Source organism: Trachurus trachurus, assembly GCF_905171665.1.
Source record: "Trachurus trachurus genome assembly, chromosome: 17".
NCBI classification, from domain to species: Eukaryota; Metazoa; Chordata; class Actinopteri; order Carangiformes; family Carangidae; genus Trachurus; species Trachurus trachurus.
Genome location: NC_139900.1, coordinates 9,296,970 through 9,432,989, shown reverse-complemented (window position 1 = coordinate 9,432,989; position 136,020 = coordinate 9,296,970). Strand labels below are relative to the sequence as shown.

The window sequence follows — 136,020 nt, the reverse complement described above, 5'->3', positions numbered from 1 at the left end:
ATTAATACATATTTGTGTCCTCTGCAGTGGGTTTTTACAGCAGTGGGCCAGCGTATGTGGGATTAGAGTTTGTTCCCGGTGATGAAGGGACATGTCACCCAGAGCAATGGAGCTCCTCGCTGATGTGTTTTAATAGTTTCCTGACAACAGCGAATCTCTCCGTGGCTTTATCAGGTCTGAGATATATCGGTAATACTTGTTAGCGAGATCGATTCATTTGCTGGTTAAGAGTCTTTTCATGGCGGGGGTTTTTTATGGACAATACACTACACTACATCTGTGAGGCGCGCCAGAAAAAGGTAAATGAAAAATAAGTCAAAATTTTCTGCAGCATTTCATGTGAGACATATAATCGATCCATTATTGATTAACCAACCTGTCCAAGATCCTCTCCGGCGCTCCCTTCATGACCAGAATATGACCAGAGGGATTGTCCTCCACTTCATGGATAGAGAGCTGACAGAAAGGGGGGGAAGGAGGATAAAAAACACGGTTAAGCACATAAGAAGATACATTTCAGATGCAAGGTGTGTTTTATTGTCGGCGGTAATTCCTTGCTGCTCTACAATGATTGTGCTTCAATTGGAAAAAGGCCGAGGACAGACACGCACTCCTTAGTAATACTCCAGAATGGATTTCACGTTCGTGCCGGCAATCATTTTTTGGGGAGTTGCTGTCACATTTTTTTTCTCCAAGTGGTATGAAATAAAAGTCTTATTGAAACTGACTTGACTGAGTGCACACTGTAAGTCATATGTATTCCCCGTGTTGAAGGAGCTTTCATTCATGCTCTCACATGAATTCCTCTGGCGTGCTTCCTTGCATTACCCTTCCCCCCCACCACACACATAGGAAAAAAAAACACACATTCCCATGCACACACGCACATACTCCCCAAGGTAATTTGTATCTGAGTCACAGTATATCTAATCTCAGAAAACCAGAGCAAAATTGCCTCTTTTTTTTTTCTCCCCACCCTCAACACAGACGTTCCTATTTTAAATCAGGGAACAGGTGCACAAAACGCACGCAGAGAGTCCTTTGTTTGCTTCACCATCACTGCTGCGTTATTCATATGCTGGTTCAAATCTCAAGACACAGGGGCTGGAAAAGACCGGGTGTGGAAAGTGAAGCAACAACTAACACTCCCCCCACCCCCACCCTGCTTTAATTGCTATGGTGCCCTTGAGCAAAGTGCGATGACTTTTTTATAGTTCAATATTAACTTTTAATTTTTCTTTTCCTAATGCTGTTGCTGTTGTTGTTTCCGACAGGATGGAACAAAGCATCCACCTCAACCAAAGACTCTTCAGAAGTGCATCAACTGATCTAATTATTATTGACAAGAGAATTAAAAAAAAATCTTTATCCATTCAACATGTTTTTACCTATCTCATACCCATTTTGGGCCCTAGTTTGCTGGCGCAGCTGAGATAGGCGTGGCCGCGCAGCAGGGGGAGGCGTCACAGATTCTGCTTGGTGCAGTGGAAGTTTCGTCCGAAAATGTCTCGCCGAGGTTGCGCTGAAAGCTCGCCACCTCCAACCAGGTCTACTCTCAGCGCAGGGCGAAGCGCAGCAGGTGCAGTGGAAGTTTGGCTGACTGACCTGCAGTGCACACACGTCACCAAGACCTCACAGGCAGATCTCCACAGTTCCAGACACATTTCAATGCAATAAATATCCACAATAACCACTATTTAATGCAACTAACGGAATCAACACGTGAATTTATATCTATATAGATTGTCCCGTCACATCTGACGTCAGATCAAAGCAGAGATCAAAGGCTGTCGGTGCGTAAAGGAAACTCCACCTGAATTAACACAGCAGGGACGAACTGGCACTGAAAAGCAGCTGTGGATGTCCCAAAAGCAGGACTGAGGGTGGATGACTGCATGTCTCTGCCGTGTTGAGATACCACTCTGCCCTTGTGATGATCGCTTTATTTATTTATTTACTTATTAATTCATAAGCACGTGCGACCGCATCACGCAGCCGTAATGAAAAACAAAACACAAATCATCATCTCTCTTAGTCCACCACCACTGCCTCAGTATCAGATAGTCAGTATATAGCCTACTACAGTATATTCAGCATCTCTATCACAGAGAAAAAAAGAGAAAAAAAGAGACGGACAGAGAGAGAGAGAGAGGAGGACAGAGAGAGAGAGAGAGAGAGAGAGAGAGAGAGAGAGGAGAGAGAGAGAGAGAGCGCGTCCTTGCTGATTTCATCCACATGGTGTGTGTTTATGTTGTGATTAGTGTAGCCTACACCTCTGATCTTATACACAGGGTTTGAATAAATGTGAGTTTCTTTATTAGTTTATTAGTTGTTGTTTCTTAGATTGCGTAGGGGTTCTCAGTGTATCAGATCAATCATGGTTAAGTATATTAGTAAACTCATTATTGGTCACTCTGATCTCGGACCTCCGGGGAAACAGCTGTTTCCTCCTGGGAGAGGTTCGGCCTCTGGCGTCGCTGTTTCCTCCGTCCATGTCCAAGTATAAAATGACAAACTTGCAGCGCGCATCACCCGCCGCGCAGTTAAAGGTGAGGAGAGGAGCTCCTTTGATTGGTGAAGATCTGACTCGGCTGTGTCAAACCCACTCCACGCCTTTCTCTCCTCCTCCCGTCTCCCTCCCGCCCTGTCTCCTCCCTCTTCACCGTTTGCGCCGGTGGGAGGGACGAGGGGAGGGGCTGCGCCGGTCTAAGTCTGACTGCGCGGCCCACCAATCTTGCGAAATGGACCTAGCCACGCCCCGTTGGCGTGGCGAAGCTGCGCTGATCACAGACTTCACCTGGTCGACGAAACTAGGGCCCATAGAGTCACTTTAAAGGGATAGTTCAACATGTTGACAAATTCACCTATCACCATAATCCCTATAGTCATAGTTCATTATCTTTGATTATCGGTGCATGTTGTTTTGAGATCAGCGGGGCAGAGACGTGAGCTGCTCAGTGAACACAATGGAGTTGAATGGTAAAGGTCACCTGTCCCTCATCAAACTCATCAAATACACAATCCAACAACTCCAAAATGCTCTGGTGGACAAGTTGTGACCTGCACATTCACCACGCTATGAGATAATCATGTATAATTATGTAACATTATGACACATGAAGCAAACACTTTTGAAATCACTCCGCCCAGCAGCCTTGTCTGGAATGTAGTTCCGGCTACGCATTTGCCTCGAAAACAACTCTGTCTTGTAATGTTACATTATTATTTCATAGGGTGGTGAATGTGCAGGTCACAACTTCTCAACAAGAGCGTTTTGGAGCTTGCATCTCTGCCCCGCGGATCTCAAAACAACATGCACCGATTAGTAAAGGTAATCAACCTATCCCTAAGACTATAGCGATTATGGCAATAGGTGAATTTCCCAAAATGTTGAACTATCCCTTTAAGACAATGGGTTATTATGTGTTATCTGAACATTGCTCAACTTCAGGCTACATCGAGTCGCTTTTGGAAAATGATGACACAGGCTGTGGCTAGCTGGTTAGCATGCTAGCCTCAGTGGCAGAAAAGAGTTTACACTGGTGGTAAAATGTTGTGTAAAGATAGCAAAACTTACAGACAGCTCCTTTAATGTCTAAAGTTAACAGAAACGAAGCAGATGTGCAGTCGTAAATATCAAGTCCAGGATGCCACTAATGTGCCACATTTATATCACATTGAGTTTTAAAAGAAATAGTCGATCATAATAAAACATAAAAGCAAGGACAGAGCATCTTCTGAAAGGGCCAAAAAGAAAACCCGTTTATAATCCACACACACACACGCACACACACACACAGCACCTTACTGTCAAAAAGAAGATACATTGCACAGGGCTTTAACACTGCAACAGTTTCTGCTTGGCCTCTGGTTGTGGCTTATTGGGCAGCTTCCAAATACGAATACGTGCAACCATGTGATGTAAAATAGGGGTGCTGAGGTATAAGAGCATGCATGTTGAGGCTGCCTTCCCTGGATCAAAAAGGTTAAACATGAATATGCATGAGTGACTCATAAGCATGAACATCCGTCTTTTAAAACATCATTATACTGTGTTTTTAAAGGGGGGCTGACAGAATTGTCAAAAATAAATTCTATAAATAAAAAATGATGTTCAAATCTAAATATTATACAGTAGATGTATCTTAAAAGGACAATTATTTACAACTAAATTGCAATGTGAGCAAATGTAAAGCTTACCACATACTTTAAAATCTGTAATGGTAGGATATTTTTTGACCAAGAGTAAAGCTATGAATGCCGAGTAGTCTGCGAAAAGTGTTTTAGGATTTCACCGTCGTCTTGTTTCAGCAGCAGCAGCTCAAGCACAAAGCTGTGATGTGACATTAGCCCCAGTGCACTACCTGGTACTTGTTGGTGGAGTTAAAGGGGATCTCTGCCACTTTGGGGTTCCTGCCTCTCATGTCTACGAACGTTCCGCAGCACCACCTCGATGCATTTCAACAGAGCCGACTCTGATGCGTCCCCCGCTGTCTCCCTCTGGGGGAAAAGCAGACAGACACACACATTAGCACAGTCATTCACACACACACACACATGCATATAAGAAAAGAGTACCGTCTCAACCGCCTGTGTTTATGGCACCGCCGCGGTGGCGAGAGAGAAGCTTTTCAGATAATGTGTTATCTAATTTATTAAAGCAGCACCTCAGAGAAGTTCCTTTACTTCCATTATGGCTCTCATTAATGATGCAGGTATCATCTGCATCACCAACACTTGTGATCAGGCCACAGTGCTGTGAAACAATTTAATGTAAAAGGAATGAAAGCAGAGAAGCTAGTGTAGTTTTCTTGTTCAGTTTAGTGGCTGAAGCGTGATTTGATTAAAAAACTGCTCCATGTAAGCAGTTTTCTCGCAGGCGTCCTTTATTGATATGGATGTAAAAGACCCTGCATAAGGAGTTCACATCAGTTGGGAAATAAATATTGTTGTACGAACACATCAGACCAATGCCTATTGGCAATAATCAATAGCAAACTGGTTGCTAAGGCTGCAGCTAACAAGTAAAGTGTTGTTCATTTGTTTAAAGGGATGCACAAACATCTCACAACCGACACTGGGTTGTTGTTGGGAGAGGAGTTTTATAAGTACGGTAATTCACCAAAGGCACTGTCAGTCTGTTTATCTGTTTCTTCACTTTACAGAAATGTCTTTTATACATTTGCATATTTAGACACAGACTGTGAATTTGACATGAACTTGCCCCGTGCAGACATCAGAGCATCTAGTTGGGATGGAGGTCTGCTGCTCTTATGGGTCAAAATTGGATCATCCTGTGTTTGGATGCAACATTTGTTTAGTTTAATTCTATCAACTTGAATCCATGTGACAAAGTTGCTTGTGTCGATACTCGGATCATTTAGGGGAAAAATCATTTCCAAATAACCTGCGATTGGCCGCCCCCCCCCTGGCTGAAAAAACATCCATGATGATCGCTGCAATTCATCCGCTCTGGGGCCAATTATTAAAATCCATGCAGAACCGATTGACCTGACGCCTAATATACCGAAGGGGGCGAAACTAAGACATAGAGATTTCTCTTGGTTCCTGTTTAGTTCATTCATGAATAGCTGGGAAACAAGGACGCACGCTCTGCCAGATTTGGTCCTTGTTTGTGCCTTTTCATGAATGAATAAATAGATCAAGGAAATTCATTTCTCCTGTTTCCAAGTGCAGATGGGGACTTGTTCTTGTAATGGTAGTGGAGCCTGGGCCTTGACTGCTGTGTCTGAGCGCTGTCAGGAGACAACGGCTGTTACTTAATGCAGGGAGGAAGTCCTGGGCACCTCGAGGGGCAGAGAGGCTGCAGCAGCAGGGTCTGCTCCCACCAGAGTCAAGACGATGTAATCCCTGTCGCTGTGAGCACACACAGAATATCTTCAGGTCAATGTAGCACAGGTTGGAGGATAGCGTTGGAAGAACACTGGGATATTATTGACTTAGCTACCCAGCAGTGTGTGTGTGTGTGTGTGTGTGTGTGTGTGGCAACGGTGTGGGGGAGTTATTTCCAGGGGTGCATTGGATTATCCTCAGTGTGTCTGTGTTTACGTGTGAGAGGGAGGTTAAGCGTGTGAGCCAGTGTGTGCGTGTGTGTTTGTGTGTGTGTGTGTGTGTGTGTGTGTGCAATGCACCTGTGTCAAGAGGTATTGACAAATTTTTTTATGGGTTGTGTTTTTCCCTTGTGGGTGCCATGTGGGTTAGGATCATCTGGCAGCAGAGAGAATACCGAGTACATTTAGTCGTGAGCTGTACAGATAAAATTCTCTAACATGTGAACTCCACTCGAGTAAATCTACTTTAACTAATTTAGCTAATTTACACTGTACTTCATGATAAGACGTTTTTTAAATCAATTTAATATCATCAACAAACACTTAAAGGACCTAAAGCCAGCAGTGAGTTTAACCCTCGAGAGTCTGCTACTCTCGCTGCATGTGATGCAATGTTTTTAATTGGATTTGGGCTTGAGTGGATACACTTCTTTCAGTCACAGCTGTACTGACATAAATAACCTTTAAGTACGAATTTGGATGTATTTTACACTTTCACTCCTGCACCGCTGCCATTACAACGCAGTGCATGCTGAAAAGGAGCTTAATACTTTCTCCTCCGTCACCGCTTCTTTCTGAGTGACAACTCACCTGGCACTCTCCTGATAGTGTGAGCTTCACCCTGCTGGCAAGCCATGTAGGTAAAAATCGTGTCTTATGAATAATGTGCATGCATTATTTGATACAAATCTAAAGAGTCTTGCTCTTAATGTCCTTGGATTAAACTGAACCTATCATACATCCGCTATATTAGAGAGTGGAGATCATTTATTAGATTCGAGTATCAATGCAAAGGTTTTTAGGAAAGTGTCTGTTGTGGTGTCAGCGGTGTGGTGGTGGTGGAGGTTTATACCATCTGGACGGGAAATTGGTCCTGTCCGGCTTTGAAATCAGCTCTGTTGCACAGGCCGGCCACACGAGACAGAGCAGCCCAGTAGCAGAGGTCTTGTCAAAGCCTGACCTGAGAGATAGCAGAGGGAGCGGTGTTAGAACTTTTTTTTTTTTTTTTTTTTAAAGTACGGCTCATGCAGTATTTATGCTACTGGACTTAACTCTCCGTCACAGAATAGCACTGATATTGTAGCTAAATAACAGGGTCAGGGAGTCGGGGTCAGTTAAGTCGAGCGATCACTTTTTCCTCGACAAAAGTGATTTTTCAATTCCCCATTCTGGAAAACCGCATTCATTTTTAACCAGACAGAGAACTCCGAAAAAAAGAAAAAGAAAAAAATGTTGGGATATTTCTCGCATCAAAATTTCATCCCTCACCCCAGCCAAATCGAACTCAGGATGACCTTCACTCCGTCGCCGCCACCTGCATTCATTTTTCCATTTAAACCCAGACTCCTCAGTGCGGTCACTGTCACGGTTATTGTGAAAACAAACCATGATAAGTGTCATGCAACGCGCGGGCGAGTGCCACGGCTGCAAAACTGCGGCCGGCGCTGCTGCTGCTGCTGGTGAGTTTGACAAATGCGAAGGTGCAAAAAGGCTCTGAAAGCTGCAAAAGCTGCAGAAATGCAGAGCCTGTACTGCTGAAAAAATGAATACACTGTGTTCTTCTTCTTCTTTTTTATTTTTCTTCAGCACTTGCACTGTTTCAGCTGTGTGGCCTCTGTCAGCACTGCTGGCTGCTCGCTGAATGACTGCACAATCGCCTGACACCATACTCATTGGTATGCACAGAACACCTGTTTTTCTTTTCTTTTCTTTTCTTTTTTCCCCCCCCTCTCCCCTCTCTACTCTTCTTGCTTCCAAACTTTTGGTTATTGCTGAAAGCTCCTTTTGAAATTTGGCTCGACTTGTTGTCATTTGGTGGGAGACAGGAATCCGATTGGTTCCACAGCAGCAGTCTTACCGGAGAACTCTGGGAAAAAGACGTGTTTTGTTGCTGAAGGTTGAGCCGCCCACTGCATACCGCAGCTCGGTTAATCCGAGCACTAGCACAAACAGCAATGGCGGTTGGCAGCGTGAACATTGGACAGATGAATTTCGGCAGGTGGTCACCCCCCCCTCCCTCCCTCCCTCCCTCTCCCCTTTCTCCCCCCTCCCCGTATTCCCACACACTCTCTATCTCCCCTTTATATCTCTCTGAGTCTCCTTCTATCCTCTCCTCTTCCACATTTTCCCTCCTCCTTCCCTCCCTCTTTCTGTCTCTCTCTTTCTTTCTGTCTCTCTGTCTGTCTTACCACTCTGGTCCTCGGTGGTGTCTGCCTCGTGGATCTGGTTGTCGAACCACATGTGGGCCACGGTCATGCGGTTCTGGGTCAGCGTGCCCGTCTTGTCAGAGCAGATGGTGGAGGTGGAGCCCAGAGTCTCTACGGCCTCCAGGTTCTTCACCAGACAATTCTTCTTGGCCATTCGCTTGGCAGTGAGAGTCAGACACACCTGGGAGGACGGCGGGAGGTGGGAGGCGGGATGCGGGAGGCGGGGGGGGAGAGAGATAGGTGGGAGGGGCAGCGAATGAGAGGAGGAGGAGAGACAGAGAGAGACAGAGAGGATGGATGATTGTTAGTCAACATGGGGAGAGAGCATGTGTAGGCATCGGTGCGTTCAAGTGTTTGTTCATGTGAAACCATGCGTGGTCCAGGTGCCTTACAGCGAAAGTGTACGATGCTGTGTGTGTGTGTGTACCTGGTTGGCTGGTTAACAGCAGGTGCACAGAGACATACGAGTGCAACGCATAGACACATCCCATATGTTGTAAAAAAAAAACACATTAACATGCATTAATTCAATTTGACTCTCAGAAACATTTCCACAGACGACTCTGACTGTGTGTTTAAAGCGAGAGCAACTGAAGAAATCAGTCGGGGGAAGTCAATTTATTTTCTGTGACCAGTGAAATGTCGACTGATGGCATTTCAAATGCCAGCTGGCATCCACCTCGGCTCGCACTTTGTTTATTGTTGCAGAAAAAAGTTAGATGCACTTGGGCGTCTGAGCAACGCCGGCGTGCGGTAATAAATCACCTGCTTTGCTGTGTTGCGTAGCATCAGTGGAGCTACAGCTAATGTTCATGAGGTTACATTAGTGATGCACTGGTGTAACTAATAACACTGATGATGGCTCTGTTCCATTCGTATGTGCCAGTGAGTCATGACAGCGAGGCCGGAAGGCAAAATATTAATAATTGTGTTCTGGAGCTGGCATGCTAGGAGCTGCACTAATCAATATCTTTAACAATGGATCAAATGAGTGTGCGTGATGTGAAAGCGGTTGCTCAAGATGAGGAATCTTTGAAGTCGACTCCGAGTTCAGCAGAGTTTCAGGCCCCTGCCAGATCCACAGTCCACCCACAGCCAGCATTTTTTTTTGTTTTTTTTTGAAAATTTTCACTGTCTAAAGTAAAAATCTTACAAAATAAAAGCAAATTGCATGAGTAAGAATAATTAAAATTACCATTTGCAACACAAAGACTGTTTAACCTTTCTGTTTGTTTGTGTAGACCAGCCAGTTTATGACCTTTCCCCGCGGCGCTGTTCACTTTCTATTTCCAGAAGCATATTATGACCTGTCCTTGCTACAAGGGGAACTTGTTTATTGCAAACTCAAGTGCATGTTGTTTTTCTTGCAGCAGAAATAAGAAGCGTGTGCACAGGGACATTAAATCCTATTTAAAACGGCTTAAACTGATCTGCTCCTTTAAAAAAAAAAACACAATGATATTTTATGGTGAAAATCAATAAAAAGTTTCCAATCAACACCCACACACACTCATACACACACACACCACTCACAGTGACAGTGGCCAGCAGTCCCTCAGGTACATTTGCCACGATGATGCCGATGAGGAAGATGACAGCCTCGAGCCAGGTGTACCCCAGGATGAGCGACAGGATGAAGAAGCTGACGCCCAGGAAGACGGCCACGCCCGTGATGATGTGGATGAAGTGTTCGATCTCGATGTTGATGGGTGTCTGGCGGACCTCCAGCTCCGAGGCCAGGGTGGCGATGCGGCCCATCACCGTTCGATCACCGGTGCCTATGACGATGCCGTGGGCCGTACCTGAGAAGAAGAAGACTTGCTGTTAGAGAAACTGGATTAAAAAACACCACTTTATTATATACTGTTTTAAAGCTGTAGAAAGCTGCTCCAATGGAAATGAGATCTGTGGATTAATCCAGAGCAACTAGGACACCGCCTCTGTGGGTTTTACTTTGTAACTTGGGCGACACGATCCTTTAACAGAACTGAGAGAGATGAGGCAAAACTAGACTAATAGACTATAAGACAGTGGCAGTGTCTCTCTATCGTATAGTTTCTTTACTGAATCTGAGATTCGGCTTCTAAAATGATTGATATAACATTTTCAGAGTACGGTTTTCAATTTTTAACCTTATAGGTCCATTGAGTGTTCAGAATAAATGAAAATTTTAACGTTTACAGCTCCATGACAAACTGTATTAAATTATGAAAATTGTGTGATACGATCAAAAGCTCAGAAAGGTGCAAAATGTAGGATTTTTGGGAGGCAGGGTTGGATTGTCTTTTCAGCTAACCTCAACTAAATCCTTGGTTGATTAATAACTGAATCACATACTGGATCCATCTGTTCCATTTTTATTAGAGCTTAAACTAACATCTTTTTTTCTGGAGTTCAATCTTTCTCTTTCTATACAACCACCATCCGAATTCAGGTGAAGATATTTATGAAGTTGCAGATTCTAATATGAATATCCCATTGAAATGCTCACTGCATCATTACATCATGATTGATGGCGACTGAAATGCCGACTCGAAAATTCCTGCCGGCTGAATCTGAAATTGGAAACGCTCGTTAATAATCTCGTGCATTCTGATATTTCAATAACTGCACACGCTGTACTGTCGGATGCAGAGGATGGAGCATCTGATCAATCATGCAAGTGAAACACACTCATGGTGGAGGAGCCGGTGCTGCAGAACGATGCTGATCTCCAGATGGCGTTTAACAAAAAAAACACAACAACACAACAATAACAGACATTTAGAAACTGTAAGAGACAATGCCGGCCAGATGTGGCCTACTGACCCTCGACACAGTTTGTGGAAAAGAAACAGATGTTGCGGGTCTCTAGGGGGTTGTCGTGTGTGAACTCCGGGGAGCGAGTCTGGGGCTCCGACTCTCCCGTCAGAGATGAGTTGTCCACCTTCGGAGAGGAGAGGAGAGGGAGAAAGAGAAGGAGAAGAGTTACCCAGTGAGACTGAGGGACGGAGAGAGGAGAGAGCGAGGAGGTGAGACCGACAGGGCTGAAATGAAAGCGGCGGCGCTTATTAGCAACAGGTGCACTGATGTAACACACTTGTCATGTCACAACCCTGTTCCTAGCCCCTGCTCCATAGGTGAAGAAATATATGTCATGCTGATCATTACGGCTCCCTGACACCGCTTCAAAGGCTCACAAGAAGAAGAAGTTATAAAAGAAAAGTTGAAGTAAGGTTGAGCCTCAGAAAAAGAGCAGTGGCTTCATATCACTAAGGATCTATCAGACCGCCCTTTGGAGTAAAAGCAAAAAAAAATAAAACAAAAATAATAATTTGCATTGCAATAATTACTCTAAAACAAGAGCAGTGTTTGTTTTATTTAACATCTTTAGCTTCACTAGTAGAAGGCTCAAGGTGAAGGCAATACAAACCTGTGGGCCTAATGTTGACAAAATTATTCAACTGATCGCCATGAAATATTAAAGGAGCCACCACCAGCAGCAACTCAAAATTTTCAATCGATCCAGTAAAATACCTCCACACAAGAATTTATACACAGACACTTGTGATCCCATGAATCCCAATGACTTTTGGTGATTCCCTGATTTATTTTTTTTCCTTCTCTGTAGCGTGTAGCCGGCGGATGTTTATGGCTTCCAGCATCACGCCTCCACCGCCTTTGGGTGAATTACCATGAAATTTGCTACAAAGCTTCGTTTTTTTCCCCCCTCAGGGACGATTTGGAATAAAGTCAGCGATCCCCTGACTTTTCAGATTTTCAGTGAATACCTGCAAAATCAATGGCATACCCCATCGGCCAAGGTTTCAGTGGTTTATTAGCAAATGCTAACGTCAGATAGTAAACAACAGGAAAAACAGAAAGACAGAAAGAAAGAAAGAAAGAAAGAAAGAAAGAAAGAAAGAGTAAATTAGCAAGAAGTTAGCAGGGCTACTGTAATCCCACTGAGACCACCGGGCTCCCCTCCCCTCCCCTCCCCTACCTTGCATCCGCTGGCGGAGACCACTCGAAGGTCAGCTGGGATGCGGTCTCCACCTTTGATCTCCACCAGATCTCCCTGCACCACAAGCTCAGCATTGATATGCATCTTCTCCCCCTCCCGGATCACCATTGCTTGCTGGCATGGAGAGAAACGAAGTGAGAGATGAGTGGGGAGAGGGAATGTGAGGATGAGAAGGAGAGAGTCAGAGAGAGAGAGAGTTTGGGAACAGACAGCAGGTTTAGTCAGAGGAAGAGTGAGGAGACAGATTAAAAAAAAAGAGGAGCTGGAGGGTGCAGAGGTATGTGAAAGGCAAGAGTTAGAGAGAGGAAACAGGAGAAGAGAGAAGAGACAGGTAGGGGGGAAAGGAGGCACAAGAAGGGAGTGAAAGGAGCCTAAATAGATTAAAGAATTAGGCAATCGAGTTGCTAGAGGTGGATAACGCGAGGGGAGTTTTTATGCAAACAGACTCACAATCCGAAGTTGGCTCAAACATTTATTCTTCCTTTGTGCAAGCTTATTAGGTTTCCACTCAAGTGAGTGTTTAAGCCCCACCTGAGGGATGGCTTATTGATTCTGAAAGCTCTGTGACTACACCAAACAGCAAACGCATCAACTTACCTGCGGCACCATTTTCTTGAAGGAGTCCATGATTCGCGAGCTCTTGGCCTCTTGGAAGTAGGAGAAGCAACCGGTGATGATCACCACGGCTGCCAACACCACGCCCAGATACAGCTGGAATAAGGGAGGGGGGGAAAGCCCCCCATAGGGGGAGGGAGGGAGGGAAGGAGGGGGAGACAATGTCATTATACTGACTTTTTTTTTTTTACATGAGGCGTGTTTGAGTGTAGTAAATGCAGGATTTAAAAGCTTCACATTGGTTTTAAAATGCTAACACCTTTAAATGCAGAGTGAAAAAGGGAGTTAAGAGCAAGAAAAATGGGGGAGTGCTCTGTCTTAGTGGGAGATTTAGAAAGGAAATCCATCCTACAGCTGAGGTCTTGTCATCTTGGACTGTTGAAGTGAACATCCGTCTCTGAGGTGACTTCTTGTTATGAGAAAGTTGCATGAGAGATGTTTTCTACTGCTTTTTTGTATTATTATTATTTCATTTTCAGGGAACATTTTCTGCTTTAACAATGAATATGTTGCTACGGGTTCAGCTCTTACTGGTGCAAACAAGACAGCGAGACACTTTGGATAAGAGCGCCTTGCCAGAGCGTCCTGGACTCCTGAGAATACAATTCCTAAATCCTGAGAAGTTTGCTTTCTTTCTTTTTTTTTGGAAGAAGCTGCTTTTATTTGACAGGAACAACAGCAACTGTTTTGCTATTTTACACTTGAATTATTTTTTTTCCTACCGTAGCGGTGCGAAATCTTCTGAACCAGGAAATACATTTGTATCCTCTCCGAAAATCACTTGTCAGTGTTTACAACATTTTGCCTCCATTTCAGCGTTGTTTCCTGTTCCCTGCTTTGTCTCCATGTGTTTTTTTTTTTAAGCCTCAGCTCCTGTGCCTCTTCTCGCTTTGGGAGATACTGTAACTTGTTCTTGTTCACCAATTGTATAGAATTATAAGGAACAACAAACACTACAGTCAGGTGGCACGGTGGAGTCTACCAGCGTTTAAAGGGATTGTGGAGAAGACAATCTCTCAGTTCAGTACATACACGAGAATATTGAAAATTAAGACACCAACAATGTGTGAAGTCCTGTTAGGGTGGATTTCCATCTCAAATAACTGCTTGTACATTATGCAAAGGCTCAAAGTGCCAAAGCTGCCGGCAGTCGGGGCTTTGAAGTGGCTCACCAGAGCATCCAGCTGTACATACTCAGCGCTGAATGTAGAGATTAAATCACGGGGAGATTAAAGCTATCACGTGCGTGCATATGTGTGTGACTATCTACTGTATGTTACTGTATATTATGCAAGGGTTTAGCGCTGTCTGGGGCTTGGAGAGCACTGGATGATGATTGCATAATGACTCAGCTCCGTAAAGTGCGGTATGGATGACTGCTTGGCTCCATTTGCTCAGCGGTTGTCTGAGTGGTTATCTGAGCAAATGCCAGGGCCGACGACAGTGTCAGCGGTTGTTTTTTTTGTTTTTTTTTACCTCACACCCCCTGAGTGGGAGGGGGAGAGATTCGCGTCATTACGTACTTGTAATTCTACACTTACGAGATGAAATCCCGGTGTGTTTGAGTGCATTTTAATGATATTCGATGCTCCTAAGTTATCCTCCTTTCCCACGTTTCTCCTCCTCCTCCTCTTTCTTCCTTGAAGCTATTTCCTTTAAGTGAGTGCTGGCGCTGTGTGTTGCTGCTTTCATGTGACCTCATTGTGTTGCTGCCACTTGGCTCGGACTTTCGGAAAGGAGATTTAGACCTCAGGAGGCCATCCCGGTTAAGTAAAGGTCATGCTGAGAAATCTGCCAACAAGAGAAGTGGAAGGTAAAGAAAACCATCAAGTATTTGGACACTTCTGGTTTTAGTTTAAGACTAGACCTCGAATTAAGCTAGTGTTGTGGATGAATAGTCAAAATGTGTGTATATTTGTATGTGCAATGATCTGATTTCTCGATCCGCAGAGAACAATGACATCATTATATCACTGACAGATGGTGTGATCATATTTTGACAATATTCCGTCGTCCAAATTAACGATTTCACATCAGTTTTAATTAAAACAGAAATGAGCTGTTTAAGATCTGTCAGCCGCTGCCAACACTGCCACTGCCAAATCTTACACAGACTGCAGTGTACACCACAATGGTGAGGTTAAGCTGGGCTTAAACTGTCCTCTATATTATCGAATGCAATGTATGTCACACTCACACACCACTGCCTGGCTAACATGTGTGTGGGACATGTTACAAGAAAACAGACACTTTGTTGAGAAGAAGTGAGGAGTTCTCACCTGTTCTTTGCAGGAAGATCCTTATTACAGGAAGACCAATTATCACATTTTAAATTTCTACAAATGCTTGCTCAGTGAAAGATTATAATAAGAAGCTGTTTGAGACTTTTGCAGAGACAATATTCATCTAACGAAGAGTCCATGGGATCAACTTAGCCTGACTTCCGTTACCACAAAAAAAAAGTGGAGGAGTTGAATAAGTGATATTTTAGCTGTGTCATGTAGGGCAATAATATATATGATTTTTATATTTTTACTGGATGATGTTGAGCCAGCAGACTGTTACTAGCTTTAAAGGGATAGTTCAACTTTTGGCAAATCGGCCCATTGCCATAACCCCTATAGTCAGTTTGTTACCTTAATTGTCGGTGCAAGCTATTTTAGAACGGCGGAGCAGAGCCGTGAGCTGCTCAGAGCTACGCTACGGAGGCTCATGGGATTTCTTGGTTTCCTCATGAAACTCATCAATACACAATCCAACAATTTCAAAACGCTCTGGTGGACAAGTTGTGACCTGCACATTCACCACACTATGAGATAATAACACAATGTTACCACACAGAGTTGTTTTAGAGGGAATTCATGCAAAACCGCTGATGCACATTCCCGTCGGTGACAGTTTTTCAGCGAACAGTCTCTAGCATTTCCCTCTAAAACAACTCTGTCTGGTAACGTTGTGTATTATCTCATAGCGTGGTGAATGTGCAGCTCACAACTTGTCCACCAGAGCGTTGTGGAGTTGTTGGATTGTGTATTTGATGAGTTTGATGAGGGAAACCAAGAAATCCCAATAGCCTCTGTAGTGTAGCTCTGCTCTGCACTTCTCTGCTCCGCCGTTCTAAAAATAGCTTGCACTGATAATTAAAGGTAATGAACCTATTGCTATGCTACTATAGGTATTATGGCAATGGGCCAATTTGCCAAAAATGTTGAACTATCCCTTTAAAAGATTTTTTGTGCTGTAGATGTTTAAATCATGAACCTGTAAATATAAACCCTGGTTATGAACAGAGATGTTCTGTATCTGTTTGTGTCTGCACCTGTTCATACATCACCACATGATCAGTGAATCTGTCTCGACATATCTGCGTCTCCTCCTGCTTGTGATTAATATGTAAAACGCGTTCCTGCACAGACGCATGCTTTTATTTTGTAGCTTTTGATTTTTTTTTTTTTTTTTTCTCACGTTGTCATTGGGCGGCTCGTCCTCCACGGCCACCTGGATGCTGAGGCCAGGAAGCAGAGTGTGGCACCGATCCAGAGCAGGATGGAGAAGCCGCCGAACAGCTGACGGCAGAACTTGACCCACTCGGGGGTGGTGGGGGAGGAGTCAGGGCGTTTGGACCGTCCCTGGCCAGAATCTCGAGCGCCCTGGCGTTTGTCAGGCCCTGGAGGAGGAGAGTACATTTTCGGGAGTGAATGTAACTCGGTCTGAGCTGGGAATCTTATTACAGCACAACAGCCTGGCTTTCACTGTGGCTTAAAAAGCAATTTTACTACCACAGTTGCAGAACATTCAGTATTCCTGCCTGGCCTATTTAACACCACACGTATAATGAACGGGGTGCCTCCTCTCGTCTGGAGTGCTTGGCCGTAAAACTGTTGGATGTAACTTTATTGAACATTTTTATGCCTAATAGTGTCAAGGTCTAATTTTCTGAGAATCGATGGATGTGTACACCTGACACACTAAGCCGTTTGACAGCTTATGTTATTTCTTAATGCTCACATTAAACAGATAATATCAGTTTCACCACTGCATCTGCAACGTCATATTTAAAGGAAGGCGGCAAAACGCGGTCACAGCTTTCCGAGACATCTGTGAGGTATTTGTATCTGCGTGTGTATGGGATTGCAGGAGTTGGTGTGTCAATGTGTTACGTTTTACGCTTGTGTGTGATTGAAGGATTAAAGATGAAGAAGGTTCAAGGTGATGCTGGGATGCTGCTTTCCAGTACAGGCGAGCAGAGATTGCATCTCTATGGGGGATGTTGCAGCTCGTCTTTGTTGTGTGTTTGTGTGAAGGTCTGCTTGTGTAATTGAGAGTGTTTACGTCTCCGCCTGTGTTGTGTGTATGTGTGTGTGTGTGTGTATGTGTGTCCTTACCCGTGTGAGGTCCCACTCCATAGCGGTTTCCCAAATCATCCAGGCCTATTTTGTGGTCGTCCTGCGGGGACAAAAATGCTCTGTTTTTTTATTTGTGCTTCAACAGAACAGGAACAGTAAAAAATAATAAAAAAATTCAGGGTAATTTTAACTGGCCAGTAAAATGACTTTATAGGGAATTTATCTTGGTCATATCACAAAGGAGAAGCTTTACATACAAGTCTACTGCAAGACATTCGCCAATCTATTATGTGAACTGGAGCAGTATGGCTGCAGCTATAAAGGGAAGTGTAATAAGCGAGCACAGTAATGGTCAATAGATCATAAGGCTGTAGCACTGAGGCAAACATCCCTCAATCTTAGTGCAAAATACTTTATTCCCTCTATTGGCATGGATTAATAAATATACAGTATGAATTCATGGCAGATCGAAGAGGTCAAGGAATGACATTCACTCCCCCTGCATCTCCAAATAGTGATAAAATAGAGGTGTTTTCTCCAGTGGTAAAAAAGTTTGATCGAGTAAAACTGAAAAAAAAAGTGAAAAAAGACTGTGCTGATATACGTCGTTTTTTTTTTGATTGATCGTGTATTTATGAATTTGTATTCAGTGTATTACTGGCTGAAAGCCACCTTAAGATGCTGGTTTTTTGATCTCGAAATGGAATTTGGTGCCAAGATCATGTCAGCCTCAAAGACTGAAGGTCTGCCTCCTTCATCCAATGATAAGACGCGGAGAAATCCCCCAATTTCTCCAGCTACTACTACAGTGGCCCCCAGTGGACCACGATGAATTAAGCTTCATGTAATTTGGCCACAACAAAGGACAAGGCCCAGTGTTCACAAAACTGTTTTCCAGTTAAGCTTTGTCCATATGCCCCCCCAACACAAAATATTGATCAGCCATTGTCTGGCGGTTGTTTTAAGGGATTTCTCAGACAGAGAGCGAGAGAGAGAAAAAAAATATGAGGAAATCACCAACAGTGGAAGTAGTTCACGAGGCAGATTGATCGCTTAATCACAAAACTGCTCCAAAATGTTGACAGTATCCGAGGAATTCTTTCTCTTTAATCAGTCACAGGCCAACTTGATAATTGACAAGAGCTGCTTTAGCAGATCAGAGGTATCGCGAGCAGCAAAACTTACCCCAGTTTTTCATGGGCATCGCTCGGCTGCCTTTTGACAGCACCTCAAAGAGCTACAGCTCTGCACAAGACAAAAACTCTGCACTACAGTGGCGGTGGCCCACAAATTATTCAGTATCTTTCGGAGTACAAAGAGGAGCAGTCAGGGGGTGCTAGAACAGATAGAAGAGGACAGGCAGGCTTGGAGCTCATCTACAAACTGACTACACTAAGCAGGGCTGGATTGCCATTTTGTTTATGGGCCACTGGTTTCATTTATAGCCTTGTTAAATAACCGGTGTCTTCGGCGTAACACGATTTGGGGATCGTTCGGGTGCAGCGGCGATGGAATCAATCACTGCGCGGTGCGAGTGGGAGTCGGTTGCGGTGGCAGCTTGTTTTTCTTACCAAGGCCACCTCCTTCTTCAGCTCATCCAAGTTCCTGTCCTTCTTGTTCCGCTTCCTCCATTCTCGGCTCCGCACTGGAGGAGGAAAAAAAAAGAAAAAAAGATAGGAGAGAAACATTATAATACATCAGGCCTGTGGGCAAACCATCTCCAACGCCTCCCTCCCTCCTTCCCCCAACAGAAAATAAGTGGGAAAAGTCACATGCTTGTAGCCACGTTGTGTGCTTAGCCATTTACATTCATAGCCACATATTACAAGCGTCAGTGTGAGCACAATGGACTTTGTGTAGGCTGGTTCATTTCAATCTCCTGGCACTATTGGCAAACTATTCACTGAGCATGGGGGGGGAAGAATTATATATATATTTTTTTTCCCCCTCATAGTACAGTACGAGCTCGTCATTTGTGTGAGCGAAAGAGGAGCCTGTGTGTCATGAACAGTTGGAAGAATGGTGCATCATGGAAATCATCTGCTGCTGTCAGTCTCCTCTTAGCAAAGCACGTGTGCATGTCAGCGAAGGAGGGGATATACAAAGAGAATGAGAGGAGAGCGTGAGCGAGTGACACAGTGAAAAAGTAATCAAAAAGAGCCAAAGAGAGGGGGAAGCACAGAGCCGGTGGTGTGGAGTGCCTGAAATGTGTCTGGCATAGCAATTTCCACCCGCTGTTTTGTGAGGACGATTACCAGCCTGTCCTCCCATAAAGGTAAATGGAACTGGCCTGATGGAAGGGATAAAAAACAAAATTACGTAATTACGCAAATAAACAACAAGCCGGGGAACAAAACTTATTGAGGAGAAAAGCCATCACCCTTTAAGATGTTACTGTCTTTAAAAAAAAAAAAACTAAGCAGCAGCAACACGCTGACGCCCAGAGACATCAAGCCCTGCAGGCACATTTAGATAACTCAGTAGTTTTCCATGATGCATGTCCACGCCATATGCTGAAACTGTACATAAGCTACACAGGGAACACAAAGTCATGTTCACACTCTCACATAAGACAGAATAGCAGAGTTTTAGTGTCATAATAAATAAACAATTGGAGAAGCAGAAAGTTATTTTTGTTTTAGTTTTGGTTTTTAAATTGAAAAAAAAAAAAACTTACCCCTCTGCCCATGCTGGATGTCCAGACGCCGGCAGGTTATAATATGAATGACAGCACTCAGAGGCCACAGCTGAGACTTCCCGCCCCCACGTGTGGAAGACACTGGTGGCTTTTTTTGGGCCTAGCACCCCCCCCCCAACCCCCCAAACCCCCCCAACGACACACCAAACATCCCATTCCCCCGTTCTTCTTGCACCCTCCTGTCAGGGTAACCTGAGCCACACAGCCTCCCCCCCCCCCCCACTCCACCGCTTTAACTCCCACCACAGGGCTCCTCTGCATCGAACCGCCACCACCACATACACACACACACACACACACACACACACACAGAGGGGGGTATGTGTGTGTGTGTGTGTTACCTGCACCTGCTCAACACACACGGCCCCTTTAGAGAACAACAACCCATCAATCACGGCTGTCAACACGGCGACACAACAAATGAAACTTTTGCACTCTGCATAACATACAGTATTTATAACAAATGCGTTAATGAGGAGGGGGCTGATGGTGGTGGTGCGGGGCCCTTGAGTATTTATTTATTTTTTTTTCATAGAAAAGCAAAGCACTGTGTTTGGTTTCTGAGCACAGATTGACTCCTCAGGTCTGTTGTTCTGCGAAATAAATCCTGTGATGAATTGTTTAATCATTTATTAATTGATCCCTCAAAGACGAACTGTTAACATTTTAATGTTTTCCCTCTGTTTGAATTCAAAGTGATTTATTGCCAAGTTTGTAAAGGCTGCAATTATAGCTTTAAGTCCAGCATATTTAGAGCATAAGGCAGGTCATCACCAGTTCGCCCACACGACAGATGCAGCAACAGTCCTGTGTCAGATAACTACCAAATGTCTTCCCACCAGTTGCCAGTTACAGAACATTTTTACGCCTGGGCTTTTCCTATATAATATTGCAATAATATCTCTATTTCTATATCAGCTGTGCACTTCAGTGTAGTAGGCTATAGGCCCCTGTGGTAAGCTCCCTTTCATGGCTTGTTCCTAATAAAGGGAGTTTAATAGAGTCTGACATGTTATATAAAAAATAAAACGATCTTATTGAAGTGCTTTACTACACAGATGTGAATGTGTAAATTTTTTTTTACCTGCAACATAAATCAGAAGAGGGGGAAATAAATCTAACAGTTCAGTGTAAACTCGACCTCAGGAGGAAACAGACAGGGAAAGCAAATATTATTTGGCTAATAGTCTTGTTTCTAACCTCAGTGGACATTAAACTCCTGAAAGCTGAAATAACACAGTGCTCCACTTAGGGGGAAAAAATAGTCAAAATCATAAATGTGAGCAGTAAAACGGAGCATTTATTATTATATTCTCGACACCCGTGGGTCTAGCTAGTAGCTACCGTCAGGTAGGTAGCTTATAGTGGCTAATGTAAACCAACTCAGTATGATGCAGTGCATAATTATGCGAGATTATTGACTTAATAACTTAATATACTGCAGTTTTTAACAGTTTAGATGGTTTTATGACATAAAATAAAACAAGGAAACTTACTTAACATGTTGAAAGGTTGAAACTATGGAGCTGGACAACCGTTAGCGGATTGATATCAATACAGCTGTCATTAGGCCCGCAGGATTTTTGGGACTTGTAGGCCTATGTATCACTCCGCCAAGCGCCTATTCTACATTAATAACCGTTAATTAACCATTAATTAGCGTCACATTAACGTTCAGTAACGTTATCCATCTTCGATTTATTGCGCTAGATAGATAATTAATATATTTCTGTAAAAAAAACATTTGAATTAAATGAGAACAGGATGAAGGGAAGAGGGGGGAAGAAGCAGTCTGGATACTTCAGCACACCTCAGGTAACATTTAGAGAAAATAAAATAAATAGTGCCATAATTTGTTGTTGTATAACTGTTGTATAAAAGCAAATATCACACTGGAGGTCCTGCATGATATTCACTTCATGACTCCCTCACCTGTGATACTGTTTAAATAGCTGGTTGGGCTACTTCTCTGTAATGGGGAGACACCAGAGAGTCTGAAATGATCAGCATCTGAAAAACCTTTCCAACAGGATCATTTGATGAAGCCTTTATTTTATTTTTTTTGGGGGGGATGATTAGCCTTTTCACTGCAGTGAGTTACATGCAGTGGCGTCATTTCTGTTTTAGACAATGGCAAGGACCAACCCCTCATGGGGGGGTACCCCCCGACCGAAAATTTGTGCGCATTGTAAATTGAAATGCAGCAATCTGGTGTGATTTGAGAGCAAAATCACGAAGCTTTCTCAATTATCACTATCAATGCTATGGATTGGTCACAATACCCCACACAAGGGTTCACAATAAAACTTATCTTTTGAAAATAAATCATTAGTGGGGTCTGAAAAAGTCAAACAGAGCTCTGGTGGCTGATGTAACAGTGTGATAAATAATTTCCCAGGACAACTCAAGCTTTTCCAGGACCTTTGACACTTTTTCTCAATTTCCATGTGTTTTCCATGACTGGATAACCATTTTCCAGGTTTTCCAGGACGTGTGGGAACCCTGACTGACCTTCTACAAAGATTTATTTTAAGTATTTTCTTGTTAAATCCATTTGTAAATAATCTCTGAAGACAAATGAATAGGCTATTTGAAGTTTATCCACTCCGTAAAAGCTTGTATCCTGTCTTAATTGCCATTTATTTTGTGTCAACAAATTATTGCCAACATGAGTTTATTCACTGCTAATCTACAGTAGGCCTACATGTTTCTACAGTAAGAACAGCAAAGTTTAACAGCAAAATCATAATAAATTTAATCTGGGAACAAATTAAAATTTTCACGACAACTAAGTTGAATGAGTGATTCCTCCTGTTGCTGCTGTGTTTCACTACATTCAGGTAGCCTAATGTTAGACAGGGGCTTGCTTGGGCCTTGTTTGTCTCAATTAGAAGTTTTTGTGATTTGTGACGAGATAAACAGCCTCCACACTCCACAGACAGCTGTCATTAGCCTGTTCTTAACAAGATGACTGCAGCAGCTTCACACTGTTTCTCAAATAAGAGCTTTCATTTTACTGTGCTCTAAGTAGCTAGTGTTAGCCAAACAAGCACTGAAATATGACTCATATTTAAGCATGTAGAATAAGTGGTAGGCTAAGTTATTAGCAGGCACCACTGGGAAGTCATGTTGATGGCTTTATAACTCACGAAGGTTTTAGTCGCTCCACATGAGAGACCTATCAATACCTCTCAGTGCTGTTACTTAAAATATGGAGCCAATGCCATATCTCACATCATCTGGAAGCCATGTTAATCATGGGAAACATTCCTGTGTTTACAACTGGAAGTTACTGAACGTCACTGGACGACCGGCAGCTGTCAGTTGTCTTATGTTCGAGGAGCAAAATACTACAGAGAGCTACTGTAGATGTGTGAGGGTTAAAAATACCTCGCTTGTTGAGTTATTTCTCTTAAGTAATGGACTCCGCCAACCACATATTAAGCAACGAAGCAGATGCATCTGCACTTTGGGAAGAGATGTACCTTTCCTCCAGTCATAATTACAGCCTGGGTGTTGATGTGAAGCCTGTTTACAAGTGGCAAAGTGGTAATTACAGTTACTGTGATCTGACATAAATGCAGCATTATGCCAGAAGGAGTGAATTATCCAAGGCTATAGTAGCTTTAGTGTAAAGGACTGAAAGCAGAAGGAAACAACTCCCCTGGCTTTCTCCAAAAAAAATACCTCCCATCACCTCCTAAAGCTCATTAATTAACACTTTGCTCATTAAAGTGCACCTGAAGAAAATGTGAAAATGAAATGTTTGCCACAAAAACCTGGGGGAGGGGGAGGGACTCACTCTGTCCTGCTGTTCGTCGAGAAACAGTTAACACAATGTAATCTAAACCCATAAATTAACATGTTTCTATTTCAAGCTGTGCATAAAACAGTAAACTTTAGAGGTGTTTCTTGCCATGTGTAGTTTCATTGTCTGGATTGGTTAAGATAAGGGTCCCTTGGCATCAATACATGAACGAGAACATGGTATCATTATTCAGAGCTACATCTCAGCAAGAGCAGCAAAGAAACGTCTCCTAAAATACAATGCCCACATATGTAAGCTTTTTTTTTTCTTTTCTTCCCTTTTCTGCCTCTTTGACTCATCTCTTCAGCCAGTCAGTCGTTCTGGTGCTGCGACTGAGCAGGTCAGTGGGTACAAGTTAAACACTGTGGTTGTATTTAATGTGTGTGAATGTGTATGTGTGTGTGTGTGTAACTGTCTGAATATGAAGTGGAGCATTTCTGAAAAGGTTATGTATGCTCACTGAACCGCACCTGCATTTTAAGTCAGTAAAATTAAGCCTCTCTGAAAATTATACCTCACTTTGTCACCCTTTAAAGATGTGAAAAGGTTGCAAATGGTTACTGAGCATTTATTTCCAGTTCATCATCATTACTTTTTGGTAGGTGGGTAGGCAAAGGGGGGGCGAGGGAGGGGGAGTGGGGCATGATGAGGTGAAATCATTTTAGTTCTCGACTGCCATAGTGTAGCAGAAGAGTTTCAAAGTTTAATTCTGAAAATGAATTCCTTTTGTACCTATAAACACACCTGGTGGTCATTGTTTAGCATTTCAGGTCTACAGATTACACACTCTAAAATGGTCTTATTGTGTATGCAAATGTCTTTGGAGAGCTAATAGGGCCAGTGCTATTCTGTAATATCTCATTTTGGAAGGAATTTCTTCTTTTGAAATGTTCATGAAAGTATGTCATTGCTCAGACGTGACAGTTTACTCAATGGCCGGGGCCACTCAGGAAAAAAAAGAAAAGAAAAAAGAAAGAACAGAAGCTGCAGACACTTTGAGCTGGGTTTACTTTGTCTCCTGTTGATAACAGCTGCGTATGGGGCTTTAATTTTTATTTACGTTCTCTTTACAACACATTATACAGAGCCATTGAATGTTGTTGTTAGTGCGCTGGAATTATCACAAGCATTAAAATAAATGTAAAAAATATGTAAGAAGCTCCAGTCATTTCAAAAATGAAGGGATGTTACTGCGCAACTACGACTAATACAGTTCATAATACATACAAACAAAACATTTTTAAAAAGGCATTTTAAACGCTGTCTTATGTCAGGTGTCTGTGTGGCTTTGCTTGAAAAAGAAGAAAACATTCAAACTGATCCATTTGACTGGATGAGTTAAACAGCGACTAGTGAAACAAGATCTCCAGTTATAAAGACATGGGCCTTAGCACCTCCATTCCTGTTATGAATCTTGAAGGAACATTCAAGTCTACACTATCCACCCTGCATATCAAGCACGCAGATCGCAATCCATCTTTGGCTCAGGGTTGGGGAAGGAGCACCTTTTTTTTTTTTTTTTTAAAGAAAGCTCAGGGGGAAGAGAGCAGGCTCTATCTGTGGTGATACATATGGATTTTTTGGCTTGGCTTAACACACCAGATACGTCTCTTGCTCCGAAGCTTTCTCCCACAGCAAGCGCAGCCCCCTCACCCCCCCTCACCCCCCCAAGTTTATGTTTTCTCCCCAGCCACGTTGAATCTTGAGGCTAACCGAACGCCTTTATCCCGCACGCCCCCTTGGGCCGGGGCGGCAAACCTCGGAAAATAAGACGACGTGCGCCAAAGACACAGCCACACAGTAACCCTCCATAACACACAAGGTCAGAAATATAATGGCATAATCCAGAAAAAAATACAATTACATTTCCTCACTGCCTCGATAAACATGTTCTCCATGTGTTTACTCCTTTTGTACACATGTAAAAAATCTCTCAGAAAACATTATTTGCTTTACTTAGGGTGACATACTGTTGTTTTTTTTTGCTTTATATCAAATCTCTTTTAAACACTCTGTAACTAGACACACATATACATAAAAACGCGTCGTATTTTTGCGACCGGAGAAGAGCTAGCTAGATTATAGGTTTTTTTTGTCTTCGGTGACGACTAAAGGCTGATTTCTGCCCCATGTGTTTCCTCTCCTCAGGAGGAGAGCATTTTGGCATTCGAACCAGCAGAAATAAGACAGTAAGGGGGTCGGCGGTGGGAAGGAGGGAGGTGCCGAGAGGCGGGGAGAGGAAGGGAGGTGGCTTTGGGGGAGGTGGCGTTTTGAAGGGCAAGAGAGAGAGAGAGGACGTTCGTCGATCACTGGACAAGACGGAGGGGAGAGACATGTCCATCACTGAGTTTGAACAAGAGAAGAAGGAGGAGGGAGGAGGGTTGTGGAAGAAGAGGAGGGGTGGAGGAAAGAGGAGCAGAGCATTGAGCTGTAGGCCCTGGCAGTCAGATAAGGAGAGGCTTAAAGAGTGGAGTGGATTGTGTATAGGCCTTTTCTATTGGGGAATAATGCAGTGCAGAGTCACTAGACGACGGGAAGAGGAAGAAGAGATAAAGGAAGCCAAAGACGTAAAAGACAGAGAGAGAGAGAATGAAACACGGTGGGGTTTGGTGGGAGGGGAGGAGATGATGAATCCCAAAGATGGGAGCCCGAGATGAAGAGCAAAAAAAAACAAGACAGAGGAGCGAAGACAGCAGAGGAGGCAGGGAGAGGGAGATGTAAGAGAGAGATATCTGGTTACCAGCACGCGCGAAAATAATTAGCCCTGGGCTGGCGAGGAGAGGAAACTCGCGAGCGGATTAAACTGGACCCTAAAATAAACCGAGAGAGCACAGAAGCTGCACCTCTTCCTGGTAAGCCCTTTTGTCAGGACTCCTGAGAGCATCCGCCAGCCCTCGAGGGGTAGTGGTGGTGGTGGTGGTGGTGGTGGTGGGGGGGGGCCGTGACGTCATCCCAGGTTCGTCAGTCGCCGGCCGTCGAGTCAACAGCGGACAGCCCCCCAACAAACAGCGCAGCAGGCTCCCCCTACCGCCGGCCCTGCTCGCTGCTGTCTTTCTGGATTTCTTTCCCTCCCTCTCCCTTTCCCTCTCCCTCTCCCTCTCCCTCTCCCTCTCCCTCCTTCGCCTGTGGGCTGAGAAATGTGCAGCTGTTACAGTAAAGCCCGTACGACGCTCTCATGGTGCCAGAAATAGCCCCCTTTAGCCGGGGCAGGGACATGGCGACAACCTCCATTAGCTCAAATGTGAGAGGATTGAATCACCCCGAGCCGGAGGGCTTGAACCTCTATCTGCGCTGGCCGAGAGGCAGGAATCATATTTCTCTCCCACTATCACTCTCCTCTCCTCTCCCCTCTCTGTCTCTCTTTCTTTTTCTCTATCTGAAAGTCCAGAGTGCACTCACAGCTCCGCTCAGTGTGTGTGTGTGTGCGATTGAGTCGTAAACATTAAAGGTGGGGGAAGATTCAGGGGACTCTAAACACAGAGAGATGTCTTTCAGGTTCCTCTTAAGGAAGTTATGCGAATAGTTAGGCCTTAAACAGTTTTACAGTTTGCCCAATGAGCGCATACAGGGTCTCCGATGAGGCGTTGTAAAAATTATTTGACACTGTTGCCACTGATATATAGTAGGACCGTTTCTTACAGCCAGCGCTGTCTTGAAAGAGTAGAGATAATGGGAAATAATGGGGGTTGCATCAGGCTGGGCAGAATAGGAGGGAGCAGACTAGAGGAGTGGAGGCAGTCATGGAGAAGAAGTCAGACCTTTATCTATAGGAGAAAGAACAGGAAAGAAACAGAGGGAAGGGAGGTAAGAGAAGAGAAGAGAAGAGAGGAGAAGAGAAACAGGATAGAGCAGTTAGCATATAAATCACTTCCGTAATTTGAATTAACAAGAAAAGTCTGAAAATTCACAGTGAAAAGAGGAAGAAATGGGAACGAGGAGGAAAGAGACAGAAGATCAGGGTGAGTGAGGAAGGAAGGAAGGAAGGAAAGGAGTGGAGCGGAGTGGAGGAGTGGGGGGTAGGGGGTGGAGGAAAGTTAGAGTTTGACACGTCGCCTTCGAGAAAAAGCAAATTGGCTTGTCCCTGCAGCCGGGGATTCGTGATGCGTATCGGACGCACTTGGAGAAAAGCTTTTTGCGGGCGGATAGGATCACAATGAAAAGGGAAGCAGAAAGGCAAAACCCGGGGAGCAGATTTTTCTTTTCTTTTTTTTTTAAAGATTTTGTTATCAAACCCAGCCGTCTTTAGGGTCTCGCTTCAAATGGCATATCTTATGACCTGACAGAAGTACTCGGGGTGCCAGCTGGTGTAAGAGATTATCACCACATCTTAGATCTCGGGGCCCCCGTATACAGTAGCCGCCGCGGCGTCGACAGTCGTCATCCTGTGACAAGAGCAGATATGATGATGCGACTCATTTATTCAGGGACTCAGGTTGGCGTTATTATGGTGGGGGGAAAAGTAGGTTTGTAAGTCTCAGTAGACGACGTCCCCTCTCTCCTCTATCCTCAGCAGCTCATCTCCCCTCCGTCGGCCTCCTCTATCCAGGGCCGTTGTATAGGAGAGAAAGGTGATGATAATTCTAGGGGCCCAGTGCCCAGTGGGGCCCACAAAAAACCCCAGTAGTCTAATCTTTGAATGACTGAATTATTCTGCATAAGACCCTGACTGATACTCATAGTAATGACGCATTAGCATCAAAACAAAGTAGGCTAAATAAAAAATGATAATACATACGTACTGTAGTCTAAGAAAAAAAAAGGAAAGGTCAGGGGCCCACTTTAGTATTCTTTCAGGGGCCCTAGAATTCCTAGCAACGGCCCTGCCTCTATCTCCCTATTGTTTGAAGGTGAGCTGGTTGGCGAGGTGGGAGAGAAGGCCCAGCGCTCTGGATCTCCCCGTCCCTCTCACGCCGCCGCCGCCGGGCCCCTCCTCCCCGTTTCTGCGGCTGAGCTCCAGCTCGATGGTCATCAGCACCCGGCCGTCCTCCCCCTCTCCTCCCCCCGACCTCTCTGTCTTTCTGACTATGGTTCGCTGCTGCTGATTGGGCTGGGACTTCGCCGCCACCGCCAGGCGCGCGGCGGGCCGGAGCAGCCGGCCGGCCAGCCCGCCCCAGCCCCGCCCCGTATCCTATTTCTTATCCTTGCGCGACTCCTGCTTCTTCTTTTCCGAGGCGGCCGCCTTCACCTTGGAGGGGTCAGCGGGAGGCACGGGGCCCTGTGGGGGGAGGAGGGGAGAGGGGGTTTGGGGGGAGAACAGGGGAGGAGAGTCACTTCAGGAGGAAAGGAGCGTGAGGGAGATAGAAAGAAAGTGAGAGAGGGGCAGGGAGGTAAGGGAGGAGGAGGTGGGGAGGGAGTGGGTGAGATGGGGTGTTTTAGAGGTGAGAGGATGGAAGATGGGGTTAGCAGGACGGGTGGAGCTGTGTGAAGAGGAGAGAAAAACACATTTAAGAGGAGGAGGAGAAGAGAGACAGACATACGGAGAGACAAGAAAAAAGGGGTGAGGAGGTAGAGAGTCCTTTTAGGGGAGGGGGTAGCAAGTGAGAGGGGGCGGTGTCCAGAGCTGTAAGGGGGTGACAAAACAGGTAACCATGCGTTAGGATGGGACACAGTGGCAGGCCGGCTCCAAACACCTGTGACAACTGGGTGACAAATGATCAATGACACACACACACACACACACAAACACACACACATGCACACATAAACTGAGACTGGGTTTTAAAATGGGAATTTACCAAAAAATCAGAAAAGATATCGCTAAGTTTCCAGTTATTTAAAGGGATAGTTCAACATTTTGGCAAATTGGCCCATTGCCATAATCCCTATAGTCATAGCAGTAGGTTCGTTACCTTTAATTGTTGGTGCAAGCTATTTTTAGAACGGCGGAGCAGAGCCGTGAGCTGCTCAGAGCTACGCTACGGAGGCTCATGGGATTTCTTGGTTTCCCTCATCAAACTCATCAAATACACAATCCAACAACTCCAAAACGCTCTGGTGGACAAGTTGTGAGCTGCACATTCACCACGCTATGAGATAATAACACAACGTTACCAGACAGAGTTGTTTTAGAGGGAAATTCATGCAAAACTGCTGATGCACGTTCCCGTCGGGAACAGTTTTTCAGCAAAAACAACTCCATCTTGTAACGTTTTCATTATCTCATAGCGTGGTGAATGTGCAGGTCACAACTTGTCCACCAGAGCGTTTTGGAGTTGTTGGATTGTGTATTTGATGAGTTTGATGAGGGAAACCAAGAAATCCCATTAGCCTCCGTAGTGTAGCTCTGAGCAGCCTGCGACTCTGCTCCACCGTTCTAAAAATAGCTTGCACTGACAATTAAAGGTAATGAACCTACTCCTAAACTATAGGGATTATGGCAATGGGTCAATTTGCCAAAATGTTGAACTATCCCTTTAAAGTTAAATTGAAAAGCGGCAGTTTTTTTTTATGACAACTACCACAGAGACTATATTTCTGTGTTGTTAGGACATGCAGCACAATGAAATATAGTCATTCAAATGCTGTTGAAACAATGGGTATGTATACCCCACACATAGAAACCATGACCTGATCTGAATTGCAGAAATCCAGGCCCTTTTTTTCAGTTTTGAGTATGAAGGAGGATAAATAATTCATCGAGGACCTTCCAGACCACTTTGCTGTAGCTGTGGTCGGACCTGCTCGACTGGATTCATGATATTTGTGTCAGAGAAAAAAAAAAAAAAAAGGCCAACAACAGCTAAAATATTCACCCAGCTCGTGCTTATATAATTCAGCCATTCACTCCCACTTATTATGGATATTGTCTGTGCAAAAACATCTTTAAGAAGGAAATCTATGAAAAGAAGAGGAGGAAGATGGGGAAGGGAAGTGAAAGTGAGGCGGCTCTACTAGAAATCAGAAAAGGACAGAGTGGAGATAAGGTCAGGACACAACAACAAACTTCACTTTACAATAGCTGTATGTTCCGGTGCGTTGACCTGTGGAGCTCAGCTAACCCACTGCAAAAGTATATAACGAGTACAAGATAAACGCATTGATGGGAACTTAATGAAACTTCACTCATATGTTCTGGTTTGTACAACAACACTGTTAAAAAAAAATATTCCCAAGGACAGACGGGGTGAATGGGAAGCATGACGCTGAATCGGAGAGTGAAATAATTCTGCTCTAATACATCAGGTTAGTCAACGGTGGAGAGCGCACCAGGGGCTGCTTCTTCTCGCTGAAGCTTCCACTAATAATACCCCACTGATTGCATTAGAAAAATTTATCATCTTTAATTATGCACTGTGCAAAAGCAGCAGCAGCACACACACACACACTCTGATAAGACAGCAATCAGGTCGTACGTTTACAGCTAACATCCGGCTCCAGGGGGGAGAGGGGGGGGGGGGGGGGCTGCAGTCGGTGCAGTCCATCCGGTGTCATTACCCTCAATCTCACTTTACGTTTTCTCATATGTCATTGTATTGTTTACCATTATTATGCATCCGGATGGGTAGGGCTTGTGTTTGTGCTGCGATGTATTGCAGAGGCTCCCACGCTAATGACGGGGAAGGAGAAGGAGAAGGAGAAGGGGAGGTGGGAGGGGAAGGGTGGGGAGGGGGGGGCTCGTAAACACACTCCAGCCTGCTTAGGCAGAATGCAGAACCACCCTTGTTACAGGAGCTGCACACACTTCAAAGGAAATGTGGGTACAGTGGCAAAATAGGAGGAGGAAGAGGAGGAGGGGGAGGTGGGCTGGTGGGGGGAGGGGGGGGGGGTAGATATAGGCAGGTAAGTGGCTGCGTCTCCTGCTGCATACTAAAAAAGAAGACAGTGACAGGTGAGGAGGGGAGATTGAGAGGCAGATGAAGGGGTGAGAGCTAGTGATTTTCTGTCCAGAACCGAAAGCTGATCAAAACCCAGCAGACCTGAGGAGAGAGGGAGAGAGAGAGAGGAGGGGGGGAGGGAGGGAGAGGGGGTGAGAAACTGGGGAGGAGGAGGAGGAGGAGGAGGAGGAGGAGGAGGAGGAGGAGGAGGAGGAGGAGGAGGACGGATCAACAGAGCAAGAGAGAGCAGAGAGGGAGCAAGAAGGGAAGAGTAGAGGAGGAGGAGAGGGGGGAATTACAGACAGACAGATGCTTCTCATGGTCAGTGAGGAAGACAGGAAGAGGAGGGGGGAGGAAGAGGAGGAGGAGGAGGAGGAGGAGGAGGAAGATGCAACTGAAGAGAGAGAGAGAGAGACAGGGGACCGGATAAAAGGAATGTGAATGAGAGATTGAGGGAGGGAGTGAAATGAAGTGAAGTGGTGGAGGAGGAGGTGGAGGAGGGAGGAGGATGAGAGGGGGGGGGGGGGGGGGGGGGGGGGGGGGGGCTGTGGTGCCAATTGGGGGATGAAAAGAAGAATGGGTGGTGTATGTGTGTGTGTGTGTGTGTGTGTGTGTGTGTGCGTATGTGTGTGTGTGGAGCTCAGATCGATACCGAGTGCACTCAATTATCATTCCAGTACAGTGTGTGTGTGTGTCTATGTGTGTGTGTGTGTGTGTGTGTGTGTGGCTTCGGGGGTAAACTCCTCTCCCACAACTCCACCTAATGGGGAGTAGCACACACACACACACACACACCACGGGGTTCCTTTGTCTCTCTCCGTCTCTCTCTCTCTCTCCCACCCCTCCGCAGCCCCTTTTGGAGATTTGCAGTGCAAGCCCACAGCAAACAGAAAGTAACAAAGATGGTGAGGCTGATAGAAAATTGTGTCGTGTCAGCAGAGCCTCCTAATAAGGGGCTATTTGATCAAACAACCACTTATGAGCAACGCCGTAAAATCCCACGGGCGCTCTGTGTGTGGCGTAGCTACGAGAGAGAGAGAGAGATCGAGAGGATGGGAAAAATAAAAATAAATAAATAAAAGCACTAGGACTGTGAGCTCAGACGGAAAAGAGCTGCTGCTGCTGCTGCTGCTTCTTCTTCGTCAGCTGTGTGTTTTATTTTTTTTTTCCTCCTCCTCCCAAGCACCGAGACTTTCAGGAGAGTAACTGTAAATGACAACGTTGTCAAATATTTCAGTGTCCTTTTGGCGGCGGCGAGTTATTTATTCATATATGCACTGTCACCCGCCGCCGGCACTTGAGAGCAACTGACTGCAACTCAAGAGTAACCTGACAATCAAACGACAGTAGAAAGGCGAGAAGAAGACAAGAGGCAGGAAGAGAAGAGAAGAGGAGAGGAGAGGCGCTCTGGGGGAGATGAGAGAGAGAGCGAGAGCAAACTTCTTGTTTGAGGTAGCAGCCGGGACGGGGGCCACACCCCCACCACCACTCCTCCTCGCCGGTGTCGCCAGGGCCGGCCCTAGGATTTTGGTGGCCCCCTAAACAAGATTTTTGTTTGTGGCCCTGCACTCTTAGCGCAAACACCAAATCACTGGTTAAAACTGAACACTGTATAAAGAAATAATTTAGGCCAAATGCTGGAAATTTGAGGTCTACTTTTTGAAAAAATTTCAAATCCCTTGTGTAAACACACCTTCAGTCATGAGAATGAACTGTTTTTTGGTGCTTGAAATAGGATATGAATACAGTAATATAGAAGTGTAGAAAACAAGTCTAAAATGAAATTTTGTAAGATTGCTTTTTGAGCACAAATGTTGTCATTCTGCCGTTCTATTTACACCAAATGTCTCAAATGTGAGATAAAAGAAGCTGAATATTGACTTCAAATGACATATAAAGCTCATAGCGTGCACATGCAGACCTCAGGATGTTTAAATGACTTGAATGAACCCCGGTACGTTTCTGATCATGTGGCCCCCCACCTAACGGCTGTGGCCCTAAACAACCGCATAGAGTGTTTATGCCAGGGGCCGGCCCTGGGTGTCGCCCCCTAGGTTTGAGCCATGAGAGCAACAACAACAACACCGCCGCTGATGCTTCATCTTTACATTATCTTGTACCTGCGGTGAAACGACTCTCTGTCACAATAACACCTTTGATCTCCTTCCAGGGATATCTGTGTTTTTGCGCGTTTCTCGTTTCAAAGCTCATTTTTTCATTTAAAAAGAAAGAAAAAAAAACGCCTTGAACTGCAATCCCTTGACTCCCCCCCCCCCCCCCTCTTCTGCCTATTATCAGCATGCAAGGCGTACAGTCGATTACAATACACCCCCCGCAACCATCCAAACCCCCACATTACCACAGAGTAATCAAACAGAACTTGCCCCGGTGCCTTGTATTCACAAAAGAATACAAGCCACCAAAATGTCTGATTAATCCACCACTTGAGGCTATCACACTCCCATGAGGCATTGAGGGGAGAGGAGGGAAAAAAGAAAGAAGAAGAAGAAGATGAAAAAAAAAAAAAAAAAAATACCCCAAATCCTCGGCGTGCAGCAGCGTAAAAACCACTGATAACAGCCCACACCATAATAGGCCCAGTGATTTTCATTTGACTCCCAGTGAGCGAAATCAGTAGCTCCTGTCCATTTCCCCACAGCGAGCAAATCACAGCAACAATTCAATACAGCAACAGCATTAGTGCCGTGACCTGGCCTCAGCCATTTCACAGTGGCTGGTTTGATTTTTGCCCTATGGCTGTTTACTAGTAGCATGCTGTTCTGCCCCCCCCCCCACGGTGGGGGAGGGGGGAGGGGAGGGGAGCTGAAGGAGGAGCGAGGGCCACGAGAAAGAAGAGAGAGAGGAGGGACAGTAAAGGCTTTAAAGCACCTCCAACGCTCACACGACACTAGAATTTTAACAGCTTGAACACTGTTATTAGTGTTCGCCGGGCCGGCTTTGAATGACATGTTATTTTGCGGTTGATATGTTGCTGCGAGGAAGGAGACGGCTAAGTGTGCGGACACGCTGGAGCTGCTGCTGCTGCTTGGACCGGCGTTGGGCGGGTGGGTGGGTGGGTGGGTGGGTGAGGGGGAGAATCCGATTATGAAACTGTGCCGTTATGCACTGTCATGTTGGATATGTGCTATTGTGCAGCGGCGGCGGCGGCGTTGTTGTAAATGAATAGATGAATATTCCTTGTGACACCCCGCATTTCCTCTGCCGAACAAATATTCCAGACACTGAACGCTACTGTAATCTCTCCCGAAAAGGACGTCGTTTAAAGCGTGTGGTGTCTGGATGTGACAGCAAACAGGGCTGTTGCATTTGGTGGTGGTGGATGAATGGATGGGAGTGTGTGAGGAAAGGAAAGGAGGCAAAGGAGGAGAGGGAGGAGGAAAGGTAGAGAGAGAGAGAGGAGGGAGGGAGGGGGGGCTTGGAGGGAACTTGCCTGTCTCTGCTGTGATCCCTCTTTCTTTTTCTTGCCATGTTTGCTGGAGGGGACAAAAGAAAGACAATGTCAGAATGTCGAATCTATCTCTCCCTCCAGTGGTCACAGGGCAGCATTGCCTGGCAGCCATCGTCATAAAGAGAGCATCAACTTAATCTACTGGCCCCCGCCGTGTCATACACAGCCCCCCCCTCCCCTTCTCTCCTCCGGTGCTTCATGTGTTATAAGATCTCATAAGATTTGGAAAAGGTACGAGGCAAGATGATGGATCCATCACCTTCATGATCTAGTAGTGGATCATACACTCAGATGCCTCCACTCCACTCCACTCGCTTCACCACTTTTAATCATCTCTCTTTTTGCTCCTATCCGTCTGTTTCCAGCTGAGCGATTTCAATCCTGAGCCCCTCCTCCTCCTCCACATGCACCTAACCAAATCAAAACCGAGCCACCGTCCGCAGCTACTATGCCAGCTTGGCCACACAGGTGTCGGTGCCAGGGATCGGCTCGGGCCTCAGCTCGCGGCCCCGGCACAGACACCACGACTGGCAGAGGCCGGGCACTGACCTGACGCTGAGGCTGAAGACGCGGCGCGCCACCAGGAACCTCATCAGGTAGTAGATGACCACGATGAGCACCAGCAGGCCCAGCACCACGCCGATGATGGCGCCCGTGATCACGCCAGCCTGGATGGGTACTGTGGAGGAAGAGGAGCAAGGAAGGGTTTCAGTTCAGAACGGAGAGGATTTGAGGATAAAAAGGAGCAGGTAGATGGGAAACAAGTGACAGGTTGGAAGTGTTCAGAAGTAAAAAAAAAAAGAAGATACGAGAGAAGAAACTGTAAAAGAGGCGAGAGAAGAAAGGAAGTTGTCATAGGCGAGAAGAAATGGATGGGAGAGGAAGGGGGGGTGGGTGGAAAAGGGAATGAGAGATGAAAGTAGAGCGGAAAAGGAAAGCAAAGGTAAAATAAAGGTTGAATGAAAGATGAAGAACTCAAGTGCAGTAAAGGCAGAGAGGAGAGGAGGTGAGAAGAAGGAGAGATAAGGAGGGATGGAGGGATGGGAGGAGACGGTGGAAGATGAAGGACAGCAGGAAAAGAGAAATGGGAGAAGGGGAGAGAAGGAGTGAAAGGGAGGGGTGCCGATAGTAATCTCAAATAGAAAAAGAGATAACATTGTAATTGATTTCATTTAACAGGAAGTGCGAGGAATCCTAAACGAGGCCTCCGTCTGACGCACAGCGCAAAACTGAGATTAATTTCAGAGTTTGGGATGATTACAACAACAATTGAGAACAGTTGGCTTCTGACGAAAAACATTCACCAAAATATGCCATATGGGCTCAGTGGAAAGCCAACGAGCAGACACAGAGGTAAGACCATGCAGGCATTAAAGGGATAGTTCAACAAATTGGCAAATTGGCCCATTGCCATAATCCCTATAGTCATAGCAGTAGGTTCGTAAGCTATTTTTAGAACGGCGGAGCAGAGCCGTGAGCTGCTCAGAGCTGCGCTACGGAGGCTCATGGGATTTCTTGGTTTCCCTCATCAAACTCATCAAATACACAATCCAATAACTCCAAAAGTTGTTTAAGAGGTAAATTCATGCAAAACCGCTTCCCATCGGAGTCAGTCTTTCGACAAGCAGTCTCTGCATTTCCCTCTAAAACAACTCTGTCTGGTAACGTTGTGTTATTATCTCATAGCGTGGTGAATGTGCAGGTCACAACTTGTCCACCAGAGCGTTGTGGAGTTGTTGGATTGTGTATTTGATGAATTTGATGAGGGAAACCAAGAAATCCCATGAGCCTCCGTAGCCTAGCTCTGAGCTCTGCTCCGCCGTTCTAAAAACAGCTTGCACCGACAATTAAAGGTAACGAACCTACTGCTATGACTATAGGGATTATGGCAATGGGCCAATTTGCCAAAATGTTGAACTATCCCTTTAAACTTAACTTAATTTGATTTTACGCCCTCACAAACGTGCTGCGCCCCCCCTCCCCAATATCACCTTTCTCAAAGACCAGCAGGCGGACGCTGGAGGGCCGGCCCACTATGTCAGGGGGGTTCTTGGCGTCGCAGGTGAAGGTGCCGTTGTCGGCGAAGTCCAGGTTCTTGAGCAGGATGGAGCCGTCGCGGCGGCCGGGGTTCCCCACGAACTCCAGCCGGTCCCTGAATGGGCCCTTGTTGTCCACGTAGGCGGCGCCACTGGTGTAGTGGAAGATCTGTGGAAGGACCGAGAAAGACATCGCGCTGTTACCAAAGCGTTTTACACACATTTTGTAGTTTATGTACAAAATAAAGACAGAAATGTGGGAGTCAAAAAAACTAGGTCATGAATATCAGCACTTTTAAGTTGTGAATGTTGTGCAAACTACAGGCACATCTCAATAAATTAGAATTTCATGAAGAAGTTTATTTATGTCAGTAATTCAATTCAGATGAAAAAAGATAAACTAATACATTATACAGATCCATTATACACAGAATGAAGCATTTCAGGTCTTTATTTATTTGATTTCTTTTAATTGTAATGATTAGGGCTTACATTTAATGGAAGACCTAAAATTCAGTATCTCAAACCATTGTAATTATTATGAAAGACCAATTTAAAAAAAAGCATTTTTAATATGGAAATGTTGGCCTTCTGATAGGTATGTCTATCTATATGCACTCAATGGTTGGTTGGGGCTATTTGGCTTAAACTACTGACATGGACTTTTCCATGATATTCTAGTTTATATAGATGTGCCTGTACTTGTTTTTCAATACATCAGCCTCAATTTAAACCGTTTTCTGGCCACTTAGGAGCAGTGGAAGATGTAAACACTCTGTTTAGGTTTACAGATGCAGAGCAGCATTTGCAGCTGTGTGTCTGCAAAAGCAAAATTCAGGTTTATCCCTGCTTTGGTCTCCACCAACTCAACTCCTGCTTAATGATCCACTATAATGACGACCTGTGTCAGTCTGCTGTGCAGGGGGTTTTATCGGTAGTTTCTTTTAGGAGCCGAATCAAACGTTAGGTTGAACGAACGAAGTAAAGTTGGCAGGTGGAATAAGTAAAACAATTACCTGAAAGTCACTAAAGCCTACAGGTCTTTAGAGCTGAGCAGACTGACTGTTTTATTTCAAGATCTTGTGCAGCTGCTCATGCTTAGACGTAATAATAAAATAATCTTGACAGTTGGCCTTTTCTTTCAATGGAAAAGTGCAATACATACATTTCTATTGTTCTAATATCAGACCAAAGCCCAGGTGTTGTATAAAAGAGTTTTTACAAAGGGAAAATGTCATCACAGATTCAATCCAATCCAAAGAATTGATTTTTTTTGTCCTTTTCTATCAAGATGCTAATTGATTTGGGGCGATGACCTAGACTCCACAAGGTCAAGGTCAAATGTAGATACAACTGTGTTTCTCAGCACTTAAGCCTGCGAGACACATAAGCAGGTTTCACATATTACACACAACCTTTCACAAGATACGATACAAACACGCCGGAAATCAAATGCGGCATTTGAAAAGGACAAATGCAGCATGAAAAACAGATAGACATATGAAACTGTAAATCTGTCCAGGCAGGGTGGAAAAAATGAGCGACAGAAGATAAGTGGAAGAAAAAAAAAGAGAGGGGAAGTGAAATCTAGTTTCAAAGTGAGGGCACCGTGGGAGACAGATGAAGGCGAAGGAGGTGAGGGGAGGAGATAATGAGAGGAGAGGGGAGGGACAAAGATGGCAGGGCTGGAGAGGAGGAGATTAAGGGAGGTGGACAGAGGGAGGTGCAGTCAGGATGGGGAGATAGAGAGATTAGAGAGATGGCAAGACGATAAGGGCAGAGGGAGAGTGAAATTAAAGAGCAGGAGGAGGCAGGTGAGGCGGGAGGCGAAGAGGAACGAGAAGATTAGGAGGAGAGAAACTTTCTGTGCCTCTGTTGTTTCCCCGCAGTCACTTAAAACATGGAAATTGCACTTGTTGTGTGTGAGGATAAACAGAGCATTGTTTGAGTGTGAGATGACATTTTAGATAACACACTGCCCTGCATCTGTGGGATTAAACCCCTCCCTCTTCTAGTTAAATGTTGAATTTGTCTCCATCCTGATCAGCCATGTTTAAAGGGATAGTTAAACATTTTGGCAAATTGGCCCATTGCCATAATCCCTATAGTCATAGCAGTAGGTTCGTTACCTTTAATTGTCGGTGCAAGCTATTTTTAGAACGGCGGAGCAGAGCCGTGAGCTGCTCAGAGCTACGCTACGGAGGCTAAGGGAATTTCTTGGTTTCCCTCATCAAACTCATCAAATACACAATCCAACAACTCCAAAACGCTCTGGTGGACAAGTTGTGAGCTGCACATTCACCACGCTATGAGATAATAACACAACGTTACGAGACGGAGTTGTTTTAGAGGGAAATTCATGCAAAACCGCTGATGCGCGTTGCCTTCAGGGACGGTTTTTCAGCAAGCAGTCTCTGCATTTACCCTGTATTTACCTCGAAAACGGCTCAGTTTCATAACGTTCCATTATTATCTCATAGCGTGGTGAATGTGTAGGTCACAACTTGTCCACGAAAGCGTTTTGGAGTTTTGGGATTTTGTATTTGATGAGTTTGATGAGGGAAACCAAGACATTCCTTTAGCCTCCGTAGCGTAGCTCTGAGCAGCCTGCTGCTTCGCTCCGCCGTTCTAAAAATAGCTTACACCGACAATTAAAGGTAACGAACCTACTGCTATGACTATAGCGATTATGGCAATGGGCCAATTTGCCAAAATGTTGAACTATCCCTTTAAACTCCTCACATCCTCATGTTAAAAGGTCATGTGACTTCCCTACACCACTCCCCTCTTCCCAGTTCTGGGCTGGTCTCGGTGCCTGGTGTGGGGCGGAGACGGCGGCAACAAGAAAGTCTTTTTGGCAGCAAACAAAGCCATTGTTGGCGGCTCTACACTTCTGTCGCTGAAAAAGGATGTTGTTGTTGTTGTCTTCTGAAATATTTATGCGCAGCTTCTTGAATGTGTTAAAAGGATCGGCTTCATGTTGGATAGTAACACGCAGTCAGAATTTCATCGAAGGAGAAGAGGAGGGTAGGAGAAGGAGGAGGAGGAGATGCTCCTCTGCTGCTGTGTCTCCAACTTAAAGATTTATGCTAAATATCTCCTCAGCTGCTAAACGCTTCACTGTGCTCAACAGGCTCAGCATTAACTGTCTGTCTGCTGCTCGGTGCTAAGCAGGTCCTGTGCACTGGCTTTAACAGAGCTCGTTCACAGAAAGTTGGCCTGGTGTGACCGGAAGAAAGAAAAAAAAAAAAAAAAAGACGATGAGGTGAACGGGAGTTACAGACTCTTAAACCAAAACAAAGAGCTGAAAGAGACTAAAACCTTTTGCAGAGCTTCAGTGAAGTTTGTTTCATGCACTGTACAGCTTTAAAGTGGATGTGACCACAGCTCTCATACTGTAATATGAAAGGGTTAGGGTTTGTACAGTAGCAACCCAAAACGTAATAACTGTCAATAACGTAGTAACTGTCAATAACGTAATAATGTTGGCCATTTTGAATGTAATAAAGCCAATAATGTAATAAGGTATTACATTATTGGCTGGTTATTACGTTATTGGCCTAGTTAAAAAACTTTTGACATTGTAATAACAAATTATTACATTACAAAGGGTTATGGTTTAACTAATTACATTATTATTACTAATAACTTATTACATTATTGATTCAAGCATTTTATTACATTATTGGCTTTATTACATTGAAATTGTTTGTTTTTATGCTGTTCTTTTTTAATGCTTTGTCTTTATATAAAGCACAATGAGTTGCCTTGGTATGAAATGTGCTATAAAAAAAAAAGCCTTGCCTTGCCTTAAAATGGACAAAATAATTACGTTATTAGGCGTTATTATTACGTTTTGGGTTGGAAGTTCAACAGCATAAATGTTTATCTGCCTGTTCTATAGTTTGTATGTGTGTTTGTGTGTGTGTGTGTGTGTATGTGTGAGTGTGTGTGAGTGCGTATATTACAGAGATGCTGTCCCGGGAGCCATCAGGCCTGTACGTCCAGGAGAAGGTGACGTCCTCCGAGGTCCAGCGCCAGGAGAAAAAGGAACATGACAGTCGGATGTCGGAGCCCACCAAGGCGTGGCGTTCCCAGCCGGTGTAAATCACTATGGCCTGGGATTGCTCCGGCACTGGGAGACCACAAATCAAAGAGGTGGAAGGTTAAACTCGACGATTCACATGGAAATTCAATTCAGATTAATTCACATTCAACATCATTTTGTAGAAAACACAGATTCACAAAGGTTTATCCTTGATTTGCTTTGTTTTTGAGGCGAGTAGATGTAACGACTCACATTTTCCCTTAAATCACCACATTCCTGCACATTTTTCAATCAGCAGACGCCACAAAGCAGCCACTCGCATTACCATCCATTAGTTTTATCCTTGAAATCTATAAAACAAATCCTAATAAATACTTAGACATGCACCCAGACACACACGTTAAACTGCACATTTAGTGGCGACAGATCCACTATTGATTCAGACGTGCTCTCAGTAAATATTTTGGTTTATTACAGGAATATCGGTGCGAGTCTCTAAAAAGTCAAAGGGGGACATCATTCTCTCCATTAATATGGATTGTGCTGGCTTAATCATGTGCACTGTTTATGCTTAAATAATATTTAATGATCGATGTTAATTTGGTTTTGGTTGCAAAATCAATATTTTTACTTCCCTAGAAAATAAGACTCAGCATCTTAAACAACCACGACAAAGCTGCACACACACACACACACCTGCCGTTCTAACATTAGCCTCATCATCTTTTTGTTTTGTTGGGTTAAAAACTTGCAGCAGCAGGTGAACAGGTCACGATGAGTCACTGTATTCTCAGCTGCTTTAACACTCGTGTCACTGAGTGTTCATGTGCTGCTGCTTCTTTGCCTCCTACTGACACCCGGAGAGTTAAAGTTCACAGCGTTTCCCCCCGCACGCGTCCTTGAACGATCGGCGTTGGTGCCGCCAGCCGAGGCGAAACTTGTCAATGAAATCACGCTTGACGTTTTTTAATTAAAATTCTAACACACACACACACACACACATACACACTCAAACACACTCATACACATGAAAAAAAAATTGTAAATATCTGACAGCAGGGGAGAAGGAAAAGCTACTGCATCTGCTTGGGAGCAAAATCACTGCCAAGCCTCAGTTTTCAAAGTCATAATATTAGTGCTGTTAAACTTTGCAAGACTGGAGACATCTGCTTGGTCAGAGCGGCGCAGATGGACAGAACTGGGCCTCGCTGCATCTGAATAGGAACTGTGTTCTCCACAGGTGTCCCAGTGGCAATTTTGGATGAAATCAACACATAAAAGAACAGAGATCAATTTAAATATGCTGGTTTAGTATTAATCCAGTGTAGAGGGAAATGTTACTTAACCTGCTGATCCTTTTTTTTATATATATATATATATATATATTAACAACAACTTCATTAACTTTCAGGTGAAGCATTGAAGAGAAAATAGAAAAATCCCTCATCCTTTTCCTCATTTAACCTTTAACCTCCACCATCATTGGAAAAATTATTTCACTTTCAACTGGTGAGATACAGTGTGGGCTTCGTAAAGAGCTCATCAAGAACAAAATTAAAGTTAAAAGTCTTTCTTTTCTTTTTCTTTTTCTTTTTTACCTATTCCCAGGAGGACGACCGACGCCAGCGCCAAAAACGTCAGCATGGTTTCAGGCTTCTGCGGAGCTCCCAAAAGACCGATGCCGGAGCCAGTCGAGGAAGAGTCCCACTCTGGAGGGAGAGCGAGTGGAAGGAGGATAAAGAAAGAAAGAAAAGAGAGAGGAGAGAGGGGTGCAGGATGCCAGGGCAGAGGGCTTCAAAACAAGACAACAACAGAAAACCTACTGTCCCCTGGTTTATACCCAACCACACCCCTCGTCCAGGCCCGGCCCGGCCCATTCCTCCTCTCCTTCCCCTCCTTCCCCTCCCTCCCTCTCCATCCCTCCCTCCACCCTTCCTGCCATTTCTCTCCATTCTCCATCCCTCATTGAAACAGATTACACACATTATCTTTTGAAGTGGAGGAGAAACGCAGGCGGGAGGCACCTGCTCTGTACAGTAGCTGCTGAATTAATTGGGTAAACAACGGGCAACTCGGGGGGAATTTGCAAAAAAAAAAAAAAACTCTTGTGCGGCATTACACCGTGATGAATGTAAATGTGTTAGATTACACCCCTCACCATGGATGCGATTGTGTTGAGAGGGGAGCGCTAATCAGCACTTAGCATGTCGGCACAAGCTAGGCCGCTGTGTGACGGGGACTCGTGACCGTCTGCAGTCGCTCATATGTAAATATTACATGGGGAGTGGTGGTGGGAAGCCGCCTTGGCCTGTGTTTGTCTGTTTACACTGCGGGAGGTGGGGATGAAAGGGGGGGGATCCTGCGGCGAGGTCAGCCCAGTGCTCTCTCCTCCATCCCCATCCCCTGACCCCGTTTTCTCCTCTAACCCCGCACTTCCAACGGACGGGTCCAAGCGAGGCCAGCGGCCCCCGAACAAAGCCTCGACTCTTCGCGCCGTCTCTCTCTCTCTCTCTCTCTCTGTCCTCCCTCTCTTCAGATTCCTGTCATTTGCTGACGTCTAGCACTCGGAGACAATGGAGAGAGGGGGGGACAGGGGCTGACTGGTGTTTGCCCAGTCTGTCAATGGCGCTTTCTTCCTCTCCGGCCTCCCCCCCCAGACAAAGCTGCGTATTCAAAAGTGCAACAACCCACTCCTCGTTTTTTTCCAGTAACGGAGACAGTGAGAGTGTGGGGACAGACCTGCTATATATAGATGGGTTGATATGAGGACAGGAGAAGAAGACACAGACATGATGAGGGGCAAGACAGAGGCAGAGGCAGAAACGAGAGGAGAAGAAGGAGGAGGCAGCGGCGTGAATGAGCGGGACACGCTGGAGTGGGATTTCTGCAAAAAGCCTCGTTTCTGGAGGCCTCATTCCATCATTTTGTCACACGTCATAAATATGCATTCATTTAGCCGCCGGCATTGTAATAGTGAATACATGCACAAATTAATGGTCTGCGGTACTCCTCCAGCTCCACACAGGCTGGATTCACTTACACTCCACATGAAGTGCGAGCTGTATCAATCGAGAATTGACTCCTCCTCTTCTCGCCCTCATCATATATGTATAGTCGGGAAGGGAGGGCAAGAAGAGGAGGAAGCGCTCGACAAAGCATGCCCACTTCACTGTGTTATTTCATTGAGCCTCCTCATCCAGGTTTCCAGCGCTACAAATCAAGGATCTCCGTCTCAACGGGGGCTCGTGGCCAAGAAGCATTTAGCGATAGATCGACTTTTGCTTACATTTGAGACCGTGGCGTAAATTCTTGCCACTTGCGACAAATCACAACCGCTCATTCTTCCTTAACACCTCAAAATACCCCACTGACGGATCAGCTGAACAAAATGGACCATCTGCCAACTTGTTGGCGCCATCAACTGTCTAAGCTTTGGCTTGAACGTCTAAATCGCGACATCCTCAACAATTATGGCAGATCCTGCCTTCAGGCCCCCGAGAGAAACAGGGGGATTCTTTATGAGCCTGGCAGGTGCAGAACGTGGCAAGCGCCCAAACTCGTCAGCGCCGAGTGACAGTGGCGGCAGCAGTGGCTGAGCTTGGCAGGCAGAAACTGTATCACATATAAAGCGAAGGCCTCCATTCCTTCAGCTGGCAGTGATAGAGCACACTAATGTAGGAGAGGGAGAGCTTATCTGCTGCTAAATTATACAGAGAGGAGAGGTAGAGGAGAGAGGAGAGGGGAGGAAGGTACCAGAGACAGAGAAAACTCCATGTGTAGAGCCTTTTAGAGATTTCTGCGAAATTATACATGAGTCCTCAGCTGTACTTTAGCGATATTGAGGTGGACAAGGCTTCATATCAATTGGTGTTATTAAAGTTGACTGAATACGCAAAGTACCTCGGGCCGCAGCCGCTGTGTGAATGAAACCATCTCAAACGTCTGCCCGGATAACTCATCAAGCTTGTTTTCACACGTTGAGACAGCGGCCTCAGTTGCATTTAGTGGGGGCATGTCATTAGACACCCGTAAAAATTTACACAGCATATTTTCTTGTGATATTGTAATTTTCTTTGACGAGAATTATTTCCAATGGGATGAAAAAAAAACATATCAAGGCATATCGTCAAAAGACCGTGGGATAATCACAGTCTGGGAAAGCATCCCGAGCTGTAGATGTTAGGGGCTCTTGTCAGCTCCATCCATGTCTAATTTTTCTGCAATGTTGAGTATGTTTGTCACAGCTGAGTGCAGCCCTGATCACAAGGCAGGCTGGCAGATGTGCAGAAGGGGGAATGGCTTTCTTGAAAATGTGGAGGGGCTTCTGTGAATGGCCGGGCGCCTTTTTGAGACTGAGCACTTGCTGGAGGGATCCTTGTCGGTCAAGAAGGCAAAGAGACGAAGAGAAACAAGAGGAGACACACATAGACACCACACCACAGAGGCTGGTTCACATAAAGGTCATAAGACTAATGACCGTCAACAATGACCCAATGGAGTGTACTGCAATCTTGTCCCTCGCCCCCTCCCTTAAGCTCAAGCCTCTCAGTGTGGGCCCAAGTGAAGCACTTTACAAGTGAAGAACAACGACCTACGCCATCGCAAACCAATCATAAAGTCGTCTCGTAAATGACTAGATCGGCTCATGGTTTTGCTGCAGGGGTTGGATAATCAAGCGAAAAAATTTCCATAACCAAACAAGGCAAATGAGGCATGGCAAGAAATTGGCCAGAAAACTGTCCAAAGTTAAATGCTAGAGGGCAGGATTAAATATAAATACAGCAGTGTGTTGTGCCATCTAGGTTTCCTAATAGGACGACAGACTCGAGAAAACAACACATCTCGAGGAGGAATAAAAAAACAAAAAAAACAACAACATGCCCTGTTAGTAGAGTATCTCTTATTATCTTCTTAGCATTTAGAGCGGTTATTCCCAAACCAGGGCTACTCATGAAGAGATACATGGAAGGACTGTGAAGTAGTTTGCTAATATGAGAAAAACAGAAGTTAAAATTTTAATCAGAAAAGACTAATATTCAGTCAGCTGTAACAGCAGAACCCATCAACAGTTATCTGAGAAGTAATGAGCTGTCGGTCAACCGATTGAGCAGCTTGTCGAGGAAAACATGGCTCTTGACGAAAATGGGAATATCCAACAGTAATCGCTCTTTTCGAAAACTGAACTGGACGCAAAGAAAGGCCACAAGAGAAGGGGTCGTCAAAACAACGCTCAACTTTGACCTGACTTCACACTGTCGGTGTCTTTCAAATCCAAGACCGTCATGTTCCTTGACCAGGTCGTCCTTTTTTTCCTTTTTTTTTTAACCCAAACCGTCATTTCTAAGTCGTTTTTTTTTTCAGGCTAACTTTATCACACCCTCGCCGCAGTCGTGTCTGATGTCTTTGCTTTAGTGATTTGATACGGTTTCTGAAAGCCCAGTGAAGTGGCAGATCAGAAAACACTTCTGTTTGCCGCTCTGGAAGGCAATTACAAGTGTTTTGTCGTGCGATTTGGAGGATTTGTTGGCCCAGTCGAATGCAACTTGTACTAGTTTAACTGAGCTGATGAAGTGCTCCGATGAGTCACACAGTGCACACAATCCTGTACTGTCTCTTGTTGCTGAGGACCTAACACCCTGTTAAAGTGGCGGCTGAAGGACGAGGAGGGGGGAAATCATATAAAGGGCCCGAAAAAGAGGGGGCCTGACATCATCAAATCCAAAAGGTTACTGGCCAACGCTCGGCGCTCCTGCTCAAGAAAAACACTATTGATATTCCGTGGGTTCGGCCGGGGACAATGGCAGGGCCTGTCCCTCCCTCTCTCCCTCATGGCCTGGCATGGCAGAGATGTCACAGAGAGCACCAAACAAATGGATGGAAGGATAGAAAAGGGATGGAGGGATGGGGAGGAGGAGGAGGTGGAGGAGAACAAACGCATTGTTCTTGGGGTGGAGAAAGGGGTATTGTGAACAAGACAGATAGCTTATGTGGGAGAACCGGGCGGGGTGGGGTGGGGAGAGGGACACAAAAGGACAGAGAAAGGTGAAACCTGGCAATTTTTTTTTCTTTTTTTCTTTTCCTACTTTTTTATATTTTATAGATGACTCCTTTTCTCTTTGCAGTTGAAGGTAATCCATAACCCCGCTTCAGGGGACACCGCCGAAGACTTTAAAGAGAAACACAGTGGGGACAGTTTTAGCACCGACGAAGCCGACTTCATCTTCTCTCACATCTGTCACAACAACACAGATCAGCTCTTTTTTAAATCGTCGCCCCACACTCCAGAGCCCCCCCCCCCCCCCCCCCCCCCCGGCCACTTCTTAACATGTAGCGAGGCTCAGTTCAGAGGTTGTGAGCAGGTAGGTTTGTAACTGCAGCTCCCCACCCCCCCACCCCGCGGGACCCCGGTCTGAACGGGTGACTTGATGTGAACTAACAGCACAGCTGTTTGAACACGGGCGAGGACCTTGGTGGAGACGGAGGCCGCTGTGCTGCAATGCCCCGCAGGCGCGTGATGTGCGACAGCTGCTGCCTTTGGTAAACATCAGTGACACATATACACACACAAACACATAGACACACACACACAGTTAACCAGACTCACACATTTTCGCATGCAGACGATAAAAAATAACAACAACAACCCTATTTACACATGTACAGAAGAGGAAACAAATAGACGTCTCAGTGTGCAGGCATTTACACACAACGCAAAGGTTCACAGAGACTTCCACGCTTCCCCTCCACTTACACAATCACACGTATACAAATTAAGCAGAGACATTTGCCGCAGTCAACCTTCAGAGTAACTCGCAACAAAAGCCCGGATCATACGGCACGCAAAAAAAAAAAAAAATGGAATAGGATTCATTACATATTTGCATTTTCAATATTTCATGCTCTGTTGCTTGTTTGATTTCCATTAGGGTCTTTTCCATCCCTCACACTTGCTGTTTCAAGCCAACTTCTAAAACAACAGCGCAGCTGACAAATGCCATTTGAAATTCAGATTTCGCCACACCAGGAAGTCCCTTGTTTCTATTAGACGAGACGTGATGATGATATTCAAGACGGGTGTCAGATGTAACCAAAGAAGTGGAAGCCATAGCATAACAAAAAAAAAAAAAACATTTTAAATCCTCACGAGGCAAAGGAAGTGGATAAAAGCTGATGAGAGAAAATAAGAGTACTGTACAGGAAAAAAAACTGTGGTGGAGAAAAAGGGCGGGCAAATTTGGATTTGGAATTTCCATGATTATTCTACCACAATGGTGTCCTTCTCAACCTCCCCTTCAGCAGACACAGGACACAGCCCACACACACAAATAATAGGCAAACCATCAACCCTGCAGCATGCATACTTGCATACAGAGATGGCATAACAAATAGATCTCTCAAGCTCTGGAGGATAGGAAACAACAAACCTCTCGGCATGTGAAAAACAGCCACAATACTGTGCCACATACTGTGCGAGTCACCACAGAACTGGCAACATTTTACATGTAAATATCCTGCAGTGGAGCCAGGGCTGTAAAACTGCACAATTGATATATATGCCTCCGTGCTGCCGCAGGAATGCCAGTGCTACCGCTGCTCACCATTTATTTTCCTGCATCTCATTGTGTTTCGGTGCAGCACACAGCAACAACCTGCTGCTGCTGGTTTAATGGAGCAACGCAGCGCTGATCATCACCTGGTGCACAGTCACCCACCACCCAAAAGATCCAAACACGTGGAGATCAGAGTCTGCACAGCCCGACTAAGCTGAGAGATAACGCTGATGCTTTACAGGTGCAGCGTGTTCACAATGCCTCCGACAGTCGGTGAGTTTTCCCTTTGGAGCCATAAACGTGACCTTCATGGGGGATGTAGGGAAAAGGTCAGGTGATCGTCCAGGGATTCCTCCTCTGCGGATTGAATATCATGGAAATCAACTCAGGACCAGAGATCCTGGAAGATGAGTTTCAAACACTGAGATGACGCCAGTTTTTGTTTTTAACCGAGAGGAAACTCCTTTAAAGACCTGGGGCCTGTTGTTCGAAAGTAGAATAAAGATATCCAGGATAAGTGGGAAAGCCAGGTTGGACAAAGTCTCCTAAGTCCATCCTAACAGTTGTGCACTTTGCCTTAATGATGAGCAATGGAAGTTGATTCATTGCACAAATCTGAAGTAAATTTTATACAACACATGGCCAAATGTGCAATAGGTGAAAATTAATTAAATAGCTATTAGAACATTATGCTGTTTGGTGCTTCAATAAATTGCCGATAACAATGATGAGGTCTATAAATTATTTGGAAGGTGGTTGCTCACACTCACTCAATTTTATTCTTATTTTCTTACCTCAACCAATATTTAGGGCAATATAATGATAACATATTTTATGAAAATAATTTTGAAGGCCTAATTATGAAAAAAAAAAAGCCTAATAAATATTGTAAATGTTTCATGTTTTTTGATTATTGTTAAAGGGACAACGAGGAGTTTTGGAAAAGCGAAGCGTTTTCACACTACATTTATGAGCCTCCGCGCGCACCGTAAAATTCTTTTGACCGGCGCAAGACGGACTCATGTTTTCATTCATCAAGAATTAAAGTCAGAGGTTCAAAGAGGTTCACATACCGTCGGAGTTCCGACCATAAACGGCGATTCAGCTGCGTTATTCTCATGACTCGTTGCGAAACCGAAAGTAAAAAACGCTGGTCGGCTCGACCAGCATCTCCGCCACCACTAATAATAACAAAATAACGATAGAGACAGAACGATATATTTATCGAAAATGGGCCCATTAACAAGTGTGGGTAGCGGAGATTCATCCACATTAACGTGAGACTTTTTTATAACCGAGTAGAAACTCCTCGTTGTCCCTTTAATGCATTTTATTTGTTTATAAATCAGGCCAATATGTACAGTAGGCTACATAAGAACATGTATGAAACACGTTGATTTCTGATCAGAGTGACGGCTGACTTCACAGATAAAGACAACAGAATCAATTAAGCCTGGCTGTTAGCCTCGTCTGGAGCAGGCTAGCTGCAGAGAATAAATCACCATAGTAACTTGACCAGGATAAAGCTATCCAGCTTTCCAACAACCGACTTGAGGCTAAATTCAGCCAGGATAACCAACATATCCCGGCTTAATCCCTTATCTAGGTTTCGAACAACAGGCCCCTGTTCTTAGGCCCAATCCCAATTCTCCTCCATTAACCCCTTGGTTTCAAGTGCACTTGCTAGATAGATTCTCCTCAATGACGAAGGGATAGTGTTGAGGGATAGGGAATTTTACCTACAAATTGGGACACCACTTCATGCAAATTAGTGTAACGGACATCTTCACCTAGGTTACGCGTATGGTCGACGTACGCTATTTGCCCTCATTTCAAAAATGGCAGCTCCAGTGGTGGCGTTACTGATTTCGTTGGTTTTTATTCTCCTTCGTCGCATTATGAGCACAAGCCTATATAATGTGTGCAATATTTACCAATTCGGCTCGCTGCGTATGGCTCAGTGTTTTCCAGGACTCCAGTAGCTCGTTGTGCGCAGCTCTCGATTTCCTTCCCCTCAATTCGGAGTGTGCATCACACGGCCCTTCAAATTAAGTGGGGATTTTAAGGGCACTTAACAGCACTTCCCTTACTTTGTCTTGAAGTTTGGGACACTCTACCCCTCTGCGGAAAGCGCAAAACCAAGGGCTAGGGCTGATTTTGAGGGGAAGTACGAGTATTGGGACGCAGCTTTAGTTTCTTTTATAAAGTCAGTGACGTTAATTCGAACTGACAAGTATTTGTTTAGAAACCGGGTCTTGACTGACCAGCGTCATTGATGTATATCTTTCTATCTCTACTTATGCATCCATCCATCCATATGTACGTATACATTTACATATATACTGTATGTAAATGTGGATATCTATACATGAATCCATACACATACAGATACAGAGCAGTTTCCACTCCCAACAGTTCTTATCTTCTTTTCCTACACAGTTAGAACCAGTCACCTGTTCCAGCGTTACAGCTGATCCGTGTTCGTGTGTCTACTCGTGTGCAGAAAAACTCAGAGTGAGTCAGCGTCTGTCAATGTCAGACGACTTTCTGCACATTCATGTTCGGCATTTAATGCACTTGGGCCTCGTGCTGCAAACACAAAGCGGTTCCATCTACGCCGCAAGCACATGGTATCGCATCATTGTAGAGGAAAACCCACAATCCTCTTTGCTCGACCGTGTAATAACCACCGTCCTTGGCTCTAAAACTACCCCCCCCCCCCCTTCCCCTCTCCAGCAGCCTCTGATTGATTCAGGCAGGACAGTTAGTGGATTTCCATCATCTAATGCAAGCTGTGAGTGCTTCTCTTTTGTCCCGCTGTTTGAGCAACTGTCAGTTCCTGCGTCTTCTCCTACTTATGTTTCAGGCAGCCGGCAATCTCCTTGGCCTGTCCTCTTATTACCGCACTCGATGAATGCACTTTGCTGCCACCTTTTGAGTGGCCCGGGCAGAAACCAGGCCAAGCTGGGAGTTATTGGTATGCTGTGCATACATTTCATGTTTTGCTGGGTGGTTTTGCACAGTGAATTTTTGATAGGGATCTATTAGCAGCAGGTTTGCTGTAACTGCAGAGTCGATCTGGGTTGGTGTTTTTTATATTTTTTTCCCCTGGAATTTATGTGCACTGTATGCAGCAAGAGATTTACACAATTTTCTCCCTCTGAATGAAAATCGTAGTCGGTAAAGGAGCAGCTCCGATGAATCAATACAACAAATGAAAGGATGCTTAAAACCGGCAACAGCCTTTATTTTCATTCAACATTACAAAACCAAAAGAAGCTATTTACAATTACATTGAAATTGCCATTATTTATTATTCCCTCCCGCCGATGCCTTCAGATGATCAGTAGTAGTCCTCTGGGTCGGCCTTCTCCCCCTGGTTCTGGATCTGCTGCTGCTTCTTGTACAAGTCTGCAATCTGCAGAGAGCACATGAGATGGACAGAGATTGAGCAGAGGGAGAAAGAGGGAGGGGAGAGGGTTTTTTTTATGAAAGAGTAAGCATGAAAGAGAGAAGGCAGGATGGATGGATGGATGGATGGATGGATGGAGGGGAGGAAGGGAGAGAGAGATCATGAAGTCAGGTCAGTAACATGAGGAGGAAAAGCTAAAAATAACAGTTTGATTATTCATATCCCAGCCTTTGAAGTCGGCGACTCCCAGCTGCCGACTGGGAGACGGAGGTTGCGTTTGCTCCAGCTCACCCCGGGTTTGGTTTGGTGGGGAGGGGGTGGAGGAGGGTGGGGGGGTCTGGGCGAGGAGGTGGAAGGCGGGACAATGAATAATGTGTGAACAGCAGGCGAGAGCAGAGTCGGCAGCAGCGCGAGTAGCTGTGCAGCGGGGCGGCGCGGCGATGAGGAAAAACAATGAAACATCACATTACGTTTTCCTACACAGCATCCAGGTGAAGCTTTGATTCTCAGCTGCCTCAGTCCAAAAATGTTCAGGCTCAGTGTTTTCATAATTCCCTCTGAAGTGAATGAGCTTCGGTTTCATTTAAATTCTCTCTCTCTCTCCCTCTCTCTGCTAAATCACACAACGTGAAACTCTGTGTTGCTTTAACAAGTGTGTGTGTGTGTGGATCCCTACAGCGTTAAATGACCTACCTGACAGAAGTTTGATTTAAATGCAGCTGATAACTTGACTCCAAACTCTTAACGAGCACAGATAGCAGCTCTACAGGTAGCAGAGAGGGGCTGCTGATTTGCGTCACTGAAAATCCACATTACGGTGCGATTCGCATCTAATGAAGGCGACGACACTTTGGACTCAGGCAAAAAAACAAAAATAGACTTTTCTGAAGTTTCATTTAAGTTTAAAAAAAAAAAAATCCATGCGAGAGAGACGGATGGATGATTTGAGTTGGATGTCGATCAGTTAGCACATCCACATCCGACAACTTTTTGATGCTGATGAGTGCGTGTTAATTGCATTTTTTCTTTTTCTTTTTAAAGTGGAGAATGAAAACAACTCTTCAAAATGGCAGCCTGTTGTGCGACGCAGCTCTGGAGAGTGGGACATGTTTACAAAGCAGAGCCCGTGCGCTGCCAGCATTTGTCTGGCTGGAGGTGGTGGAGGAGGAGGAGGAGGCGGCGGCTCGCTGATGGATTGATTTTTTAGTTCTGATTCGCAGCCAGACACTAAAGCGTCCTCAGATATTTAGAGAGTGGAGGAGTAGAAGGAGAAGAAGGAGAGAGCCTGCTGCTGCTGTAATACTGATTACCACCACGGACTCCTCCACAATGAGCGGGAAAACGATTTCTCAGCATTAATGACCGAGGATGTCAAAGCATTTTTGTTGGATTCACTAAATGTTATCTATCAGGCAAACATGACAGACGTTGTGCAGCGCCGCTTTTGTTGCGACAGACTGGAACAACAGGCGTAGAAAAGGCCAGACTTCTGAGACGTGGCCCAGGGCGTCTGCTTCTGATCAGCTTTTTGTTGTTTTTTTTAAAGTTGCAAAGTGGAGATTGTATAGCGTGAGGTAAAAGAAACTTGATGCCTTAATAATCAAGACGTCAGGCAATAATCGCCCTTTCTCTGTCAGCGGGTTCGATCAGCGGGAGTCGCTCACTTTGCTGAGAAGTTAGAGGCGCCCGTTTCTCATCTCAGAAACATGACTCGTCTTCTCCATCACTCTCTTTCTCTCTCTGTGTGCTGCCAAAGCTCTGATACGTGCATCCATCACCTGCAGAATCAGCTCCTGCAACAGCATCATCTATAGTTCATCATCCTACGTCCTCAAACTTCGCTACATTCACAACTTTCCTCCACTTCCTTCCCCCCCACCGCCTCGTCTTCCAGATCCTCCACTGGTTTCCTGTTGCAGTTTAAAGTTCCTCCTCCTCTTCACCTACCCTGTCCTCCACATCCAAACTTCCTCTCTACACCCGAGGATGAAGCATCAAACCCGGGGTGACAGAGTTTTCTGCTCCAATCCAAACTCACCTGAGACTGGATCGACCTGAACTCATTCACGTCACTGATCAATAACCACCTGATTGGAGCTGCTTCTAATCTCTGCTGGTGCTTTTCTCTTCTCATAAATGTTGTTAATGTGATTTTAAAGGGATAGTTCAACATTTTGGCAAATTGGCCCATTGCCATAATAATCCCTATAGTCATAGCAGTAGGTTTGTTACCTTTAATTGTCGGTGCAAGCTTTTTTAGAACGGCGGAGCAGAGCCGCGAGCTGCTCAGAGCTACGCTACGGAGGCTAATGGTTTCCCTCCTCAAACTCATCAAATACACAATCCAACAACTCCACAACGCTCTGGTGGACAAGTTGTGAGCTGCACATTCACCACGCTATGAGATAATAACACAACGTTACCAGACAGAGTTGTTCTAGAGGGAAATACAGAGACTGATGATGAAAAACTGTCCCTGAAGGCAACACGCATCAGCGGTTTTGCATGAATTTCCCTCTAAAACAACTCTGTCTGGTAACGTTGTGTTATTATCTCATAGCGTGGTGAATGTGCAGCTCACAACTTGTCCACCAGAGCGTTTTGGAGTTGTTGGATTGTGTATTTGATGAGTTTGATGAGGGAAACCAAGAAATCCCATGAGCCTCCGTAGCGTAGCTCTGAGCAGCTCACGGCTCTGCTCCGCCGTTCTAAAAATAGCTTGCACCGACAAATAAAGGTAACGAACCTACTGCTATGACTATAGGGATTATGGAAATGGGCCAATTTGCCAAAATGTGGAACTATCCCTTTAAGTGTCTGAGGATGTATCATCATTATTATTAGTAGTATTAGTAGAAGTAGTAGTATTAGTTGTAGTAGCAGTAGTAGTACTAGCAGCATTATTAGTATTAGAGGTGAGTCACAGCCTGTTCTCCATTACTACCTGCAATATACAGGTAGTAAAAGTCAAATAAGACCAGTCTCTTGTTTTGGAAACAGTAATTGAAACTGACATTCAAATGTCATTTCCTGTGAATCGTCAAAGTAAAAGTCAAATGTTAAATGTTTTCAAAGCTGAGCTGCAGCAGTTTGAAACGTTCAGTTTGTTTTAGCAGCAACAGAGTCCCGGTCTGTGAAACTGCAGTTATGTAAATAACAACTATATTTTCATCAGTGGAGCCACTGGCTCGGTCACCACTGTTAATTCGTTCGGTGACAGTGACTAAAGTGGGAACGGGAACGATTTTTTAATTTGAATAAATTTCAGTCAAGTCATTAAACAGAACAAACAACGACTGTGTTAGTTGAGACAATAAGTGGCAGATAAATCAAACTCCTGGTCGTCCGGCTCCACGGCTCACTCAGAGCAGACGGAGAACAGGTTTTCTCTCTCTCCACCTCCACCTGCGACTCTGACCATCGCTCATTCACACAAATACTTGACCCACTTATCATTCAGGATTCTTGCTCGGTTATTTGATTTGCTGAATTGAAAAATCCACCTCCCGACTGTCAGGAAGAAACAGTGCAACAACCTGGGAAGTGTTTAACTCTGATTATCCCTCATGTTGGCACTAACGCTGGCAGATCTACTTTCAGCTGCTGTTCAACATTTAAATGAAACGAGCTGCAAAACTGCCCTCAGATTACACTCGTACGTTTTCCCCACTGAGATTTTAGAGCTTTATTATTTGACGTATTTTATGATTCCTCCGGCTGTTTGTCTTAATTCCTGTGTTTCTAGTGTTGTGTAGGTGGACTGTTGCTTGTTCTCTTGAAAAAAAATTGAAAAGGAAGAAGAAAAAAAAAGGCATCTTAATGAGTCTGCCTGATTAAATAAACATAATAATAAATACGTGGCCCCGGGTCATCACAGGAAAATAAGTGGAGCAGCTCTACAGGAAGTAACCTTGCGTATTGAACAAGTTGTTTTTGTGATTTTTTTTTACTAATGAATCTACTTTTTTTTTTTTTTTCGCCTTTTTGATTCATCATCATCTAATCTATGAAACAGGATCAATTCCCATCGCAACTTTCCAGCGCCCAAAGGAAGGTAAGAAAAATAACAATAATATTTATTGATAGAGTTGCAGGAACCAACTCACTTTCGTCCATTTTGGTTTTCTTTATAAAACCAAAAGATTTGGAGTAATCAGTCAGATTATTAATTGAAAGAAAAAAACTAATTTGTTAATGATTTTCTGGATTTTTTTTTCTCTCCGTGGTGCCTCACAGACCAAATGCTGAGTCGATTAATCAGGAAACTGTTCAGCAGATCAACAGAAAATGAAAATAATTGTTCTCAGCCGTATGATTATTTTTCATTGCTGTTGTTGTTGTTGTGTTAGTCCTGTTAGTATGTACAGAGAGAAACACAGAGAGCAGAGTGGTTTCAGTCCGAACAAAGCGGTGGTTCAGTTAGTGCAGCTTGTTTGTATGAGGCAGCTCATTCATGTCGTACACAGTGCAGCAGTGGTACAGCGATGTGTATGTTGACTTGTGATACAGGTGGGTTACACAATGATGAAGAGCTGCTGGGTCAGACAAAACCCATAATTTTAGAATAAATATAATCTAAAGAAAAAGGTTAAAAACTAATGTATGTAGTCAGCAAACGTTGCTGTTGTGTTAACACATTAAATGATATCTGATGTTTAGTAGTTATATATCAGTGTGTTTCTCCAACCGTTCAACACACTTCCCTGTTTCCTGCATCACATTTTATTTCCCAGACTCCATCACTGCGCTCAGAGGTGCTGCCCACTAAAATCAAAAACACACCGGTTGTCCTTGCAGAGCTGTTCACCTGTGAAATTTTACAGGACAGCGACTGTGAAGTGACCGTGATGATGACGAAGACACATGATGATGATCATCATCATCTCCTCTACACAACTGCACGACTCCTGCAGTGACACGGCCCAACAAACATACGACTGGACTTTATCACAGATGGGGCTGACGGACGGACATGTGGTGACCTTCATGTTCCAGCAGCAGTGTGCTGAGACATGAAGGTCACCACATGTCATGTCAGACCAAACTTTATAGCTCCAGATCCCCACTCACACACACACGTGTTTAAAGGAGACATATTATGCCCCTTTTCTACAAACTAAAATAGTTCCCAGGTGTCTTAAAGACAACTCTGTGACATGCTTTGGTCTAAATCCCCCAAGGATCAAACATCACAGCTCTTTTCATCCTCTCAACACAGCTCTGTTCAGAACGGCTGGTTTCAGTGCCTGTCCCTTTAAATGCAAATTAACCACTGCTTGCCCCGCCCATTCTACCTGTACTCACAGGTAGGGGTGGTATTATGCAAATTCGAAACCTAGTTACATCATTGGAAGACAACTGAGGGAACAGCTCATAAAACCACATGGATTTCATCCTAGGGAGCCTGCACATTACAGATTCTTATATGTATATCCCCTTTAAAGACTAACACCACTGCGTACCAGAGGAAATTCATGTTAAAACAACTCTGCCCCTACTCTAAACAGTCTCCTGTATCGTGGATCCTCCTGCACTGTCTCAGCAGGAGACAAATAAAGTTAGTACGGTAAATAAGTGTTGAGTCACTCACGTGCTGATCGAACTGTCCAGACCACTGACTTGTAATGAAGGAAGCACCGATCCCATATTAAGATCGGATATCGGCCCAGATATTGACTTGACTATTGACAGTTTATCAATTCAACAGTGGTATCGGTTCAGTATCTGGTGATAACGCTAAACCCAGGTATCGTTTTTTCAGCATTGGGACTGAAAGAGCTGGATCGGTGCATCCCTACTTGTAAATGTGCTTTTTCTCGTGGAGTACCGTCTGATTAATCAGCTGTCTGCTCTTTATATCAGTCGAACTCTAACCTACACACACTCTAGATATGATGTTTGGTAATTAAAAAGTGTATTTGATGCTCGACCGTCTTCCTTGGTGGAGCGCACACACACACACACACACACACACACACACACCATGTAGATTCTGTCCTAACTGCAGCAGCCACAGGTTTGAATCCAGTCTCTCTCTTTCTCTCCGACTCTCCTGTCTCTTCACTCTCCTATCATAATAATACCCTAAAAAAAGAAAACTACCAACTATATCTGACAGCTCTCTGTTCTCCACCGTGCCGCTGCTGATTTCACACCCCTGCTGCTGTCGTCTCCTCCCGGCTGCGGTGAGCCTGACGTACCTGAGCTCCGGTCGTGGCGTCCTCTGGTTTCTTGTCGTCTCTGATCCGAAGGAAGCGGGGGAACCGCAGAGAGATGCCCTTCTCTGGATCCACCTGAGGGCAGAGACATGTCGACAGATTCAGACTCAGCAGAACTCAGCCGCCGGTATGTGTGTGTAAGTATATGTGTGAACAATTGTCCTGAAAATAGTAGAGCTGTGTTGAATTACATTTCTTTTCCAGCTGTCAGAGTTTGAAAGCTATTAAAATCCCTTTAGTTCAAGGCTTTAAAACATCAAACCTTTTCAGTTTGCTGTTCCAAAAAAAATGCACTCTTGTCCTACTTGAATTTATCTGCCTCTCATCGTCTCTTATCACCTTCAAAAACTCGTGTATTGCACATTTTCCTCGTGAATAACCAGGATGTGTTGAAAAGGGAGTAAGTGGATGTGAAGGACCGCATTCAACAGTTTTGATGGATTACATGACATGAAGGACTTGAGTGAGATTCATCAACAACAACTCTGCTCCAAAGTGAATTTTACTAGAAATCTGAAGATGTTGGATGTCATAGCTCATTACTGAACTGTAATCAGTGAAATCTGTATGGCTTCTGGTTTATAACAGCCTCATAACTAATTTAAATAACACAGGAAAGACTTAGGAAGTGCGTCCCATGTGTTTAATAATGAGCTTAAAGGAAAAGTGACTCTGCAAAGCTACAACTGGCAGATTTTTATAACCTAAAAATGGTAAAAACATTGAAAACCTAGAGTGTTTCCTCTTAAAAAGCCTCCAGACCGGCAGAACTTGTGCATCTCGAAGCCATTCTCCCTCCGCAGGGATTACAATGAGAGTCGTATACTCTTGATGTTATGGCAAACACTTTTATGTGCGCTGTGGGACCAACACGCCGCCAATAAACAAGTATCTGTTCCATTAAATCCAGCATCTTTTACAACATTTTTTAATAACTCAATTAAGAGCTACTAATTGTGACTCCTCATTGCGGGCGACAGAGCGGAACCGGCTGAATCTCATTAACTCTGGGGCTGGAGGACTCACCAGTCCCATGGCGGCCTTGTAGATGGGCGACAGCGACAGGTCGGCGCACTTCACCTCCCAGACCTGCACGGCGTCCAGCCACACGTCGGGCTCAGCTGATGGGTCGAAACGGTAGTAGGCACGGGGCTTCTGCAGAATGTGATCCTGCAGGAAAGGTAAAACAAATGGTGAGAAACAACTTAAGGAGGACTCATAATCTAAGTTCACAGGTATCAAACATAGCTTTTATTATATTAGTGTGTTAAAAACTCTCTGTATGTGGACAAAAGCTTCAAATTACAATGCGTCAGCTTCGATGACATCACTTCCTCAAACCATAGACCAAAACGGCATCTCTATGCAAATGAGAATGACTGATGCATCCTGGGTAATTTAGGGGCAGAACCTGGCATTTTTACATTGCACTTAGTGGCTTTTTGTGTTTTGATGGAGCGTAGACTAACTAACAATCAATTTGAATGTTTTATTTTTTTGTTTCTTTTGTAGCACTATGTCTCATAATTATTTTGACACCCTCTTTGAAACCCACCGTTCACGCTATCTTGAAAAATTACAATTAATTAATCTAGCGGTATGCTCCTTTAGCCTCCCACAATGATCAATGACTCCACACAGTGGCCAGAAATGTCTGACCCAGACATCTACACGTATTTGGTCGAATCACCGGGGAGGTTTTGGCTAAGTGTTGTCTGTAAATAGCCTGTTAATAGCCAACTTTTTGTTAGTTAGTTTGTCAAGCCAGTTAGGCTGAACTTTTCAATGGAGGGATCCCGGGCGCTGCCCCTAAATTACCCAGGATGCCTCAGTCACTCTCATTTGCATAAAGATGAGTTTGTCTCCCTTGCAGCTACAGAAGATTGGTTTATTTTAAGGAGGCTTTCTACAAGAGTTTGGGGCCCATTCATCCAGAAGAGCATTTATGAGGTCAGACACTGATCAGACTAATTTGAGATTTTTTTTTTTTTATCTACTTATGCAACCAAGAAATTTGCTGTTTTGTTTTTGTTTTTGAACACTGGTGAAACGTGGAAGAGGCGACTCAAAGAACCCGGTATCTGTCATTACAGGTGTGAGGATCATGAATGAAAAGGAACTGTGAATATTTGCTGTGCAAGTTGATATGTACAGTGTGCGCCCCTAAATTTTCTGCTTGCGCTCCTAAAATTTAAAGTCGGGGTCCACGGTGAGAAAAAAAAAGGGAGTCTGGAGCCTCGTCTCAAAAGTCTTGGATGGGCTCCGTGTGGACCGATCAACTCGCCCAGTCATAACTTAATGGAGTTTGTTCTGTGCACTGAGGCAAAGTCATGCTGGAACAGAAAATGGACTTCCTCCAAAACTGTTCCCACATAATATTGGAGGCAAAGAAACGTCCAAAATGCAAAATGTGAACGTATATTCATAATACATAATACATGAGTTTCACTATTTGAATTGAACTACTGAAATAAATTAACTTTTCCATGATATTCTCATTTATTGAGATGCGCCTGAAACACAACTCCTCCTCCATCGAATTTTACAGTTGGTACTAGCCACTGGTTAGGGTAACGTTCAACATTGACGTTGTGGTTGGTGATTCAAGGTCTCTCAAACCATTTTCATCCAGTCTGAGTCACTGTGGTTTATAAACTCTCCCACTTTGCAGCAACACCACTCAGTCGATCATCAAATCTCTCGGAGGGAAGGCGGTGACATCCTCTTTCAGTACCAGTTCAGTGAACGACCCATTCATTCACAAGTATTTCTAAAGACAGACTACACAGCCAGGAGCTTCATTTTATGCACCTGTGGCAATGGGAATGAATGAATGAATGAATGAAACACCTGATTTCACAATGATTAAGAGATTTGGGCTGCGATAGCTCCGAGCCTGTCAGTGCCTCCTCCTCTCCTGAATAGCAGGAGATGTGCTGGTGCTGTTGGAGCAGCGACCAACACATCCTGTCGACAGATTGTGTGCATTTAAGAAAAAAAGAAAAAAAAAGCTGGTATTTTGTCCCTGACTTTCAGGCGTCTGACGTTGACATCTGTCCATCGTCGGTTTCAGAGGGATTTCTAACACTTGTTTGAACGCTTTTATTGCACTTAACGTAACAAGCTGTCAACCTGTCTCTCCTCCACTTTGTGTGTGTGTCTGTGAGGATGAGCTGAAACACACATTGGTGAAACAAAAAGCAGGAGGAGGAGGAGAGAGACACAAACTGTAGATACGAGCAAAACCCACTAGAGACTTGATGTGTTGAAGAAAAAAAAAAAAAAGAAAAGAACATTTTAGATTCTGTATTTTTAATTCTGTAAATGTTTTTCCTTCCTTTTTTTGTTTATTAGCAGTGCAAATGTTCCCAGGGCAGCGGAGGGGGAAACACTGCTGTACGCACATGCAGACATGCACAACATAAGAAAATCGGGTTGATGCGTTCACAGAGAACCTGAATAAAGAGACAGAGACAGACAGAGCGGCTGTGGACGCCCTGCCGGATCCTCACAATCACTTCCCAAGAGACGACACGGAGTTCGAACGCTCGCGTATTCAAATACCCCGAGGGGCAACATGAGAGGGTGATTTCCAAACCGCATCATCAACACACCTACATGAAAGCTCCCATTCACAAAAACATCCATATGCTTGTTTTCGTTTGCCTGAATTTCACCTCTTAGGGGGTGAAGTAAAAGAATAAAATAAAAACAAACCCATGCAGACAAGCTCAGGGCTCCAGGACGCCTGTCGACTTCTGCAACATTTCATCACGCCTTCGTTACTTTGATACGACCAGTCACTCTGTCAGTGTGGGTGTCACTTTTTTCTTTTTCTTTTTTTTTTTTGCAACAAAACGATACCCATCTCCCGTTGGCGTGAAACAACCATTTAAGCGAATGAGGCTCTGGAGCTAAAGCAGCGTAATGTGAACCAGACCGACTGCTGCTGCTGCAGCGGCCGCCACAGAACTGGGTCAGAGTTAAGTAACGCTGGGGAGACAACGAGGCTCCAGAAGCAGCAGCAGCAGCAGCAGCAGCATCGGTGGTGCTGGTGGTTTTAAAATGCAGTATTTATTCTGTAGGCATTCAAGTGACACTCGTACAGAGTGAATAACAATGAGCGAGCGGGTAGGCGTGTGGAGTCTTATAAAAACGCTGCTGCTCATAGACACACGAGTTCTGTCAGAGCTCAAACTTGTGGCCACTCAGTTTCACTTAGCGACGCTCTGTTGCACTCATAGAGTTTATTAGACGGGTCAGGTATCAGCCGAATGAAGCCGATCCGCACTTTCTTTGTATTTACGCTTATCAATGTACCAAACGTTATTTTTAAACACTAGGAGCCACTTAGAGTCAAATTGGTCACTTTAAGTGGATGATTATTATAACCAAACAGCTTTCCTTTATCTTTATTTCTCACGCTGATTACCATCTAATTGACATTTGTATATTCACTACATGAATGTCAACTGAGTAATTAAACCCACAGCATTGCTGATTCACTGGTTTATAGATGAAAAACAACACTGAGCTGTGCTGTGCGCTGCTTGCTGCTCAGTCAGGACGTGTCCGAGTGAAATCATCAAGACTCCAATCACACCGACGTACCTGCTGCTGTGACGGAGCAGGGACGGTGATTATACGCCCCGTGAAAAAGTCCCAAAACACCAGCAGAGCAGGAAGAGGCGGGAAGAAATAGTTTACACAAAATCACTTGATGTGGACTTGAGTCGTTACACACTGCGACTCCAAAATATTGCACAAATAAGGTTGAGAATCTAAGCATGTGCAGTAATTGGGCAAAACATAATGTTCCTACCATGCACCATGGTCTTGGAATAATTTATAAAAAGTGGTTAAACTAAAAATATTTATATCTATTTATGATTTATCATAAAGAATGCAGTGAGGGAGGTACAGTATGCCATTGTTTTTCTGGAATGGCCTGCGTCTTGTCTATCTTCACATGGTTGCTACCTTGGCCAGGTCTTAAAGAGATGTCTGATCTCAAAGGGAGTTCCTGGTTAAAAATAAATGGTAAATAAAAAATAATCGCCTGGAAAAAAATGTATTCAATTTTTTTTGCCTGGGCCACAACAGCTGGGTCATCTTAAAGGGGAATTTCCATTCTTACAATACCATCCAGGTCAGAGGTTAGCAGGTCAACCTACAGACACCGGATGTTGATAACAGCTAACCCCGCACTCGGAGGGGAATAGCACTAGCCTATCAGAACTAAATATTGGTGAAATGAAGGAGTTTCTCAGCAGATAATGTGTTATTTAGAGGCTGCATTGCGCTGCCCCGTGTGCTCACATTATACGGATATACGCGGCTCTCGACTGGATCTAATTTTGTCGGAACGACTTGTAATGACACCAAAGTTATCTGGGTGAGTAAATGATCGTATTATATGCTAGAAATAAGGTCCAGATTGTAAAAAAAACGGCAATTCCCCTTTAATGAACAACTGACTGACTGACTGACTGACTGAGTGAGTGATGACATTTCTGCCACTGCTCAGATCAGTGCTGAGTCTACAAAGCTGTTCAGAAACAGTAGGGAAGCAGAGGAGCACTTCCAATACACTGAGCCAAACGTCCCTAACTTTAAACAACCTACCCCATCATTTTTTACTAAAGGAGGTGAGGAAAACCTAAACAGAAAGAGAGCAGAAGACCGTAAGGGAGACAAAAGGCTATGACCAATTCTCCTTATGAAAACAAGGGACTCAGACATGTAGATGTGGCTCTAATAAAAGTCTGGAGTTGGAGGTAAATAAGAGAGAGACAAAATGAATCACAGCTCAGTCTTTGTAATCCATGTGTTTGATGAGTTTATCAAGTTATAGAAATAAGGAAGTTATAAAATTTGACCTGGTCCTGAGTCAAACAAATGCTATAAGCAGCTAAATTGATCACTATGAACAATTTAATCAAAAAGCATTTGTATAGAAAAGATTGTCGGGAGCACATTGACCGTTATGACCGGTCGATCGCTGTTTCCATGACCACAGCAGTTTCCACTGTACCTTTTTTTTTTTTTAAAGAACAATAATTACACTTTACAGGGACTAAAAAAGATTAATGTGTAGGAGTCCAGCTATATGCAATTAATTCTGTTGATTTGAATAATATTTACACCTCCAGGCAGTGGGTGAAGAATTCATCTTGAGGGCAAATATAAAGGAGTGTAATTACAATCAAGGCCCAGGTGTTGTTGGAGAAAAACCTGCTGGTTTCCTGTCAACTGCAGAATATTGTGGCATTCATTTTAGATTCTGCAATAAATGGAAAGGCAAAGAATAAGCTCAAATTCTCGCTCAAGACGAGGCTGACAGTTAAAGGTCAGTTTGCGTTTTGAATACCTTTGAATTATTCCGCTTGAAGTATTTTATATCATGCAAATAATGGCAGCGAGCCGGCTTTTAAATGTAAGGGAGAGACGTTATATGCACATAATAGACAGGTGCAAAAACCATTAGAAACCAGCGGTGATGAAAAGAGGAACGCCCGCACGTTGAGGAGCTGTCGAGAACTGACAGACAAAAAGGTCTGACCGGGATCAATACATTTTCTAGTTCAACAAATCTATGGTTTGGAGACAGATGTAATAGACACACTCAAAAAAAGAAGACAAAAGACAGAGAGAGAGAAGAGAAACTCAAGAGAGGGAGCGTGGCGAGTGTCACATGGTGTTAAATATCTGATTTTACACTTGTCTCATTACAGCCAATCACAGGCCTCTGCAGAGAGAAAGCGCACTCTCATTGGCTGTAACCTAATGGGCTCTATGCACACCTCCAGCACTTCCTGAATTTAAGGCAGGTCCTTCATTTCCTGTCTTACATTATTGGACAAACTGATTAATCCAGGTGTGTCTGACCATTGTGACTACTCAGACACACCTGGATTAACCAGTGTGTCCAATAACAGGAAATGAAGGACCTGCCTTAAATTCAGGAAGTGCTGGAGCTGTGCATAGAGCCCATTCCTTTTCCTGTGTTACATGAAAACAGGAAAGAGAGTGGACATGTTGAATATTGCAACTAGTTTAGCTTTCTGCTAAGAGCGAGCCCACCGTCGCCCATTCATCTTTTCATCTGCTGCAGCTTTAACACTGTGAGATAAACCTCATAATGAATTCATGAAGGCCGCCCACTGAGAACTCATGCTAGATTTAGACTTATTTTTTTATCAATTACACAACAGTAAAGACACGAAGCAAATCACTGGGGAAACCCTGCGGTAAACAAGTGCAGCTAGTTGCATTTAAACAACAACATGAAGCTCTGAACTTTGACCTACAGGACCTTGACAGAGTCGTGGCTGTGGCTGACAGTTGATGGCTCAGATTTTTTGGAGGCACCTTTTCTTTCAGTTTCACCTCCAATCAAACAGATTTTAGTTTGTCCCAGATCTCAGCTCTCTGCTCTGTGAGTTCTGTGGCGTCTTGACTGTGACGGCCTCCTGCCAGTAGGACCTGCTGTTTGTTTGTTTGTTTGTTTGTTTGTGTTGCCTTTTCCCTTCAGGCCTCGTCCACACGGAAACGGAGCTTCACCCAAAACGATCTTTTTTTATTGTTTGTTGCTGTATCCATCTGGATGGCGATCGGACCGTATGAGTGTCGCTTTCACCGCGCTCTGCTGTCATGCATGCGTGCTTCTGTGTGTGTGAACGCCAATAACGGAGAAAGAGCGCTATGCGGAGATGAATGAACGGAACGATATTGCGTTGGTCGAACCAAAAGACGTAAATTCGATTTGTGGTGGACGTAATTTATTTGTGGCGGGCCGCCACGAATAAATGAACGTATGGGAAACACTGTGACAGCTCCTCGTAACGTCTTTTGTTTGTTCAGATGATTGTTATGGTCTGTTGATGAGACATTTTTCTGGAATAATCCCTTCAACCTTTTCAGTTAAACGATACATTCTGATAAAAAAAAACGATAAAAATATATTTTTTAAAGAGACCCCGAGGAGTTTGCTTTTGGTTATAAAAGAGTCTCATTAATGTGGACGTTACCCATACACTTGTTAATGGATCCATTTTCAATAAATATATCGTTTTGTCTTTATAGTTATTTGATATTATTATATAATTGAGTTCAAATAAAACTGCAGCATATAAAAATTTCTGAGCTGGCGCATCTTGATTGACGGGGTCGCCAGAAATGTGTGATGTCAAAATGGGGCCACGAGCCTAAAAAGGTTGGGAACCACTGCTCTAGGGGCTTGTCACTGTGCACCGGTAGGATTAGTCATTCAGTTGGGCTTCTGAATAAATTCGGGAAAGATTGTGAATGGAGTGACGCCACCAGATTTAGACTGTAGAGTAGAATGGGAATTCAGAAACCACAAGTGATTTGCGTGCATCGTTTGCCACGTTGTATTGAAATGTACGGGGAAAGTTTAGGAGGAATTATTTATATGCTTTGGATATTTTGCTTTTTGCCAAAACAAAGTGGAGAAAAATGCAAAAATAACCCCAGAGATCTGTCGTAGTGGAAGATATTTTCTCTATTAACTGTGATTCAGGAGAAAATAGTGGAAAATTATCAAGCTATCCATGAGAAAATAAAAAAAGGTCATCAGTTTGTCATCATTGCACATTCATAAGAAGCAGCAAATGAGAGGGATTAAGGACGCACTGATGACAGTTTTTTGCCTCTGATACCAATCATCTATGAGTGAGATTGGCCTATATTGATCGTTTCTATCATGCATTTGCAGATAACGTGTTTTATCGGTTGTGCACACTTTCTAAAAGCTCAACACAGTCCACATGTTTGTTGTTTTGGTTGCCTGTTGCACACCAGTGCAGTGAATAATCTAGGAGAAGCACTACACTACACAGCACAGACAACCAGACAATCAACCACAGGTGATTGATGACTAGAAGCCTTAATTCCAGTTCACCGATCACGTACTCTTAATAAAAATCAGCCTAATAATCAGCAGCCGATCGATTGGGGCATCCCTGGAAGCAAATCTTATTTTTACAATTCATTTTTTTTGCTTGAAAAGTAATTTAAGCTTTTACCTGAATATCAAAGTAGCTGCAGATTAATTTTCTGTCAAGTACAAAACTGATTAATCGTAGTCGCAGCCTCACATACAGTAGAGAAATAATCCCAAATCACTTCCATGTGAGGAGCTATGTCACATTTCACAGTGAGAGAAGATAGAAAAGAATAAAAAAAAATTTAAAAAAAAGGGTTTCAGTATCACAGTCACCATCAGGACCGAGACAAAGGGGATCAGTGTGTCCCTTGTTAAAGCACAACACCTCAGCACCCGGAGGAGTGTGAACAGAGCCAATCGTCTCTGTGTGTCTGGAGCCGCGCTGCAGCTAAAGCAACACGGCCACACTGGAGGCTCGCCTTAATTCACCATCCATCACTTTCAGATGGAGGGCTTCATTACAAAGCACTACAGTACAGGCTGTATTGGTCTGAGGAGGAGGAGGAGGAGGAGGGAACATAAAAAAAAGGAAAAAAAAGAAGGTTATGCCGCCTTTTCAATCACGGTTTCACTGTGATTCTGCAGCGAGCAGCAGTTTGCAGCAGCAAGGTTGAAGCCGTCACCTTTAAAATGCTTCTTTAAGTTCTAACACCACGATATAGTTTAGCGTTATCTAACAATTAGTCACTTTTATGCTTTTATTTTGGTGAAAGCAGGTCTTAATTTGTCAGATAGAAGTCAACAGTCACCACTCAAATGAATCTCGACTCCCAACAACAGCAGCGGCGGCAGCAGATATCACTTTCACAGGGAAGTTATTAATTTCTTCAAAAGCCGCTGCTCCGGAACAAACCTCTTCAGATGTAAATTGAAAAAGCAATTCATTACCTAATGTCGGCGCACGCCTGCACACTTACTCCAAAAGCATGTTATTATTGGTGAAACAGAAGTGGTTTATGATCTCAGCCTGGTGTCTCCAAAGCAGAAGAGTTAGATTCACACATTTCCGAGCCAAGATATTCATTTTAAAGCCAAGCCTGTTCATATTTCTGTAATTTCTCTCCTGTGGTATATATCACGTTTGCAATAGCACGCAATGAGAACAAGCCTCTGGGGGGGAGGGTGGAGAGAAAACATATTTTGTGTAACACTCGAGTTTATTTCTACGACTTCTCTCGTTTTGTCACAAGTTATAGTTTCCCGGAGGCGCCGCTTAGGAAGCAGCAGAATCATTTGAGTTGTAGTTTTGTTGCATCTTTGCACACTGGTCATCCTATTTTAGTTTAAAAAGCTCTATTGCATGTGAAAAGAGGGAACCAGGGAGGCCCTGAACGCCTCATACTCACTCAGACTCTTTAAAAAAACAAAACAAAGCAGTAGCTGCAGACTTCCAAAAGCCCAGGCTATGCTTTCTTTCTTTTTTAGTTTTTACCTTTAAGAACTTGTAATGCTGCTCCAGATCCTCATCCTTGAAGCCCGTCCCGATCTGAAAAGAGAGACGAAAAAGAAGATAAGAAAGACATACAACTGGAGTCGTGCACACATCCACGTATTCCCCCCATGGTGAGACAGACAGCAGACATTTGGCAGCGAGAGGCAGCGAGAAAATCCACCCCTACGCCATGAGCGCCTCGTCTGCTGCTGCTGCCTGCCTGCTTTGCCTGAAGCGCCGTGTCACCTCTCAAAAGACCCGAACCCACCGAGACACAGGAATCACCTAATGGGCCGACATGCACAGAAGGAAAGAGAGAGAAAGAGGGAGAAAGACAAAGAGAGAAAGGCTGGTGTATCATACAAATATAGCCCTCTCCAGCTCACAGCGTGTGTTCTCAAAGGTGTATTCTGCAGGTGTCCACAGTGTTTCAAGGCTGCATTCAACACAGGAAGGTTTAAAGCTGTTTCATTCAACTGTGGGCTCTTCATGCATTTAAGCTTTTATCTATCCTGCCAGGCCAAGTCCTGCACCACACACACACACACACACACACACACACACACAATGTGGGGCCATTTGTAAAGAACAACAAGCATAATCTGGCCCCAGTAATCTGTCCAAACACAGAGGACGCTGCAGGACTCCCTCTTTACCTGGTTAAGAAAATTACAGTCAGTGTCACATGCTCGGTCCAAATCTACACAGGTGCGACAGTGTGAGTCTAAGAGGCACAGCCAGGGAACTATTTATTGATGCACAAAAAAAAAGAAAAGGGAAACTGGCAGACAAACGATTTCTCCTACTGAAACATTTAGAAGCACCGCCACTAAGTTTAGGATCATGCAACACAACACATTCATGTTGAGTACACCCCTCACATTTCAGCAACCGTTTTATTACATCTTATCATGGGACAATACTATAGAAATGAAACTTCAATATAATTTATAGTTTGTGTGGTTAGATGATGCTGAGAAGCTAAAACATCTTTTTCAGTTAGGGTTAGGGTTTATTTCTTGAAAAGGCTTGGGCAATGAGACGAAGAGCGATATATAGTTGAGTACTGAAAGTAATCTGAAATCATTTTTTTTTGTATTTGTCATTAAATGTGTCTTGTAATCCCATATGGAATGGGCCATGGTGGTTGCATGACACGAAAATAAAAATAAATTCATTCATTCATTCATATAGTCAGTATACATCCTGTATAGCAGTATAGCTCTACTATCCACTGAAAATAATTCACCACAGAGCCATTATTGTCTAAATGTGTGATCACACCTCACAGTGAACACACAGACTGACTTGATGCAGTATGCGGCGTGCGCTCTGAGCACTGACAGGCTGACCTCCTACTTCTTCAGCCTCTGCAGCGACGCTGGCAGAACTCGTGAATCAGTTTTTTTTTAAGCAAACTTCTGGATATGATGCTGCGCACAAGGACTCGACTTCTCTGGTCGACCCCATTGAGGCCCGTTCCATGTGAAACCCGTCTTGGAAAAAGTTACCAATCTTCTTATAACCTAGGGTGTCTTCTTAGAGAACAACACGTCTATTTCTCGGATCCTCAGAAACGTCTTTGCCATGAGGGGCCATGTTGAACATCCAGCGGCCAGTATGAGAAAATTGTACCATAGAACTGAATTTAATAGCTCTAATCCATGACACACACGTTTGTCTGGTCCAGTCAAGCATGCAAAAACATGGACATGAGGGATAGGACAGGTGGTTTGCATGTTTAAATGGTATCACTAGGGTTGTACTCACTTGTGTAGCCAGCTATTTAGACAATCATGGCTGTGTGTTGAGTAATTCTCAGTAGATAGCAGATCTCTACTGCTACATAAGCTGTACACTCTAAAGTATGTCCAAGTTTCATTTCTATAGTATTGTCCCATGAGAAGATATAATAAAATGACTGCTGAAATGTGAGGGGTGACACTGTAACTAATAAATGCTGTGATAATAGATTTATAGACAATTGATAGAAATCAATGTGCTGTTTTATCAGTGCTGTTTTATTTTAAAATGAAAAAGTCACAAGGTTAAGTATTGCCTTAAGAGAAAAAAAATCATTAAGTATAAAATCTCTTTAAAAAAAAAAGACTTTGAATAATAAACTAATGTAAAGCTGCACAGAAGCAGAAGGACCAACAATGTAAATCTAAGCAGATGTATAAAGTTTGAGGTTTGATAGACAGACAACACTACAGAGACGACATAACAAACTTTGCTGTTGTGTTTGAATAGCAGCCATCACTCACTTTGGCGTCATTATGTTTTTTTGTTTGCCTCTTGATTTTCTTCTTCACTCATACAAGTGCGTTGCTCAGAGTCGTTCCTGTATCCCATAATATCAAGCCACAGATGTTCAATACAGCCCATCAAAGTACATAAGGAGACTCATCTACCAAGAGCCCAAGCTGTTAAGTCTGTTCTAAGGCGTCCCACCGAGCTCGCCCAAAACAACCATTTAACGAGATGAAGGTTCACATAATAGCCGCAGCTCGTGCCTGAAAAACTAAACATGGAGAAAAAAAAAACAGGTGCTGAAGTGACTGAGATTTAATATGCGAGTAAAGTACGACAGAGCAGAGCCATGACGACGACCACACCTCCTCTGAACCAGACCAGGGGGGAGGGGTAAAGATGACTGAACCATAATACTGTATGTCATCGTATACATCATAACGCATTGATATGAAAACAGACATAAAAGTTTGACCGATTCTTTGCTGCTGGACTTAAAGGAATAGTTAACCAAAAAATGAAATTCAGTCATTAGTGACCCACCATGCTGATGAATACTCTGGAGTAGTTTTTTATTCCTCAAAGTGCATCTGGAGACCCGGGAGGCCGGTTCCTAGTCCAACGAAAACCTAATATGAGAGTAATAGGTCCCGACACAAAAACGTCCATAAAACTACACAAAAACCTTGTAATATTCCTCCACACTGCTCGTCCACTGCAATCCAAGTGTCTCGAAACGACGTCATTAGGACACGTTCACACGCGTGAACGTGAGAGCGCGCCTCGGGTAAATTCAATACAGGACTGTTGAGGCTGTAAAAATGTGCTAAATTATGTTGTTTCGAGTAAACTCTGGACTATATCCCTTCAGGACACTTGGATTGCAGTGGACGAGCAGTGTGGAGGAATATTACAAGGTTTTTGTGTAGTTTTATGGACGTTTTGTGTCGGGCGCTATTGACTCTCATATAAAGTTTTTGTTGGACTACGAACCGGCCTCCCGGGTCTCCGGAGTATTCATCAGCATGAGGGTGAGTCAATAATTTTTTTGGTGAACTATTCCTTTAAGTCCAGCAGCAAAGAATCAGTTGAATTTTGATGGCTGTTTTCATATCAATAAGTTATAATGTATGAAGTAAAATTTTGTTGTATCAGACATGTAAATATGTAAAAATGAGGGACTGTTGTCATGGAAATCAACGACAATGATAGCCTAGAAATCTAGCTGCACCCTAGCGGCAGCAAAAATATTTGCTCCGTAGGTGGGTCTAGAAACGAGCCATAGGAACTTTTTGAGTCTCGAACACCGCTTGTGTTCACCAATCACAGCGCTCTATCCGTTTAGAGAGTCGTTGGCTTAACGCAATGACGACATACTTGCGACGGTGAAAAACATGACAATATGGCTTTGGCAAAGGAATCGTTTGAGAAACTGCACTGAAGTCATTCATTTAGAAGAAGGATGTATTTGGTGTTTTGCTGACGGGATATGGGAAAAGTTTAACCTACCGACGTCATCCTGCTCTTTGCTCTGATTGGTCGTAGCGCTACCCTATTGGTGCAGAGGCAGTTTGAAGGACAGCCTTCATCCCGCCCCCTGGATTGAGCCGAGGTCTACCGGTCGTTGCCAGACTAGACATGTTAATAATATAGTCTGGCTTGTCAGGCTACGACAATGATGTAACTTTAACGAATTTTTAACAAGAAAAGCAACTGAAGACGTACAAGGATGTAATATATGGACACAAGATTGAATACAACATAAAACGGCTGTCTTTACAAAATATAAACATCTACGTTCCTCATTCTGGGAATTTGTTATCGCCTTTATTCGTAGTGTGGACCAGAAAAATCCTCATTTCAAAGAGTATCTCCTCCACCTGAGCCCCAAGCTTTCAAAAAATAAAGTAAAAAAGGAAATCAGGACAACTCTGGCATGACCATGTAAAAAGGAGGTGTAGGTCTGAGGGGTAGAAATGAGTGTTTGTAAAACGTCGAAGCCAAATAAACAGAATCTAAAGATCCTCCTTCTGTAAAAGTTTCAATCAACCTCCAGTAACCGTCCTTTCTGTTTCTGTGGGGGAAGTCTGTGTGGACTTTACAGCAGCAACAGCAGCAGCACTGATCTAGGATCTGCTGGGGACTCATTCAAGGACGTTTCAGCAGGACATGGAGTCGAAGTTTCACTTGGGAAATTGAGATGTGACTGAAATTTTGCTTTCAGCCACAGCAGAGTCTCAGAACGAGCGTTCCTGAAGTTTATTGTGTCAAGGACGACCAGATTGTTTTTTATATATATGGATTTTCTTTTTTTCCTTTGAAAGGATGGAGAGAGAAGGGCTGCAGTCATGTGACACACACACACCTCTAACTGCTGCACCACAGTAAAGACGAACGTCACTGTTACATAGGAGACGTTTCAGACACATTTCTCAGTCCAGTCAGATAGGTGTCTATGTTAAAGGGATAGCTCAACATTTTGGCAAACTGGCCCATTGCCATGATCCCTATAGTCATAGCAGTAGGTTTGTTACCTTTAATTGTCGGTGCAAGCTATTTTAAGAACGGCGGAGCAGAGCCGTGAGCTGCTCAGAGCTACGCTACGGAGGCTCATGGGATTTCTTGGTTTCCCTCATCAAACTCATCAAATACACAATCCAACAACTCCAAAACGCTCTGGTGGACAAGTTGTGACCTGCACATTCACCACGCTATGAGATAATAACACAACGTTACCACACAGAATTGTTTTAGAGGGAAATTCATGCAAAACCGCTGATGCACGTTGCCTTCAGGGACAGTTTCTCTCCTCTAAAACAACTCTGTCTGGTAACGTTGTGTTATTATCTCATAGCGTGGTGAATGTGCAGGTCACAACTTGTCCACCAGAGCGTTGTGGAGTTGTTGGATTGTGTATTTGATGAGTTTGATGAGGGGAAACCAAGAAATCCCACGAGCCTCCGTAGCGTAGCTCTGAGCAGCTCACGGCTCTGCTTCGCCGTTCTAAAAATAGCTTGCACCGACAATTAAAGGTAACGAACCTACTGCTATGACTACAGGGATGATGGCAATGGGCCAATTTGCCAAAATGTTGAACTATCCCTTTAAATCCATTTTTCACACACACACACACACACACGTGTCACAAAAACACAGGTGACCTACACTCAACACTGTTCCTGAACACATCGAACGCTCCCACAAAGACACAATGTGATTGATAATTGATGATGTTTATCCGAGAACGTTTCTGATCCACCCAGTTATTTAACTGTGATACAAACACAGAAAAAGATAAACGCACACACACACACACACACACACACACACACACACATCGGCCACTGGTTCTATTACATCTTTAACCGATCTGACAGTATCAGCAATTTCAATTTGCACAACTTTCTCTCCTCTCTGCATCATTTTTGATTGTCAATTAAGGCATGGTGAAAAAATATATCCAGTGTTTCTCACCGAGCAATATGAAAACCGTAGCCCCGCCGAACGCCATTAAGTATGCCAACCCCCGAAACATCAATCAGCCTGCTACTTAATTATGATGTAAACTGATCCTGGCTCTGGTTTCTGAAGCCTATGAGCTTTTTTTTTTTCTCTTCTTCTTCTTCTTATTTTTTTTTAATATTGCTAAAGTTGCAGCACATGGGGGGATGAGGCGAGAAGCTGCACCAGCTCAACTCTAAGAAAAGCACAAGATGTAACTGCCAAGATATCCACACACACACACACACAGCTGAGATCAAAAAACCCAACGCCGGCGAGGACACCTCCGAGTCTGAGACTTGATCTTAATGCGGCCGAGATCTGAACCGAAAGTGTGAATAATAGATTTGATAAAGCCTGGTGTGACTGGACGCACCGGGTCACAGCGCTGACTTCACTTCACTTCACGGGTTTGAATCCAGCTCGCCTGCGTGTGTGCGTGCGTGCGGCTCAGCCTGTGTTTGTTTGGAGCCAGAGGCTTTAAAAAGTTTAAATAATGCTGACGGTATAAAACAAAAACTATGTGGGAAAACTGCAGAGAAGAAAAAAAAAAGAAGGAGACTCTGACACAGTGGAGCCAGCAGCTAGAAAAAGATTAACATGAAAATCAATAACAGACAAAAGACAGGAGTTATTCATCCGACGTGTTTCTGTGGTGTAATTTAAACTCACGTCGCGCCGAGCTCCCACACCCCCGCCCACACCCCTCCCCTCGCACTTATCCAGGACAGTGTGACAACATTTCACATTGACATTTTTCTTTATAGAAGAAGTAGTGCGAACATGAGAAACCCACCAGCGCGCCTGAGAAGTTAACAAGGTAATCTAATGGGTGCTTTAACCTCCATCGGCTCCAGTGGAGCTGCTCGGCGATGGCGGCGGCGGCGGCGGCGGCTACCAACAGAGCGCTACAGCAGCTCCAGCTCCCAGGTGTGAATGTGTGTAAGTATATGAAAGAGGAGCAGGTGGTTGTGGGGGAAAAAGAAAAAAGGGGAGGTAAGCGCTCGCAGCTCAGTAAATCCCTTTTCCATGGATAGAGACATAAAAGTTACAGGGGGTAAAAATAAAGAAAGAAAAAGTGCAGATGGAAGCTTTCTGCGGGACAGACAAGACAGAATTTATGCTCCGTGGTGAAGTCGTACTCTGAGATAATCAGAGCGTGAACATGTCAAACACGTACACACACAAATACACACACACACTCAAGTGGTCACGCATGCTCCAATACATGTTTACCACTAAGATGCATCCAGTCACGCCTCACACAAATACACACACGCACAGAAACACACAACCACTCAAGATTTACCTCCGACTCAAAATTGAGGGGAAGAAAATGACAGTTCAGAAAATATATGTACACACACACAAACACAAAAAAACAACAAACATCCAAAATATACTCAGCACAAACATTAAAAAAAAAAACATTCTGCAGCACATACACACACATATACACAAACACACACACACAAGCTCCAAACAAATAGGCATAAACAGAAAACTCTCACACTCCATTAACACTGTAGCACCTTAATACAAAGATGTGGAGTTCATATGAACCAGCTCGGGGAGCAGCAATACATAAAATACACTCATTTGGCAGCTCACTGTGTTCCCAACCTACAGGAAGCAACAGGCTCGTACACAAGTGTCTGCAATAACTCCTGTTGTTATAGATAGGGATGGATACCGCTCATATTTAAAAGGGATAGTTCAACATTTTGGCAAATTGGCCCATTGCCATAATCCCTATAGTCATAACAGTAGGTTTGTTACCTTTAATTGTCGGTGCAAGCTATTTTTAGAACGGCGGAGCAGAGCCGTGAGCTGCTCAGAGCTACGCTACGGAGGCTAATGGGATTTCTTGATTTCCCTCATCAAACTCATCAAATACACAATCCAACAACTCCACAACGCTCTGGTGGACAAGTTGTGAGCTGCACATTCACCACGCTATGAGATAATAACACAACGTTACCACACAGAGTGTTGTGGAGTTGTTGGATTGTGTATTTGATGAGGGAAACCAAGAAATCCCATGAGCCTCCGTAGCGTAGCTCTGAGCAGCTCACGGCTCTGCTCCGCCGTTCTAAAAATAGCTTGCACCGACAATTAAAGGTAACGAACCTACTCCTAAAACTATAGGGATTATGGCTGTTGGATGGTTTATTATAATGTCAGGTGTTTTCTTTCACGTGGATGAGCCATGAGAAAAAGCAGGTGGAAAGTTAGTGATGCTGCAAAGTGTCGCGGAAAGCCAATATAATCCCAATGTTGTGTATTTGTGTATGTAGCCTATGTAGCCTGCTCAAACCGTTTTTCCAGGATCTCCTACCCTACCGTTAAATCACTGTTATTCTTGTAGAAAGAGATCAAACAGTTACGATATAATACTAGTTATAATACTCTGGTATTCTAGTACTAAAAACCTCAATTCATTTTAGTGATTTAAATAATTAAATAATGGTACTTGCTGTCTGTGTATCAATATAATATTGCCACACAGGATATCACAATAACAGGCTGCATTAATTCTTCTCTCCTCCCCTAATGAGAACATTTACATTATTATTCATATGAATGAAGGTTAAATAACAGTAACAGGTGGTGCTTTTAATTGAGCATTATACCCTTTAAGGCTTTACTGCAGGGCTGTTGTATCACTTTTATGTTGTATCTGACAATATGTGTCACCTCAGAGCAGGAAATTAGTGACATATTCACGTTTTTACACATGTGGGGTGTCGCTGCCGCCTGAAAATAAATAAATTGGAAACAGAAAATCATCTACTCTCTGGGCAAAAGATGATGCTGGGAATTAAAAATGTGTTTATAGGCACTATAGCACTGCCAATAAGATGGGGGAGAAAATAAGGTAAACAGGAGCAATATTGTGAGAGTGAATATTTATATGTATTTGTTTCTTATTTTTGGTGAAGCTAGATCAAAGCAGACCCTCATCCAACCGACTCCAGTAAAGGTATCCTGCTTCAAATGAAATATAAATACAATAAATAACATTTCTTCTGGGTGACAAGTCTGTCTCAATGGTTGTGTGGTTTTCACAGAATGAGAGGGGGGATTTGTAAAATATGAAAAAGGTCTGGAAACATCAAAACTCCAGCGACACTTGTAGAATAAATAGAAACTTCCCCCTGAAGAGCGCCACAAACCAAACAAGGCAACACAAATCCGTCTGACAGAAAATTCATTTGTTCAACTGTTGCTGGAGTTTAATGTTTCCAACGCGAATGAGGAGAATCTAAAAACACGGTCAAACTATTTTTATTCCTAAATACAATTTCTCATAATGTGAATATGGATGTGCATGTAAAAAAAAAAACTAAAACTGTTGATTGCTCTTATTCTATTATGTGAATTTTCAGATGGAAACGATAAAATAAACTCATCCAAAGTCTCAAGAAATGATTAAACTTGAAAAACTCATCTGCACATTTCATGCTTCAGGAGGAATGAAAAGGGAGAAATTTCCTTCTGTAATTTCACCAGAGTTAAACAAACAATAAGCCACAAGTTTGTTGCACAGAGCGACAACACACACACACACCTTGCAGACGGCCTGGAACTCCTCGTTCTCGTCGTCGTAGCACGCCAGCAGGAAACCGCCGTAGGTGCCCGTCCTCTTTCCTTTCCCCAGGTAGGCGCCGATCACACACAGGTCCACCGTGTCGCCCACGCCATCTAGATAGTCTTTCTTCAGCTGTGTGTGTGTGTGCGTGCGTGAGAGAGAGAGAGAACAACATCGTGAGTTATTAAGTGTGTATTTAATGACTGGAGGTGTTGGAAAAATACACATGAACAAAATCTCATCAGTTACGACTCCTAAAAAGGTGCTGGTTTTCCCTTTGCATGGGTTTAAAAGCCACGGGGCACAATTAAACAGCATTTATTAATAATGTGAACTGTCAGAGGTCTCCACCGCTGCTCTGGAAATGATGACAGGCTAATAGTCTTTAAAATGTTCTTGTCCTCCAGATATCTAAAGCCAGTTTGGCTCCAAAGCCCAGAGACTGTAATCAAACTGAGCAATGTGAGAAACGTTCTTTTGTCTTTATGAGCTCTCATCATTCTTTACACTTCACTTCAGCTCGATGCAAATCAAACTCCTCCGCTGCTTTATTTTGGCATCTTAAAGATTCTATTATTTGCATTTTGCAATAACCAACAAGGCATTTAAAGGGATAGTTCAACATTTTGGCAAATTGGCCCATTGCCATAATCCCTATATAGGAGTTGGTTTGTTACCTTTATTTGTCAGTGCAAGCTATTTTTAGAACGGCAGAGCAGAGCCGTGAGCTGCTCAGAGCTACGCTACGGAGGCTAATGGGATTTCTTGGTTCCCCTCATCAAACACACAACCCAACAACTCCAAAATGCTCTGGTGGACAAGTTGTGACCTGCACATTCACCACGCTATGAAATAACACAACGTTACCAGACAGAGTTGTTTTAGAGGTAAATACAGAGTTTGCTTGCTGAAAAACTGCCCCCGATGGTAACGCACATCAGCGGTTTTGCATGAATTTCCCTCTAAAACAACTCTGTCTGGTAACGTTGTGTTATTATCTCATAGCGTGGTGAATGTGCAGCTCAAAACTTGTCCACCAGAGCGTTGTGGAGTTGTTGGATTGTGTATTTGATGAGGGGAACCAAGAAATCCCATTAGCATCCGTAGCGTAGCTCTGAGCAGCTCATGGCTCTGCTCCGCCGTTCTAAAAACAGCTTGCACCGACATTTAACGAACCTACTGCTATGTGAGGAGTGAAGAGCTTTGTAATCTTTACAGTGGCTTTATACTTTGACGTGTTTTGAAATGCGTAACACACACACACATGTTGTGGCTCAATGTCAAGCCTGCGTGAAGTGTGTGTTAACTAATCCTGTTATGAAACATTGATCCCGACCACCACACCACCTTTCACACACACAAGCACACAAACACACACACGCACCTTGAGCCAGTTATGAGAGCGCTTGGCAATCTCGTAGGTGGCATCTTTGTCCAGCGTCTTCACCATCAGGCCCTCACAGGAATCTACAAACACACACACACACACATTAATATACCAAAACATGATTCTTCCTGTGCAGAAAGGAAATTAACAGATTATCTCACAGATACACAGAGAGTCTTTGTCTCCCACTGCGACACACAATAACACACACACACACAAAGAGGTGCAGGACCAGGGCTCCAGTCTTGAACTCGATGACCGTCGTCGTTCTCCTCTGTTGAGCGATTACTCTCATCTAACCAGTGAGGAGAAGCGGGGGGGTTATGCATCACACAGTGCATGTTTTGTGTTTCTTATTGTCGTTGTGTAACCTCAAACCTCCAATATTTCAGTGTGTGACAGAGTAACAAGCTCAGAGCTGCTGCCTAAAACACACACATACACACACAGATACAGCATGTTCCTCGTGTAGCGCGACCACGACCGCTGTGTCGGCGGCCATTGTTGCAGTGGAGAGCGGTGCTTCTTCTTTGTCACTGGCTGAGTCAGTCTCTGCACCTGCACCCTCTTCATCAGCTGTTTGAGTGAAGACCTCTGCTCTCCTTTCCTCCCTCCCTCCCTCCTCTTTCCTCCTCCCTCCTTCCTCCTCCTCCTCCTCCTCCTCCCTCCTCTTCATTGAACTAATCAGCGGTAGACCTTCATCTCTGGGAAATGCCAACAGCTAAATCAGAGCTGTTTAATCAAATCTTTTAAAACCACGTAATTAAAGCTGGGTCGGACGTTTTGTCAGCAGCTGGTAAACAGCAGGTTATGACACATTTCAAACCAACACAAATGACTGTTAAAAAACAAGATACGTTGTCTACTCATTGTCTCTGTTGTTAAGATGCAATCAAACTCTTTTGAGATCACTTGGGAAACTCTGGTATAATATAATACACTGCCCGTCCCAATTGATTACGGCATGCATTTGCTGTGGCATCGTTTCAATAAGCTTCTGCAATGTCACAACATTTATTACACTACATTTATTGTTCAAAGATTCTCAGTGGGGTTCAGGTCTGGACTCTGTGGTCACATTGGACCACGTTTCGTCCTTGAAGATGATGGTTCTCCACTCTCCTTCCAGTTTTTAATAATGCGTTGGACAGTTCTTAAACCAAATTTAGTAGTCTCATCAATCTCCTTAGATGTTTATTTGCTTGATGCCAATAATTTGACTCTTCTGTAACAGATTAACATCTTCTCCACGACCACAGGATGTGTCTTCTGACATGGTTGTTTAAGAGCTGATTCTGCATCATTTAGGGTTAAATAAGTTGTTGCCAGCTGAAAGATAATCATCCAAGCAGTAATTATCCAATGGGAGGCTCTTACCTATTAGCTTAGTTAAATGCAAGTGGTGACTTGTTTTTTTGGATGGGCAGTGTATTACTAATTGCAAAAAAAAAAAAAAAAAAAACACACATCAGTTTGGATTTGGCAGGAAAAATAAACAAATATTTGTCCGTCCAGGGGAAAAAAAAGACATGTTTCATTGTGAATTTTACGTTTCTGGGTTTAGAAAGACAACTTGTTGTTGGATCATAATCCTATCATTAACTACTACCAACACCTCTAGACACACTTTCATAAAAAAACATGCTGCATTGTGGGTTGAATCATGTTGCTAGGCTACGCACAGTGTTGCATTCATGGTCTGTACTACTGTAGGAACTGCTGAAGGCTTGCAAAATGTGTTTGTTTGGTTTCCTTTTTTTTCTGTCGTGACCGCGGCCTGGACATGTGGCCCACAGGCCGGAGCTGAGAGGATTGTTTCAAGTGCAGAGACTCAGTCGACACAGTTTTTGTTTTTGTGTGTGTTTGTGTGTGTGTGTTTGTGCAGGAGGAGCATCATGACAGACTAATGACCATGGTGTTACTGTACAAATGTGTCAACACGCACTCTCAAAAAAAAAAGGCCACATAAAGAATCATCTGGCTGACAGCGTGGAGCCCTGAGGACACAAGGACAGACAGAGGAGACGAGGACGCAGCCACATAACTCACACACACACACACACACACACACACACACACACACACACACACACACAGACACACACACACAGCTATGTTCTCTTTCATTTATAGAGTCAGAGACACAAGGAAAGTCAATTACACAACTCACAGGTTCCATCTCTGTTGCACATACACACATATACACACAGACACTGAACGTACAAGTACACAACAACTATTACCCACATCCCTCGCACAATTTACACATGAAGGCGCCAGGCAAAGAGCACAAATGAAATGAAGCTCATGCAACAACAACAACAACACACCCACACAAACACACAGGAAAGAAAGGTTCAAGATGCACAGGAACAGCAGGCGAGGAAACAACTGCACAGTTAGTACACACACAAAGTTCAAGACACACACAAAAAAAAGAAGAAGACAGGAAGAAGGGAAAACAAGACACACACACACACACACTCACACATCAACACACACCTCGGACAGACTGCTCCAGGAACTCGGCGATGGCGTCTGTGTTGTCAGAGTCAATGGATCGGGCGAACACAAACTCTCCCTCCACCTCCGAGAAGCTTTCTTTCAGCAGAGCCCGACGCCGACTCAACGGCTGTCGCACCAGGGACTACACAACAACAAGAAAACACACACAAACACACACACACACAAACAAGGAAGAAAGAAAAAAAAAACACATGCATCACTACAAATGGCAGAAAAAACTGTGTATCATTACAACCATTTCCTCTTGGTAGCTCGGAGCCTGGCGGTGACAAGGATGAAATGCCGTCTCAACCAGCAACCCACACACGCACAAACACACACAGTCGCTGAGTAGACTCACAGATACAGTCACGACGGCTTTGGACACACATACAAAACACCCACACGCATGCACAAACACACATACACGCACACAAACACACAAACCTAGAACCTGCAGAGCACGCACAGTAAAAAAAAATCACTACGCACGCACGTGTTTCCATCCACCCACTGGAGTTATTTTTGTGTCATTTGTCCTTTAAAAGGGACATTGGGTAAGTTCTCCTGTTATCTATTCACGCAGTGAGGAGGAATGGAGCGTTACACTGATGCTGCATTCACCTGCAGTCGGGCAGACGGCCGTCGCTAACAAACCAGATGTCATTTTAGTCACAGAAGTCCAGAGAAAGAAGGTAAAACAACACCACATCGCCATGACAACATATTGTCACGTGTATTGTTTACATAGAGGCTTGTTTATGCCGTTACGTGCAGCGGTTGTCGTCCGTCTGCCGTCTGCCCAATATCACGTGAATGCAGCATGAAAAATATGATTGAGTTGCTTGCGAAATACAACCGCAACGCTAGATGGGAGTAATTCCTACACAATGTACCTTTAAGAAAAAACACAAAAACTGCCACTAACTTCAAGTTTCAGAGTCCAGAGTTTTCTGTACTTAAAAAAAAAAAAGTAATAAACTAAATAACTATTGACTGTTTACATGTGTGAGATTGTATCTGTGTTTCCAACAGTAGCAGCCGACTTTGCACTGAGAAACTTTTTTTTTGGACTAGAATCCAATTTTGTGAATATTTGATTCGATGTTTTTTTTTTTTTTTTTATGGTGCTATTCAAGTCATTTAACTTTCTGATTATATTTCATAACCCTGTTTGACAGCCTCCACTGCAGCACAGCGCACCGTTAATGTTGCAGAGTGCGATTTGACGTGCTACCATCGATGCCCACGGCACGTAGCAAATACATTATACAGACAGTGGAGATACAGCAGGAGCAGCAGCAGCAGCAGCAGCCAGGAGAGGCCGATCCGATCCAGAGGAGTGAATCTGATGATAAAAAAAGCTGTGCTGTTCTGGAGAGTTGATGAGTGTCAGTGGTGGGAAATAGGACAGTGGCATATTCTGACACATTGACATGCATCAAGAAGAAACCACGAGCTGTGCAGCCAGCCGGGCCCGGTATAGAAAACACCGGCAGCATGTGTTTTGACACATGTCACACAGATGTATGTCAGCGGTCACGCCGCCACGAAATCCCATTACTTTTATATAATTTCTTTAGTTATGTGTAATAATAGTAAAGACCTCCTTCTTTTCTTCTTTCTAAAACCTGCTTAAGTCTCAGAGAGTGGCGCCGAGGACGTGACCTTGATGTCCCGAGTGGACGCTGCTGCTGCTGCTGCTCCAGCCGGTGGGTTTGGGCCCCAGGTGGTTATCAGGTGGGAGCAGCACGAGCGTCTCAGGAGGACTGACGAGTACGGCACCGCACGGAGAATTGGACAATCCCAAAGTGTAGTAAAAGACAAATAATAATACTAAAAAGACACAGAGCATGTTCTTATAGTGACAAATTAATTCATGAAATTTACATAAATGCCATATTAGGTGGGAAGTAAAACGGAGCGACTTAACAGTGATGCCTCTTCTCTTTTTTAATTTAATTTAATTATGTATTTTCTGTTGTCATCCACTTGGGAAAAATTCACTTCACAGTAACTGATGGAAACGTTCGCTTCATTTGCATTTTGGCTGACTTTTATAAATGTGCTTTAAAAAATGTGCATTATTTGGATGTAAACACACCAAATTACCACCCCACCACCCACACACACACACACACAGTCTCAACAAAAAGCCACCAACTTTCTCTCTTCTACTCGGAGACAGTCTCAGACAGACACACACGCTCAGACACACTCGGCTGGAATTACAATGAGCGTTACAATCATTATCTAGTTACGGCCTCCAGTAGCACCGTCATTGGCATTCAGGGACGTTGTCGGCGTCTCAGCGGGGCGATGAGCAATGCGAGCGAGCGCACTCGCAAACAATAAACACGCGCACACACGCTGCTTCTAAATGACAACAGGGGTGCGTTCACAACGATCTCTGGGTGATCTCCTTCTCATCGTCTTACCTCGCCGTTGAGGTAGAGGAGGTCAAAGGCGTACACGCACACTTGCACTTTGATCTCGGCAGCATCCACATCCTGTAGAGAAGCATCAACACACACACACACACACACACACACACACACAGAGAGAAACACATATACATTTTAATATTTTTCCCTTGACAAAAATATGCAAATAGACGCATCTTATTCACAAATCGCTACATCCAACCTTGGGAGTTGTTACAAAGAGCTCTTTGATTTCCCTCCCGTTCATCTTGAAAGTTACCCCACCCCGCCTTTCCCCGTCTTCTTCTCCTCTGCCTTTTTTTTATTTATTTATTTCTTAACAGCGCTGCCTGCACCTCCTCGCTGTGTTTTATCCGGCTCCTCCAGCGCTGTGTTACTACTTCCTGCTCCTCGACTCACTCTGCCTAACCTCTTCTACTCTCCTGCATCTCCTGCTTCTCACCTCTGCAGCACCTCGTCCTGCTTATTCCTGCTCTTGTTTACTCCTGTCAGACTCCTCTACTTTGCCTTATTACCAGGTTTCCTCTCCCGTGGCCCTGACGACGTACAACTTCATGACTTTTCAGTAACTGCCCAGAAGTAATATTGAATTCCTGGAGTCGAGGAGTTAGTTTGTAAAAAAAAAAAAAAAAAAACCTGCTGTGGGTTTGTGTGTGTCGGGCCCTCCCTCCATAGCTACACACTAATGATTTACTAACACCATTAAAGCTTAAAGGGATCCTGTGGAGTCTTTGACCTGTCGCAGCGTCAGGGAGCAATGTTTTTCCTGCCTGTCACCACTTTTACACATCCCCATTGATCTACAATGATGCACAATGAGATGCAGCAATGCACCAACAAAGGCAGGTAAAGGAGAAGAGGAAGAAGAAGACAACGACGGCTGCTCAGCATGTAAACATGGATGTAAACAGTGTAGTGCTCTCTATATAATTTTTTTTAATCCAATGCATTTGTTTGACTTCAAAGAAACATGTTTGTGTGTGTTTTTTTGTGATTAATACTGAACGTAAACAGACACTTTGTTTACGAGGAAACTCCACAGGGCACTCTTAATGTGTAAATCAGTTGCTAGGAAACAAAGAAGGACCCTTCAGATTAAAAGCACAGGATATATTGAATTCTCCCTCTGCCACGATGGTTTATAACCGTAGGTACAGTATCATTTATCTGAATAGGTGGAGTAGGCACAGCAGGGCTCTGCAAAGGCTTTGGCCGTTTTGGGTATTTGAAGGGGAACTACGCAAATCCAGTTGCTTTTCCACTGTTGTGCATTTGTTTTTAACAAAGCCGGCGAGTAAGCAGTCAACAGAGCGGTGGATGATGTTATTTATCATATACGATGTTGCTATGTGTATATTTATGTAGTTTTATCTGTCATAAACAAGAGATTACGGGTTACAGGGCGACGGAGAGACGAGAGCTGGGACAGCGGGCCGGAGGCTCTGATCTTACAAGGTTGGTTTTCAGCCAAGACGCTAGGAGGAAGACAGAGAGCCTCCATTCTCCCTGGAACTAGATACATGTCAATGATTTAGCCGTCACAGTTACTCTGAAGCTGTTTAGTGAAGGTAAAAAATCTTGGAGAGTTCCTCTTTAAAGTGCCGTAACAAGAGCGAGGAGGAGGCATCTGCTCGGTCCCAGATTCAGTCTGCGACAGGACGAGGAGCCCAGACACGCGGCTGTACGAGTGGTAAAGAGCTATCTTCAGACACGAGAACAGGAACAGGGAGTCCTGCAGCAGATGGTCTGGCTCCCGTGGGATCACATGAAGAGACCGACGACTTAAGAGCCTAAATCCACTGCGGAGAACCGTGGCAAGTTCTCCCAAGATGCTGGAACAAGCTCCTTGAGAACTGCCTGGTGCCGTTTTGGTGGTCGCAGCAAATATTGACTGGATTTAGTTGTTGCTGTTTTTTTTTCTTCTTCTTTCCTTTCTCTGTTGAATATTTTAATAATGATTTGAATTTGAATAAAAGCGTCTGCACAGTGTTGCAGTATCGATTGTAGATAGTCTATTTGTGGCGAGGGGTTTTATGTAATGTTCTTATTTTCACCTTCATAACAATAAAAGCTCATTTTATTGAGCATTGTTTAAGATGCAGCTCTTATTCCTCCTGATAAACACAAAGTGTATCAGCGAGCAAAGACATTACCTTGGAGCTTTAATGACTAATTCATACGGCAGAGCTGCTGTAGGTGAGTGTGCTGTTGTGAGGTGTAACTCTTTCTGTTAAGTGGTGCCTATTGCCTAAACCTCCAATTAGTGCACACTTCAGTTATAATTGGTCTGGATTTGAAGTTTCTCCTGACCACAGGTAAAGGAAAACGACATTAAAATCTGGTGTTTAAAACAAAAACCTCCACGTTCTTCCACCCAGAAGAGGTGTTTTTTCTCCACTGATTTATCCCCGTTCTCCTTTTCACAAACCCTCATTACTTTTCTCTCCCCCTCCTCTCATTAATGATGTTTAATTAGTCCATATCTGGTTCCATCTCCTCCTCGTCTGAAATATTTCATTTCTGCAAGAATGCTCGTGGTTGTGCAAACAGTGGAGGGATGTTGTTACGCGATGCCAGAAGGGGCAGTTACAATCAGTTTGTGCATCAAACCATCATTACAACTAATCATGATTTCATAGTGGCTGTAACAGTATCCAGCCAAAAAAAAAGGAGGAGGGGGAGGGAAAAAAAATCATCAGGATAATCATTTTCATCCATTTTCATCATCACGTTCTCCACATTTGCACTCTCATTTCTCCTTTCCTAATTTACTTGGATGTCATCATGCATACCGAGAGACGGGGTAAGACAGGGAGCAGTTCCACCCTAATGTGATTGCTGTGGTGGAAAAAGGCCATTATTCTGATCAAAAGAGAAAAAACACCTCTCTGACATTTCATTCTTTTCTTTTTTTTCCATCTTATTACACCTCTCTCCCTCTCTCTCCTTTACTTTCTCCACATCATACCTTCCTCTTCCGAGTGGTGAGGACCTGGAAGGGCTGGATCTGTTTCTTCTCACGGTCCCAGGCCACGGCCTCCGAGTCCAGGACGCAGGACACCACCGAGTCCTTCTTCACCTGTTGGGGTTAGGGTTAGGGGAGATGAGACACAGATGAAGGGTAAAACGATTAAAAATTAAATAAATACATTTAAAAAAGCCACGATTACAAGGTCAGGAGAAAAATACATATTTCGGATAATGCTGGTTGCAGCTAAAAAAAAGCCTTCACCAGAAAATGGCTAAAAACTGATGCACCAAACATGGAGGATTGGGTCAAGGTAATGCTCAATATTTATAGAACGGAGAAGCTTGAAGCTGACTTTCTCAACTAGACCAAAAACAGAGACTTTTAAAAAATTACTGGGAAAACTGGGCTAATTTTGTGTCTCCATTGAGAGCTGACTTTGTGCAGTATTACTGATCCCCTTGGTTCAGGCTACAAACGTGTTCACTGTTCATATGTTTATTATGTTTATCCTCCAACAGGAGAAAAGAGACGATGTAAGAGAGGTGTGAAAATAAGGACAGGAGTGAAAAAGTGTTTCTTTTTTTCTTCAAATTTACTCTACGGTAACTTTCTTTGAGAATGTGTGTTTATCTATGTCTCTGCTCCCTGGTGAAGTATAGGAATGTTTTATACTGTTGGAAAATTATATATGTAAAATGTTGAATACTGATATGTGGAATCAATAAAAAACCTTAATTAAAAAAAAAAAGACACGATATTGTGTGCCAATCTGTGGTTAGGCAACATCTGCTGTGGCAAAACAGGCGACTGTCAGAAAAGTTTCACTGAAGTTCATCCAACAAACTTAAGATTCAAAAACTCAAGAGTGAGTTGGAGCTTGAAAAAAAAAAAAAGGCAAGAATACAGGCACATAGACGCGCCGAGGCTGTTTCAGGACCTGCAGTTGCCCTCAATTTGTTGCCAAATGCTTTGGAAGTCAACACATTAACATTTTTTTTCTCTGCTACATTTATCACTCCTCTCGAGTAGCCACGTCTGCCGCCGCCGCCGCCCGACCGCCCGCCGTCGTCTCTGACACACAACCAGTTACCAAACTGTTGAAAACACTCCCCCTCGCTTGGTCGGATGCCCACACTGTGCCAAAAAGCTTTTTGTTGTTGTTTTTAAATCTGCATGAAGTAAAAAAGCTTTGGCAGCTTTCATTTGTTTGTGCAAGACCAAGAAAAAAAAGAAAAAAAGGTGACTGACAGAGTCGAGGTTGTGGATAAACCGTCCAGGTCGGAGGAGGATTACATCGACCATCACCTCAGATTCTCAACATCACACCGACCGGCTGCTAATTATCCAAGACACCAAATCCTGTGTGTGCGGCTTAATCCCCGACTTCCTGCTCGATTCAGGGCCACCTGAATGGATTTTTTTTTTTGAATGTTTACATCTTACACAAGCTGAAACCAGACTGGGAGCCGATCAGCCGAGTGAAAACTGAAAGGTCATCGGAGGCAGCCAATCAGAGCTCAGGGTTAGAGACACGTTAGAGGTTTAACAGGTTGTTTGGAAACAGTTTAATATATCAAACCTAATCTGTTATCCTCGTAAGGTCATTAGGCTAAGTAATGCATTCATTACAAATTAACGGTTCTGAATTAATATTAATGCCTGCATTTATTACTATTAATTCATAATTTAATGCATTAAGGCTCTATGGTGGCTTCAGGAAAATGAGTTTTCCCTCATTAATATGCAAAATAATGCAGCAAGGTGCTGTAAAATCTAATCAGAGCATCTCCTCTATGCAGCACACGTGTGTTAGTGCAAACTTTCACTCAGGCTTTGTTCGTTTTTAATGTGTTCACTTGAATGTGTGTTGAATGACGCGCAACAGTCGCTGCCGTGACGACGTAACATCAGACAGAGGATGCAAATTTTCATCTTTTATCAAACCGTCTGCCACATTAACGGTCAGTAATCGATATCTGAGATGAGAGCTCCATTTAAAACGACTGAGTCATCGTCAGCACCAGTAAATTAGACGTATTAAATTAAGAGTCATAAATTAAATAAACAAGAAAATTATCTCAGGCACAAATTAAATAAAATGCCATCATTTGAAAACGCTACATCTTTCTTGCAACGAGCAATTTAAACTAAAAAAAGAAAAGAAAAGAAGACATGGAAACTTTTCACACTGCTTATTTGTTTTTCCATCTGAATCCTTTCAGTTAGGCAGAGATAATGACTAAAGAAAAGAAAGAGACAGCAAAGGAGAGATGTAGAAAAAAAGATGACAAGAAAAGCTGGTTAAGGGAGAGAAGTAGTAAGAGAGAAGACAGCAAAAAAAAAAGTGAAAGAAAAGGTTTTAAAAAGGGAGAGAGAAGAGATGTGTGGAAGAAGAGTGTGAAAGCGAAATGGTGAGAAGGGAGATGGGGGGATTTAAAGGAACTGAGAGGAAAAACAAAAAAAGGTGAGAGAAGACAGCAGACAGGAGCATCGACAGACGACGGAGGAAAACAGCGAATGTGTAAGGAGTGAAAGAGGGAGAGGGGGGAGAGAGAGGAAGGGTATAAGAGACGGAGCAGAGAGAGAGGTGAAGTCACAGACAGGCTGAATCAAAGTGCTGAAAAAAGATGAGAGGAAGGGAGAGAGAGAGAGAGACAAGAATGAATAAGACAAGAGTGAGAAGAGAGGAGAGGTAGAGGTGAAAAGAGAGCAGAAGCAGCAGCGGCGGCGGCGGCGAGTAGTGAGGGAAGGAACAAGCGTCATCAAGAAGTAATGAAGAAGAAAGGGAGAGGAAATGATTAGACACAGCGACATGAGAGACGAGTGGACGGATGGAGCAATGAGGTGAGAGAGAGAGAGAGAGACAAAGGACGGGTGTCGCTTTTAAAGTTAGGAAGAGGAAAAGAAGAGCAGATGAAAGTCAGTGTGAGAGGGCAGGTGTCGTATGAGATGATGAGACGCAGGGTGAGAGAAAGAGAGAAAGAGAGAGGACGAAAGTCAAAAAACAAAAAAAGAGAGGAAGGCGGTGCTGGAAAAGAAAAACTTTCTGCTCAACGACTGAAGAAGAGATGTTCGCTGGTTGAGGGAGAGGTCTCTAAGATGATCACTCCCTGTACAGTAGCTGTTTCAAAATAAAAGCCTCCTGCTGATTGGCTGTGGTGGTATTGTTATTCATAGAGAATTAAAGGGATAGTTCAACATTTTGGCAAATTGGCCCATTGCCATAATCCCTATAGTCATAGCAGTAGGTTCGTTACCTTTAATTGTCGGTGCAAGCTGTTTTTTCGAACGGCGGAGCAGAGCCGTGAGCTGCTCAGAGCTACGCTACGGAGGCTCATGGGATTTCTTGGTTTCCGTCATCAAACTCATCAAATACACAATCCAACAACTCCACAACGCTCTGGTGGACGTTTTGGAGTTGTTGGATTGTGTATTTGATGAGGGAAACCAAGAAATCCCATGAGCCTCCGTAGCGTAGCTCTGAGCAGCTCACGGCTCTGCTCCGCCGTTCTAAAAACAGCTTGCACTGAGAATTAAAGGTAACAAACCTACTGCTAAGACTATAGCGATTATGGCAATGGGCCAATTTGCCAAAATGTTGAACTATCCCTTTAAAGACATCCTAAAGTGTTCAATCAAAAAACATGCATGGAGTGCTGCATGGGTATCACTTGTCTTTGTCTCTTGTCTCTACCTCTGGTGCTCTTCAGTGTGAGGATCCAAATACTAGGTGGTAGCGGGAACTGAGGCACTCGGAGTAGGAAGGTGATTTTAAAATTAAAGAGGAGGAAGGTGTCACATATATTGATTGCCGTCTATCATACAAGTCAACACTATTGGCTACTGACTGTGAGACACCGCCTGTGAGATCGTCTTCTCTGCTTCACCTTCACCTTCACACACACACCTGCGACCGACCTCAGAGATGAAATGAGGAGAGAACGATGGAAACAGAGTTTTGGACTGAGACGGTGCCGACTGTCTGAGCCTGGAGCTGAAGGCAGCAGTGACGCAGCAGGTTCACGATGCGCCACAGAGTCAGAACAACAACACATAAGTGTCGGCCAAAAGAGCCGGTTACAGCTCAGAGGTTGTGACGGTGACTGGGACGTAAAAAAATCAAGAAACTATTTTAATTGGATGTAAAATTAGGACTTTGAGTGCAGGATGAGTCATCAAACGCCTGAAATCATTTTACAGGAAGAGAAAACACATCGATTTTGAAGTAATAATACTCAGATAGTGACTTTCTGATATGAATTTTGGCAAATACCAACACAGTTAGATGAATAATTCACACGTGGATACAGGATTAAAGCTGGAAAAATACATTTTTCATTCAAGGAGTCTCTTAAATTGAAACAATAGCGAAAGATGCATTTGTGAAGAACAGTGAGGGATCATGGGACTTTCTGTCTTCACCATCGCAGCTGAGATAATGTTCACAGATGAGTTGATGTATTCAAATTTTATTCATGTTCTGTTTTGTCACATATTTCACCCGACGTCACCGATTCTAATGAAACAGCTGTGGCACATAATGTTCATCTCTCTCTCTCGCTCTACCTGCTGTAAAGTCAGAGAGCACACACACACACACACCTGTCACCTGTGCAACACCGTGGTGGAGACGCTGCACAGGGTCGGCCGTGATGAAACGCAGCATCACGGATCGACGCGTGTTGTTTAGCGAAGAGTCGAGCTGCAGGTGACCGATACAAACAGTAGAATAGAGTTGTTGTCTGCTGGATCGATAGAGTCTGTCAAACTACTTTATCTACTTTATTTCTGCACTGCGTGATGCATCATCCTGCTGACAGGCGACCCAAAGGACACAGTGCGTTATATAATGAAAATAAAGAAGGAGTTATGGAAATTACTGCAAACATTTGGGACGATGTAGAGATATAACTGAGAAGAAGATCGAACGAGCGTCTGTACATTTTTTTTTAAATATTTCAATGTGGAAAAGTTGTGTATTATAACTTATATAAAGGGGAACTATGCAAGTCCGTAGGGCTGTTTGATTTTGCCCAAAAGTAAAATCTCGATTTTCTTCTCTCAAAAATCGATTTCCGATTACGATTTTTTTGTTAAATGACAAACTATTTTGTGTGCTGTTTGTGTCTTTTTAAATGGACCTAGAGTCTAATTTAAAAAAAAAAAATCTATCTATCTATCTATCTATCTATCTTTTTTATTCAAAACTTTGTTTCACAATACAAAACAGTTTTTCAAAATAATATGCAATATATAAAGCACATCTGTCTATCTATCTATCTATCTATCTATCTATCTATCTATCTATCTATCTATCTATCTATCTATCTATCTATCTATCTATCTAAAAACGTGACGTCAACTGACTGCCTTCCACTGATTGGCCAGAGCGTTGTCACCGGAAGAGTCGCAAGCGCGACGTCCGACCATTACGTCCGTCACGAGAATCAATACCACTCATTTTACAGTAAAAACACACCGACAAACTGTTGTTATTCTGTCACCTGAGTTAAATGTCTGCTCTGTGGAAAACCACGCGGTCCGTAATCGTTATATGACGACCCCGCCCCCGCTGAAGAACTCGGCTGTAACTTAGAAAATCCTTGTCATATCACTACCGCTGTGATATGACGGCCGAGTCGAGCCGAGCCGAACCGAGCAGACCTGTAACTGTGTAGTGGAAAAGGGCTGTTGGTCTTTTCGGCAATGAAATCCTCACTGGTCATAGCAGAATGCCGACATGCTTGTTTACAGTGTGTGGGGAGAGCAGTGGGAGAGCGTGATGGGAGGAAGGAGGCGGCAGTCATTACGGTAATTCAGCGCAGCGCAGATTCATGAACGGGGGCTTACCGTAATTACCCTAGAGTAAAAAATAGATTTTTAGAATTTCACGTTTTTAACATCGTCCTAGCCAAATAATCGCGATTACGATTTTAAATCGATTAATCGAACAGCCCTACAAGTCCGTTTTGCTAACCCTCCTCTGGTGGTGTGCATCTTCACTGGCCTCATGATTCGATTACGATTCACCAGTCTACGATTCGGTTTGATTCGATTATACGATGGATTTCGATGCATCGCATCCTCAGTTTTCTATGTTGTCACACATGGCTTTTTCATTATTTAACATAAAGTCATATAAATATGATACAGTGTTTCCCCCAGAAAATGTGTTAGTTAAGGTGGTGTCTGTCCTGTTGGCGGCGGCGGACTTTAATTTTTAAAGTTTTAAAAACTTTAAAAATTAAAGTTTTTAATGTGAAGCAGCAGGAAATGTCAGCTAGTAGCCGTGGTAACAACTTAATTTGGCCCGAACACATCTGTGTGTGTGTGTGTGACGAGGTAACAATGAAATAAGGCTGATTTCTGAGAAGTTTGGTTGAACTTCTCCAAGTGGCACCAGTGGAGAGAGCTGAACACAACACCACCAGCTGGACCACAACAACAGTGTGGGCCGGTGTGTTTAACCCCCCCCTACCCCCTCCTCCCTCCTCCTCCTGCTGCTGCTGGGAGGCCACAGAGGGTCGGAGTGAACAAAAATAAGTAAATAAATAAAAACAGACTGAGAGCCCGTCCACACGAATACAGATTTATTGAATTCGCATAAGTATTTTATCGTTTCGGCGTCTAGTCCAGATGGAAACAGCGTTTTGGGGAAAATCTGAAAATGCCGCCCCAGCGTTTTCATGTAGACACCCGGAACGAATCATTTGTGAAACGATGATGTCATACCCCCACCGCTGTAACCGGTAACCTGAGCCACAGCGCTACATGTTACAGTCTATGGACGTTACAACAACAACAATGGTCGACTACTGATGGTCCCTCGGAGACTGCAGCTGAATCGTGTCCATTAAATCATCATCGATCGTTATATTTGCACTGAAACGACTCCCAGTCAACATTTAATCCACTTAATAATGTTTAGAGTTTGAATAGAGCGGGGTAACTTTCCATCTATGTACGACAGCATTTTGAGTCGTTTTCAGGGGATCCATGTGGACGCAGATATTTCTTTAAACGATGCCATGTTCACAGAGATTTTTTTTCAAAACGAACAACAAGTAAAAGATCGTTTTGGGTGAAGCTCCGCTTTCGTGTGGATAATGCTGCGTTCGATTGCACTCGGAACTCGGAAAGATCCAACCTCCGAATCGGAAAAGTGCAATCGAACGGCCCTTGAACTCGGGTCAGAATTACGTCAAAGCAAAAATGGCGTCGCACTTTTCACCTCAACTTTTACTGTTATGTGTCGTCTAATTTAGCATTTGTGTTACTAAAAGTGTAGAATTACTTTGCAGTGGCATTTCCATCCCCATTCTGTTAATTTGTGATTTTAAAAAAAGTCTGTGCGTGTGTATGTAGTAGGGACGAAAAAACACACTTTCTCTCTCTCCCTTATGTAGCGGATGTACTTCCCCAGCAGCACTTTTTGATGTTTGAAAGACATAAAGACACATCCAAACAAACATCACCTTACCACCACCACCCATCATCATCATCTCCTTCCTTCCTAACTCTGACTAAACATAGAGTCGCCACCAGGTAGATGACTGCCACGTTTTCCCCAAAATCTAATCTTTCCTCTGGGATTAAATTCACGACAACGTTGACAGCAAAAAATACCTCCACTACCCCCTTTAAAAAAACACTCATTCAAAATCTGCCTGTTGATTTTTCTGAGATAGAGAAGATGCAGAGTTCACCAGCAGCGACACCGAGCTGCATCGTTTTCTGTAAACATGGGAGAAGCGACTGAGCGATGATGAATCAGCACAGTATTCCTCCTCTTTAATTTGTTTCCACGGCGCTCAGAAGGATTTCCAAGTAGCAGGACTATTAATAGGTGTCAATCCACCCAGGATTAGTTTGACCTGAAAAAACAAACACACACTACCGCTCGCGCTGTGGGGGAAAAAATCTGAACTTTCTAACCACCATGCATGATGAGGAATCATCGCGGGTTGGCTCAGCAAACAAACCTCAGCAGTTTTGGCAGCAGATTACTTCAAAGTAAAAGTCACCTAATCATCACGACATGTGGTGATTCTCTCACTTTCTTCTATCACCACAGTACTGTCGTTTTTTTTTGTTTTTTTTTCCAGGCATCAATTGAAAATCCAGTGCAGAAGCAGCACACCTGTTTCCTCTTATAACCTATAAATTATGACTTAATAAATTCCAGCAGAGGGACCCATTAGTAACCTGCTCTGACTATGCAGAGTTTATCTGATTCAATAATAACCTGCCCTGATTAGTACCGACCAGATGGGGATTTCTTTTATTCTTATTATTGATGTTTTAATAACGCATGTGTACAAAAAAAAAAAAAAAAGAAACAGCAACTGTGAATGAGAGTGGGAGAAAGCCAACAAACTGATACAGCTTTATTTGCAGAAAAACACACTCAGCGGGTGCCGAGGTAGCGAGCGCGCTCAGATAACCCCCCAGGCCAACTGCCAAAGCTTCAGGTAGCGCCGGTGATCGCTTTCTCTCTCTCTCTCTCTCTCCCCACGCCAGCAGATCCTCCTCGCTAATTTGGGCCAGCCTGCCCACAGCTCCAACTTTCAATTAAACCACTAGTGTTTTTCACATCTATTACAGAGATGAGGCTTCGTGACAAGTCGTTTAAAAAGAAAAAAAAGGGTTAGAAGAAATTGTGCCCTTAGAAAAAAAAAAAAGAAAAAGGAAATTTAATGGCTAGCAGTGGCTCTCGACAAATGAAGAGGGACACAAAAAAAAGGACACAGGGAGGGTCAGGACAACTAAAGATAACAAATAAGCTTTTGAAGAGCAGGGTTTCAAACTGAGACAGACAGAGGCAGAGAGCAGCGGCGGGCAAATGGAAACCAGACGGATGACAGATGGGTAGAGAGAGGGAGAAAAGCGGCAAAATGAAAGACAAGACTGAGCGGGGGCGAAGGCTGCAGTTGTTATGTGCACACTGTATAAAAAAAATAAATAAATAAATAAAAAAGCCGCCGGTTAACAATCACGGCTCACAGCGACTTTGCCGCCGTCGCTCGGCCCCCGCGGGGACGACGGCAGCACTCGCTCCGCTCTGCTCTGCTCTGCTCTGCGTGCTCTCAGTGTTTTTACCTTGGGAACGCGAGAGATGATATCGGGATATTTGCTGGTGTTGTCTTCCTGGTTGCGGCTGAATATTCGAACCTCGCCGCTCTCCAGGATGTGAATCTGTGGGGAAAAGAAGCAAAGAGCAGAAAGAGACGGAATAAATAAATAAATAATAATAAAAAAATAGAGATTTTTTTTTTATTGCAGTTTGTTTGTGTTACAGGCGAAACGAGGAATTCACAGTGTTGAGGTTTTTACTGTCAGTCTGGATGATCACAGATTGAGATTAGGAGCTGATTGAGTCATATATATTGTTATTTATGTGAATATTAAAGTCCCAGTATGAAACTTATTTGGCTTTTTATCAGCAAAAATCAAACATTGCTTTCATAAATACGTATAGTTGAATCACAGCCGCATACAAATGAAAGCTTTCTGGTTCCTTAGAATGAGTTGTTACAAGTCGTTACAAATACATAAGTGGGCGACGCACCGAACCGAGGCGGCCATGTTGCATCGTGACCGTAGGTAACCACCAGATATGCAACCGCACCGCTAGATGGGGGTAATTCCTACATACTGGGGCTTTAAGAAGATGGATAAATATTTTGTCTTTTATAATGATCTCTGTTGGATTAGCCAATCACAGTCACATCCAGAGTGACATCACACAAGTTGGACGCTGACCAATCACATGTTCCCATCGTGACGTACATCTGATATTGTTTTGATTATCGACATCACGGCTCCAACTGTAACTAACTAATGAATCTTTTCATTACTGATTAATCTGGAAATTATTCTACATTAGTCTATTAATCGTTTGGTCGAGAAAAAAAAAGCAATCACAATTTTTCACGGTCGTAATTTTCCCTCATGTGCCCAAGGTGACTTCTTTAGATTGGTTGTTTGGCCCCAACCATCAGTCAAAAGCCAAACTTATTCACATCTTAATTTTAAACATGAGAGAAATGCTTAGGTTTAAGACAATAAAAAAAAAATGTTTTCACTTGAAAAAATGTAATAAATAATGAATCAATTGCAAAAACAGTGGCAGATTTTTCAGTCACTCAATTAATGAATCGTCTGATCGTGGGCGGGCAGATGGCGGTGATGTTACACCCTCACGTGTCATTCATTTGAAATCTGACCAGATGGTGAAAACCAGTGAACATAGTTTTAGATTTATTGAAATTAAATGAAACATTTTTTGCATTGTAAACAAGGAGAAAGAAAGAAAGAAAGACAGAAGGAAATCAGTTTTTTTCTCTCTGTCTGTATAATATATACTTTATCTTTTCAATCTATCCACCAAATATTGTTTCTCCATGGTTCAACTTCACTATTATTATTTCTGTTGGCTTCATATACATCATATATATCTAGTGGAGGATTGTCTGACCTGGTTGGATTAGTAATTTGTTGCTCTTCCTGCAGCTTCTTCCTGGTTTCCATCAAATGGTTTTTGGAGCTACTAGATGCATCATCAATACAATAAATAAAGATACATGAGCTTCTCTGTAATAATAAGTCCTGACCGGTCCTCTGTTGATTTTATTGTCATTTTTTAAAAACACTAGTTGCTTTGTTGTCGTTCCTGACTATTAATGCTCCACAGCTGCGTTTCATCACGACTCGGCTGTACCACGGTGTCGCCGGCTCTTTGTTTTTGTTTTTTTATCATCACGTGCCTTCGTACACATTAACTACATGTATTACTTTAGGTTGCCAGCCATTCGGCCAGATGACAACAGATGACTGTGGCTTCTACTACGACTCAATAAGCATCGGTTCTGATAAATAGAAAAACAAAACACACAAACAGACACATACACAGGATCGTTCAACTTGATGTGACGCACAATCCATGAACACACAGTTGTATTGATTCATCAGCTGACACACAGACGCAGATGCACACACACGCTCTCCTGTGGCTTGTCTCCAAATCTGAACAGTCACACTCACACACACACACAACATACTGTAACACACACACACACACACACACACAGAGGGGGAGTGTTTAAGTGAACAGTGTACCGTGAGTCCCTCTGCTGGCTGTCTGAGGTAAAGTCCACTGCAGTGAGACCAGAGAGAGAGAAAGACGAGGACGTCATAGGGTTTACTCTCTCTCTCTCTCTCTCTCCGTCTCTCTTTCTCTCTCTGTGTTTCTGTTTCTCCCTTCCTGCTCATCTCTCTTCTTCTCAATTCAACCCAGTTCAAAGGCACTTTATTGGCATGACTGCCCAAAATTAACAATACAGCTGGAGGGGTTTACATTACAGTCTCTCACTTGCTGTGTCCCTTTATGTCTCTCTCGAAAATTTCCTCATCCCCGCCACTGTCTCCCGTTGTGTCTTCGTTTTCATCTCTCCCTCTCTCTCTCTCTCATGTGTCTCGCCTTCACTGTCTCTCACCACTTTCCTCACCACCTCCCTCCCTCTCTCTCTCTCTCTCTCTCTGGTCCACATCAGCAGAGGTAGCTCGCTCTGCCTACAGGCCCAGGGCAAAAGCAAAAGCAGCACCACTGTTTATCTTAAAAGAATAAGTGAACACACACGCACGCAGACGCACACATCATGCAGAAACAAGCATGCATGTCCTCACACAGTGAGCAAACACACAGAATGGTAATACCTCAACCTCAAAGAGCAAAGCCCAAAGGTTTATGTATATATGTATATTATATATATACACACACACACTATATATATATGCATGCAAAATTCAGCAGACATATGTTTCGCTGCCAAACGCGGGCGAAACAAACGCTCTCATTCTGTCACATTGCCACCTACACACACAGACATACATATACACATACATACACACCTGTGCGCGCTCGCCGTCGTACTTGTACTCGCAGGTGAACGCCGCCTCGTCGAACTTCTTCATCACCTCGCCGACACCTTTCGTCGGGTGAGCCAGCATGGGTCTCAGCGGTACACCTGGGAGAGGAAAGGTGAGAGACAGAGAGATGGAGATGGAGAGAGAGATGGAGGAACAGTTAGAAAGAAAAAAAAACTGTGGGGCACGAAGCAACCGATTCAGAAAAAAAAAAATCTGTTATGCATATTTCATGAGTTCTAAACAGTGGAGAAACTAATTGTGAGTCGAGCCCAGGAGAAGTTTCATATATTTGCCACTTTCTCTGGTGCATGTGTGTGTGTGTGTGTGTGTGTGTGTGTACGGGGAGAGGAGGGGCCGGCGCGGCGCGAACAGGCCTGCAGGTTTTCGACAGAAGAGGCAGATCTCGCATCCGTTTGCGAGAAACCCAGGAGCTGTGAAATTAGCTTCAATGACACATTCCCATTCGCATGACACATCGGCATCACACCCACAACTGTTTTTTGTGACGAAAAAAAAGGGGGGAAAAAAAAAAACCTCAGACAGTTGAAAATGAGTTTGTTTGTATTCTCGTTTGGCCCCGATATGAAAACTTCTCTGACTCACGTACCCCTGGGCTGCGCTGCGAAGTTAAGCTTCAAACAGCAGCAGAGGAGCGATATAAAGAAATATACCAAACAAATTCCTTTAATTGCAGCTTACAGAGCACCGAGCCAGATACGACGGGACGGGACAGTAATGTTTTGTCCAAACCGGCTGGTTTGATCCCAACAAAAAATAAAATAAATTCACCGGCTCCTTTAACTATGATGCATTTGAGAACAAAAAAGAGCAGCGATTATTTACCTGCCAACATCGCGCTACTAGATTTGTCTAACTGACCAACAACGGCCAATTTAGTTTCCCAATTTAGCGGTTGTTCAGATGGCGGCTGGTATTAATTTCCTGCCGTGGTGCCAAGGTGCCTTATCACAAATAGCTTGACAACAGTGTAATTGGGAGCTAATCCTTAGTTTTGTTGGTATCTTATCTTTTGTGTGATAAATGACTCAACTAAAATAACTGAGTCACCTCCACTGAACCGATCAATACACACACACACACAGACACACACAAACACACAAACACACACAAGTCAGCATCCTTCCCGATTGAATAACCTGTTTCCCGCCTGCTGATTGGCTGCTTACCTGGAGTGAGCTTGCAGTGGTTGGGCAACTGGTCTATGCCCTCTTTTAGCAGAACGGGGAGGATGACGTCGTAATTGGGCATCTCGCTGGATAGGAGAGAGCGTGGGAGGGTGAGAGAGAGTGAGACGGAGCCGAGTGTTTGTGAAGAAAAACATTTTAAAAAAAGAAGAAAAAGGAAGAAGAAAGAAATCAATATCATCCAAAATGAAAGTGAGCAGCGTGAGTGAGCGAGGGAGAAAGAGGGACAGGGCTTAAGGGGAATGAGGCATTGTAGTGACGGCGGCGAGGAGAGACTGCAAAGTGAAACGAGAAGAAGGAGGAGGAGGCGGGTGTTTTTTGTTTTTTATTTTGTGTTTGTTTAGGTTTCAGTTACCAGTAAGTCTGTTTGAGAATGAGACTCTTCTCTTCGATCCAGGCCCGCTTGCTCTCAGCGCTCATCCCCTTCCCCGCGTCGATCACAGCGGGAGGGAAACCTATAAGGAAGCAGAGGAAAGATGCATTTCAAACACACATCTGTTGTACGTGTAAGAACATTTGTGCAACCGGCTATTTGTAGGATGAAAGTTCACAGTCCTTTCAAAGGCAAGAAAAAAGAAAGGAAATGTACAAAAGCAGCTCAATTACCTGTGTATGTATAACTACACCGCAGTTTTTCCTTCTTTTTTTTTACGGCTAACTCTTAAGAGCCCCGCTGTGGTGGAAATGTTAAAGATAATATAAGCTTGAAGGCTAAATTAATTATTTTGTTTGAATTACAATGAATTATTTATCATAATGATCCACTTGAGCCCCACAAAAGGAATTTTGCTTTTAGTTGACCTGCCTGATAAAATAATGGTTAAAGAAATAAATAAATAAAAACGCTAAGAAAAACATTTCCAGACCAGACCACAGATCAATGCAAATTTCCCCACCGAGCCTCTGGTCTAATTGACTCTTATTAAAGCATACCTCCAGTGGAGAATAAGGCACGAATACTAATAAGTCAGGGATGAATTTATTTAATTTGGTGTCAGTGGTGTTTGGCGAGAGCGGGTCAGATCAGAGCTGAGAGCAGCGCGGTGAAACTTCATAAATCCTGCAACATATTGAGAAGGCGTGTCGGCTTCAAACGCTAAATTACATATGGCATGGTTTCTGTTTTTGCTTTTTTTTTTCTTCTTACCAACCTTTCCACCGACACATTTGGTCACTAATTGGCCTGACACATTGAAATATCAGATTTCATTTAAAACAGTTCTAATGAATGCAAAGAATATTTTAACACCTTCTTCTCCTGGTTGAGATCTGAGGTTCTTAATTAAATTTATTTCGAGGGCTAACTCCGTCTCATTAAGTGTATTAAAAAGAGGGAGGGAAAAAAAAGTTAAAACTTAAATTTAGACATAGAACGGGTGAAAGGCCAGTTTTCTCCACAGATGGGGAGCAGTCACTCCACTTGTGGTGGTTTATTCAAAAGCCAATGAGCAGCTTCAGCGGTCTGAGTTGAGACAAATCAAGTGTTTATCTTCCAAAAGTTGAAGTATTTTTAGTCCAAATATTCTGTCTTCTGTCTTTTTCTGGCTGAGCCGCGGCAGAGGGATTGTATAACAAACCGAGCTTCTGCACTAAAATAAAAAATGGAAAAACTGAAGCGTTGGGGAAGTTCTCACTTTGTGTAACTCAGACTGTTGAAAACTCACATTAAAATTCAGATCAGTCTTTGCATCGTTTACATAGTTACTTTAGGAAAATGTGGTTTTTTTTAATGGTCGGTTTGATACACAGACACCTGGCTGCTGTTTCAAGGTGATTTTTTTCTTTTTCTTTTAAGATATTCTTTAAAATTCAAGGCTATAAAATCCTAGTTCTTCTCCAATTTTCTCAAACTAAACAAACTGAGATTCTCCTCATTGGTTCTAAATCAACACTATCCAAAACTGACAGTTTCTCAGTAGCGATTGACAACTCCACCGCCTCCCCCTCCCCACAGGTGTCATCTTCGACAGTACTCATTCGCATATCAATAACATCAACAGCTCCACTGGCTCCCAATAAAGTTTTAGAATTTAATTCAAAATCCTCCTCTTAAAATTTAAAGGACAATTCCGGGCAAATTCAACTCAGGGCTGTATGTTCCTAACATTTTAGGTCTAAAAGAAGCAGTCTGAAGATTTTCAGTTTAATGTCTCCTGTTTTGCAGTGGTTGTGTCTGTCCCCGCGTCGCCACGGCAGCGATGAATGGGAGCGGATGGAAGTTCTGCTGTTTAGGCTGTTTCCATCCCTCAAAGCCGCAATTTCTTTTCCACAGACAGCGTCAGATGGCGACTCAAACATGCACCCAGAAGATTGTTTACTTCAAGCAAGTCGACATGTTTGTAAAACTAGATCTAATTCAAAGTCTCCCAGAGACCCAAGTTGACGCTCGGTGTGTTCAGGTGCAGTCGGAAAGCTACCGTTTGTGTCATAAACACAGGAATATCAACTCATGACTTGCTTGAAGTAAATAAACTTCTGGGTGCATGTTTGAGTCTCCATCTGACGCTGTCTGTGGCTTTGAGGGATGGAAACAGCCTAAGCAGCGGAACTTACATCCGCTCCCATTCATCGCTGCCGTGGCGATGCGGGGACAGACACAACTACCGCAAAACAGGAGCGATTAAACTGAAAATCTTCAGATTCCTTCTTTTAGACTTCAAATCCAAGCTCGAAACTGCCTTTTCCCTATGATTTCATTTGCACTGTGTAATTCTAACCTGATTTTTTTTATAAAACATACTTTTGTTTACTATTGTTTGCGCTGTGCTGTTTTTAACCAATGTACGGTGTCCTTGAGTGTCCAGAAAGGCGCCTATAAATAAAATGTATTATTATTATTATTATTATTATTATTATTATTATTATTATTATTATTATTATTATTATTATTACTACCTTGTCCTGGTGGGGTCAGACACACAGCCTGGCTCAGCGCCGATAGGATGCTCTGCTCAGCGAGGCCGATCCTCAGCTTCCCGGCGAGAGACCTGTCAATCAAACAGCACCGAGACCCACCACAGTCAGCGCTGACACCTGCCGCCATGACAGCAGCAACACGCTCGCTCATTCACTCACACATGGAGGTAAGAAAACACTGCAAACATCTGCGTGGCTACACACATGCAGATGTGCATGCGTGCCTGCTGCCATCACACACACACACACACACACACACAGGCTCGACTGTGTTATTTTACCTGACGATGTAGCGGGCCTCGGAGAAGCGGCACGCCACAAAGAGGCCTTTGATGATGTCGATTTTCTTATTCATGGCCTGAGGCGGGCGAGAGGAAATTGAGATTCACAGAAGAGAAGCGAGAAGAGACAGAATGCAAAAAGACTGAGGTCACCAACGAGTACAGACTCCATGTTCAATCTAGAGCAGTGAAAATAAAAAAAATAAAAAAAGGGGGGAGAAAGAACGAACGAAAACAGAAACCCAGTGGCAGCGGGGAGGGAAGGAGACTAATTGCTGAGAGATTCCAGCCAGGTGACGACTTATTAAAAGCTGAGGAATTACCTCTGGTCCACAAATAAACTAATAACCCCCTGTTCGATACACAATCACATTAACATTTCCTGTCTGTTGCCTCCCTGACCCCAATACCGAGAGGTAAATAGAGTGAGAAACAATATTTTCTCGAGCTCCTCTAATGAAAATGTTTTTCTGCGTCTCACCGAGTTTCCACTCATGGCGGCAATTTCCTTCAATTTCCTGAACACGCCCCCTGCTGTCAGACTGGCCGGCTGGAACATCATCCGCTGGTTGCTACGGGAACTCTCGGCCACCAGGCCCAAATCTCCCTTCTCCTGCGCCTCCGCTTTGATTTTGTCCAATTGTCGCCCTGGAAACAAGAGCGAGGCGGTTAAAATCGCCGGCTGATGAGCAGAGAGAGAGAGAGAGGGAAGGGGTGGCACCAGCAGCAGTTAGGCTGGGAACGCACACAGGCAAGTGTTTGGGTGCAATGGAGTGGTTATGCATGTGTGTGTGTGTGTGTGTGTGTTTATTGTGTGTGTGTGTGTGTGTGTGTGTGTGTGTGTGTGTGTGTGTGTGTGTGTGTGTGTGTGTGTGTGTGTGTGTGTGTGTGTGTGTGTGTGTGTGTGTGTGTGTGTGTGTGTGTGTGTGTGTGTGAGGATGCCCATTACCAGTTGCTTGAGCAACAGCTTTCATCAGCACTGTCTCTCCGACGCCGAGCTCCATCCCCAGGTACGCGGGACCCAGCTGGTTCAAACACAGGTACACACAGCACAGCAGGTCATCTGGAAAAACAGCACAAATACACAAATAAACACACACACACACACAATATTATTACACAAAACAAACTGGGATTGCAAAAACACAAAGAAAGAGAGACGGAGAAACACAGACACAAGCAGGGTTCCCATTCTTCTCTTGAAATCGTTTTCCAGGACATTTTCAGCTGCTACAGTTTGACAGACATTAGTTTTTACGCCGTACACTGATTCATCGCCCGTCTCGTTCAAGCTTTGGAGAAGTGTTATTTTTGGCAATGGTACCTTATTTTGTAAATTTAATCAGTTTGTTTCTGTGTTTATGAAATAATCTCATTAACGCTAAGAAATAATGAAAAATGTATCATAGAACAGCACGAACATGTTTTGTTTTGGGGTTTTTTTGGAAACGAAATCCTAAGCAGGGTCTGAAAAAGTCAAATGTCATGATGTGATAAATCATTTTCCAGGACAACGAGGAGTTTTGGAAAGCGAAGTGTTTTCATACTACATTTACCATGAGCCTCTGCGTGAACGGTGAAATTCATGGACCGGCGCAATACAGCCGTCTTGCCAAGAATGTTTTCATTCATCAAGAATTAAAGTCGGAGGTTCGAAGACGACCAGATGCCGCCGTAGTTCCGACCATAAACGGCGATTCGGCGGCGTTATTCCCATGACTCGCTGGGCAGCGTCCGCGAAACCGAAAGTAAGGAAACACTGGTCCAGCACTTCCACCATTAATTAAAATAACAAAATAACGATAGAGACAAAACGATATATTTATCGAAAATGGAGCCATTAACAAGTGTGGTTAACGTAGATTCATCCACATTAACGTGAGACTTATTTATAACCAAATACAAACTCCTCGTTGTCCCTTTAAGCTTTTCCAGGATATTTGACATTGGTCAACCATTTTCCAGGTTTTCCAGGACACGTGGGAATGGGAACCCTGACAAGAATAGAGGCCTACAAAGTGACACGCAAATAAAAAACAGACACAAACAGGACACACTCTCAGTCTTGACACACACACTAACACACATCGACAGACAGAGACACAACCAAACACACAACCAAACACACACACACATATACAAAAACAGACAGAGAAAGAAAACACTCTCAAGATACCACTATACACAAAAACAGAAGCTCAGACACACACATACGCAATCACAAAACACACACAGAGCAACACATCAACACAAATACATCATCGGAATCCCACAGGTACTCACACACACACACTCATACACACTCACACACTCACATAGACACACATCAATGAACTGACTCATCCTCCCACTTTTATGTGCAACCTGGCTTCATCATCATCTCCTTGATAGAGTGGCTGGCAGCCAGATGCCTGTGTAGCTACATCAGCATGCATTATGGGAGAGATAAAACACCATTTACCTGGAGAGAGCAGCAGCACCGAGCGGAGCAGGTTCGACAGCGTCTCGATGTTTCTCAGCCTAGGAAATGACATTGGGATTGCTTTGAGACAAGGAAGACGAGTTAAACGAATTTTAAAGCCATTCTGTAAATACTGGGGGAGGCAGGAAATGAGATCTGTCTGGAAAGAGGTTTTAATCGGAAATGGAAGTTCAGGAAGGCAGACGAACAGTTCATTTGTGAAACGCTATACATCAATTGCGGTGGTGGGCGTCATTACCTCGACGTTTGTCATTTAATATCCTCAAAAGATAAAATAGACTGCGTGAAAAATGTCTTCTCGATTTCTTTGGCGAGAGCTGTCGTAAGTATCGAATGATCCTTTAAAAATCTATGTATCACACACACACACACACACACACACACACACACACACATCAGTGGCAGCTGGTCAATAGAGAGCGCTAGGCCGCTGCCCCGCCGCTCCCCTGCACCTTGAATAAAACTTTAAAGCCCCTGGAAACCCAAATCCACAAAAGCCTCCTAACTATGTATTTTAGGGCAGCGGTCCCCAACCTTTTTATCTCCACGGACCGGTCACCGGTGGAAAATTTTACCGCGGACCGGGGGGGGAGTACTATACCTTTAAATCTGAAATTACTGTAAATGAGTCAATATTGAATCGGATCGGATCGAATCGAATCGAGACCTTGTAAATCGGAATTGAATCGATTCAGTAACCCAGCCCCAACCAACCACCTGCTACAGTGGCAGTGTGTCTCAGAGAAACGCTGCCCACTGGGCCCAGCTATCAGAGTGAGTGGGGGGGGGTGTCGTTCTCTTCGGGGGGGGGGGGGGGGGGGTAGCGTAGCGTACGTTCTCCTGTTTACATTATATGTAGGCCTACTGTATAAACAGGACTACACGTTCACATAGCCTAGTTTTCTCTTACGTTTACGTTCTTTGTTACAACTCACCATAATATAGTATCACAATAATAATGTCAGTCATCCGGGGGTGACGTCTGTCATCTCGGGTCCTGTCTACTCTGTCATCTCGTTTTGCTGCTGAAGCTGCAGAAAACTCCGTTTCACAAACATAATATGTTTGTAATGGAAGCAGGTTTTCCGTGCTTTTGTGGCGATCTCAGGATATTCTGCTTAAATCCAGAACGCAGGGAGAGAAGTTTTCTGTGAAGTGATGAAGCGGCAGAGAGCCGGTCATGTATTACACACTGTGGAGCTTGGAGCATGTGAATCACCTGTTGCAATGAACCCGTAATTTAAACAGGACTCGTGCTTTTTCTTTTAGAACAGCTTTCTTCTTGTTGGAAGGCTGTCGTCTCATTATTGAGTTTTTCCCGGCCCGGCGACGTGTGTTTTTCACTCTTTTACGTTTGTGCCTGCCTGTCAATTGCGCAGCGCTGGAACGATGCACAAACGGAAGTGGCAACATTTTCAAAATAAAACGACCGGAAGTGTGAAATAGACGAAACAAACGATTTTCATTTCATCTTTCTGCGGCCCGGTACCAAATGATCCACGGACCGGTACCGGTCCGCGGCCCGGTGGTTGGGGACCACTGTTTTAGGGTCTTATGTGCATAATATTAAACATGTAAAAAATAATTAGAAATCAGTTTCCATCCAAATTCAAAATATTTGTCTTTTAAGTTTTTGTACATTTTTGAAATTGGGGTTGAACTGGTTTATCTCTGGGATTTATTAAGCAATAAATCCAAACCAATCATAAATCACCTCTACCTCGCTCCTGAATCAGAGCGTAATCTGTCCTGACAAGTGGCCTAAACAGCAACTGTTTTTAAACCAGGTTTTCTAATAGTTAGTTTCACTCAGACCTTCGTGGATGCTTAATGAGACACATGACTTTGATATAATATAAGCATTTTTACTATTTAAAAAGTCATGTTTCCAGAGGCTTTAAAACATAAAATAAAAATACTTTGAAAAGTCTATATCTTTTGAGTTAAAATGATGCAATAACATGTTCTACGTCGTCTAAATTACTGATTGGTCACGTGTTTCTTTCATAGACTCTCCTAAGTTTGTACATGGGCAGATGCTGCTCTGCAAGACAAGAGAGAGAAACTCACCCTCAAAGCTGAATGCAGCTCATCGATGGTGCGTTTCAGGTGTACCTTGAGGTCGGAATTTCTAACATCTAACGTCTACAAGTATAAACGTTGTATTTTCATTTCATTTTAGTAATCATCCATTTTTTCAGACTTCCGTGTTGGTTTTTCTACTGGAAAGCGCTCAACTTTTGGAGTCTTTCCATGTTTTTCCTTCTGTGCCAGTAAAAAAAGGGAACATTTTTTCAGACAAGTCTCAAACTTTTCGATTTATTTAAATTGAACAACTATTTGAAAATCATTGCCCATCCCTATTTAATACGATTATGAAATGAAATATGAAACTGTACTGAGGAGTTGCACTGTTAAACTTTTAGAGTGGTTCATGAATGTGCATAATGTAACTGCTTAACCTTTTTTAATGTAGCCCAAACATTAATATTTTCAATAATGCACCAGGTAAGAGAGTTCCATCTTTGTACAATTTGCAGCAATAGTTCTGTGAAAATCTCTTTAAAGCCCCGGTGTGTAACTTATTTGTCTTTTTATTAGCCAAAATCAAACATGTCTTTCATAAATCCGTATTTCACTGAAGTGGAATCACACCCGCATACAAATGAAAGCTTTCTGGTACCTCAGAATGAGTTGTTACAAGTCGTTACAAATACATAAGTGGGCGACGCACCGAACCGAGGCGGCCATGTTGCATCGTGACCGTAGGTAACCACGGAAACTGAGCGGAGCTGTGGGCTCGGCCTGTTAAAACTGTCACCACTGTGTAGTGTGAGGAAGGACGGAGGCACTGGTGTTGCATTCAGGTGCAGTCAGGCAGACGGCCGTCGGCAAACCAACCGGATGTCATTTTACTCCACCAGAGAAAGACAAAGGTAAAACAATACCACATCACCATGACAACATATTGTCAGGCCTGTATTGTTTTGCCTCGTGCTGGCGGACCACTTGTTTACATAGGCGCTTGTTTATCCTGTTACATGCAACGTCTGTTGTCTGTCTGACGTCTGCCTGATTTCACCTGAATGCAACATCAAGAATACGTTCAGATATGCAACCGCACCGCTAGATGGGGGGAATTCCTACGTACTATACCTTTAAATCTGAAATTACTGTAAATGAGTCAATATTGAATCGGATCGAATCAAATCGAAACCTTGTAAATCGGAATTGAATCAATTCAGTAAATCAGCAGTGATACCCAGCCCCAACCAACCACCTGCTACAGTGGCAGTGTGTCTCAGAGAAACGCTGCCCACTGGGCCCAGCTATCAGAGTGAACAGAGGTGAGATAGAAGCTGGGCCTAAACGTGTGTTGTTGGTCTTTTTTACAACGTTGCTTATCATAGTAGTGCTGTATTGTGCAGACATGTGGGGAACAAGCCTTAGAATTGGAACTATATAGTATAATAGTCTAGTTTTTGTTTTATTGGTTTGTTTTTTAAGACAATAGGAAGTCGTCGTTACCTTGTTATAACAGTTTCAGTGCAAAACATCTGGCAGAAGGCGGAAGACTCACACCAAAACTGTTAACAAGGTAACAACAACTTCCTATTGTCTAAAAAAAGTAAAATCAGTGGATATAATGAACTTTCACAACATACAGTAGTGCAGTTTTTATTTTTAAGTATGGTATAGCCCCCCCCCCCGGGGAAACCTACACCAGCTGCCACTGAAACACGTCTATTTCCTCCTTGTTGGTTTCTCCCATTTGTTTTTTTTTAGCTCATGTTGTAAAACAAGTCGTCAGCCACGTTGCCAGGGAACAAAAAGTGTGTTAAAATGTGTTTATTCCTAGAAACTGACCTATTTGTAAAAAAAAAAAGAGAGAGAAATTCTTCATCATGTTCCCTGCCGCCGCCGCCACTGCCCCCCCTTCACAAAATTAATCCAATTACCTACAGTAACTTTCCCTGGCTGCAACACACATCTCTAATTATACTCCAGATATTCCCAGCAGAAAGCCTCAGCGCTCACTTTGTGAAAGAAAAAAAAAAAAAAACCTTTGGTATATGTATATCCTTTGAATATTTAGCAAAATCGCCTTTTCCCAAATGGCATTTACCGCAGCGTGGGATAAAACACCTTTTCCCTCCATATGGAGCCTCTTACCTGCCAGAGTCCTCTTCAATCTTCTCAAAGGTGCGAGCCACAGCCAAGTACGGCACTCTGAAATAAAAAAAAAAAAAAAGAGAGTGAGTTAGTTTAAAAACAAGTGAAAGCAGCTGCACAACAAGTCGACGCATTTCATTTTTTAAACATTCACGGCGTCGGGGCTGAACTCGGAGCAGCGGACAATTAGCGCAACAGTAGAGCGAGCTTTGATTCTGCTGCGATCAAACCTCCGTGAAAAGCGCCGGCGAGTAGAACAAAGGTCAGAGCTGCCACGGTGGGAAAACGGTGTCCTCACAGCTCACTCCGACTTTTTGATGTGTAAAACATTAAAAAAAAAAGTCGATTAGCGCTCCATATGGTGGAGAGTTGGTCTATTTAAGAACAAAAGCCTCCTAGAGAGAGAGAGAGAACTGTAGAGCTTTGTTTAGACGCACTGTGAGATTTAAACACATTTTTTTTTAATATTCTGAAAACTTAAGTCGATATAATAATAATAATATATTAACCAGCATCCACATTTGTTGTTTTTTTAATTTCTCTTTGGAGCAGCAGATGTTTTGTTTTGTTCAGTTTTGTTTGCATAAAGACATTTTCTTGCAGCCAGAGTATTCAATTAATTATATAGTCAAGTGTTTTAAAGGGATAGTTCAACATTTTGGCAAATTGGCCCATTGCCATAATCCCTATAGTCATAGCAGTAGGTTCTTTACCTTTAATTGTCGGTGCAAGCTATTTTTAGAACAGCGGGGCAGAGCCGCGAGCTGCTCAGAGCTACGCTATGACAGAGTACTTTCGAGGCAAATGCAGAGACCGCTTGCTGAAAAACTGCCCCCGATGGGAACGCACATCAGAGTTGTTTTGCATGAATTTACATCTAAAACAACTCTGTCTGGTAACGTTGTGTTATTATCTCATAGCGTGGTGAATGTGCAGGTCACAACTTGTCCACCAGAGCGTTTTGCAGTTGTTGGATTGTGTATTTGATGAGTTTGATGAGGGAAACCAAGAAATCCCATAATGAGCCTCCGTAGCGTAGCTCTGAGCAGCTCACGGCTCTGCTCCGCCGTTCTAAAAACAGCTTGCACCGACAATTAAAGGTAACGAACCTACTGCTATGACTATAGGGATTATGGCAATGGGCCAATTTGCCAAGATGTTGAACTATCCCTTTAATTAATTGTAAAGTCAAGTGTTTTAAAGGCAACTTTGTGATTTTTTTTTTTTGTACACATGGTCGAGTCCGAGTCTGGTTTAAGCTGGTTCATGATTTTTCTGTCGTGGCCTTGATGTGAAATTCCACTACTTTTTCATGACTTTCCAAGTCTCGAGTCGGAGCGGTTCCCTGAGCTGAAGTTTTTATTTCTTAGCAGTGTCTTGATGTTAAACTCAAGGGGGCTGCTCGGAGAAAAAGAAAAAAAGAAAAATCTAAATAAAACATCTGACTGGGTCTTCTCACATCAGTGTGGCTCAGTTGGGGGGAAAAACAAAACACCACTAATAAATACAACGGCGACTTGTCACCACTGTTGCATCTCAAATCTTCTGTTTTGGTGGCTCGATTAGCTTTGGGCCTTTTCATCTTTATTTGACAGTCAGACCTTGAGGTGGTGTTGGTGGTGGCGAAAACAAACATGCTGCAATATTTCCCGTCCACACTGACATCTTAAGCTTTATAATTACCTTAATTGTCAAAATTAATGACAATCGATCGGACGACACCCTGTCAAAAAAGACGAGCTGTGACATCTGGATTCACTTTAGGATCTTAATCTCCTCTACAGGATGAGAAAGATTTAAAATTAACACCAATAAATAAACTTGTTTATCCTCCCACTGTCCACTTAGAGTCATTAATGTGTCAGAAACCTTTCCCTGGTTGACACCTTGTCACCCTGAGACAGAAACATGTTGTTTCCGTCCCGTCGGTGTGAACGGAGGTCGAACCTCTATCACACGTGAGATCATCATATACAACAGTAAAGACTTTACACGCATTGACCCTTTATGGAGAAAGTAAAAACACTTTTCCTCGCTCTCTCTCTTGTTTCTCCATTTTCTTTATTCTCTCATGTTGAGGTTGGATTCAGCTGTTGAGTAGCTTTTGGGGTTTTTTTCTCTCTTAAAATGAAAATCTTTTCTCTTGGAGACAGTTTGACAGCAGTAGTGATGTGTAAAGGAAGGTGTTTTGAAAAAGAATTACTCTCAGGAAGAAAATATTAAAAACAACTCCACATGATGGGTTGGATGGATTATTGTCATATTTTTTTTAATCTCATAATGAAAACAATGGAGTATTTTTTTGTTTTTTGTATCTAACGGTATTATCTTTTTAAAATGATGCTAGATTATCCCCCTAAAAAAGGTGATGAATTTTTCATTTTTCATTAATTATTGTTTCACACGTCCATGTTCTATGCAGCTTCTTTTATTTTGCTCCTTCTTGTTTTAAAAAATGGGAAATAAAACAAAAAGTAGAGTATTGAGGAAATGCTGCTTCAATGTCATGGCTGTCTGCGAAACTCTGACAATTATAAAAAAAAAAAAATTTTTTTGGAGGGAAAGATTTCTATAAAGCAGCACTTTCTAACGTCGTCACTCCAGCAGAAGACTTTAAACTTCATGATGTTCCTTTATATTCTGCTGCCAATGGGAATCCACAAAGACATTTTATTATTACTAATTCAAATTCAGTCTTCTGGTTCCCATTTCTGCATCTTACTGGTGAGATGAGTCGTAGAGTTCTCAATTTCAACCAGAGCTCGACTTGAGTAAGCCTGACGCGACGGGTCGGGTCGGTTTGGGCCGACTAATTAAGTTAATTGGGCGGTCGGGCTTGAATCATTTAATATGAACTCTGTGTATATAGTATATTTTTCATTATATATAACAACTTGCAACTGCCTAATGACACCTAATCTGTGTATGAGAGCGAGAGAGACAGAACTTCATCAGCACACATACATAGGGTATACAGTATAAATGTATATATACTTTTTATTTTATTTGTATATATTTGATTATGTGAGTTGTATTTGTTTTGATTCATTGATTCTTTGGCAACATAGTTCTCGTACCATATTCATGCCAACAAAGCAAATTTTAATTTGAGAGATTAAGAAAGAAAGAAAGAAAGAAAGAAAGAAAGAAAGAAAGAAAGAAAGAAAGAAAGAAAGAAAGAAAGAAAGAAAACCAAAAAGTTTTTATCTGTTAAGATTATTTCATTCATTATTCAATGTTATGTTGTTGAAGTTTGGTTATTAGTTTTTGATCAAGTGTTTGAGTTGGATTTGAAGTCTTGTCTGCTGTGTGTGTGTGTGTAAGGGGTGTTATCCCGATTCTTATATTGGAAGCCCAAGAAAGTACCAGAGAAGTCTTCAGTTAAAATGTTGTAGAATTTACGCAGGTCACAGATAAAGTACATCAGCGCTGGACTCAGAGCGACAGAGCTCTCATAGGATCTCTGCCAGGAGCGAGCCCTGATTTCAGGAAATTAGAGCTGTCCCGAATATCATATTTTGATAATCGAAGCTTCACGGACATAAAATCGATCAAAATCGAAGCTACGACGACCGGGGTGTGTGCGATCGTAGCAGAAATAATGAAAGTAATGGCAAACAAACACTGCATATCTCCAAAATCAGGCAGGTTTCCAGGATGCCAAGTAGCTTAATCATTTTAATGTAACAATTGCCGATGAGAACCGGTGTCAAAAAGGAAAAAAAAAAAACAATCGATCACGGTCTTCATGATCGATTACCATGGCAATGAACGAAGCTTCGAAGCTTTGATTTTTTGGGCCCTACAGGAAATGGTTCATATTTATCTTCTTGAGCTGGGCCTGCCCCGTACAGAGGTTGGATCTGACAGTAGGGCTATAATAATTAAGCAAGAAGAATATGCAAATTATAAAAATAAAGAATTCGATTCTGACTAAAGAAAATAATAATAAAACTAAAAACACGATGTGCTGAGCTGTTAAGTGTGAGCAAAGTTCGGTCAGCGGTCAGCTGCAGGAAAAGTGTTGACGGCTCATTAAATGCAGCGCTACATGATGCAAAATGGTTGCTCCCCCCCCCAGGCTGACGTTGAAGCCTGTTTTGGACATGATTGATTGGTTGACAAAAATTCTGGTCATTTTTGACCCCTAAATCGTTGTCCTGATGGTCACCCAGTGTTGGGGGGAGTAAAAAACGCGACTAAAATTAATGCAAGCAAACCGGAGTTACACCATGGCCAGAGTTCGGCTATCTGAGGTGAGTGACTACATGCAAAAACACAAAGTTTATACTGTTTATACTCTACACTATATGAGTTCAGTGGTGTCTCGTAAGGATTCCAGTCATGTACCAGAGATATTTGATTGTTTTTTGAGTGTTTGTTGTGGTTGAAAAAATTGCCCCCATGGGTTAGCGCCGGGTAGCCATGGTGTAACTCCGGTTTGCATGCATCAATTTTAGTCGTGCTTTTTGCTCCCCCCAACACTGGGTGACCATCAGGACAATGATTTAGGGGTAAAAAATGACCGGAATTCTCCTTTAAGTGATTAAAGATACTGTATTTGAGCCGGGGAAGCCAGACTGCTGAGGCGCACAGGGGTATCATTTCGGCTTTGGGTTGAATCTTTGGGCTCGTTGAGATCTTTAATGAGTAGGGCGAGTAAAGAGTAAGGTGGCTCCACTTACTTCTGGCCTTGCTTCCAGCAGGCGTGGTCCACGGGGTGATATCCCGGCCTGGACGGATTGTAGTCTGTTGGTCCGGAACTGGGCTCGCTGTAGGGGAAAAAAAAAAAAAACTAGAACGACGACAATGAGGAGAAAACAGAGCAAATTAGTCTCCAACCGAACGGCGGTGACAGCTGTTACACTCGCTGCAGCTGACTCACAACTCTTTGTAGACAGAAAGTCGTGCACACCATTATCATAACAATGAGATAGTCTGAAATGGAATGAGTGTTTCTGAAGATGTTTTTGAAAGTTGTGGTTGAACTAACAGCGAAGTTCATCCTGAAAGAAGAATACCACTTCTTATTAGGAAAAAGTTCAACGCACTTAGAGGGTGCAATTCCCACTTCACCAATGTTATATAGTTAATTATTCTTGCAAAAACACTCATTAGATAGTCGTATTTGAGTGAAGTAGCGTGCACAATATGTTAAGTGTTTCTTTTGCTCACCGGAGAAGCAGAGTCAAACTAAATATCATTTTCTGAATTCATTACGAGGAGCTGTGAACTCTCCTTTTCATGCCATGCCTATCACTCCTACACTGTCGCACACTGAGGCACTGATAAAAAAATAAATAGTTAGGAGGATGAAAAATGCATTTCCTCTCTTCTGGAGCTAAAAATAGCTTTGTGGATGGAATAGTTAACATGACCTCAAAATGACAAAGCAGTAATACACTGCTGCTGCTGCTGCTGCTGCTGCTTTATTCACGTGTAATGAAAGCACTGCACACACCAAAAGCATTATGGTGATGCTAATAATTCATGCATACTACAGTTGGCTGCCTTAAAGCACATATAGAGTATATAGTACTGTATACGTCTGCAGAGGCTGCTCCCTTTTTTAACAAGAGCAAATCAACTCAACATTGCATCTGCAGTCACACAGTGACAGGCCCAGTGGTTCCCAACCTTTTACAACTCACTTCAAAACTTTTTTAAAAACTGTTTGCAGCCCACATCCAGCACTTTTTATTTTAATGATAACAATTGTAAACTTTCAGGACTGAGCTACAACTGGAGGGAACTTACCGTTGTTGTGTTTTTGTCTGTAGTGACTTGTTTGTTCACCAACTGTGTCTTGACTCTTTCGTTTTTGTTTTAATTTTTGAAATGTTTTTAAATCTAAAAGAGTTGAAAAGAGGAATCTTGCACATTGTGTAACTTCTACAAGTTTTGGCGACGTTTCGGTTGTATGACCCTCTTCTTAATGCACTGCACTTTAAAGTTGTATTTATTTCATGCTTGTGGTTTTGTATGTACAGTATACAGTATATGTGTACGTGTGCTTTTACTTGAACTGCTCGGTGTGCTCTTGTGCTCTTTTTGCCCCTTGGGGATATATAAAGTTTTTTGAATTGAACTGAATTAAATTGAATTGAAAAGTCGCCAAAATTAAATGTTAATGCATGTTACACTGTGTGCGGGATTCCTCTTTTTATATAAGTTTCTTAACTTTGAATCTAAAATGGTTAAAAGTTCTTGTTCTGTTTTACTACTGATTTCTCCGGCCCCACAGGTTGGAAAACCACTGTGATGTAGTGGCCTCTGATATTCTGCAAATGAGGCATTCAGGGAACATCTGTAAATCCTAGTGCTGGATAATAACTTGGCATATAATTCAACTTATAGGAATCACTGGATGTACAAAATATCAAGTGTAAATACAGACCTGGAATAAAACAAAAACAACTTTTCAATTCAACTTTTTTTTCCCCCTGGAGATCCGTGATCATATATTTAAGAGAAAAATATAGTAAAGCCTCAAACTCAAGAAGGCTGGGGAACACCGGGGAACATGTCTTAAAAGTCTGTGAGTGTTGTTAAAGTTGAAGTTCGGACTGAGCCACACCAGAGAACGTGAGTGCAGCGAAAGGCCTCCAGCTGATCTGGACTCTCTAACTCTCCCTCCTCCTCCTCCTCTCCCTCTTCCTCTTCTTCACCCTGCTGCACTTTTTCTTTTTATTCCCTCTCACCCTTTTGTGTCTTTGCTCTCCTCCGCTGAACTCTTCCTCTCTGCACTTGTCTTTTTCTCCCCATCATTCTTCTCTGGTTTCTCCGTCTTCACTGCAGCTTTCCTGGGAGCTGTGTAAAATAAAAGGAAAAATAAATGAATAAAAAATAGACAAATACTGGCGGGAAAGGTGAGGGTGGAGCGATATTTTGCCATCTTTTCTAACTGATAAAAGCATAAAACATTTACAGACATGTTTTCTTTTCTTTTTCTCTTTTTTTTGTGCAAGCACAGAGCTATGCAAATTCCTGCTCACCAAAGAAACTGCTGATGGGGGATTTCTTGGCTGGCTCCTTATCTTTCTGCTCTTTTGCTTCTTTCTGCTTTTTCGCTGTTTGACTTTTCGGGCTCCCTTCTCCCTCTCGCGTGTCCTTTTCAACCACCTCCTCCTCCTCCTCCTTCTTCTTCTTCTTCTTCTTGGCAGCGGCGGGCCCTTTCTCATCATCCGTCTTCTCCTTTGCTTCATTTTTCTTTTCCGCCCCCTCAGCTTTCTTTTCTTTCTCATCAGAGCTCTTTCTCTCCACCTGCTCCTCCTCCTTGGCCTTCTCCGCCGCTTCTTCTTTCTCCTTGTTCTCCACCTCCTCATCTGGGCTGTTAGCCTCGGTCACTGCCTTTTCAACTTCCTCTTCCTTTGCTCCCTCCTCCATGGGTTCATCGGTGTTCCCTACACAGGGCGAGACAGAAAGGGAGTGGAGTCATTGAAGAGATAAATGCCAGCAAATTTCCTCAGGGCGACTCAGCGCTTTTTTTTTTTTTTTTTTTTTGTGAGCCCACATTTGAAGGTGGTTTTCAAAATAACAGCCTTCTTCAATAAAACGCTGCAGGTTAGGTTTTTGAGGTTTCCCTTTCACCCCCAGAGACTCAGGTAAGAGAGAAATTACTATTGACAAACTTGTAGCTCTGAGTCTCTGCTGACGGAGCTCGGGGTCATGATGCCGACTGGGTGAGGAGCCAGCAGACATGAAACTTTAATTTTCTCATCCACGACTTGAAACGACGAGTGGATTGGACCGAGGAATCCAGAAGTCACTTTTGCCATTTCACCAAACAATTTTAGCAAAGAGACCGAGGGCTATTTCCCTGTCTGGCTCGATTCTGTGGATACACTTGACAAACACAGAGGTTTTCTTTTTCTTTTTTTTTAAAGAAAAAAGCTGCTGACTGTGTGAAAACTCAACAGGTTTCTGCTGAAAAATACGCTGCTGCCTGCTTCTGCACACACATTATTATCATCATCACTACTTTCTCCAGCGATAACACATCATGTCAAATTGTAGATGAGTCGGACAAAGCCGGAGCAGCTCTGGATAAACACACACAAACCTGACGTCTGTGCTACAACTACAACACAGATGAGCTTTGCTTCAGCCGAAACCCTTTTCGACCAGCTATATTTTTTGTTACTACCTTGAACTCTGTTTTGTTTTTTTGATGCTGTGATCGAAATAAACATTCATTCAAATAATTATACACAAAAAAAGAAAAGAAAATTGGGGTGGGGGTATTGTGAAATGTGATTTCAGGTCATTTTTGTATTTCATATTAGGATCTTGTGGTTTTCGTTGGGTGTTGTACCAAACAACATGGAGAATGTGATTTGTCGGCCACGGCAACACAAAAACCTGCAAGATGAACATTTCTATTGGCCATACTGTGATTTTAAAGATTACTTCATAAGACTGCAGGAGCTGCTTTTTTTTTTTTTTGCTTGTACACATTTGTGCACCGTAAGTGCTGTAGTGCTACAGAAATATCAAATCAACATGTTCCAGGTGTGAGGGAACAAGCCTCAACAAAAAACATATTTTTTTTTGCAGTTTCTACACTGAATTCAGTGAAAATGGGAAAAAAAAACACCATTCCCACTGATATCTTGACTCACATCCCAAATAATACCAATTTTCTTTTAAGCAGTGGCGACAGGCGAGCCCAGAGGGAAGCTCACTTCTTACTTCCTGCCATATTCACTCTAATTTTAATCAATGACGGGGTCCAGGAGGTTATGATGCACTACTCAGTGCTTCAAAATAACTCCCATGTTACCAAATGTAAATGATTATTGACAATAAATGGCATCTATATATTAAGAAATACATGCCTGCCCTACAGGCCTGTACGTTTGGCCCAGCGCGGTGGGAGAAACACTGCCAATATTATTCTGTCTCTTCATATTCTCTCTCTCTCTCTCTTTTTTTATTTAACATCAATCCACTGATAATTTAGTTTGAACATGCCAGAGAATACAATAAAACACATGTCACACTCTATCAGACCCAGCGTGACAACTACAAATTGCTTGGTCTGTCCGACCATCGCTTTTCAATTTACAATTCAACAGGAGAGAAAATTAGCAGAAGGCCTCGTGTGTGAGACGTTCAAGCAAAAACAAAACAAAACACATTTGACACCTCTGGTTTAAAATCTGGACACTTAACTAATTGACTAATTATTTCAGCGTCGTCAGATCTGAACACAACTACAACACATCATGTGAACAAAAGTAAAGGCCGAGCTGCAGGAACCAGGAAAGTGATAAAAAAAACTGCTGCTTTTCTGTCGAGACGATTCACATCAAACCACGATGACGAGTGTCAAGAAACCATTAGGCTACTTAGAAACACCATTATGTCTACCAGGCTTTTTATGTTTGCCATTTCAAAAAACCGGTTTGCTTTTTGTTTTTTAACCCGCTGACATTTGTATGATGTTGCTTTCACTCTTGAACGAGGTGTTACATAATCCTGTCCTGTGTGAATTTACGAGAGTATTTTCCCATAAAAGGGGAAATGTTATGTGTCTAACAAAATGTTTAGTGACTGTTTTATTTCACTGTAACTGCTCCGTCTTCTCTCTCCAGCTTTAGTCTGGTGATGCTGACAGACAAGTGCATGCATCTTGTCCACCATGTTAGATGGCTTATACAGAGCAGATATTTAATGATTTTTCTTTCGTTTTGGAACTAAAAAGATACAATATGGTAATTTGGAGGAGTGTAACACCCAATATTAATAAAATACTTCTCAAGTTATACTTGTCCAATATGAAAGAACCTGTGTAGGAGATATGGTAACCAATCTGAACACGACACCTAGCATCGCTGAGCATGTAACACGTTATGATCAGTTATTATTCTTTTACCCCCCTACCCCTCCCCCTTTTTATTTTACTTTATGTACTTATTGTATTGTATTGCTGTTGCGCTGTCCTGTTTTATCCTTTGTTAGATTGTTCTTGCGTCGCTTTTTTGTTGGTGTCGTTTTCTTCCCTTTCCTGGATTGCATGCATTGTATAACATAGTTATTTGCTTACTTTTTGTATACAAGTCTCAATATTTGTTTCGTAGACTACAACAGCTGCCAGGGCAATACTTAAATTGTGGGAAAACACCTAAACCCCCTGAACTAAAAGAGTGGATAAACATTATGGTTAAAACAGCTTCATATGAAGTTATGCTCAATAAGATGAATAGGAATAAGATCAAGGCACCAGTCTTGTTTTCTTTGCATTATACAAGGTCTGAAAACACCAGAATTGTTTTGTTATTTTGACCTGTTGCCATTTTCTGCAAATAAATGCTCTAAATGACAATATTTTTATTTCCAATTTGGGATTGTCAGTAGGATATAGAATGAAACAAAAGTGTTCATTTTACTCAAACACATAGATATGAATAGTAAAACCAGAGGAACTGATGATTTTGAAGTGGTCTCTTAATTTTTTCCAGAGCTGTATACAGTATATATATACAGTATATATTGTTTCGTAACCAACATTCCCCACATGTGTACTTGTAATGTGTGATATTCAAAAATCCCAATGAAATATTAATCATAAAAAAATAAAACTTCTTAAGTTTGTTCAGGTTTTAGCCCTCTTTAACCGTGTGTCCAAGGTGTTTGTGAACTTCCCAACACCTTGACATGGGCTGCAGGTAATTTTCCACTCTCGTAACGTCAACTCTCTGTGTAGGAGGAGCCGTGCTCTCTGTTATCTGACTCGCTGCAGCCATGAAGGCGTACCTGCACCGCTGCCACCGCTCTCCACACGGGGTCGTTTGTTTCGCTGACCCTGCTCCTCTTTGGCCTCGGCCTCCTCTCTCTGACTCTCGCCGCCGCCGCTCTGGCTCTCATCGAGCTTCCTCTTGGGGAACATCTTCCTCGCTGCGTACGTCAGGAGGACGGCATTACATTAAAAGGAGGGAGAGGGAGAAGGGGAGGGAGGGAGAGAGAGAGTGAGTAGTGAGAGGCTTCCCAACTGAAATCATGCCATGATCAAACAGAAAGAATGTGGAGATGAAAACAGGACAAGTCTGCTCTCTTACTGCAGATGTAGGGCAACGGGGAAAAAAGAAAAAAAAGAAAAGAGAATCACAGATACGTACTTTCCTAATGAAAACACTAATTCCATCCTGAAACATATTATGCAGCACAGCAGCTTATAGTTCCAGTGTAATTTCCCCTGTAATTTTATGCAGCAGTTGTGCTCCGGGGTAAATTTGGTTTAGGTTCCTACATCCGCCTCCTCTCCGTTGCCGGTTCCTCGTTAAGGTTCCTGCACAGGTAGTACCACCATTTCTCTTTGTAGATATTATAATGAAAGCATTAACCCAGGACATTAGGAATGCAATTTCTGGTCAAATTAGAGCGTTACTTTAATGTGATGTTTTTTCCTCGGTGGCGATGGTGGCATGCAGGGCTGCTCTCATCACACACACACACATACAGTACATACACAAAGAGAATGGGATGATGAAAAGAGAATGAGCTGCTTTCCTTACTGCAAAAAAAAAAAAGTAGGATGAAGGAAACAGAGTGAGAAAGGAGGTGCTTCCTAAATGAAAACAAATCTGCAATACTAGAAAACTGTGCAGCTCTAAGTAGCTTAAATTATCTTATTCAAAATCCTACATTTCTGCTGTGACATGAAAAAAAAAATGAAAGAAAAATCCAGCTTCACTTTCATTTCCTTGGCCTTTCTGTTTTATGTTAAATGCAGATCTAATTTATAATTTACAGATAATGAACATGTGTGGTCGTTAAGCAGCAGCAGCAGCAGCAGTAGTAGTAACTCTCTCTCACTCCACTGCTCATAAGTCAGTGTTTATATGGCTCACGGTCGCTTTCCTAACTAAAAAAAAAAAAAGAAAGTTAAAAATAAAACAAAAAGGCCTGTACATGTGTAGTGATAATTATTTCATAGCTGCAGCCTGTATATGACAGCTGGAACATCTGAGACATGCAGGATACCAGCAGCTACAGTTAATAAGACGACTTCGCTGTTGCTCTGCTGGCAACAATATATCAGTAATGTCATTATCACATATGCAAAAACACACACACAGAGGAAGATGAAAGGTTGAGACCCGTCCTGAGATTCACAAGATAAAATGGAACAAAGGAGGAAAGAAAAGAAAAGAAAGAAAGAAAGAAAAGTGTACTTCACTGTCTCTGGTGGAAAAAATCTAATTAAACTCCTCATGCATTTCAGTTTTGTGATAAATGTCTTGTTTCCCCCTCATTGTGAAATAATGAGTATTTGCAGCCATTAGACTCCTGCTAACAAGTAATCAAGTAAAAATAGCTGCAGGCGCCAAAACGATCAATCCTCAGCTGGTGTCAAAGTTCAAAAAATCAGCTGCAACTTTTGGAGGAAAAGTTGTAAAACCACAAATCTGATGTAAGAGCCCAGAGTAAAAAATAAATAAATAAAAATTCAAGAGCGCCAGAGTAAATGAAATCTGATGAAATACTGACCGGTCTTGCGCTTCACGACGCTGTTCGGGGAGATGGAGTTGGGGGTGCTGGGGGTCGCCGGCGAGGCGGAGGAGGCCGGGGTGGCCGGGGTGGCCGGCGTGGCGGGTGTCACCGGGGTGGCTGGAGCTGGGGGCGGAGACAGCGGGGTGGGAACGGCCTTGAACACATCATCCTTCTGAAAGAGACCAGCATGCATTAAAGGGATAGTTTAACATTTTGGCAAATTGGCCCATTGTTATAATCCCATTTTGACAACACAAATTTCTGGCGACCACGTCAATCAAGATGAAAGTGAAAGTATAGAATATAGTTGTTTAAGATTGTGTGTGGTGTTTTTAATCATAATTTGAAAAAGAATAATCATTTGTTAAAAATAAATGTATTATTCATTTTTTAAATCAATTACTCGACATTTCAGGCGACCCCATTCGTTACCTTTAATTGTCGGTGCAAGCTATTTTTAGAACGGCGGAGCAGAGCCGTGAGCTGCTCAGAGCTACGCTACGGAGGCTCATGGGATTTCTTGGTTTCCCTCATCAGACTCATCAAATACACAATCCAACAACTCCACAACGCTCTGGTGGACAAGTTGTGACCTGCACATTCACCACGCTATGAGATAATAACACAACGTTACCACACAGAGTTGTTTTAGAGGGAAATTCATGCAAAACCGCTGATGCGTGTTGCCTTCAGGGAAAGTTTTTCATCAAGCAGTCTCTGCATTTCCCTCTAAAACAACTCTGTCTGGTAACGTTGTGTTATTATCTCATAGCGTGGTGAATGTGCAGGTCACAACTTGTCCACCAGAGCGTTGTGGAGTTGTTGGATTGTGTATTTGATGAGTTTGATGAGGGAAACCAAGAAATCCCATGAGCCTCCGACTCTGCTCCGCTGTTCTAAGAATAGCTTGCACCGACAATTTAAGTTAACAAACCTACTGCTATGGCTATAGGGATTATGGCAATGAGCCAATTTGCCAAAATGTTGAACTATCCCTTTAAAGAGGCATTAGCAATCTGTTAATATGTACAAATTAAATGATATTAAAAATAGAGGAAATGGCAGCAACAGTTTCCCAGCTGGCCCAACAACAACAACAACAACAACAACAGTGTGATTTTTTGGACGACTGGTCTATTTGTGTGGGAGAGTGAGAATATTCACTTTTAAGAGAATTCATGTGTTTGTGGAGAAAACACCGAGCAAATGAATGAAAAGCAGAAGCCTGGACAAAAAAGCCTGTGAGGCAAAAAATATCTCATCGTTTTACACAGAGTTGGACACGGCGGACGCTGCTGCTGAACAACATAAACCTCCATCAGTTGGGGAAACAAGTTTGTTGCTCGATGAAGCAAGTCGTTTTAGTGAGAAGGCAACAATGTCTAAAAAAATAAATAAATAAAGCAAGTGTTGGAGCCTGCACATGAAAATGTCTCAATGCTCCCAATTAAACTGTGTTGTAGCAGGGTGTTATTCTTCTATTGTCGCTTTTATGACCTATTAATAGTGAGCGTTGAAAGAGTTGAACACACACATACACAGAAACACACTGATCTCACAATGGAGCTGTTATTCAAACGTAGCAGTTTAGATAATAGTGTTTGGTAAAAGTGTTAACGTATGCTCATGTTTGTGTTTAGATGGGACATAAATAAACAATACATGTTTTAAATTGTTGTGTTGACTGTAATAAATAACCACCATCTACAGCGGCAGATATGTCGCCACATAAACACCGTGTGCTGCAACCGAGATCATAGAAACCACTTAGTGCTGGATAAAACTACAGAAGCAACAATTAACCGGTATACGTTGATCGACAGAAAATTAAAGGGGAACTATACAAGACACTGTTTTGGTCACTTTTATCTCTACGGAGCGCAACCTACAGTTTAGGAGTGTTTATTATGTTCAGTGTTTCCCCTACCGTTCTGTTGGCCCCCCTTGAAAAACGGGAAATCTAGGAGCCAATCGCGGTCCGAGCGGACCTGTTGGTCTGATAAAACTGTTGGAGCGCCCCACCTGAAGCACCTGAGCTGCCCAAGCTACCAAACGGCGCTATTCGCCCTCTGCCATCTGATTTTTAAATACCCGCCCTGCAGCGATCGTTTTGGCGTCCAACAACAGTCAAACAAATAAACACGAGAGAATCATGGATATACATCCATGGAGAGAGAGGTCAATTTTCAAACCCTGCACGAGAGACGCACACACACACCTTCACAGTACAATTACCATGTATACAGGAATAACCCTGTTTGCTCATGCATGTAAACAGGTTACTCCAAATGTTTCAGAAACTGGAATATTGACCTTAACCCGAGTATTGACTGCATGTAAACGTTTCTGATGAGACGAGAGCTGGGACACCGGGTCGGAGGCTCTGATCTTTTGAGGTTGGTTTTTCAGTCAAGAGATGCTGGGTGGAAGGAAGAGATCCTCCATTCTCCACATAACAAGTCATTTAACCATCACATTAAGGTGCAAATCTTGCATAGTTCCTCTTTAACTGGCAACATAACACATGTTTCAGTCACTTTTGTGTGAGGATTTCATGTCCGTCTTTCTTTATCCGTAAACTGACAAACATCTTTGGCCTTTTGAGGACATGTATCCTCCTCGCTCTGTTGGAAATTATACCAGTAATTCCACTTTTTCTTTCCTCCATTTCCTGTCAAGATCACAGCAAATCAAATTCAATAACTGATAAATAAAATACACATCAGATTGATCAATAATGAAAATAATCATTAGATGCAGCCATGAGAAGTTAAATTCCTCTGCCACTCAAAGTGCTCACAGTGTGGACGAGAAACTGAAATATAATAAAATATGTAATAATGCGATGGAAACTTACTGTGTGACCCTGCACAAACCGTTTATGGGCATTTCTGTTCCAAAATGTTTCTTTTTACTTTAATATTTGTCCTTTGTACACTGAAGTTCCCCCAGTTTATAAAAAAAACAGGAGCAAACATGGAAGTTCGAACACATCACGGCCTCTACTTGCTGTGGTCATTTCTCCCAGTTCCTTTTATAATAACTATAATAAAAAATAAAATAGCCAAAGATTAATCCCTGATTAAAATAACCAGCAGTTCCTGCCCTGCACTTATCATCAGCAGAGTCATGAAAAATGCTTTAAATGGCTTCGACCATATGAACGAGATGGAGGTTTGGGTCTCACACACACCGACAAACATCATGTATCTGCCAAAAAATCTCTTCTGTCAATGAACAAATAATGAAACGTTGCTGACACGTTACAAAACACGATTATCAGGGAGTTTAAGAGAGGGTGTTTATGGAACAACAGGTGGCTGATAATCAGGTCCTTTCATTATGTGGCTTATTGACAAAAGCATTCAATGTTTGTGAGTCACCGTACAATTACTGCTCCTTTGTGCTGCAGTGTTTTTCCTTCCAGGGGAATAAACAATAGGCGCTGATACACCTACAGGAGTCTGACCCGATCCTTCTGCTGCTGCTGAATATTTGATGCGTTTAAATACCAACACAGAGCTGTATTGATGCTATCTTCCACACTCGTCGTAACACCAGTTGTTCCTAATATTTAGAGATGTGACGCCTTTTTTTTTTTTTTGCTTTCCATTAACCACAGACTAACCAATAACTTCCAGAACTACGACTTAGATAACGTCTTATTATTATAATTGACCTTTCGCAAAAGCTCCGCCCCCCTTAGTTACCGTTGCTAGCCCGACAAGCTTCTCGATGCTGCCCGAGTGTAAACAGTGTTTTTATATTGAGCGTCTTGAGGCATCAGAGTCTCAGAGGTATATGAGCGCTATATTTATGAATATTAATAATCACTAAACATTCTGACACCACTACAAAATTGCGTGGTCACAATGTAAACATAATGGTGATCAAAATACGGCTTTTATCGATTCATAAATTGCATCATGTGGCGCATCTGCAAGAGAATACGGGTAACAGGACGTGGTGTTTGTGTCGCGGACCGAGACCAGAGCTTCTTCTTTTCTTTTTTTCTCCCCACGAGAGGATTCAATCTGTAGAAGTACACTAGTGGGCTACAGTGAATCCTCATACGTACAGCTCCTTCTATTTTTTTAAATTGTCGCAAATACACCGCTGCATGTCTTCCGTTCATTCATCTCCTCATAGTGCTGTTTGTTATTGACATTCACACACACAGAGCTGGAGAGAGAGAGAGAGAGAGAGAAGCGCGCATGCTGCAGCAGTGCTTGGTGAAAGTAAAAGTTGTAAGGTCCGATCACCCCCCCCCCCCTTAAAATAAAAAATCCTAGAGGAAACACTGTGGTAGTGAGTGATTTGGGATACAGCCCTAGTCCTGCTAGCTTACCTTGGAGCAGATGTAGGCTGTATGCTTGTTTATTTTCATGATATTTAGCTGGGAGTGGGAGAAGGGTCCGGCTGTGGGGGGCTTCCACACGGTTTGACCCATTGTAGGCACCTCTCCTGTTGTGTTTTCAGCTTTGGGAAGGGAAACAACACGACTCCCCCAGCCAAACTCTTCAGGTAACTACTGTCCGACAATACACTTTGCTTGTCGGAGGTCCGAAGCTTGACGGACCTTGTTTACATAGTAACGGTTGCTATGATGTCTGATTGGACAATGACCGTTCGGGGGCGGGGTTTTGCGAAAGGTCAATTAAATGCCTCGACTCAAGTTAAATCCCTTGAATGCCCTGTAATATCTATTTTTATCTAGTTTGACAATCGTCATAACTGACAAAGTCTGAAAAATGTATTATAAATAAATAAATGTAGGAAAAAATAATTACTTCCTTTAAATAGCTGTAAAAGTGCAGCATCATAGTATAAAAGTAAAAGACATTCAAAGGAGTAAATACTGTAAAATTCAGAATATAAATCGCACTGGAATATAAGTAGCAGTCTATTTTTGAGGGTCTCAAACTGGGAAAACAAGGTTTTCTATTCCTATTTTTTCAATAAAAACGTTATACAAGTTACTCCACAAGTCTACAACGTGAAGTTTCTGTGCTGCAGTGTAGCTTGTTCTTGTTTTTTTAAATTTAAAAAAAGAAAAAAAGAGATTGCGGGGACTTTAGATGGGAAAAAAGGGAAAAAAGTATACACAGAGTTTTACAGTAATAATTCCTTTGAGAAAAATGTTAAATCAAGAACTGTTTAGAAAAAATAAAATGCCTTTATCTTTCACAGTAACTGTATAAACTTCAAGACTAGGAAAACCGCAGTTAAACCTGGATGAAACTAATATAAATATGTGGTATCAGATCAGACACGTGTCCAGTTCTGGTGTCGGCGTCAGAACAGCTCAACTTAGATCAAAGTATTTCTGCTTTTGTTTCTTTTACACATCGACGTCCCGTCAAATCCAGCTTTTTTTTTTTTTTCTGACCTTTTCTGTTTTACTGGAGGCGTCTTTATCTCCTTGTCCCTTGGCGGCGACTTGCTCTTTAACGACGGGAGGCTCTTCGTCGTCGCTGTCCAGGATTTGACGGCTGCGCTTGGCGACGACCCTCTTGACGGGCGAATCGGTTTCGACGGCGCCGTTCTGCACCTTCAGAGGACTCTTGACGGGTCTGGAGACGAGCACATGACATGACACATCAATAAGACACAGAGCCATAAGCTTCATATATACACACAGTATATACTATATTATATACAGCCACAAGGTTTGACATTATGGAATAAAAAAAAGGCCATTAGAAAAAGTAATAAAGAAACAACTGTGACATAAAAATCAAGGGAGGGAGGTCGTAAAAGAGCGGCCGAAAAGCAATGTTGAAAAGATCATTACATGACAAGACAAGTGTAGTAAAGTGAGTTTTAAGACACACTTTAAAAGATGATAGAGTGCAGAGATAATGAGCAAGTTATCATCAAAGCAGCTCAGAGATGAGAAACCGATCCCTTATCCGGTTTCATCATCTCTTCCCATAATAACCAGTGGACACAAAAACTTTTATTAAGCAACAGAGAGATCTCACATCGAGTATGTTCAAAGATAATTACCATACACGCACACACACACACTCTCTTAAACTGTCAGTGGGGTCACAAATGCATTAAAAAAAAAAGAAAAGAAAAAGTCTGTACCATCCAACTATAATCAACCAATCTCGAATAATATTTCTGTCCGTGGATTAAATGCAGGTATCTTTATCGAGACAGTGATGGATTTGTCCTCTGGCTAATCTGACAGCTGTAATAAGTGGCAGTAATATCCTGTAATCAGCGATGCTCAGTCATCCGCGTCTGAGTTTCTCCAACTTGCGCGTGCGACTGCGGCGACAAATTTCACTGTAAATGGACCTGATTTCCTGGAGTTGATGGGAAACCCGGTACATCGCTCCCTCTCTCCATCCGCTGAGCGAAATAATAATAATAAACCCTCTCACAGTCCGAGCGATAACATCCCATTCTGAGTTATTTAAAAAAAAAAAAAAGTAAAATCAACTCACTTTTTCACCGGTTCATCTGCGGTCTTCTTCTGAATATCCTTGTCTTTGCTCTTGGGCTGGAAGAAGGATCTAGACAGAGACAGATGACAGTTAAAAACATAATGGGCGACGGTGTCAATCTCATTTGAGCTGGATTCAGGATTTGTTTCTCAAGACCAATTAAGACCACAGCTGCAGTGACATCTTTTTTTCTTTTAAACCACAAATGTCACTCACTCACTTTGGTTTATGCAGTGAAATTCAATAACTTTAAGATAATCAAAACTGTTCTACTAAAGTATCTGCTTGTGTGTAGCCAATAGCCATCTGAAAAACTTGGTTGCACAGTGGGAGGAGACTCCGAATGGTTCTGTGCTGCTGTTATTCTGTTCGATGCAAACTTTGTTTCAATTACATATGGTTTAGATCAGAGGTTTTCAACAAAAACTTCACAAATTTGGTTGATTCAACAACATTTTATATAGGATTTATTTATTTTTCATTTACACATTTATGTTACAAATAAAAACCTCAATTTGAATAGCTTGTCTGCATGATTGTCATGCAATTAACAGACATTGTTCATATTGGCATGAACAAGGTCTGGTTATTAATGGCCCCCTACTCACCGCACCTGTGCATGTTTAATATATGAACTTATGTAATATTTAAATGGCTTTATATATGGCAGTGGGCCAAGTTTAATAGAAAATACAATTTCATACAATAGCCTATATATAGTAGGGGGTCCCTGCTCCTTCCTGGTATAGATTGTATAGAAAGTAAAGCAAAAGTAAAGTAAATCTTCATTGTAACAAAACAGGCAAATGGTGTTACAGCATGGTGCTTGACATTTAAAGACACAACAGACACTAAGCTTAAGAGAGAAGAACAGACAAAGAGATAAAACAGCACTGCTGTACAATGACGATGACAGGTAAAACAACCAAGCCACAATAAAATCTATACAAAAGACTCTTGTGGCAACAGTTTTGCTATCTCCCTAGATAAGAAAGAACAATAAATCAAATACATCTATCTTTTAGCTGAGGAACAATGTAAATACCAAGCCACATGATTATTATGAGTACTGATGAAAAATGTTCTTAATAATAACAATAAAGTTGAACTGTGATAAACTGGATGAACTGAATTACAATAAAACATCTAAACTGTGCCTATCTAATACAAAACAGATGTAGTTTTTGAGAATGAGCAGTTAGCTCGGTTGAATTTTTCGACATTTTGTCAGGTTACAACCACAAACTTGAATGTATTTTATGTGATGGACCAAAACAAAGTAGTGCATAATTGTGAAGTGGAAAGAAAATGACACATTGTGTTGAAGATTTTTTACAAATAAAAATCTGAAAAGTGTGTCGTGCATATGTATTCAGCCCCCGGCCTCCTCTGAGTCAATACTTGTTGAACCACCTTTTGGGGTGTGTCTCTACCAGCTTTGCATAGCTACACACTGCAACTTGTGGCCTTTTTTTCTTTGCAAAATAGCTCCAGTTAAGTCAGATTGGATGCAGAGCGTCTGTGAACAGCAGTTTTCAAGTGCAACAGCATTTAGGTATGTAGGACTTTGACTGGGCCTTTCAAACAAATGGATATGCTTTAATGTAAACCAGTCCACTGTAGATCTGGCTGTGTGTTTGGGGAAGTTGACCTGCTGGAAGGTGAACCTCCTTCCCAGTCTCAAGTCTTTTGCTGCCTCTAACAGGTTTTCCTCCAGGATTGCCCTGGATCCTGCTGAAGAAAAGCCCCCCCCTCCCACAGCACCATGTTTCCCGGTGGGGATGGTGTGTTCAGGTTGATGTGCAGTTATTAGGTTTCCTCCCCACATAGCAGCGTTTTGCATGTCGGCCAAAAAGTCTTTGATTTGGAAAAAGTGTTGAACACCATAATATATCATTTTACTTCCACTTCCGCATTAAATCCCAGAAAAATACATTTAAATTTGTGGTTGTAACGTGACAAAAAGTGCAAAAGTTTAAAGTGTATGGATACTTTTGCAAGACAATGTAGCTAGTTAGCTTAGTTAGTTTAACAACAGTTTGTTTAGTCCGGACTGTTTGGACTAAAAACTGACTCCCTGCACCAAAACAGACGAAGCTGACTCACTTATCTTAACTCTATTTTACCGACAATGTCGCAAACACTTGAAGTCAGTCATATTTTACAGGTTAAACCCCTCTGTGGGAACTTTAAAGACACCTTGCATAAGTTGAGTTAAGTTAGTTGAAGCTAACACGCAGGTTTTAAAACCATCACCATCAAGCTAACTAACGCTTCCTCCTCGCGAGACAAGCCGTTAGCGGGCCGTTGTTGTCGCTTCACTTACGCGATGCTGCGCTGCATGTTGTCTTTCAACTCTTCCCTTTTTAGCCTGGCGATGAATTAAAACGGGTGGGTTTTTCTTAACGAAGAGCACAGGGTCCCAACATCCACACAACGACAACACCAAAGTCCCGCGCTGCACGATGACAAAACAGTTGGAATATTCGGCGCCAAAATTACACCTCAGCCAAAGATCGACAACAGAGAAGAGGGTTCACTCCCGAGAAAAAAAAACACGGACTACAAATTTAGCCGCTGGGATACAAAATGTGCCTTTTGAACATTTTTTGTCCTGCTAAACCGACTTTTCACGAATACAAAGCAATGGCAAACATCTTATCTCCAACAAAGATGATAAAACAAGTTAGAAACTGTAAAAACGTATTGAAATAATGCAACATGTTGAGATGCATTACAAAAACCACATTGGTTGCGTACAGTTTCATTGTTACGAGTGTGAAAAAGAACCCAAATGCAATAACAAGATGGATGTGAAAGGAAAAACGTCTATAAAGTACATATTTGTGAGAATCAAACTCATTATATGGCTTCTCAAGTAAGTTGAGGTTATTGGAACACAAAATATTGGTCAGAGTGGCACCTCTTTATTTTTTTCATATCTCAGCGCTGGCTTTCTCCCGGGAAAAGCTGCAATAAAGTTTGTGGCATGTCGATTTTTGCTGCTGCCCCCTGCCGTGTCGGAGGGGTCCCTGCAGCCACACCGGCCAACTGGTCCTGATGCTGCGGTGCAAACATGGAGGCTGACTCCCTCCATTAAAAATGTTAACAGTGTCTACTTGGATGCATCATTTATGCAAAAGCTCTTATCACTTTAATTAAGTCATGAAATGCCAGACAAACAGCTGAATAATGTAACTGGAGTGCACTGCTTTATTCACTCAAACACAAGTGCCACCGTGTTGATTGTTTACAAGTGCAGAATTCCCCAACTGTGGCTTGAAGTAGACTAACAGAGGGGGAAAATGGGATTTCTCAACATGTCTATTATAAAAACACACTCATAACACTGTCAGTGTCCAACTCAATAAATACAAAGTTTGTTTTATAAATCACACAGAAGTGAATAACAAACTACTAGTCCAGGCAATCTAGCTCATTTTGGACCCCAAAATAGAACTAATTGTAATAGAATTTTTTTCACCGTACATCATTTCTACATGAAATGTAACATTTTTTGTATTACAAGTTTCTTTGAAAATGAATTTGAATATGCAAATGAGCCTTACACTAATGGAACATGCCCAAAATACACCCGAATAGGCCGAAAAGTAACATTTTTTGTATTGCAAGTTTCTTTGAAATTAATTATATTTAAAATAAATTTTCCAAGAAACTTGAAATACAGAAATGTTACTTTTCATGTACGCATACGTTTATTGTGTGATGTGTGACTGTGGTAGGAATAAAGGAAAAAAATAAGCCTATTCGGGTGTATTTTGGGCATATTCCATAAGTGTATGGCTCATTTGCATATTCAAATTCATTTTCAAAGAAACTTGTAATACAAAAAATGTTACATTTCATAGATACTTTCATTGTGTAAAGTTTCAGTGTGATAGGAGTAAAGGGAAAAAAAAATAGCCCCATTGGGGTGTATTGTTTTCTGGCCTTATTGGCACCATAGACTTTATACAGTAGCCTAAATCAGTCTTGGATTGATGAGAATTAAACATATTTCCCCAACAAGGATTTCTCAGGACTTTTAGTATGTTGTTCTGGACACATCGTAGAAATTATGTATAATGAAAAAAATTCTATTACAATTAGTCTGTTGTAAAACGCTATTTTGCCTGGACTATATCTACAAAGACACAAAGAGAGAACGCAGTCCATATAGTTTCTTCACTCTCTCTCCCTCATGTGTGCGTCACCGCCCGTTTTCCTCCCCTGCCCTTGGATTTCAGTCAGCCTCACTCCACCGAACAGGCTTCGACTGATGTGGCTCAGATCCCACCCCGCGGGGCTCTTCTGCGGCCAGCCGCCGTTGTTGGAGCCGCTGACGTGCAGGGCCGAGGCCAGAGGTGCATGGAGGAGGAGGCCCGACTCCCTCGCCTCCCGCGGGTTGGCCCCGGCTGGACGTGCAGGGGCGGAGATGAAGGGGAAGGAGCCGTGGTGGAGGGCCCGGGGCGTTGGGAGGGGCTTAGGGAGGCAGCACGGGAGCAGGAAGGGGTGAGGTAAAGGCTGGACCACTGTCAGAGAGCAGAGAGAGAGAGTCACATCATCATCAATCACGCTGCCAACAAGAGTTATTCATTCATTTATCAATATTCATACGGTAACATGGTATCCGCGGGGTCTTGAAAAGTATTAAAAGGTGATAAATCAATTTTGGGAAAATTAAGACCCTTAAAAAGTATTAAAAAGTCTCTTCACGACTTTATAAAGTCTTAAATATTGAAGGTATTTTTTCTGAATTAGCTGTCCAAGAGTTTGAGTTGTAAAAAACATTGCGAAAGTGTGTGAATTTATTTGTTTTATTAAAAGCCAAAGATGAACTGGTTCATGAAAAAGAAAAGAAGATTGTTGTTTTTGTTTTTTTGAGAGTTGAGCAATGTTTTTTTTGATAAACTTTGCCTTTGATTTATTATCCCAGCCTATTTTGAATTCTGTTGTATCATAGTGGTCTATAGTCTTTATTACAAAAACTAAAACTGTTCAGTTAAAAATGTCACTGATGTAAATGGTTACAGCTTGAAGCGGCGGTGAGGTATTAAAAAATGTTGAGAAGGTTTTGAAAAAGTCTTAAAAAGGTATTGAAATTAACTTCAAGATTACTGTATAAACCCTGGATAACATTACTAAACGTTTCCATAAAGAACCTGCATGAAGAAAGTCAAGGTAAAGTCATATTGTAGAGGAAAGTGAAAGCTGTTATCTAATGCAGAATAATATAACTTTGAATATATTTGACATTTCTGTGTAATAAATAGTTAAATAAATAAACTGAAAAATCAAGTCTGGAGGCAAATTTTTGACCTCAGAGACAGACAAAGATGTTCACCGAAGGTTCAGCTGCTCTGTTCATTTAAACCTTGAAACCCATTAAACTGCAGAAGAAACAGTTTCTTTCTGAAAAAAAGGTTTTGAAACCTGCAGCATATGAACATTTAAATGTGAGATATGTGATGACAAACTGAGTGAATATGATCTTGTTGTAACCAAACACCTGAAAAAGCCTCATCACCTTGATGGCATAAAAACAGCAAACGTGTATCAATCCGCTACTGAAAACAGAGCTGCTAAACACACTGTAACTGATGAAAACAGAGGGTTTCTGTTTCTGAGTGTTTGAAAATAAGGTGAATTCAATATCACATGATTCAGACATTATTGTTAACGTGTACCGTTAGTTTAGCTTCAGCCTTTAACTTGGTCCGTCATTTTTTGTGTCTCTGTAAAACACTTCTGTTGTGTTGTGTTGTGAAGTTTTGTAGCATGTGTTGTCAAATTGATGACATGGTTTTCTGAATTTGTAGTGAGTTTGCATGATTTCTCTTAAATTGATAAGTATAATATAATAATAATTACAAAAAAAAACTACAGTGACCAGCTGTTTCAAGAAATTATTCAACTTTTTTTTTCAAAAATGTGTCTGCATGTGTGTGTGCAGGTTTGTATAATAAAGGGATGCATCATATAATATCATATTATATTACATTTTATGGACAGATATTGCAGTTTCAGTTTGAATGAATGGTAATATTTCCATTACATTTTCACTTTATATAAAATTGGTGATTTTTGTAGGGAGAATATGATTTGTTGTCCAAGTCATCACAACACTTTGCAGCTTGGATATTGAACTTGACCATATTGCAAATTTGATATGTTTAGTTTAGTTTATGAATTAGTTTTATTCATTGAAAAAAGAAATGGAAAAACAGTTTAATACAAGGAAATAATGCAACTCCTGAATGAAAGGGGCAGAAATATATTTTTTTCCAAGAAATCCTTTTACAAATTAGATAATGTAGCTATGTATCAAAACAAAGAAATTGAATAAAATTAATTTAAATAATGGCTGCGGACCAGCCATCAGCTCATCATCCTAGTAATAGGTCCAAAACATATGTCGCCATGCAACATTTTTTTTTATATCATTCATGGACTTCTATTTATACAAATAGATATGCTACATACAGTAACTATCCAATCCATATGTACAAATTATATGTATGGGGTTTTATTGGTTATGCTTCACATGATGTATTACAGTAATGGAGATATTTTTGCATCTCAAAGCACAAAACAACCTCTGATTTCCAATAAATACACTTTTTAAAATTTGATTTCACTGTACTGAAATTTCCTGTGAACCTTCGCAATGCTCAGGGGATAAATCTTTGATTTGTCCTATAATGTCTGAAAAAGCAGTTTTTCTATATTACATA

General features: G+C 42.9%; 3 protein-coding genes across 3 annotated transcripts in view; all 3 read right to left on the bottom strand.

Annotated features, from left to right (window-relative positions):
- The window catches only part of atp1a2a (ATPase Na+/K+ transporting subunit alpha 2a), a 71,468-nt gene extending 51,522 nt beyond the window's left edge, over window positions 1–19,946 (bottom strand). The window contains 18 exon segments of the mRNA XM_083990968.1: window positions 377–456; window positions 4,365–4,445; window positions 4,447–4,500; window positions 6,925–7,007; window positions 7,010–7,027; window positions 8,261–8,459; window positions 9,812–10,080; window positions 11,087–11,204; window positions 12,261–12,395; window positions 12,879–12,992; window positions 16,362–16,405; window positions 16,408–16,494; window positions 16,497–16,563; window positions 17,282–17,293; window positions 17,295–17,342; window positions 18,814–18,866; window positions 18,869–18,887; window positions 19,920–19,946. Coding sequence (XP_083847094.1) covers window positions 377–456; window positions 4,365–4,445; window positions 4,447–4,500; window positions 6,925–7,007; window positions 7,010–7,027; window positions 8,261–8,459; window positions 9,812–10,080; window positions 11,087–11,204; window positions 12,261–12,395; window positions 12,879–12,992; window positions 16,362–16,405; window positions 16,408–16,494; window positions 16,497–16,563; window positions 17,282–17,293; window positions 17,295–17,342; window positions 18,814–18,866; window positions 18,869–18,887; window positions 19,920–19,931 — 1,493 coding nt within the window. The 5' untranslated portion in view covers window positions 19,932–19,946.
- Window positions 19,947–29,010: 9,064 nt separating this feature from the next.
- mpz (myelin protein zero) lies at window positions 29,011–42,921 on the bottom strand. The gene is made up of 6 exons (XM_083991111.1): window positions 42,714–42,921; window positions 41,036–41,202; window positions 37,023–37,236; window positions 35,581–35,710; window positions 35,014–35,056; window positions 29,011–29,308 (listed from the first exon to the last, which is right to left on the bottom strand). The coding sequence occupies exons 1-6, from the start codon at window positions 42,757–42,759 to the stop codon at window positions 29,267–29,269; spliced, it is 642 nt and encodes a 213-aa protein (XP_083847237.1). The 5' UTR covers window positions 42,760–42,921; the 3' UTR covers window positions 29,011–29,266.
- An 8,967-nt stretch (window positions 42,922–51,888) lies between these two features.
- lig1 (ligase I, DNA, ATP-dependent) lies at window positions 51,889–131,767 on the bottom strand. Its single transcript, XM_083991110.1, has 27 exons — window positions 131,613–131,767; window positions 129,287–129,355; window positions 128,218–128,401; window positions 122,826–123,000; window positions 121,092–121,232; window positions 117,329–117,736; window positions 117,035–117,143; window positions 115,019–115,105; window positions 110,334–110,390; window positions 106,140–106,198; window positions 104,628–104,741; window positions 104,160–104,326; window positions 103,679–103,755; window positions 103,377–103,468; window positions 100,837–100,936; window positions 100,464–100,549; window positions 99,259–99,374; window positions 96,448–96,543; window positions 87,346–87,456; window positions 84,372–84,443; window positions 81,931–82,075; window positions 79,426–79,508; window positions 78,021–78,173; window positions 68,696–68,749; window positions 59,322–59,465; window positions 58,278–58,370; window positions 51,889–52,083 (listed from the first exon to the last, which is right to left on the bottom strand). Exons 1-27 carry the CDS (start codon window positions 131,627–131,629, stop codon window positions 52,009–52,011), a joined length of 3,084 nt encoding a protein of 1,027 aa, XP_083847236.1. The 5' UTR covers window positions 131,630–131,767; the 3' UTR covers window positions 51,889–52,008.
- Between the last annotated feature and the right edge of the window lie 4,253 nt (window positions 131,768–136,020).

Bases quoted from the DNA above. Each gene is read 5' to 3' on its own strand.
- lig1 (XM_083991110.1), bottom strand. The intron at 99,375-100,463 runs GTAAGCAGCCAA...TTCCTCTCCCAG, and splicing joins CCACTGCAAGCTCACTCCAG to GTGTACCGCTGAGACCCATG. The intron at 59,466-68,695 runs GTAAAAACTAAA...CCTTTCCTGCAG, and splicing joins AGCATTACAAGTTCTTAAAG to GATCACATTCTGCAGAAGCC.
- mpz (XM_083991111.1), bottom strand. From the start codon at position 42,759: ATGCTGACGTTTTTGGCGCTGGCGTCGGTCGTCCTCCTGGGAATAG. The intron at 41,203-42,713 runs GTAAAAAAGAAA...GTGGTCTCCCAG, and splicing joins GGTCGTCCTCCTGGGAATAG to TGCCGGAGCAATCCCAGGCC. The intron at 37,237-41,035 runs GTAATATACGCA...GTCCTTCCACAG, and splicing joins GCTCCCGGGACAGCATCTCT to ATCTTCCACTACACCAGTGG.